Raw genomic sequence first — 117,610 nt, 5'->3', positions numbered from 1 at the left:
TTTGCAGTACACTTTTTATTTATACACTGCCATTTAAAAGCATCTAAATATTTGACATAGTCTTTTTTATAATATTTATGATTATTATATAGAATTAAATCTTTTTTTCTTTCACTAGAAACTATAGTAAAATTCATTGTAATTTATAATTAGTAAGTAATACTCTTTAATAAAATATAATAATACGAGTGTGCGACACTATACTAACGTGATGGAGCAATTTCGTTACTGATTAGTAAAATAGTAACTAGCAGAGAAGTAATACGGAAAGATTGTTAAGTCCACATTTTAACAATATAAAATATATAAATATAGATATTATAGATATTATAAGATATATCATATCTAAAGATAAGATTTCAGTCAGAATCGGTAATATATAGGTAATATACGATTTATAGCAATACGTACGGAATAAAATAAAATACCTATATTGACTCGTTTTATTTTTATTATTTTATATAAATTAGACTATACATTTTAGTTTTAATTAGTATACAATTATTATAATTTTATATATAATTGATATACTATAAAGTATATTATGTAGGACTGTAATTTTAAAAATACATTTACAAATTACAAGGGCGGGATAAACAGTAGCCTGCGGAATTAATAGCAGGCTGAATCGATACGTAAATATTTTAAACAGTAGCCGGCGGAATCGATGTGTAAATATTTTAAACAGTAGCCGGCGGAGTCAATAGCCGGCGAAATCGATATAAAATCGGCGGAATCGATATACGCCCCAATTTATCTACATAAATACTGAGTTTATAGTGTTATATCTATATATTTTCTCATCCCTCTCTTTACAAATCGGTCAAAGGACGTCCCTGCATTCAGTTATCCGTAATCCGCACAAGGCACTAACGAACAGATCAGAATTATCACGTGACGCGTGTTGTAATGCGAGAGTGTAAGACTCGTTGTGTCACATAAAATGCAAAGCAAACGGTTTGTACCACCAACACCGACATCATCTGGCGACTATTTAATAGACGCTGTTTTGGTGTATAAACGACAATACGATACGTTTATTCGGACGAATTTGCTTCAGATCAAGTTTATTTTCATGTTTGTATCGTTAATTTTTCTCTTTTCGTTCTATATTTTTTCTTTTTCAGCACATAAAATCTAAAGTAAAACAAATGAATGGTCGTATACAACGAGTTTAGAGTTATTTGTTTATTCTGGAATTTAAAATTTTAAAATGTACTTTTAAAGGAGATCTTAACAGGTATCATAATTACTGTTTGTCGTTTGTGTGCTTTTTCATTAATTCATCCATCTGTCCAGTGCAATATACAGTAGTGCATAATGTAAATATTCGTAATTTCCTTTTATATATGTTTCGCATTATTCTTATTGTGCCGATTGCGTACAGATTGTGTGTTATTAATAAAGAAAAAAAATATGTATCGCATGAAATGCGGTGTTTGTTTCTTATTATTCGGAGCCATAAAGACGTAGAAAGCCTTGTGATACATAGATACATATTGATACAAAGAGATTAATATCACAACTAAGGCAGCTTTTGAAATTAAAGGATATTTTCCTGCTCCTTTAACCAAAATTCTACGAGTTATTATACGTCCATAAAAACGGGTTTAAACAAAACATTTGATTTTAGTTTTCAATTAATTCTCTTGTACTCTAGAAATGTAATCATATTTTAAATAAGTATAAAATCACCATATTTTTCCAATTGCATTTTTATTTTATTTCGGAACATATTAACACAAACAATTATGAATCTCACATCTCACATATTATAATATTATTATGATGGATTACATGAATTACATGGCCATTTGTCACCAATTCGGCGGTATCCATGTAAGCGCTGTAACTCCTGCCATCTGTTTTTCACATCAATTTATAAAATATAATCTCTTTATCGTTACAATTCGCAATTTTTTAATACTATTTTATTGAAGTTGTAAATAATTTATATTTTATAAATATATAATCATTATAATACTTAACTATAATTTAGAATATTCTAAAATAGCACATACCCTTGTTCTCACTCGTCTCTGATCTCCTTATTAAATCTTAATGTGGTTTTCAAATTTAAAATTGTTGAAGGATAATTATTTTATTTTTTATTTCCATGATGCATACCCAAATTAATATAGACTAAACATTATATTATTATAAGAAGGGTTACAAAATTGAAAATATAATATTACAATCTGAAATTTGGACCTATTTATATGTATAGGGGGTTATCTGATTTTATTACTTCTTCTAATTAAAAGTTTAAGCTGTAATAATTTAATTAAATTAAGTTGTTTTATAGTTAATTAATTAGACTAAATTCATCCAGTATTTAAAACATTAAAATTTTGGTTACATAAACTAACGATTAAACTGACTATATTATTATAATGTCTCAATAAATACAACAAAGGTATGTATGTATGTATTATCATTCAAAATAAATTACCTACATCGATAACTATCATTATCTATGGTTACATGAAATATTTACCGAGATTTTTACTGATATAATATACGAGTAGTAATGCTTGTAAAATGAATCATTACTACGTTAGAATAACACATAATGTACGGAACACATATGTCAGTGCCACGCTTCAAAGCGCCAATCCCGTGTGCTGTTCAAACAAAAATATTATTTATCTATTATGTTTTATGTATGGGTACTATATTATTATTATTTTTTTCCTCCCGTAAAATTCAATCGACCGTTTTTCACTGGATCCGACGTTTCTACAACGTGTTTAGCGTACGTAGTCGAATAAGTCAATAGCGTGTTACGTTTAGCGTAACAAGCCAATATCGGTGAGCGGTGCTAAACTGTTTTACATAAAATATATTATAGAGAACAAAAAATAAACTAATAGAAATGTTCTAAAAGTTTACTTGGCGTAAATCAATACTTATATTATTTTTAGACTCCGTCACAGCTTCTAAACTTTTGGATGACCGCGCGTAGCAAAAACATTAAAACCCAGTGGTGTGGAAAACTATTTCGTTTTCACATAAGTATAAATACTTCATCTCATTAGAGGTTTCTGTAAACGACTTTTGTAAGTTGTATTTCGTGGTTCGACTGTGGTTGAGATTTGTTTTTCTGTTTTTTTTTTTTTTTTTTTTGTTCTATTTTTCATACTAAAAATACTGAATAAATATTTTATAATAATATCTTCTGTAAGAGCATAAAGTATAGGTTTAAAATATGGACCTTGTTATACTATAATTGGTTTGGTAAGTTATAATATAAGTATAACTTTTTTTTAAATCTCAAGAATTAAATTTACCATTTACACTTTTTTTATTCATATTTTCATCAATTAAATCAGCTGAATCAGACATCTTTTGGAATAAAATGACAAGTGATTATTATGATGGGCTCTATTTGAAGCTTATACATGTCGATATGTGAGCTATTAAAAAAACTAATTTTATAAAATTGGATATCCTTTTTTTTTTTAATTTGAATAGGTATAAAATTTAGAAAATAAATTGTCTTTATCCGTTTAAATGTTTTATATTATGATAATATAAATTCTTACTGAGAAATTATTAATCAAAATCAATTCATTATGTCTTTTTTTTGTGATCTGTTTATTTCTACTTGGTAAACAAAATAACAAACCCAGACCCATTCGAGTAGAGTTTAAATAAATTGATGCAGCTTATCTATGCTTAAAACCAAACAACTACAACATAAGTTTCCTCAATCGAAAGATTTTGGGATAAGGTTAGTATTATTCAGTGTATTCACTACATATTTAAGATGAATCTTATAACTCTAGGAAAAAGAGCACAACCATAGAAATGTGGTTCGTGTGAAATTTTAATCTGCTTCATAAATAATATTCCTTGTAGTATCTCACTTAGTTCATGGCTCAAAAATTAGCAAAACTTATTTGTTAAAAAATCTATAACACTACCACAATTGTTTTTATTTAATTTAATAAGATACAAGTATGAAAATATCCTTTATTAATTATTTTATAATTTTCTAAGAGGGTGATCTTAATATTTGAAAATTATTTTTCATTAACCAAAAAGATTTATCTCTCCAATCTCTCTAAATAATCTCTCCGGAAATTATCTAACACAAAACTTTTAAGGAACAAAATTATGAATTTAATTTCTCATGCAGAAATTATTATGCTATGAACTTTTATTTGTGATCATTAAAGTGGAATTCTATCCCTTTTAGATCAACCTAATCTTCTTATTCTTGTTGATACACCTTATTAATTAGTTTCTGAAGCTAAACTTACATTTACTCCCAGATTAATAATGTTCAGTCTATTTTCCCTAAATGAAATAATAGATTAAAATATCCACAAACTTTTTATGCCAACAAACTACTCAAAATATAACTACGTTTTTGAAATAACGCGCATTGAGTGAATTTGAGTTGAAATAAAACATCACATCTTACATGAATAATATCCAATGACATTTAACCGTTACCTAAGGTTGTTTTGCAATTATATATAAAAAATATAATTAATATAATTGTATCCTAGCTGAAATAGATTTAAATAATATTACTATAACAAGTGGTTGTGTAATTACCAAGTTGTGTAAAGAACTAAAGAATTTGGTAATGCAACCACTAATCTGGATGTACCTGTATAATTATAACTTCTCTTTACCTGATATAGATGATCTTCAGACATTTAAATAATATTTGTTACACATTAAATACATAAGCTCTAAGCTAGATTTTTATTTCGGGTCCTAATAGTATTTCTGAAATTCTTTTCAAATCGTGTAAGTATACCATATCTCTTCCAGGGGTACATAATCAATTCCACTTAGTCACTGAAAAATGAAAATTCTCTGCCTTTTTAATTACTAAGTTTTGTAGTTCCAATCACCATATTTAGTCAAAATATTCTATATTCTACCCCTAAACATATAAATTCTATCAATACTTTTGAAGTTTGTTGATTAATGGAACTATATCCACATTTACCATTATCGTGGTCATAAATAATTTACAAATATTTAATCAATAAGGATTTAGTTCAAGTTGGTTTACAGGAATTAAAGTCTTATGTTGATTTATTAGACCCTATAGAATCTTGCCTACAAATTGATGTTTTACCTATTGATATCTGTATAGCATTCGTTTAAGTTGATCTCAATTGGGAACTTATAATCTCATTAACTAGTTCAGATAATGCATGACAAAACACTGTTTAAAAACAATACTAAATTGTCAATAAACTTATAAATTTCTGATAACTTCTGGTGTGCCTTTACATTCTAGCGATTTATAATATATCCCCTTGGTTGTTTCTAATATTTTAAATTATACAGTGTAATACTAGTACTTAAAGTACTAAATCTATGTAGAATTTAATTTTAATAGATCGGAAAATAATTAATCATTTTTCTCGAATTTGATAGCTGTGTATTTTGTATTAATGTAATTTCAATACACATTTAATAGAGTATATTTTTTTTTTAAATTAATATTTATCCTTTTTTTTTGCTAAAATTTGTTGAAAAAATAGGTACCTATATTTTCTATAGTTTATGGCATGTAATTGCATGTTTTAACTTTTTTAAATGCATATTTTAACAATGACATTTTGGTCGTTAAAATCCAAGGTCTAGAGATAACGATTTTCTTTGATAAAATGTACTGACTGAAATATATCTATTTTTAGACTGGGACTGTGAAGTTCATAGTTTTATTTGAGGGGTTGTAACCCCACCTAGAATTTTAATCCTAGTTGCGCCGCTGAATTCTCCAACAGCTCGAAGTGAATTACTGTTCCTATGTCCCAAGAAAACCTGAATAGATTGTAAATGTAGCGGCCAATGTACATGAAATGGCCTTAGTTCGTAGGGGTTATTTTTCTGTATTTGTTTGTAGGTTTTTAAGTGGGTAGGGTTGTAACACGTGTTTGTGTATGTGCTGCAAGGATATATTGTTAAAAATTCCGGGTGGTCACGGGTCACCCATCTGGGAGCTAGCAACTGCGGCCGGTACGTACGCTCAGTGCGTTTCTGCAGATTGAGCGTACGATCACGCCTCACCAAGCCACTATCCTAGTAATAAATTATTATTTACTATTTATTATGATACCATGTGTTACACTCCTCTTGTTATTTACTGTCTTAAATATTATCTCATATACTAAATACTAACCTATATATATATATATATATATGCTTGAGTCTATTTGTTGTTAATTCAAATAAATAAATATTTTTTTGATTATTTTATAAAAACGTAAAAAAAACTTATGAAATTGTTCTTATAAGTATCTATTCAGTACAAGTTTAAACATTGCAATTATTTTGTTAATTAAAATATTCTTCTTCACCAATTCATATTTATTCATGTCATATAATATTTTATAATTTAATTTTCAAACCTCGTGACATGCTCTTTCATTCGTGTTAAATGTGTGATCGTTGTAAATATAACTGGAGTTTTACTTCTGTGTTTTATACAACTTTACGTTATTTGAAGATAAGCAAACGTATATTAATTTGTATAATAATAATACAGTGAAACCTCCCTTAACGGACATCTTTAAATAGCGGACGTTTTTGTAGGGACGCAGACATTTTTACTACTTTCATATAGGAGAACCCCTAAATAACGGACACTTTTATGGCAATTTAATTTTAATTTTGACAATTATTATCGTAAATATATAGAATAATCGTGTGAAAAATAAATATTTCAAAGGCTGAACACACGACAAAGCACGGCGGGCAGCTCGCCGGACGTAAGATAGGCCGGTGATCGCCGATTATCCTCGTTAATGATGTAGATACCGTGGGTGTGTCGCGAAAAATGCAGTTATAGTTTATCTTATCCGTTTATTAACGCGTCGATGAAAACATTTTCTAGTTTATGTTCTGTGAAGTTATTCTACTCTTATTTAGTTGTGTATTTAGTTATTTTTATTTTAAAATTATTTTTTTTTTTTACATATTTTTTACTAATTTTTACATACGTAATATCCTAGTTTTATATCATAATTTTAATAATACAAAAATACAAAATATCATTATTATAAATTTTAGTATTGTATAAATAATAAATGTTGTACATAAAATGAAATTATTAATTTCTCTGAGTTATTTTCAAAAATTTACCCCCCATTCCACCACTCGGAATAGCGGACACCTCTAAATAACGGACAAAATTACGGCGACCAAGAGTATCCGGTATTTAGAGGTTTCACTGTATTATGCATAATTCAATTTTTAATTTTTACTAAAGCGTTAATAACTTCACCGAATTTTTTTTCAAAGTAGTAATGTATAACACATATGGATAAAATAAAGGCATAATTTATTTTTTTTTCAAAAAACAGTCTGATTTTTTTATTTAAAAGTTATTAAATTTATATTATATACATAGTAGCCAAAGTGTTTTTATGTTATACGTGTTTCTAAATTTCTAATATCTGTTAATTTTATTAGAACAAGATTGTTAGACTGTGAGGTTGTTTATTAACTGAATTATAATTTACCATGAACTACTTATATACACCTAAAGAGTAATAATAATTAATAAGCTTACATAATAATTTATAATATGATTCTTACGTTGAGTATATCGGTAATATAAATATGATTACACGGCGTTATGGATAGGCATTTTAGCTACACAACTGTGGTCCATGTTCCTGGTATTTTATTTTATTATTATTCTGTCATAAACATAAATATAATAATACTTCTTTATTAAAATATATCAAATTGTATTTTAATAAAGTTATGAAATATTTAGTTTTAAAATATCTAGAATATCTCACCAATTAATTTTTGAGTTAATATTGATAACATTTTTTAATTTTCAAATGTTTATAAAAAACTTTTTAATATCATCATATGATAAAATATTTTATCAAGTATTTTTTAACATCCATATTTTTTATTTAGATTAATATAATTAAAATAGTTTATATAGATAATAACAGTGGCATAGTTGAGATTTGGTTCTGGAGTAGAATATCAGATTTTATAATTGTTATAGATTGTGTATGTCTCATTACAATACTCTTGTTCCCATTCTCATTCCCATTATATTAATCTGTTAATATAGATTAAACGATGCCAATAGCTTAAATTAAAAATTATAAAGTTAATCTTTCTCTTATTTTTATAACAATATTTGTCTGATATTTCGATACACTGATTTGTTTTCCGGATCTAGACAAGTGAAGCTCGTTTTATAACATATAAATTTCATGTATTTATCAGGAAAAGAAATTTAAATTTGTATTTAGTTGCATTCCTTGACACAAATTACAATTTTTTAAAGGTTTAAAATCCAAAATTTAAATTTAAGATTTTATTTTAAGATTTTGAAATGGATTTTTGGTATAAATTTAACAAACTATAAATATGTAGATACGGATAGGATAAATAAAATTATAATCTAAACCTATATATATATAAAAAAAATGATTAGAACGTATAAAATAATTGTTTTTTTGAATCAAAAAAAATCCAAAAGAAAAGTTCTGTCTGTAAATATTTTCACAGATTATAGCTAGATTTTAACTATTATCATTTAGGTATATCCAATTTATATTATATTTTATTGGAAATAATTGCATTATGTAGAATTTTTAAGGAATAGTTTAAAGGAATAATTTTAATTATTGTTCAGAATTTCAAGCAACATTTTTCTGAGATGATGAGATAAATATTTTATGGACCTCTAGTCATTTATTTCAGTTTTCCCACAGTGTTGATAATTTTGAATTTCTCGTTAAAATCCTAAAAGGCTACATTTTAAATTTTTAATGCGAATATACCTTCTATATTATACCCGTGAAACATATGATACGTTCGACGATTATTACAGTGGGTGTACGTGTAAAGGTATATAGAAACGGTACTCAACCGTACCTTTATATTATATACATTGTGTGGGTGTAAGTTACCGTGTTATATTGATGGCACAAAGTAAACTGTTTATGAAGGTCGAGAATATGCCAAAACGGTTTAAAACCGTTTTACCCGATATGAGGAAAAGCACAGCTGTAAACATAAATCAATATAATATTATTGTTTTTGGAGATCTAGAGCGTATTATGTATGATAATATGGTGTGTTTTTATTATTGAATCATGTAGGTACTTGTCACCGTATCAATAAAACTTCTATGGACAGTTGGGTGGAGTAAACTAAAAAAAAAATTAAATCACTTGTGGATTGAATGTCCCTCAAGACTTCCAATGGATAATTGTGGTCATCCTATTGCAGGCCTTATGATATTCCTAGAAAATCAAATTACCTATTTCGTGTCAAGCATACACATAGTTTGGTATTATGACATGTTTATTTATTTAAGTTGTTGGGTTCACAAAGCTGGATTTTTTGGTCAGCTGTTTGTTATCATTTATCATCTAATGTTTTATTTCAGTACCTAACCAACAAAACTGGTGGGGGGGTATATTATTATGTCTGTTTCAGAATAGGGTGTGAGTTTTCAGGTCAAGCCACAGTTCGTAATTGGCTGCGTGCGGTACCTATCTTATTTGTAAACGCGTTTTTGTACTGTAAACAAAACGTAGAGCTGTCCCTTTTAATTTGTTTTTTTTTCAAAAATCTCATAATTGTTTAATAAAATATCGATACCCGTGTGGGTTACATGAAACGGATAATCCAGTAGATTTTGTGATGGTAAAATGAAAATTGTTTCCATGATTACAAACAATATAGAAAGCTATGTGCATCATTATCTATATATAGTTTAAGCTTGTTAAGTTAAAAGATAAAAACATAAATAAACCATAACAATATATTAAGTGCACAATGAATATTAAACAGTGAAATTTGTTATAACAGACACCTTAGTCGTCCTAGATGTGACTGTTCTTTATATTCTACTAGTATACACCTACAAGTTTCAATAAATACATCATGACCTTTAATATTAACACTGAGCAATAAATTGTGTGTGTGCTTGTCAAAACATTTTTTCCTCAATAACTGCCCCATGGTTTTAGATTCGGAACGAAGTGATGAATGTATTGATTTTACAATGATGTGTTTTTTTTTTTGTGTCTGTGTACAGCGTAACTAGTCGAAATAATGCTTCGATTTCAAACTTTGGGGGTGGTTTCCGATGTAAAATTGAAGATCCTTAGTGCATTATACAGGTCAAAAGTAAGCATTTTCCAACAGTTTAAAAAAAAATCGAGAAAAACAAAAAAAAAAATGACAGAAAAACGAGAATTTTTATGCAAAACCAGTTTTCGACCAAATCGATTTTGTTATATGATTGTAATTCAAAAACTAATCACTGTAAATACTTGAAATTTTCACCAAATGTTTATGGTAGTGTTATCTATATACAGTTTAACTTAAAATTTTTTTTGACTTTTTTGAGTTATTTATAGACCACTGAAATTTTCGATTTTTATAAGAATTTGTTTTTGAAGTGTCGGTAAAAAATTTTGGATGACCAAAAAAACTTGAAAATTTAATACACGGTTCCTTGTGAGTTGTTCTTATTGTAGCTAAAAAAAATTAAAAATCGTAAGTCACAATTTTTTTTAATAAGCGTTTACAGTTCAAAATTTTACGAAATCAGTCGAAAACGCGAAAATTTGCAAGTCATTTTGAAGTTGAAAAATCATAAAACTTTTTGAGTTTATAACTAAGGATTAAAAATAAAACACTAAGTTTTCCTACAAGTAGCTATAGAGAAAACTTGAAGCATCATTATGGGAAAAATTTTAAGTGCGTTTGAATTTTAAATTTTTACGAAATAGCGTAACGATAACGATTTATCCTGAAACGATTTTAAATATTTGTTATTATTCAAAAAGTATAAGTCGTAGATACTTGAAAATTTTATCAGTTATTTAGATTGGCATTTTCTTAACATGATTTAATTTTCAAAATATTTTTACTTTTTTTGAGATATTTATAGACGACTGAAATTTTCAATTTGTCTGAAAATTTTTTTTTGAAGTGTCGATAAACATTTTTTGGCCCCATAAAAATACTTGAAAATTTAATACAAAGTTCCCCATAAGTTATTCTTATAGTGATAAAAAAATTATAAAAATTCAAGGGCACGATTTTTTTTTATTAGCATTTGAAGTTCAAATATTGACTTAATACGTTAAAATTACGGCAATTTTCAAATTATCTTAGATCGAAATTCATAAAAGTTTTTCTTTTTAAACCTATGATTTGAAAATTTAATACAAGGCTCCTATCATATTTTCACAATAGCAGTTGAAAAATAAAATAAATGTATAACCACAATTTTTTTTTTACATGTATTCAAATTTTAATTTTGACAACATACGTAAAAATCACAAAAATTCCGTAAAATATTTTATCCTAGAAATTCATAAAAACTTTTCCTTTTATACCTAAGATTTGAAAATTTAATACAAGGCTCATAATATAGTTTTGCAATAGCAGTTGAAAAATAAAAGAAATATATAGCCACATTTTTTTTTACATGCATTCAAATTTTAATTTTGACAACATACGTAAAAATCACGAAAATTCGCAAATTATTATAAGCTAGAAATTCATAAATATTTTTCTTTTTAAATCTAAGATTTGAAAATTTAATACAAGATTCCTTACAATTTTGTCAATCTTTATCACAAAAAAAATGTCCACCGGAAATTCAAATTAAATTTTTATTAGCATTTGAATTTCAAACATTGACAAAAATTCGTCAAAACCATGAATATTTGCAAATTATTTTGTAGTTCAAAATTCATAATATTGTTTGTTTTTATATCTAAGGTTATAAAATTTAACACCAAGTTTTCCATAAGTTTTGCTTCAAATAGCTATAGAGAAAATTTGAAGCGTCATTATAGGAAAAATGTTTTGAGCGTTTGAGTTTTAAAATTTTATACCAGGTATTATGAATGATAACTACACGATAACTACACTAATTGATTAACTATGTCTTATGCAAAATGCGTCTTAATTGAAAAATAAAATATTTGTTTCAAAATAGAATACATGACAATATTTAAATATTTAATATATTCTAGACTGACAAATCATCTCCGTTCAGAATCGTTTTTCGTATACAATGATACCTATCATTGCATTCAAATTTAATCCCATCCATTACAGTAACCTACTGTACAGCATAGCGACATCCACGACTTATCCGCTTTTTTGTATTTATTCTACAAGAGTAATGTTCTACTTTAATATTTTTTATATGCAATCTTTTTATTTTTATTAAGTGAAGTTTTACTGACGTAAGTCATCTTAACTTATTTTTGATTAAATTAGACATTTGACATTTGGACAAAAGATAACAATTAGAATAATATTAGAAATAAGATAATATAGGCTAAATTTTAGTATTTAGAACACGGAGACAAATAAAAAAAAAAATATATATATATATATAAAGTAAATTAATAAATAATTATTATAAAATAAGGTCGTATGGGCGTCCACGCTTGAGTCGGTGTACAGAAGGTAGATTTAATGTTAGTTTTTTGTCCAAAATTACACCAAGGTATTTGATATTATAGGTGCCCAAGGAATAATATTACCGTACAGTTTTAATTTACCAGGGGTTTTGGGGCGACAGTTAGTGAAGAGTACCGCTGTACTTTTTTGAGGGTTTAATATTATTTTCCAATTTTCTCCCTATTTTTGAATTTCGTTCAGGTGAGCTTGAATGTTATTGTTTTGGGTTATTGTTTCAGCATCTTTAGAGTTCGAATACATAGCACTGTCATCAGCGTAAAGTGCTACCTCAACATGCAATTGAAATAATATGTTATTTAACCAATTTTCACTCATCAGGTACGATATTATATAATTGTAAAATTTAACAATATATTGGATTGTTTCCCGTTTGGTATAGTACTACTTATGCGTGTTGAACAAGAGGCATCAACTATAAAATATTAAGCCATTCATATTGGTATAGATGTATAGTGTTATGTTTATTTCAAAAATAAATATGCATTATAGGATATACTTATTGCAGTTATTATGAAAAAAAAGTTACAAAATACTGTTTTATATTGTTATTGGGTTGAGAGGTGTATCCAAACACAAGTTACTTTAATTCTATTTCTTATTATGTAGTGTAATATGGAATAAATAAGGTATATACAAATAAATGGTATAAAATAAAATAATTATAAAATATTGAAAACTTTATTATCTCGTCCGTTAGACCTTTAAATAAAGAGACAATTTTATTTTATAAACATAACATTATACGATGATGTATATCAGTTCTATAAGTTATTGATTTAAATATAATGTAAATATCAAATATTTATATAATTTATGAATATTAAAAACAAATATTATTTTTGCCGAATTTGGTACATGGTTGATATTTTTATAACTATTTAATTCACTTTTATTAAGAATTGATATCATTAGTAGACAAATGATAATAATGAATATGTTTTAAAACATTTAAATAAACTGTACTAGGTATTTATGTAGGTAGTTTAAGTATCCGCATTCGACCACAGCTGTTGTGAAGTGTAAACAATGCGAGTTTATACTTAATATCCATGTGACTTTCTTTGCAGGAATGAATTGTGTTTGGATATAAGCGGCATAAATTGGGTCAGCTACCGAGCTTATGTTTTGCAAGCTCGTAATTATGGTTTTAGGAGCGTAGGTAGAAAAAAATAATTGTTTAATTTTACCCGATTTGATAGCTATTATACCTCGACTATACATGTAGGGTAGGTAATTTAAGTACCTATGTAGTTTGTGATTATCGCTATAATTCCGTCGTTTTGGGTCAACAAAACTCTTATCAAATAATGATAATGATCATCAAACATTTTACTGTCAAATAAATTCATCTACTCATGATGATTTTGGCATCGTTTGCTTAGCATTCTGCCTGATTTCAAAGTCAGTATTACATAATTTTAAGTCATAACTTTCTGGTACGCGAAGTCAGTTTAAATAGAATGATATGATTAATTATTTACATATATATTATATATGACTATATAGGCGTATTGATTAGGTCCATCCAAGCTCTAAATTTGTTTTGCTCGGTGCAGAGTATTGCAGGTATAATACCATTCTACTTTTGAAAACAATTATGATCCACTGCTTATAATCGGTGATTCTAAGCAAAACTTGCTCTAGGTTTTAAGATTCAATGTTGTTGGAGTTCATACTTAACGAATCAAAATGTTTTACCATGAATGAAATATGAGTTATTTTGTGTTGAGACGTTTCAAGTCTTTGAGTATATCATTACATTAACTTTTGAAAAATTAGAATAAAGCAGCTATATTAAACAGATAACATCGTCGTAATTATATTTTGTAATATATATTTCAACGATATTTTAATAATAAAAAAAAAATTTTGATTAATGATTTTATTTGAATCTTATAAAAACATATTAAACAGTCAACTTTAAGTGATATATTTAATCATGTTTCAATCAGAATAATTGAACAGCGTTGCACTTCCCTAAGAAATTGGCGCATGATCGGTGGTACTGAATGATCAGTGAACAAGTTTGAGCCAATCTTAGGATTAATTTGGACCTCTTTACTCTTTTCTCACGTGCATGGACCACGTAAATATGGAAGGAACTTATTTCAAACATCGAAAAACGTCGTTTTCGGTTACTGTGTATCACAGAAGCACGATTTCCAATCTTTTTTGCTTCCGTGAAAACGTTATTACGCGCGTAACCGACTAGAAAAAAAAAATCCGTTATCGTCGTAAACAGCAATACATTCCGACCAGACCCACGAACATCTATAAAACATGACATGACGGATTTAAAACGTCTTTCTAACCTACCCCTTCCACTAAAATAAAATACGTGATATGTTTAAACGTCATAATATAGTCATGGTTATGTGAAACAGCATTTTATAATACCTTACATATTATATTATACACTCACCACTCACTCGCTGGTGTTACCGTAACTCGTTAGTGATGGTATTTTAGGCAATGATAACAATGACTAAAAATATTTATTGATTATTACTATCACTATTATGATTTATTATTTATTGTTATTATTGATGATCGGTAGGCAAAGAATGCGGGACATAATAAGTACTAATATATACAATCAGCTTACTGCAAGCTTAGTACAATATGACTTAAAGAATTTATAAGGTTCAATCAAAAATTGAAATTGTTTAAATAGTAATTACAATAACTATTTATATTGATATAAGACTATTAAGGAAAAAATGACGTTTTCAATGTGGAGTTAATCTTTTGTATGAGTTTTATCGGCGGAACATCAATAAATGAATTTGGTTTAGCAATTTGGGATACACCATACTACTTTACCGTTTAGTGATATGTAGAGAAATAAAACATTATTATAATCACGATTAGATGATAACGGCGTAAGATCACATTTTTTTCCAAATACAGAATTTGGTTGACCAACCATGTGTAGTTTGAAGGCAATAGAAAGTAGACATCGTGCAAATTACTATCGACAATTTTAATTAATATTAAAAAAAATTAAGTTTATTCACATCGTACTATCGTAGCATGTTTATAACCACATTTTTTTATTTTTTTATTTGATTAATTATAGTTATTTAAAAAAAATTATAAATACGTATAAAGGCAATAAAGCACATATATCAGAGACCAACAGATTAACTTTAAAATAATATTTTGTTATCAATTAACTTTGGAAATTTGTACAATAGTTTTTTTTTTTTTTAAATTCAATGACAATGTTACTGTTGAATGGAATAGATTAGTAAAGTAATCAAGACAAGTTTTAAGTTAAATTAATAAACAGAATTTAATACAGTGATTAATAATAATAATAGTAATATAATATAACAGACTCATAAACGTATATCGACAATGGGTCGCATATCTTAACTATCGTCATCATACTATATTCCTAATATTTCTAACTGAAACACACGCGCGTGTGCACACACACACAGGTATACGTATATACGTATATAATAACCTTTCAATATTTCAGAGTCATCGATTGTAATAACACAAAGTTTTCATATTTTCAAGCATGTATAGTTTTTATATTTGTGGTTAATAAAGTAAATTATATAAAATAGCTCTAAATACTGAAGAACATAATTTTAAATATAAATACTGTAAGACTCGTAGTAATGGTCACCATCATCTATATTAATAACTCGGTTCAGGCAAAACAGTAAAAATATTAAATAATAAAAAGTATATTATAATATTTCTATATTGGTAGGTATGTATTTATTTTTGAAATAATCTTGCAGTTGGACCAAATTACTAAAACATGATTTGTTGTTGTTATTTAGTTAACTTTACAGAGTGAAACCTTCAAACAGTTCAAACCATATCTATTTGTTTTCCCTTGATTTGTAATTATGATTTAAACTAACTAAGTATAGTAGAATATTCCAATTATTTGACAAATACCTCTGTTTTCAACGTGAATCACTGTTCAGTTGTACGCATGTAATTACTGTGTGATATAGTTACTTCGTACATATAATTTCATAATATTCCGATTAAACTCGATCGTTGTTATTATTGTCTAGAATAATATTATGTTAAAGACAACAACCAATTTTCATGGGTGGTAACATAATATTTGTGTATACAGGATTATGATTTACCAAGCATGCACAATGTATTTATAACAATTCTAATAATTAAAATTGTCGAGAATATTGAGTACCATAATTTCAAAAACTTGCTTAGATTATTTATACCGTTCATGGAGTATCTCGTGGCAACACAAACTAATTTTTCCACAGTAAAAATAGAAACCTATAATTTTATTCTATTGTAAATTGATAAGTGCGTAATTTTTCAAAAATCTTGATGTATATTGTATATAAATTCAAATTTAAAAGAGTTTTTTCAGAATTATTTTAATGATGTAGATGATAAAGATCATTATTCTTGACAACGGATTTACATAAACATAAAATATTATGTGAAATATGTATCTATTCAGCTAAATACTTATTATAGGTACTCTAATTTTGCAAACTATAAAATTCTAATTTATTGATATTTAATTAATTACTATTATTTTAAAATAATCATAGCCTCCATATTTTTAATCCAATTATCAAGGACCATAATTTTAGGTAATAAATGTTTAAAACTCGGGAAAATATAGTAAACACTCGTTTCAATTGCCAGTTACGTAGATGTGTCAAAATGTTAAAAAAAAAAAATAATAATAAATCCTCATTTGATTAAAAATCGAAGTATTTTGAACAATCGGTTTATAATTATACTCGACAATTAAAAAAAATCATAAATTCAATAAAACGAGTATCGAAGAAACAGCGTGTCTGCAGAGCATGCTCGGTGGATTACGCTCAGGATATTATTGTAAGTCACGCATCGTTATCGAGCCAAACCAGGTTTAAGAGATGACGATGATGGTGACGACGACGACGACGACGACTCGTAATTTTTTCTCTCTAGTAGTCTAGTTCTCTTCCGGTATCACGGGTAAGTTACGTTAAAAATTGGGACGCGATACGAACGAACAAATGACACTTGAAACCGCCGCGTTGCGCCACCAGCCGCCGCCACGGCGCGTGCAGGGCGTTTACGCAGGTGCGGCGGCCAGACGTGTTTTTTGGACGCACCAACACGGTACGCGAGTTATATGGTTTTTCAGTGGTAAAACGCGCGCTTCGCCGACCGCAACCGACTACACCAGATACACGACAGCAGTGGACTCGCGCCAATAATCACGCAACCGTCACGGCTTTTTATCGGCGAGAAAATAATTTATTTTTTTTAATTAAGTTTTTCTTACGGAATTTCCCGTATTTTCTTGACCTTCAGATCCGTTTCTTTTGCCCCCCTCCCCTCAGACACGACATACAGACATTTACTCCGGCCAGGACACTGTCCTTCTGCATCCAGTGAAGTGGTCGCGTTAACAACAACAACAACAACAACAACAACAACAACAATCTCAGTCGTATTTTTATTACACAGTTTGACACTCTTTTCCTACGCTAATATCATAATCCATCGTCATGTGCGCTAAAAATATATTACACGCCATACAACCAAAACGCGCCATGGTTCTTCGAGTCTGATGTTAGTCATCGCAGTTGAGGTTCACGAATGGTGCACGTGGACAACCTGTAAGTGGCTTTAGATTTTAAATATATTAGTATAGGTTTGTAAATATATGTATGTATATTGTATACGAGTTTTATTAAATCATTTAATGAAATATTTTATTGGATTTGAATTACGCATAAAAAATATATATGTAGGTTTAAATAGCATACTTAAAAAAAAGATTTTTTATTTAAAAAGTATCGACAGTAAAGTTAAATGACCAGTGCGTGATTAAAATACGTGCGTTTTCACAATATATCTTTTACAGTCTTACATGTAGATTAATCGAGGGGTGAGTTTATAATACTTATATATTTTTATAAATAGGTAATCGGCTTACTTACATTAAACGAAGATAATAAATTGTTTATGAATATTTTCAAAGATATTTAAATTGTATTAAAAGTATATTTTAACAATAATTCTTGAATATCGACATATTTTAATGACGAGTCATAATGTATGTATATATGTATGAAAAAACATTAATTATAATTGAATAAGATTATAACTAAATAAACCGAAAAAATCTCCGTCAAATATTATTATAGTTCTTGGTATCTTAGTTATAATTAGCACATTTTTTAAATTTTTTTACAGATTTTTTATTTTACAAAAATGATTGGTATTTGTTTAACTTTATTCAGTTATTGAATGTCTCAAAAAAAAAAAAAAAACTGTCTTCTTAATATATTAGCCTGTATAAGTTTATTTTATATTTATACGTTTATAATGCTTTAAATTAAAAATATATTCTAAAAGGGTCACTTCTGCGAGTTTGACGATCTCATTATCTTGACCTTACTCACGAATAAATGTCATACTTTTAAGTTGTTACCCCTATTTGATGTTTAATTTTTAAAGTATATGAACATTTTAAATGAATAGATTAATAAATGCTGTTTAGGAGGCATTAAAAACATATATATATTTTTTTTTTTTGCTTATATTTATAATGTACAAATAGATTTTATTCTTTGCAAATGGTTTTTACTTATACGTTTTGTCTATTGATGATTTTAAATGGTTCTATTTTTTGGAATATGTCATAATATGTAATTTAAATAGTATTGAATATGAGATATTATTACATTAAAATTTACTATACGTATTAAATATCTGATAAAAAAAATTATACAATATATTGTATTGTTTGTATATAATATCATATTACCTAACCACCTGTGTATTTAATATTTTCACTAGCTATTTTATGATAAACTTGAATCTTGAGTAAATTTAATTAAGTGCCAAATATACGTTGAAAATATAAAGTTAAATAAATCTGGCTTATTAGATTATGTAATTAGAAAAAATAAATTAGTGTTACAATGTAGACTATATTTAAATAATTAAGTGTATCGAAATACGGTTAAAACACATAGCTACTACCTATACTTATACTTTAAAAACATGACAATTGAAGGCTTCAAAATTTTTAATAAATTATTATTTAGACAAAAAGTTTATCAAAGAAATACTAATGTATAAACATTATATTTAAATTATATCAAAAACTAGTTTAATAATAAAGTAAAATCTCAATGTTTATTAAAAAAAGATTTCTCATTGAACGACTATAGTCAGTAATATCTTTGAAAATGTATTCAAGTATACTATATTAAAAAATTAATCTATCTGTCCATGTTATATGTTGACACAATCAACATTAAGTCAATTACGTTTACCTAAGTACCTATTTTAAGGTTTAGTCTCAAATATATGAATTGAATTTGTTAACCATATCAAAATATGTCCTTAAGCAAGTAATAGATATGCATTCAACTAAAAATACGTTAAACAGTTTTTAATTTTCATTAAATGTATGGTATTTATTTCAAAATTAATTTTATCTTGAATTCTAAGTTAAACATATTTTAAATATGTAATAAAAATTCCAAAAAAGCCACTTAAAAAAAAATCCTATTTGTATATTGTAGATCATTGTTAATATCTAGTATAGTTATAATTTACTTTTTAACCAATTTTAATTCAATCATTAATTATACCGACCAAAATATATTGGAGCTATATATTACATATTGTATTATTGTTTTATTGTAAATGTTTAAAAAAAATATTTATCTACTGTAAGTTCCAACTATTTTAATACATATCGTTATTCATAGATTCATATATGATATTATTTAAATGCAATCTTTTGCTTGAAAAATCCCGAAAAATTAGGTTAAGCCATATTAAAAACAATAATAATACTCAAACGATAACTGCTTGTTATGTATCTAATAATAAAAATATATTAACATGTAAATTATTTGTAAAACAAAATGTATACTTAGTAACAGTGTTAGTGTGATATAGGCAAGATATATGCTATGAACTCAACACTGAATTGATACAATTTTCTAATTTGATATTTAATGAAAATAAATATAATGAATGAGAACTATTCAAGCCAATACTCACGAGTAAACAATAGTAGAGTTGTTTTATTTTAGGAGAAAAATATTTGTATGAAAATTTATTTCTATAGCTTTTAGTTGAAAATAGATAGATTATAGGGGAATGTCAACTATTATACAGCGGAAGTGTCAAATAACGGAATGTCATTTTGGTTGGGATGTTAATGGGAAAGAGGGTGTAAATCTTTTGTTTTGTTATAGCGAACATATCGTTTTGCAGCTAGTTTTTGTAAAAGCGCTCAGAATTCCATTTCACAATATTGTATGTATTTAGAATGCATATTATAATAATATTAGAATTCATGTAATCTGGAAAATAAAAATGTATTTATTTTTACCAAAATGTGTACTTTTCTAAGTTACTCAATCGATATGGGCAATGTTAATTTGTATATTATAGAGCCTATGTATATTATCTTTAAATTGATGAAATGATGAGGTGGTATAGAAATGTATGTAAAAATATTCTAATGGAAATAAATATTGAATTCAAAATTAAGTACTCTTATTATTTAAAAATGAAAAATAACATGAAACGTAAAATTTAATTAAAATTAAAAAAAAAAAATGTTGTTTTGGTCTGATTACAAATGCACTTAACATAACAGATAAATAAGAATATCTAAGACTTTATTTCAATAGTTTCAAGTTTGGAATTGTGCATCAGCGTATATTTTAAACTTAATCAAGGTAATCATATACATATGAGTATAAGTCGATTCTTTTAACAGCAAATAGTAAATACTTACTATTTAGAAACTATAATTAATACTAAATAGGTAGTATTTTAGTTTAAGGTAACTATAACTGATTGTTAATATTTGATTGTAGTTTCTAAACGGTTCGATGAATTTATTGATCTTACAATGACGTGTGTGTGTTTTTTTTTTGTGTCTGTGTACACGATAAGTTGTCGAAATAATGCTTCGATTTTCAACTTCGGTAGTTTTTCTGGTTGGAATGTGAATCTAGTTGGTGCATTGGAGAGATCAAATTCTGAGATTCCCATTAGTTTTCAAAAGCACCAGTAAAAACCAAAAAAAAAAATTAAAGAAAAACGGGAATTTTCACATAAAATCAATTTTCGAGGAAACAAGTTTTAGATATTGGTGTAACTCTAAAACTGTAGACACATGCAATTTTCACTGAATGTTTATATACTATCGTTTTATGTACTCGAAAAAATATTTCAAATGTTTTTAAGTTATCCAAGGTTTGAAAATTCAATTCAAGGTTCTCCATAAGTTTGTATAATTTTATCAAATAAAAAATATCTACAAGAAACTCAAATTAAATTTTCATGAGAATTTTAATTACAACATTGGATATTCACTCAATTTTTCTTGTAGGTACCGTTATTCTTATTATGCTGTTATTTAAAAACGAATAATAACTGTGGAAAATTGAGATATACACCATGTGTTTATTTTATCAATTCCTATACTTGAGAAAATTTTCAAGAATTTTCAAAAAATTTTAAGTTGTTTATAGAAATTTGAAATTTTCTGTTTTTTAGTTTTTTATTCTATAAATGTCAATAAAATTGTATTATTTGTGTCAATAAAAAATTGAATATTTTTTATTCAAGGTTCCCCAGTTGATATAATAGCAGTTGGAAAATATTAAAAATACATAAGCACATTTTTTGTTTTATAACCATTTTAATGTTTAATTTTGACAAAATGTATTTAAGTGAAAATTTACTAATTATTTAGTTGTTAAAAATTAAAAAAAAGTTTGAATTTTAAAGCTAAGGATTGAAATATTTTTATTGAAATATTTGATATTTTAATTTCAAATTTGGATGAAATTACATTATATTAAACAATCAAGAGTAAACATTTTAGTCATATTATTGTAATTTAAAAATATTATTCGTGAGTATTAGAAATTTCTAGTGTATACTTTATATTCTAATTTTAATTATTAATGACTTATATTAATATTTTATAGTAAATTGCATGTACTATGAATGACTGAGTAAGTCGGGTACATGATAATTAATCTGATTTGATTAATTTGAAATTCATTTCATAGTTACCAAATTTTTTTTTTTTAGAATTATTACAATAAAATTAATACGGTATAAAATATCCTAGACTGACTAGCCGTCTACGCTTAGAATCGTTTTTCGTATGCAATGATAATATAGCACTTATTAATTCAAATGTAATACCATCAATAATTACAGTAACCTACTTGCTACTTATTGTACAGCAGAGCAATATCCACTTACCCGCTTATTATTAAGTGATATAGCTGAAAAAAAATTTCGAAATAAAAAATATATATTGTCACTCAATAATTAAAACCTTAAAAAATTATTACGATAAAAATAATTTTGAATTATTTTTTTCAAAAATGTCCTGTTTGATAATAATTACTATATAATTTGTTTCAATAAAATATAACATGCCACAAGCACTTTTTTGAATAAGATTAAAAAACTGAATTTACTTGAGTGTTATTACAATATATATATATATATATATATATTTTATTATTTATTTAAGCCTCAACAACTAAGGATATTGGCTAACATTAACATTAATAAAGATACATTGATACATTATATAAGGTTGTAAAGTTTAGTTCTTTGTAGAAATGTTATAATGTTGCTGTAGTTTTCAAGACTGGGCCCAAGTGCTTCATATAGTTGCAATATATTATGTATGTATAAAATGCAATAACTAATAGAGTATAAACTATAATGAACGTAGATATTATAATATATGCATATAGTTCAAGATGTCCATGTTTAATATTTAATACTTATTTAAATTCTTTAGCCTCTTTTCAATGATTTCACAATCTTGGGGTACCTAACGGAGTCACTCCATCTTTCAAAAGTAATTCTCATAATGTAATTTAGCATATCACCTACTAAATTTAGTTTAAATTAAATAATTGCAGCGATAGGTATTACATTCCGTCATCATTTGAGCTGTTTTTCAGTTGTTTTCTTTCCCACAAGATAAAATGAGGGTACATTATAATAATACAATCGTTATATTTCATTAAAATATTGATTATATTCTTTGAATTATATATATTATTGTTTCTTAGAGTTTTCAAATATTAGGTTTTATTTATTTACATTGACTAATACTTTTTATTATGTTTTTAACACTAATATAAAATTCCGAACAGTTTTTATCTATGAGAAATAAAATTTCGCGTATTGAATATTATGCTGTCGTGGACTTGAACATAGATTCAAAGCATTTTGATTCTATCATTGTTTTACAATTGACGATCTTCCACATGGAATTGTTTATTATTTTAGATTTTTGTGTGCTCGTCTGAAATGCCAATTTTTTCAGTAATTTTAAAAATAATAAATAAACAATTGTCAAAAGTGTCACGAAATTAGGTATTTGTTATTCTTTTAAATACGTTTTTATCACTTAATAGAAAATAAATTATCCGTGTTAAGTCAGTCAATAGATTCATTGTATATACAATTTTGAGTATAAATTATAGTTTAGTTATAGTATTGTAGATTGTGTGTATGTTAGTTGTATGGTAATTTTTGGTGAATTGTGAAAAATGAGTACAGTAAACGGGACCCAGATTAAAAGAAATATTGATTTTTAAGTTATAATTTGCATTTGTTTAATTTAAAAATTAAATTATTATGAGCCACTTTTTCCATACTATATATTAAGTGTTATGAGACATTGTGGTTTTAGTTTTTTTATGTATAAAATAATTATTATTGTAATGAAACAAAATTGCAGTTATTAGTACATAATTTTAAACTCAAATTAACGTATTCATAAAAATAAATCGATAGCTAGTCAATTGATTATAAGTATATAATATTATTATTTTAAACGTGTTATGATTATGTAATTAACCTGCAGTTCCGATAAGAACATATTATTTGATAGCGATAATAATCATTATTTTCTTTTTCTTTTTAAATTAAAAAAGTTATTTTTACTTTAAAAACTTAAATATTTTAATTAAATAGTACTACGTATTAAATGTATTAATAGGATTATTAGTGTGCAATTTTCACTTGAAATATCATAAAATATATTTTTTAAATTTCATGTTTTTTAGTTTATTTCATAAAATCATCACTACCTAGTGATCATCTAATCAGACTGATTTATGATTATCAATATTTAATTACCAATTACTATGTAGAGAAGATATATATATATTATATATATATGATAAATAATGTATATATCGTAAGATGTAAGCAACACTTCTATAACATTTTTCCTCTGAACATCTTATTAAGTTTAGGTGATTACTATACTTCCCCACAGTTTTCAATTAAAATTTTATTTTTGCTTTTCATCAAAATGAAACATTTCAAACAAATTAATTTCATGACATCTTAGGACCCTATATAATATTTTACCTACTTAATAATTAATCGTTATTGTTTATTTAATTTTTTTCCTTGTGTAACCAGTGTTCTAAAAAATGTAATTGTTTTGTTTTAAAATGTATGGTTATAAATTTAACAAACAAATTAATAAGATATATTTTAGTTAATTACCTCATGCATATTGAAACCCATATATGGAATTGGAGGGATAAAAAAATTTTCAATTATGTCATGTTTATATATTTTTTTTTACTTAAATCAATTATATAATACATTTTCACAATTTGATAAGCAGTGTTACACTTTTTATCAAATAGATAACGGAAATAATCGAAATCCATCAATTTATTTCACCGACAGACAGTAAATATGTGTGTGAATACAGAATATATATATGTATATTTAAGTATTAAGTGATCTGCGTTTGCTTTGTAAATGTTGAACATGATACCAAAACTACTTTACCTGTCGTAGGATCTACAGATGAAAAAGTGGAACCAAGTATGAAAAAGCATATGTCACCCAATTTATATGATAAGCACGTCAGTTAGTAATCAAAATGAAAACTACTATTATACAAGCGCAAATCAAATTGACAGAATAAAAGATGATAGCAACGTTAAAAAGATTTTCTAGATAACATGTCAATACAAGGGCCAAAAGTAGTTGACAAAGAAAAATATTGTATATGAGAATACTATGATGCTTAACCAAGAATGCAGGCTAGTACATGGGAGGATGCAAGAAAATAATAAATCAAAATAATCTGCCGGTTTAGACGGTTTAATGTTTTCACACTTTTTCACAATTCCTGTGAACTATTTGGCAAACAATAACTAAAAAAAATAGTCTATATAAGTCAACTGTAGAGAAAAAAAAAATGTTACATAATTTAACGGCTTTCACGATTGGCACGTAGTCGTGTAACGATATTAACGTGTCTCATGCTTACTTTTAAGACGATGGATTTAGCAAGAAGTTAAACATATAATATGCGAAGAACTCCGTTTTTATTTGCTTATAAATATTTAAAATATTCAAGTATTAGTTTCACCACAATACCTTTTAAAACTGATTTAAATAAGGTAAAAATATATTAACTATGATTTTTTATTTACATGTTTAAAATGGTTAGATTTTTTTCATAAATGTTTGAGATATGTTTAAGAGTGGTTGAAATTAAAAGCTATCTTCATTTTCCATAACTATGTGATTTAAAAACATATTGATTCAAATCCTATTTCTTTAAGTTTTAAATTTAGTTCAAAACAACAATAATATAAACAATAAGAAAGGTAACTTATTGTAATTGGAGGTTAAAATGTGTTTTTAAAGTTTGTTTCTAATAATTATATATTTTTTTTTTTATTTATTTAATTTGCAAACTAGGACGTATTTGTTGTGTTTTATAAAACTTGTAAACTATTTTTGTATAGTATACTAATATTTGAAATGAGAAATTAGAACACTTTTTTAAGGTATTAATTAATATAAGTTATTACAATTAATAATATCATATTATGTATTTTGGTATATAGGTACTTGATATTTAATATATATTATATATTATATATATATTTAATATTAAGGGTCTACTTAACTATCTGAAAATATTTTTAAATATTAATTTTTTTTCAATCGATTATTTGACTATTTAAATTTAACTTTTAAACACTGATGAAAATTTCTGGAAGTATGTAATGCTATAAATGATAAATGGAATTATATTTTTTTAATAGAGTGACAATTTTATCGACAGGATTATCAGAAGAAATTTAGGTAATAGAGATCACATAATATTGAAATAATTAATCCGAGAGACGAATCTGCAACTTTCAATATCAGCGTTAGGTATAATAACCATGCTCAAAATAATCAATTTAGATGGACATAAATTAATAACACTGAGTGGTTAATACAGATTAACTAGAATACACAAGACAATTTTCAATGCATTGTTAATAACCAACTTACTACTTATAGTAATTATGACAACACAAATCTAATCAAAAATATATTAATAAACTAGATATAATTAAAATGAATAAATTTATTAAATGTCAAGTTAATTCTACTAAATTAAAACTTTTACAACGGTTAAACGTTGACAATTGATTTATCTTACACAAGATCTAATAGTACCTATATAAAATATAAAGAACATATTTGAAATGTGCTGTACCCGATTAAACACACTTATGTGGTTATTGGACCAAAAGAAATCAAGTTAAAAATTGACAAGATTCAACCAAAACCAAAAACAATATTACTATTTTTTTTACCTATAATACTTAAAACCACCATAAAACCATGCACTTGAAACGTTCGTTTTTGAAAATTTTAAATTTAAGCTAGCTACATAATATGTAGATACTACATTTTCTTCATCAAATAATTACTTAAATTTTAGAAAACTAATATTGTTTTCATACAATTTGATTTTGATAGTTTTATTAAAAATAATAACTTTTCAAAACGATCCTATTTAACAAAAATAAACTTATTTATTTATTTGCTTCATTAAATAATATTACCTAGTTGTTGGACTTTTAATACCAAATAATTCCGTTTTAGATTAAACTAAGTAAAGACGGTTTTAGAACGAGGAAGTTGAATTATATTATTAGAATGTTGATATAATCTTATGAAACGAAAAAGCTCTTGGGAAATAATGTTTTACATAGTATATGTGTAACTTGGGATTTTTTTGTTAAACATAGTAAATATTAGCATAAAGCCAAATTTGTGAATTTCCAATCTGATCGAATGATGATTACCATTAAACCCCTAAGGGTAGATGATAGCCTGAAAGACGATGTAAAAAGTGTTAATATTATATTCTGTAATATTAAATTTAAGAAAATGTATTTCTTTTAAAAATGCGTTTGCATCAACCAAATATCTAATTGAGACAGACTAATATAGGTCTAATGATTAACTGATGCAATCTTAATTAATTATTAATTTATTGTAATTATTTCACTCTGTTATTATTTGTATGCGCACAAGCAAACAATAATTCAAATTTTCAATAAAAAGATTATAATCTACACTAATAACACTTAACATTAATTTAAAAGGAAATCATTTATTCAAAATATTAAAATGATATGTTCCGGTGTCTAGAAATGTTAAAAACCTTTACAATTTTTTTCAAAAATATTAGTATAGGTATAAATAATTTTCTTATTTTCCAAACACTTTTTCTTTCTGAATACATATTATTTGTAAAACACAACCATTAAATAAACAAAACGCTAATTGATGTGTGTACAATGTAAAAGCTCTCGAAATGCATCCTCTGACACAGGGATTTAAAACGATTTTAAATGGAATAAACATCCACAACAATTGCCTCAATAAATACTGATATTTATTTTTTATTTTTGAGTAAATCGTAGTAACAAAAAAAAAAAATTACCATTGTATAGTCGTGGTTGATAATTTTCTATTTGTTTGTAATAATATTTCTTCAATCAACATGTCAATCTGGAAATTAAATTTTAAGTTTACCTATTCAATCATAATAAATACTATGGATACATAACAATCTGTACTGTATGTGGCTAGATTTGGCTAGATGTGGGATATTTGTTTTAAACATAGATACAAAATTTAACCACGCAACCTGTTATCTCTTTGACAAAAGAAATACAAGAATTTTATTTATGAAAACAGAGAAATTGCAAAAAAAATAATAAGTGATCGTTTAGGATTTTGATAAACAATCAAAAACTAAAGTTTTAGCAAACAAGTATTTTTTGAAAATATGCGAATAATACAATCAGATAATATTTTATATACAATATACATATTATACATTTATTGAAAATGATCAAAGAACATATTTTTTAAATACTTACATTCATCTTTTTGAGTTTTGACATTATACATAATAATAATAATAATAATAATAATAATAATTTGTTTCTATATTTTCAATTTCAAATCATTTTTATTGATTTTATTTTCTTTTAACCACAAGTAGCGTGTATAAATAACATTTTTGTTAATTTTTTATGTTTATCGTAATTTTCTGCAAGTAATTTTATAGAGTTTTTATTAAATATTTATACATTTAAAAACAAAAAACAAAAAATATTCTGATAAATCTTAGTTTACTTACATTTTTGTATAGTTTTAAAAGAGATAGAGAAACTATTCATAAGAACTAATGATAGGCTTAACGATTGATATGTCTAACAAGATAATATTATTTCTTCAAAAATTTTCATAATATACAATATTGTATGATTATGCGGGTAGAAATCACTAATCAGAAATTATAAACAATTGTTTTATTTTTATTTTTTTAAAGATCTGTTTATCTATGATATTTTTTTTGTGTATATAACAATATACAGGGGTTTCAGGTTAATTCATAAAAATTTTAAGATAATATCATACCACTGATTAGAATTGAAAATAAATCTTGAGAGTGTGAATACTAGATTTTCAAGGGTACTTACAAACCTATTCATCAGCTGCATTATCCTCGAATTTTAAACTTATTGCTATAATAAATACAACATGGGAATTTTTATCCCAAAAATAAGGGTTTTGTGGGACGAAAATTACCTGTGCTTTCTTATGATAACCTAAAGGGTTATATATTTTGTATACCCTGAAAAAGTCATTGTATATTAGCAATAAGTTTGAATTCTACGAAATCGGAAATGGTCGCAATTGGTAAAAGTAGTATTGGTGGGACTTATTACAGGATTGTGGGAACACTATCCCCTCCCCCCATGGGTATTTACCATAGAGATAACTTATCTATTCTATATTTTCTCTGGTAAGTAATTTTAAAAACCCTAGATTCACAAAATGAAATCTTCACTCATTGGCACTAGGTTATTATAAATATACCATACCGATAACATAATGTACAAATAATGAAATTCTTTAATAGTTATAAACGATGTTTTTTAGATATCGAAATAAAACATATTGTACTATTATTATATTAGGATCTGTAATTTAGATTTAAAATTTAGGATTGGCTGAATTTTAAATAGCTATTGAATTGAGATATCTAATATAAAGTTTTTTCAATAGACAATTTATTTTTCTTGGGTAGTAAGAAAGCTTTACCAACAGTATTATGTAGTGCAATTGTAGATGACATTCTATTTTGAAGAAGTCATTTTAAATTTTATGTAATTTTTAAAAGTATTCAAGTATATAATTACTAAGCACAGACTAGAATTTCGTAGAATGTTAGTATAGGTATCTAAGTGTATTTTTAACAGAACAAATATTGAATCGTTTTTATTTTTAGTTTGACTCTTTTGTATGCATTTATTACCTAATAACATATTTACTCAATTTCAAAAATTAGACTGATTTTCTACATTTAATTATAGTAAATAATATTTACAATATTAAATATTACTTTATAAATATTATTTAAACTATTCATAGAAAATTAGTTATTTTTTAAATTTTCTTCATTATAATTTGATGATTGAAGACATATTATTAATTTATTTTAATATTTATAAAACATCTTACCTTGTGTGCAGTTATGTAGGTATCCTATAGGTATTTGGAAGTCGGTACCCATTTCCATTCATTAATGTTTATTGTAAAAACAAATTTATTATTCTCATTTGTCAGGAAAACATTTTTTCTTTTAATTATACACTGTATTTTTTATAATAGAACAATAATATGAGTGAAGATCGTTACTCTTGTTTTAAATTAAAAACTTGAAAATTAAATAATATTGAATTTAATAAGTTACTGATTATTGATGGTATTTTGAATGGTTTTAAGTTAAAAGATTTCTTTCATTCATATTTTCAATTTTAATATTAACTAGACTTGCAAAGGATATTATATGAAATAAAACTCTTCTATGAATAGTTTTTAAATATTATTTAAAATTTGTATTTTAATCAGAGTAATGGTGACTTGTTTTTCCAGTTAACCTATATCATGACAATTAAAAACATTACATTACATACGAAAAATAATCATACAATATTCATATTATTAAAAGCATGTACGGTATAATATAGGTATATTTTCTATTTGTGGTTATGTTTGCACAAGTGTTTAATCCATTTTTCCCGATACAACACAGTTTTGTAATATATTACCAATTTCAGTGATTGCATGTGGTTCCTTCTATACGCTCCGTTGAACAACTTTTAATTTATTAATTAGTAGATATTATAGATTATATTAATGACTCAATGACTAGCAGTCGAGAAGGGAACGAATCGGAGTTATAGTAATTTATCTGGAAAATTAGGTTTTGAAAGAAAACGTGAGAGAAAAAAAAATGTAGGTGACGCTATTGTATTCGTGCAGTACGTACGCTATTTTAAGATTTAAAAATAAATTATATTGTTTCATGTATAATATGAACAACACTTGGTACCATAATGGTATGAAAATATGTTATTATGACACTTACAAAAGGGGCTAACTTAAATATAGACATACATGATTGCCTACCATTATTAATCAGTAGGTATCTACTTACCTAGTTAAGTGGTGAAATTTGAATATGGATAAAAAGTAATAGCTAATGGTAAAATTTACTTACATTTAATAAAATACATTTTTTAATATTCTACTGTTTGTTCGTATAATAATTAAACTAAAACCTAATACAATAATTACAATATTAATCATTATTTAAAAGCAAATTGAAACCCGAGAATATCAATTAGAATGATTCAAAATTATATGGCACTTATTATTAGCACTAAATTTTGGTGAAAAATAATGTTTTTTTTTTTTTTAAATTTGTTTTTTAATGGCCATCATAATACAATTTTGTTTTCATAATTTAGATGGAATAGGTTTCATTCATAATATTTTAAATAGTTTATCATAAAAATTAATCGAATTGGTAGAAATAATTTTATTGACGTAGGTACGAATATACTAATATTAATTAATAATTATACATTTTGATTCTTACTAAAATTTTTTTAGTTAAGTAATATAATAATGATAATGACTTAGTATTTCTAGACTCATGCATACTTATAAATTAATAATTAGTGTGTAATACAAGATTTCTTGTTTCTCAGAGTTAACACTATTATGTTATTAATAAAACGAACTTTTTAGTTAATTATTCTGCAAATAATGGATTACAATAATTTATCATTATTTTTATTTGTTAATGTTTAAATTGTAATATTTCTATACACGATGTTTTAAAGTATAAATTAATTATCGTACATTTTGTACACACTGAACAGTAAGTACCTATATCAAAAGTTGAATGGCTTACCTTACTATTTTTCGTATTTTATATACTATATATTATATTAGGCATATAAGTGTGATCACGATTCAAGGTAACACTAAATATGCCAGGTGGATGACCTTGTATTGAAATTGGGTTTTCGGGAGGTGATAGGGAGTACTTAAATACATATTTTCAGATAAATTAAAAATTTTTAACACTATTGGTATGCACATGCGCAAAATCATCACATATTCGAGATACTCATTGTAGTGATCAACAATATTAATGAATTATTATTTGTAAACAGATAAAGTAAATTAAACATTTATTTGGCACTTACATTATTATTTCCAGTGGTTATAAATGAAAATTGCACTAAACACATATTATGCATAAATCCAAATTTTGACTTACTCTAACTTGGTCAGTTTTGTAAATAGAAAAAAAAACTTTTGATACAAAAAATGTTTAAAAAAAATATTTTATCTGAATGTGTAGAAAAAAAATAGTGTTTCCATTTAAAAAAAGTTGCATTGCGCATGTGCACACCAATAGTGTTACATTTTTTTAATTTATCTGAAAATATGTATTTAAGTACTCCCTATCACCTCCCGAAATCCCAATTCCGATACAAGGTCACCTGACACATTTAGTGTTACTTTAAATCATGATCACACTGTATATATAAAATATATACATATAGGCATGATATTAGTTAAGTTAATGATGAAATTAATTAGAATAAAAAGTAACTGTTTACATTTAATTATACATGTTAGTTAATTGTCATCTAATTTTAGATCAATTATATTATATGATATATTACTCTATGGTAATGATATGAAAATAATTAATTAAGTACTCTAAAGGTAGTGATTTTAACAAAACAAAAAGTATGTAATTTTGGATATATTTCAGTAACTATATTTTTCATGTGTTGTAATTTGTACTAAAATATTGCAAATGCTTAAGTAAAATGTCATCAACGCACCTACGCTTCATAAGTTATAATCATTACATTTTTGTTGTTCATTGTGCATAATTTTTCCTCTATTATATTATAAACTACCATATGTGTTACAAAACTCGCTCAAAACTACGATACATCCATACAAACATAAGTTGTGGGTCTGTTTTTGTATTTTGTCGTTAGAAAACATCATAAAAAAAAAAATTAAAAATTCACTTTTCTATGTCTCATGATTTTTTTTGCACTCAACTCTATTTTAAATGTAAATTCTATTCAATTAATTTGTGCTGATATTATGTTCACGTTTTTTTCTTATTGTATTATTGTCAAATGCATTTTCAAAAGTACCTAGAATATATATGTTATAAATTTGTAACTAAATGATATAAATATAAATTCATTCGTATGATATGTTATACAAACATAAATGTTATTTTTCATGTTAGTATGTATATGTCAATGTATAGTAAAAAAAAACTCATATACATCTATTTTATAGTTTTAATGGATAATTGAAGTTATTAGTTAATCATTTATCATGCTATGTTTGCTGAAACTTATGTTTAGAAAATATGGAGGTTTTTTATTACAAGAATTTTCGGTTTTAATCAAAGTTCCATATCATTATAATAATAAAATTCGTGTAGATTATACTCGTAAAAATTATGAGTATAACTGGGAAATATTAGCTGTCAATGGCTTATTATTTTTACTTTGCAGGATGGTGATAAATATATTTTTTGAATTAATAAAATATTTAAATAAAAATAAGCTTTGAAAAAAATTAATAGTTTTTTTTTTTCTAATACTATAAATCATGAATTGTAGATATATGAATACATAACTCACTATGATACACTGAATGGTTTAGTTGATAAGCAGATTTTATCAAGATAATATTATATTTACATCCCTAGAGAAAGATTCTGGTAAATCATTCTTCATTATAATACTGAAATAATAGATTTTCCCCCAAAAATTTGACGTTTATTATTTTAAAAATAAATTTAAACTTGGTAGAATTATTTATATATGATTAAAATTATAAATTGGTTTCAAAAATGTGCTATATAATGTAATCATTAAAATACTATTAAAAAGATTTATTTACAAAAATGCTGGAAGCAATAAAATTGTTTCATCAATCATTTAGGTGATAAAAAATATATTAAATTAAATTAAATCAAACACTGATTTACGCCTATATACTTTCATATTAATATATTATTCAAAGTTTCTTATGCATAATTATTATTATAAATATATAGGATTTTTAATTTATGTTACCTAAATTGAAAATAAAAAAATTAAAATATTTGTTTTTGTATTGTTTAAAGATTTTGTTAGATGCAATAATAAAAAAAGCGAGTAAGTCGTGGATGTCACTCTACTGTACAGTAGGTTAAAAGTAGGTTTCCGTAATGGATGGAATTAAATTTGAATTAAATGATATTATATTATTGTATACAAAAAACGATTCTGAGCGGAGACGGTTTATCTGTCTAGGATAAATTATAAATCATTAAAAATTTTCAAATCTTAAGTTTAAAAAGAACAATTTTTATGAATTGGTACTCCCTATGTATTTATAATATTTTTCAACTGCTATTGTAACAATGTGTTAGGTGTCTTGAATTAAATTTTCAAGCTTTTCTACCCAACAAATACATTTTTATTGATATTTATAGAGAACAAAAAACTAAAATAGTTGAAAAATTAAAATGTCAGTAAACAGCTCAAAACAAATAAAAATATTTTGAAAATTTTATCAAATATAAAAAATTTTTACATAAACATTCAGTGAAGATTTCAAATATCTGCGGTCATTTGTTTTAGAGTTACCTACACCAAACTATGAAAATCGCTAAATGAGATATCTAGTGAAAATCCAATGTTGTAAAAATTTAAATTTCAAACACTCATAAAAATTTAATTTGAATTTCTGGTGGATATTTATTTTATGATAAAGGTTGTCAAACTTGAAAGAAATCTGGTATTAAATGTTTGCTTAAAATAATGTGTGAATTTTGTGATTTTTTACGTATTTTGTCAAAATTCAAACTTTGAATGCTCATAAAAAAAAATTGTGACAATGAATTTCTTTTATTTTTCAACTGCTATTGTAACAATATGTTAAGAGCCTTGTATTCAATTTTCAAGCTTTTCTACCCAACAAATACATTTTTATTGAAATTAATTTAAAAAAAACTAATAATGATCGAAAATTGCATATGCCTATAAAATAGTTCAAATTAAGTCAAAATTTTTTGAAAATTGCATGGTAGATATAAATGTTTGGCAAAAATTTCATGTATCTATGGTAACATCAAAAACCAAAATCGATTTTGTTGAAAACTGATTGTGCGTAACATTTCCCTTAATTTTTGTTTGTTTATCCCGATTATTTAGAAAAATATTGATAATTTTTAATTTTTTACCTTCAAAAGTATACCAACTAGATTCACTTTCTGATCGAATAAGGTACTGAAGTCAAAAATCGAAGCACTTTTACTGTCCCAACATATTGTGATGAAAGACACAAAAAAAAACCACATCATGGTAAACTTAATACATTCCTCGCTCTACTCAAAATCTAAAATTAATTTTTAGAAATTTAATTATGATGTATTTTAATTTAGTTGTATTAAGTACATGATGGGTTATTAGTTTATTATAAATAAAGAAAAATAATTACAATTCTTTTTTAAGAATATAATATACACTACAATTAGGCTCACATTTTATTTTTGTACAAATTGTAAATATAATAAATTATGACATGGTATGTAAAAATGAAAATGTATGTGTTTTCGTATAAATTATTTATCATAATAATTCTATCATAAAAGTATGTATTTGAGTTTATTTGAATAACTTATAAAACATTATTCCTATTGCGGTTAATCTAAAATTAAGATTTTTTCAAAATTTGCTGCCTGTTTATTATACTTATATATTATGTGTTAATATATCACATGCAGTGAGACACGTTACTATTGTTTTGAGATTTGAACACTCCTCATGTTAAGAAAATCTTCAATAATAATCTCCTAAGTGTCAGAGTTCACAGGTACATTTATCATTCCAACAATTCACACCACATGTGGTCATTTACACACGATGGGCAGAGGTAGAGTGTAGGTATCTAGAAATGCTAGATAACAAATATCATAAGTTTTTCCTATGATTCACTTTTCTTATATTATCTTATTACTCCACCCGTGTGTATATTTTCATGTGCCTAACTATAATAGTCAATACAGTTAAATTAACATTCTTTATAGAGTTTATCATTCAGTTAATAATCAAAATGTATTAAATTCACATTTGTAAATTTTTAATATAGATTATTTTTAAATTTATATATTATTTATAAATACTCCCACAAAATACTTTGAAAACATATTTTCCAATTATTTCTATCAAATTTCAATATAGTTATAAAATAAATGTTACGAATTTTCATCTACACCAATTTTAACAGCTGTTTATTTTGTAATAATTTAAAATATTATAAAAAACAATGTAGTCAACATTTCATTATTTAAAAAAAGCTATTGATTAGTCTTCACTTTATATACGTCATACGCTTTTCATAAACAATAATTTTTACCCTTGTAGTTATATTAAATTGTTAACACTAAATACAACATGACTGAACATGAAAAAACCATTAGTCTAAAGTTACCTATGATTTTTTGTTCTATAGACGAGGAAAATATATTTTAATTCTATTAAAACTGATTGTGATTAATCTTCAATTACATTTTATTTGATAAATTGAGCTTTTCCAATTCATATAATTCAATCATTCTCTTTAACATCGGAGTTTTGTATATTTATTACAATTATTATAGCTTGTTGCTATTAAAATATGGTCACTGTCAATCAGTGTGGCACGTGTGACCGATGACAATAATATTATTTCCACTCATGGGACTGTCATCAGGACCGGCCGTCTCGTCTGGTGGATTATGGCATCTAAAGGGCTCTATAATAGTATAATCCATCGGCTGAATATGTAATTCCCCACGTGTTGCAAATGTTTGTTTGGGAACACCGAAGAGCGTAGAGAATACAACTTTGTGACGAGAGAATTAATAGGATATTACCTTTGTGTGAATCTTCTAATATACATATATACAGTACAAGTATACTCTTTATATAATATATTTACAGGTATAATATATACTGTGTACACATACTATTATTATTAGTATCTATCTACCGCTGCAGGTGTAACTTGACCATAGATTTTAGTGGTCACAATGATTGATACCATACGTTTAATCGCATTACAACGGGTCGAGGATATAGGGTACAATTTATGGATGGTTGAATTTTGCATTAGGTTAATACAGTACAAACAAATATTTGTGTTTTTTTAGAATTTTAAGTAATTTATCAAGAAAGGATGTGATTATTCGCTATGAGATAATTTGGGTTATTTATACTTAATCCAACGAGTAGGATTGCTAGGAAAGTGATGGAAGTGAGTTAGGATTATAAAAATAATTGTGTTATTAAGAAATTTTTTGTAATAATACGAAGCTAGCTCACGAATATTTTACATTTTAAGATCTATACCTATGTCAAGTAAAATTGTTTCCTTACCTAGGATAATTGGATAATTAGTGATAAGACGTATTTTATTGGGAGGATAATTTACTATTTATCTTCATCCCATAAAGAATAGGTACCATAAATTATAATTATATTAATCAATTATTGTATCATCATAAAAGGATTATGATACTATGTATTATTGTAAGTATAATCGAGTTGAGTATGTGTCAAGTTTGTGATAAATTGTTTGTTAGCATTGAAATTTTTCATGTAACTATCTTGTCAAGGTATTCGTTGGGCGACTGACATGAGCATCCATGCAGAGCACCGAGAACTTGGAATGAAAGGGAATCGGGTTATCACGATTAGGAAACGTCCGGTCTCGGGTGATATTTATAAAGGTAGAATTGGAATTTGAGTCTTGAGCATCGTGGCCGAAGCTGTCAGCCGTGGTGCTTAAAAATTGATTATTTTCTAGTGGAAATTACTTCAGTAATCTTTTATTAGAGAATTATTTTATTAATAAATATAATTCTATGTCTGGTTCCGTGACATAGGGTAACATGACATAATATAAAGGCTTGAATTATGTTTGATATTCCAATGACTGAACCAGTTTTTTAGAATTTTTAGTAGAGTTAAAACTGAATCAGAAATTTTAATAGTTAAATAGCATAAATGTAGAATCTGTGTTTAATTATTGAGTTTCGTAGTATAGAATTGAATTTTGAAACACGTTCTGTAGTTCAGTTGTCGGGCACTAAACAGATAAACATGCCAATAATAAGAGGAAAACATCAAATAAAATATTGTTTTTTAGCTCGAGTCACGTGCGTTGAACAGAAGAAAATGTAATGGGCAGTGGTCACGATGACGGAGCTGGCAAGGTGTGGTTGGCGCAGGTCATCTGCCGACTGGTGTATTCTGTGTTCCAGGACAACGGAAATTACTACAACAACGGTTCGGCGTCGACGGCGGCCACAACCGCCGCCGCCATAGCGGTGGCCGGCACCGAGATGGTGATGACTGCGACGACGAACGGGAACAAATTGCTGGTGACCGAGGCCCGGGTCGATAGTTTGGATTGTGGTGGTACTTGGACGCTGGACTGCCGGCGGGCGGCGGGGGCACTCGCGTGCACCGACTCGCTGTCCAGAGCCACCGATACCGATGTCCGGCTATACCTGCCCGCCAGGCTGTCGGCTCACTTTGACGGACAGCCGGCCGTGTCTGTGGGCCTGCCCGAGATGGTTCGTGGCAACGCCGTCATCGTTGTCCGTTGTGACGGTGACGGCGGTGGTGGCCTCGAACACGATGACGTAAACCAGGTTACGTGTTCAATACACGGCCAACAGTGGCCGTCTTCCACAGTCACCGCTAAAGAAGAGGATGTCAACCAACGTTCATATAACTGGAAGTATCTGTTTGTCGTGGTATTCATCGCTTCCGGTGGCGTGGGCAACATACTCGTCTGCCTGGCCATATGTCTGGACAGGCAGTTACAGAACGTCACTAACTATTTTCTGCTGTCCCTGGCCATAGCTGACCTACTGGTGTGCCTGTTCGTTATGCCACTAGGCGCCATACCAGGATTTTATGGTAAGTATCAACAACTATAAGAATGATTAACGCTCGTTACAAAGTCACAATAGTAGAGCTATAATAATACGTTCAACGTACAATAAGACCTAAAAAAAAAAAAAAAAAACGCCATTCAATTCTATAATAATATAGTTCAGAATATAATAAAAAAGGGGCAAAAATACCTTAGTTTTAAATTTAAAAATGTTCCTACACAATTCAAATATTTTGCAAAGGATGTTTTTGTTTTAAATCAGCTGAAAAATGTATTTTGCTACATAGGTATTCACTGTTGCTGTCCTCATCGTCTGTATTCGGAACGTTCACTGAAACCATGGTAGCGGTCCAATATCTAACAAAAAAAAAAAAAAAATCAATCAAAAAAAGTATTTTATGAATAATAGGAAATTAAAACAAAAATCATGTGACTATAAAATGGCTGGTTGCTTTTGTCATTTTATACCATGAATTAAAAAATGTACGGTAAAAATATTTTGATTTATTAAGAACAGCATGGTTATACCCTAAACACGGAAATATTAATTATTCATAATCAGTTGTTAAGCAGTTCTTCTAATATTTTATATTTTATCACCTCTTTTAATTAATCTTTAATTGATTGCTTTATATTTGGTTATGTAAATAAAAAAATAAAATAATATATCTGGGAAATATATGAATAATTTCAATTCAAGTTTGATTCTTGTTGGTCACGGTATAGTGTACCGTTTTTTTGAATATTGGTTTTTATCCATAAATCATATACGTATTTGTATATAGATACAACAAAATAGGTAAAATATTCTAATGAAAACATTGTTATTATTATTAATAAAACTATACAAAATTTATATCTTAAAAATATGTTTGAAATAAGTACAAAATTAAACACCCTTATAATGCTCATAAAATTTCACTTGAGTTCACATTTTGTTTCATTCATATGAGTGGTATTTACGTTTCGTTTATCGATAATCAATATATATTTGTATAAATAAAATATTAACTCCAGTATCTGGTACAAACTGTAAATAATCAAAAAATTATCTTGGTTCAGTAAAAAAATTCCAATGCATTGTTTGTGATCATGCTATATATATATATATATATATATATATATATATAAGCTCTATCGTTCCTTATCTGATTAATGTATTTTTTCTATATTACAAGCTCGCTACAAGCTCCTATCTAAACAATGTCCTTGTAAGAAGATTTTCCATACCATAAGTATTCCTTTGCGTCAAATCCTGTATGTTTTTAGCACTTCATCCATAAAAAAACGTTGGCAGTTTTACTTCTATTTCTCCTATTATAGTTTTGATGGATTTTCTAGGTCTAATCCTTCTAGATACTGCTGATTTTTTCTTTAAATATTATTCTTCTATTTGTCCCTCATCCATCAGTCTCCAACCATAATTATTTTTAAATCACTGTATCCCTAGTATTCTATTCTAAATCAAATTTATTTTTAAGCTAACAGCTTATAATATATTGATGTATTGATTACTAAGAACCTGATTAAATTATTTTTATTAAAAAAATATATATGTATATATTATGTTTGAAATATTGGAAATAGTTTGAAGCTAATATTCTATAACAGCGTTGGGACTTTTATGAAACGTTATTTTAACCAAAAAGTATATGAATCTAAGTGATATACATATTCATATGAAATAAAGTTTTCATTTTGACATGCTATTAATTGGCGTTAATCGATTCGTCGCACTGTATAATACCTACTTTATAATATAGGGTAACACAATGATGGCATTATTGAATATTTCTTCTATATTATGTACAATATTTAAGTGCGAAATATTATTCGTTTTTATTTTATTCAAGAAAAGTAGAGTTAGAGGAACAATATAATAAAAACTATTTTTATATAATATTTTATATTTATATAACAAAAAAATTAACATTTACAAGTTAACACCAAACTTATTATTTAAAAATCCTTAATTAAACTTATATACATTCTGCAAATTTGGGAAAGGAGATGAATATAAATAAACTACTAACTTTTCAAAATATAGCTTCACGTAAATTACTTAATACCTTTCCTTATGTCTGTTATCATACTATACACTGATATATAAAAATGCTTTATATCTCTAATACTATACTACTATAGTATATGATGAAGCTTAATTTGTTGAAAACATATTATCCACCTTTGTTTACTAAATCATCTCAATCAGTTTGCTAAAAATTTTGTTACTCTAACGATTAATCCTGATAACATCGCAAGGAGGTTAAGTGTTGCGTTTTTTTGAAATTTAAGGAAAAGAAATGTGTGTTGAAGTGTCGCTAATGGGTACCTGTTTTCCACAAAATAATCATGTTTTACAGTCGAATAAATGTAAAATATTTATTCCTCTGATTGAATAATTTTACGACCTTGTATGTATACATTTTTATATTACATTGTGCTGCTAGATACAGATTGTATACCTACTTCATTTGAAAATAACGAAAAAAAAAGCACTATAGATATCAACCCAGAAAATTACGGTTTACCAAGAGCAATCAGTCTAATAATGTATCAACTTTGTAAATATCTGAGCTCAATTATTAGTATGTGAAAAGTTAATTTTATACGCAATTATTAGACTCCTGTAGCGGTCGTATCTTACTAATCACCCCTCTATGTGCTGGTCCTTGGTTTATTATCTCTAATGTTTACACTGACATTCAATGTCCCAAAGGTGCTTTTCTATCTCCTCTCTTGTATTCTTTCTCTTATTACTTTCAAAATACTCACTTTACTCGGGCCCCTGTTTCATTCCATATTACTATATTGCTCCTAAAATCTATCTTGAAAATTCTCCTAGTATCAAGATTATGTTCACTGCAAATCATGACTCCACTTATTTCTTTTAATCATTAGATACATCTGTTACTCTGTATTATGCTGTAATTTTGTTAACCTGTATATTATTATTTCTGAATTATTAAGATATTTTTATATTATTCCACTGTATACGTCTCGAATCATCACTTCTATAGTTCTACAGTCGTAATACATTGAAGCGTGGAACTGTATTGCTTATATTATATGAACAAAAACATTTCTGGATTATCAACGGATAATTGTAAAATTTGTTTTAATTCGGTTTTTAAAAATCTACTTACGTAAATCTTCTTAAACATCCCACAAAGAGCGGAACAAAAAATAAATAAAACTAGTAAAGTTCAACTATTAGATTATTTTATATACAAATATCGATGGTAAATAATATTATAAAAAAAAAATCATGAGTTAACTGCCAACAGCGCCTGTAGTTCTGTAAACAAATATATAATAGCACTAGGATCTTAACAAAAGTTTAACATGTGAGATGAAAATCTTTGTTTTTTTTTTTTTTTTTGTATACCTGGATGCCAATTATTGCCCCAGATTTCTTATGCATTAGTGAATCATGACTGTAGTAAACACAATAGTAAGTATAGTCAAGCTATGTATAAATTATACATATAGTATAATCACACAATCGCACGCCATTGAGAGAACCTATATAAATACGGATAGAGCACTTAACGTTTTCGGAGAGATGGTTACATCAGTGGAAGTCCTGTGAGCTTACGGCTGTGCGCCTAGTTATTTTAATTTTATAAATACTTGTAGTAACAAATTTTTTATTGTATTCAACTTAATAAGTCAAAGTGTTTATTTTTTTATTTATTACCTATATCTTCTCAACAATATCTCAAGATTGGAACGAACGTGCTACGTTGTTGAATTATTATTGTGGTACCAATCGTTAGATCATTACATGACTGTTAAAGTGCATTTCCCGAGATATCGCTGGATTACAAAAAATAGCTTTGTGTATAGGTATCTACTACCTATTGGTACAATTTAAATCGTATCCATACTTAATTTCATAGAAATTATTTCTACACTATTGTGAACATGCTCAAATTAAGTAATTGAGAAAAACTGACAAAATTAAACAACAATTTAACGAATCAAACTAATACTTATGAGAAATTTTCGGTATTAGCAGATAATATAATTATAGTTATTATAGTTGAAGTCATATATATACGTATAGTAGGCAAGCCAGGACAATTTATTGATAATTATTCATTAAGTTAAATTAAATTGATAGAAAACATTTTGAAAAGTTTAAAGTTAATAACTACTATCCTAATTTCTTTTTTAAATCAGTTAAGTTAAAAGTTATATTTAACTTATTGGCTTAAATTAAATTATGATTATATATATTTTTTTTTATGTAGAATAAGTCAGAAATATGGTTTAAAATAATAAAAGGTAAATGCTTATGCAATATACATCATCAGAATTAAATGTATTATATTTATTATTTAATTAATAATTATAAATGAACCTAAATTGGATTTGATTAAATATAACTCGTTAGTTGATAAATTTATAATTTAGAAAAGAAAAACGTGAAGTTAAAAGCTAAAGTTAACTCAACTTTACCTTTGAATTCGTCTATGGCCATTTTTGGTTTAAGGTATACGTGTAAAAATAATCAACCATTTATTTAACTCCATAAATTAATATCAACCAAAAAATGTATAAAATAACTACATACTACACAGTTATATTTACTTTAATTAATTTACATTTTTAAAAGAAATGAACATAGATATTTTATATCTTTAACATGATACATATATTATAAAATTCCTACAAATGTTTTCTAACCATTTAATTACTTATTTAATTATAATAAACAATATTTATTTTTAAATTTACTTTTTACTTAAGGTCATAAATTAATATCTCCGCAGGCTTGATTTTTTGTTTTTTATTTTTGGATTCGGCACGGCCGAAACGGCACGAGACATATCGACGACACTGACCATTTTGGCGCGAGGAAATTTCAGCGCTTTTTTTCATATACAATTATAAAAAATAACCGTAATAAAATCGTCAATAATACAATCCAGTGATCTAATAATAATTATTAGGTGATACAACGAGAAATAATGAAGAAAACAATATTATGTGCCTGAGCTTGAGTATAGAACTTGAATAGGCCAAACATTGCAACAAAAATATTCTTAAAACTTGATAATAAAAACAATTTTGAGTAGGCACCTATTTAATATGGACTATACATATACAGTTAAGAAAAATAAATTATAATAATTTTTTTGATTTTGTATGTTTAAAATCGTATAAATTTATTATTATTATATCCGCGGTGCCAAGATATCCAGGCACCGAAATGCCCAACGCCGATAGGTCTTCGCGCCTAAGCAGCTGTGCCAAATCAGCCGTGCCGAAATGTCCGATTCCCCATAATTTAACATTAGACAATTAGACATACTTTTATTTTAATAAATTAAGATATTTATTGTAATTGTATACGCGTATTTTTTTTTTTTTTAGAAATATTTAATATGTATTCATTAGTGATACTAATGCCATATTCTATGTACAAAATACATAAATTAATGAATCTATCTTGATAGACAATGTTTTATACGTCAAATAGTGAAAAAGGATATCTCACAGGTCGTTATATTTACTAGAAGAGTAATAGCTTTTTGGAGCATATTGCAAAAATTAGGAAATACTTTACTAGCATATAATGTCAAATTACTTTTCATTTTCTCTAAACTCGAGTTTCGTTTGAATATATTATATTATTATTCGTTGAGAGTGCTTATGATCTGGGAAGGGGCATTTTTACACTTCCAAATTCACCAAATCTATTTTCACCGATGAGGTCAACAACGTTGAGTTCAAAGCTAAATTTATTTTAAAAAAAGTTTGAAATTCTTATTTAATTTATACGTAATACAAAATGGTATTGATTTGATAACAAAATGGAAATTCTTTAACATAAGTAGGTAATTAATTTATGTGTAATAAATAATTATAAAAAATTTCAATAGTTCTATTAATTAGATTACCTTAATACAATTAAATATACAAGTGTACTGTTTAATAATTAATTTTTTTATGCTGATAACAAAAATTGTATTATGTCAGCAAGGCTTGAAAATCCTAAGTAAAAAGGTGGCACTTAGGAGTTTCTAAAAGTTATTTTTTTTCCTCACTAATTTAATGTGAACAACGAATTAATATTCTTAATTACCTATATAAATGTGATTTGAAATATAAAATTATACAGTTGAATAATCTTTACTGTCTAAAAATCAAATAGGAGGATTCTATTATTTGTAAACGTATTCATAACCATAATCTAATAATTTAAATTCTATAAACATAAAAATATATTATTATTATTATTATTATCATCAAAAATATTTGAAATTAAAGTAAAGAAACACCAGATATCCTGCCTAAACTATTCGCCGATTATTCTATATAAAAACTAAATAGATTACACTTGTCATCAGCAACAGCACGTTGTCAATATTAATTTCATGAAAAAAAACAAACATTTTCACATGTACATAGTGATTGATCATCTTAAATAAATGCAAGTCACAAAATTCGATTGTTGTGTCTACTGACAGATTAAAAGTCGATGTTTTAAATTAAATGTATACATAACTTTTTACGCTTAATGCACAGTCCGCTCTGGTTATAAACTTTATGTCTATAATTTATTTTACAATTGGCCTTTTTTATTTAATACCATTAGTGAAATATATGATAACATAATAATAATTTACATCGACAGACTACGAATTGGCCGCACATTATACACTCATGTGCATTTAATGAACAAAAAGGAACAACGGATATGCACCTCATGTAACACCGTGATCACAGTAAAACATCATTTAACTGAATGCCTCCTCACAAAAGACGCCAGACACAAATTGATGCTCCCAAACAATCTGTGTGAAATACTTGCACCAAACGAAGATAGAACATCATCACTTCTAGAATTTCTCTAAGAGACCAACCATCTGCATAAAATATAATAGCATTAGCAAAATTTAGAATATCATACAAAATGTAAATATATATTTCTCTTAAAACTTTTTGTATCGATTTTTCACCTATTTACAATTTATTATTTTGTAAAAATTAAGTATACTATAATATGTATTTTGAAACGCCAATAACCCCGGTTGTTGAGGCGTATTTGTTAAAAAAATAAATAATAATAATAATAATTTGGTTAGTTTTTTCAATTTCAACATGAAAGATTAACTGAAAATGTATCCTTACAATTTGGCAATTATATTACAATCTTATCCCTCTATGTATAGAGAGAAGATTCTTAGTACTTATAAATTAGATTATTATTTATTACGTTCGTGTGCTTCACTGATTTAGACATTCATTACTAAAAACTCCTTATATAATGGGTTTTAAACTTAAGAATATAAATATGTTCTAGAATTGGTTTTATGAATAATTGTATAATATTATATTATACTATATTAGGCTTGTATTAAATATTATTGAGAAGTGCCAATCCCTTCACAATTATTAAAAATGGAAAAATATTTTATAACTATGATAATTCTTCGTATGTAGCTTTCTGGTATTGTATTTATATTTGATGTAACAATCCCCATTTTGTCTTTTAAATTCATTTTGTGTTAATAAATGAATAATTTATTAGAGTATTACTTAAACCCAAAACCCAAAATTATATTTATCCTAAAATTAGGAATAATTACACATTATATTGAAATATTTTAATAAGAACTATTGTCTACATAATCAAATGAAAAATATAGTAAAAAATGTTCAATTCAACAAGACGAATAATTTATTGTTATGAGTGTCAAATATGAACGTGTCTATCCTACTCTGTTATAAATTATGACAAATAGGGTAAAATATTCGCCAATGAATAATATTAATTGAAATTATTTGTTTAACGTTGATCTCTTGGGTAAACTTATACTGTTTTCACTTGGTTAAGCGTGAATGTTATATTATTGAATGTTATTAAATGATATAATTACAGGTTTTATTTAAAATTAAAATTCTTATATAATATTTTTTAAATACGAATTAATGTCAAACTTTCTCTAAAATCTATATTATTTTATTAAAAATAAGTGGATGTTAAAAATAATTTTTATTTGTAAAAAAAATAGTGTATTTGCATAAAATATAGTTTTTTCATTTATTTTATCTTTGACTTAGCATTTATTTTAAGTTAATTAATACTATAAAATGCTTATTTATTTATATATTTTTAGAAAAAAGGGATTAAGCATTAATTCAACCAATTTAAAATATACAAAATATTATACACCTACCTAGTATACTAAGTATCTATATACTATAAATTATCTATTATTTCATGTTATATACTATTATTTATACGTATATACTACCTATAACATTAAATTATTATCACTATTATTATGTATTATTATGAGTTTAGTATTCATCGAAGTATATTAGATAACAATACAATAATACTAAATATTTAGAGAATATTTAAAGTTGAATAATATATATATATATATATATTTGATTCGATCATATCAACTGAAATTAAATATACCTTTCCAGTGACCCAACAAAACTATCAGTTACACACACTATCCAAGAGGGGTCAGTCACGTTTTATAAGCCTTGACAACTTCAGTTTCCTGTCATGTGCATTCTAAAACCCTTTTTAACCCAAAATATTACAGGAAAAAATACAAATAAAGGATACAAGACGAAGGATTATTTTTAATCATCAAATTAAATTCACATCGTTTATTAAGTGTAAAACTAATCAAATATAGTATTATTATATATGTATATCACTATAAGTACCTATTTCAATAGAATTAATTTTATCATGACATCTATTGACTTAGTATTGTCATTGTGTAAACGTGAAAAATTTGTAAAATGTCCTTGACAAATAACATACATAATATTATTATAACGTGCTCATTGAGAAATAAAAGGGTTAATATATGATTTATACTTAAGCCCATAAAGATTAAACACACATTTACCGTTTATCAGTAAAAGTGCGCTGTGACAGTAAAGTTCAGCACGACGATGTAATAATGTAATTATATCATAGTGAAATCCTGCTTTATAATAATATTATTGTTTATACAATTACACCTATACAACACAAAAATTGTACATGAATAATGAACGTAATAATAATCATAATAACGATGAAACAGCGATGTCGGCGATGATAATGATGATGATGACGATGATAATAATAATAACAATAATATTCTTGAAGATTGAGTCATAAACAGGGGACAGAGCCTCTTGGGACCAAATGTATAATAGCGTACCATAAAGACCACTGTTAAAGCTGCAAAGTCACGGCACGAGTTGGCAAGTAGTCAGCAAAAACTGCCCTTCATTCTGGCTTGATTAATCTGTAACGTCATTTGGGAACATTTTACCTATCCTAGTAAAAGAACGTAAGGTATATCCTATCCCTATGCACCTATACCTATGTGTTCGCAGTCGCAAAGGGACGATGTGTGGTTAGAAATACTCCCTGCTCCGGTAGCCGTGTTCTATACGTTACGAAAAAGGATAAGGAAAATATTTTATACTATGTTCTTGTTTTAATCTTTACATTCTTCCAACAAGCAACAAATTTAATACACGTAGCTAGTACTTAAACTTTACAGGTATGGGCACTGATCCGAAAAATTGTATGGATAAAAGAGAAAAGGAAACAAATATTACGTAAATCGTGGTTTCGTATCATTATTATTATTATTATTAATATTATTATTATCATTATATTATTTGAAGATTTTTTAGCCAGTGAGTAAAATGTTCGTACACTAAAGAGAGATTGAAACGTAATTTATTCTTCTTTGCTTTAGCAACCCCCTTTTGTCCCGTCTTTGGTTTGAATTTTTAAAATAAATACATTTCATTATACTCTATCCCTTAAAATTATTATTACAGTAATGTAATAATGATTCTCTTACATTTTACGTCTCGTTATTTTAACACGACGTGTGTTCTATTATGTAAACTATTGTACCTAATGTACCTATATAATTAAATATCTCTCGAAAATCATTTAATATTTATTGTATTCGATGAGGAAAGTACATCTAAAAAAGGCGTTCTGCTTCGATGCTTTTTTCTAAAAACCAGTGAAACATATAACACTTTAAATATATTCATGGTTTGTTCTTTTCAGTTTTGGTGGTATAAACTTGAGATTTTCAGTCAACGGTTTTATGTGTATAGTAAGTAGCTACTAAATGTGATTTATTTCTTACTTTGCATTATCCATGAAACTTCTATAATTTTAGATTTTTAGATTTAAAAAACCGTATTCAGCAAGGATTACCAACGTTTTTGAATTTTATAAATAAAACCCAAAAAAATAAATAATAATAATAATAATAATAATAACCTTAGAAAACTTCATAAAATATATATATATATCCGTTTAGGTTAATTTTTAGTAAAGATGTAATAAATTAAAGCTATTTACTTAATTTAATAATACAAATATAAACCTCACGTCGTCATTGTATTATGTTTTACTATCAAAACGGTGTAAATTAAATTTTTTTTGTTCGTATTAATATTATTTAGTTCTTTGTTAAAGTTAAAGCATTGAAAGTATCATAATTATTTTTATCGATATATTCTAATTCTAATAACATTTTAACATTTATTTTTTATGACATGCATAATTTTTATTTTGACGTGTTGTTTTATAAGAGAAGTCATTTATTAAAAACACTTTCATTCAGGAGAAATGATTCAAATAACTTGGTTATAATATTTTAAATGGATTAGGGTTGTTGCAACAAATACAAGTAAAACTGTTAATACATATAGACTATGTCAACATCATAAATCCTATGATACTGAATTGGTGGTAGGTAATGTACAATTTTTAATTTAACACATATCATTTTTTCCACAACTAATAAGTATGAGTGTATATTTTTTAGTTTCAAACAGTTTTCATTTGAATTAATATTTGAAATTTTAAATCATTTAATGGTTCTTTATACATCATTTATACATAGTAAAAAATACAGCGAAAAAACCTCTCCTATGCCTTTACGGATAGTCTATTGGAACCTTCAATTGGTAAACGATTTTTTGGGAACAAGCTACAAATTTTCTACTGATCCCTATAAATACTTCACATCTCTGAATAGATTTCTATCATCATATTATGGTAATTATATTTAGTAATTATTAGTATATATTTAAATAATATGTAATGTTTTTAGATTTTGTTATTGTGATAATTACACGAAGACAGAGTTGTATATCAATTAAATTTAAGTTTTGTGTTTAATAATTAGAAAAGTTTTTACCAAAATGGTAATATATTTAGATGAATATCTAAATTAATAAACAGGGTGTCCCAAAGAGATCTGACATTCTGAAAAATTAAATAACTTTTGTTCTAATCAATATTTTTTAAAAATTTCTTTTAAATATAATTCATAGACACTTGCGCTACATTTTTAGAATACATTTTTATTTTTTAATACTGAAAATAAAAAACTTAAAAATTGATAAATTTTTTTTCGAAATATACAATATAACTAATTTGTAAGTTTGATTTTCAGAAAAATTTATATGGTAAAAATACTTATTTAAGTCAAAAGGCTGATTTTTTACAATTTTTTTAAATATAAATATTTTCGTTAAGTAAATTATAGTAAGTAATTTTAGTTTATACATCACATATTATTAAAATAAATACAATAAAAAAAATAATTAGATTTTAACATGCACTAATTTAAAAATGTTCTTATAAAATATTTTTAAAAAACTTTATTATTATTTGAAATTATAAAGTTTCTAACATAAACTAGATCGTAATTTACTTAACGAAAATATTGATATTTAAGAAAATTGTAAAAAATCAGCCATTTGACTTAAATAAGTGTTTTTACCATATACATTTTTCTAAAAATCAGATTTACAAATTGGCTACTTTGAATATTTCGAAAAAAATTTTTATTAATTTATAAGTTTTTTATTTTCAGTATTAAAAAATAAAAAATGTATTCTAAAAATGTAGCACAAGTGTCTATGAATTAAAATAAATTTTTAATAAATATTGATTAGAATAAAAGTTATTTCATTTGTCAGAATGTCAGATCTCTGTGGGACACCCTGTATAATTTAAGAGAAACTAGTTTATATGAGTGCAATTAAAATTATATTCTCGAAGTACTATATAATATGTGTATTTATGTAGGATCACCTAATTGAGGTAAATGTTACAAAATATTTTAAAGGGATTTCATATGTAATGATTCTAATATTATGCAAACATAAGACATGCGGATGATATGTGTTTTCGCTTAATAATACTACCTACCTAAGCGTCAGTGACCTTAAATAGCTTTAATCCCAAAACATGTTTTTTTCGATTTCACGATTAAAATGTTTATTACGATTATCATGCAATACCTATAGAATAACTATTTTTGAATAGGCATCATATTTAGTATTATGAACAAATTTTTTAACAAAATGTTAATTTTTAATTAAAATGAATAGGGTGCCATAATTTGATTCTACATATTACATTTAGTTGTACCAAACTAGTAGCATAAAATACATATACAACTACTGATCACGTTACACGTACAACGGAATTGATATGTCAATGTCCTTATAACTATTGTTTTATACTTATGATTATTACCTTGTCTAACTATATTTAATAAATATTTTATAATATAATGGTGAACATTAGTTAAATCAGTTAATATTTTTGTTTCAGTTTTGAAAAAATACAAATGTATTCACAAACAATTTTCCCGTATATTTGTTCGATAATTACACTATAGGTTACAGAATTCTTGTAATACAGCTTAAACGTCAACAATTAGTAATTATTTTTGTTTACAATTTTGGCGAAATCTGATATATTACGTAGATTATTATTTGTTTTAATAAATTATATAATATGTAAATTTCATGACTTTTACTTCGAAATAAAAAATAAATAGGCCGCCGCCCCCCAACTGGGCATGGCAGAAACCTACGGGTGCCCATTCAAAATTCTGCTAAAATACCCACGTGTTTAAAACCTACAGTACCTTCCCCTACAGTTCCCCCAGGCTAATGACCTCAGTTGTCGAAGCCTTAACCCTAAAAAAAAAAAAAAAATAAATAAATATGGGAAAAATCAATATTATGTTATTGATACAATTATACCTTTTAATCATAATATTCAATTAATATTACAACTTGCAGTTATAAGTAAATATTTTCAAAACTAGTCGTATCTTATATATATTTCCATTTCAAAATTATTTCATTTTTATTTTTAAAAATAAAATCTTTTCTTTAAACTCGAATTCAGATCACAAACTATGCAAAAGCTAATAATGAAAAACAATTTTCTATTGTTGTGGATATAAATAAAACGAACAGATTTTAGCAACTATTTCGTGTTAAAGGAAATAATTATTAATTTGAAGTAATTACTAGCGCATTTCTAGTTCAGAATGGCGAATTTTATATTTATTTTTACGAGTGTTAGTAATGCTTTTTGTTCCGTTTACATTTTCGGTACAGCAATTAATTCGATTATCGGATATAAAAGTAAACCTTTAAAAAGTTATGGAAAAGTCATTGTCATTAACAAAAAGTTAGGTCTAGTAAAAGTTTAAGTTTATCGACCAATATCGGCGATTATTACAACTGTCACAAACTAGAATATTACATAGAGAAAACTTGGTAACCTTTAGAAAGTGACACCTCTAAAAATTTAATTTAGTATACTTAAAACAGTTAAAACATAAATAGGCATCACTCCTTTAATAGTTTTTATTTTTTTTTTGTTTGCTTAATTTTAGAAAATACAATAATTATAGTTATTATTTATATCAACTAATAACTACGCAACATAATATACCACTTAAATGCCTATCGTAGTTGTTAGTTATTCGTTGGTGTACACCAATGTAATAGTATTATTTATATTTTAGATTCTGAGCGGAGCGATGAATGTAATGATTTTACCATGATGTGTGTGTTTTTTTTTTGTGTCTGTCATCACGTTTTGGGGCAGTAAAAATGCTTCGATTTTTGACTCCAGTACCTCGTTCGATCAGAAACATGGAATTTTCACCGAATGTTTATATAAGTATATTCTATTCACCATGCAATTTTCAAAAATTTTCGACTTAAGTTGAACTATCCATAGGCATTTGAAATTTTCGATCATTATTAGTTTTTTTTAAATTAATATCGATAAAAATGTATTTGTTAGGCAGAAAAGCTTGAAAATTTAATACAAGGCTCTTAACATATTGTTACAATAGCAGTTGAAAAATAAAATAAATTCATAGTCAAAATTTTTTTTTATATGCACTCAAAGTTTGAATTTTGACAAATTTTTACTTTAAAAAAAAAAAAAAAATAAAGCTTCACTAAGAAAAACTCGTGTGGGGGCCGTTTGTAATTTGAAAGATTATTGTTAGGTTTAACACAGCATCAACAACAATATTGTTGTATGATAATAATAATTGATGTAGTTCTTAAATATCCAACATTTTAATTGTATCAGTAAATTATGAATTTTTTTGAGTGTCTGTAGGTACTCACATTTTTCCCGCGGTGACTGCTGAATGCTGATAGAGATTTAATTCTTTTAAACTAGAATATCGTGGATTTGGTTTTTTTTTTTGGTACGGATTTTAATAAAACAAAAAACAAGGAACTAATAAATGTAAAAAATAGTAGTAGTTTTAGAAATGTACCTGAACGAAAAATCGTAAATCGTACCCTTCATTGTAAAAAACTAATTGCTTCCTCACACTACTCATCAGTTTTATTCTACGGGGAAAAAATAATTATTACATATCATATACCTCCATAAAATAGTATATCTACACGGTAATTTTTTTAACAGCTAATAAACACACATTTTTTCTAAAAGTATGACATTTTTTTGAAATATTTTTATTTAGAAAATTCGATAAAGTCATTAAAAATATAATATTTTTTGTCATTATAATTTTTTTAATTTTATAATATTTCAAAGCAGAATATTTCTCTGAGAATTTCAATACATAAAAGTCGAATTGCAAACTAGTATCTAATTATAATCAATAAAAATATCAATAATTAATAAGTATTGCAACTGGAAGTATATAATATTAGCAAAGTAGAGTGGCTCAGCTGATCAGAGTTATTTCGTAAAATTCTGGCCCAGCATTCTGCTCATTAAAACTTTAAATAGTTACTTATATATCTATTACTATAGACTATAGTTATAGGCAATTAATTAGCTAATTAATTTAGAATTAATTAAAAATGTTATTATTGTGTTGACGATTTTATTGAATTTCTCAAAAAATATTATCCTTTTGAATATGAAATTATAATATATGTTGTTATTAATAAAGTGAGTAAAAAAGTAAAAAATAAAAAATAAATTTTCTAAAACAAAAAATAAGTTAGGTTAGTTGATGCAAAAAGCACTAAACTTGCGTGATGGAAACTTAGAAAGGCGTGTATTTTAAGTATGTTAATGGACTGGAGTATTTTTTTATTTACTTGGAATAATAATACAACATGACCTATAACATCACAGATAAAAATATAAATTGGTTGATTGAGAAATAGTGTATAATATATGATGTAATAATATTGTATTTATATCTGAGAATTATTTTATCGTTACGGTTGAGTGTACTTTAATTGAGGTCCAGAACGACATGTGCTGGACAGTTGTCGGGAATAAGACGTAACTGTGGCCGAAAACGCGTGAAATGGTGTATTCCCTTGTGATTATGTGGTTGGTTGAGGTGGTTGTGAGGGGATTTAGGGGTGTGGATAATGGAATATACGTGATTATCACTAAGGTGGTCTAGGTACGTTAAGTCAATTTGATTTGACTTCATGAAATATTCATTAAACAATATCATACGTACGGAAAAGTTTCGAAATATTGGCTTCCAGCATGAGCAGTAATGTTAATTTTTTATCCCTCATGCCCGATGTTTGAAAATAGCCCGAAAATAGGTAATCACACATTTTTTTGGAATCTCCAGAGACCAGTAGCCCGTTAAAAATTCTATCTCTTTTATGGTCCATAGTACATATTGTGTGTTAAATTCATTTCATGTGATGATGCTATTAGTATATTTTTATACATAATTATAGATAGTGGTTAAAATATATTATAATCTTACAACGATATTCAATTCCGTATAACATTATGTAATTTTCTTCGTTTTTTGAATATAATGTTGACAATTTAAATATTCAATTCAATGATAATTAGGCATAACACTTTCTAACTTACCATATCTTCTGCACATATGTCTAATAAAATTCTGTACCAAATTTTGTCGCAATCAGTCCAGCTGTTTAAGAATGTATATAGGATGACACTAACAGTTAAATATATATAACCATCACTAATAACACAGAACAATAATAACCGCTAATAATAACCGTCACTAAAGCAACCATTTATAAATAAACAAAAATGTCCATCCTAAAAATAAGTCCAGCTGCTCTCGAGAGCACTTGTTTCTTTAAATGGTTGCCTTTGACTTCCAAAACATATTAATATTATTTATTTTATTTTTTACTGAGCAGATGGCGCCACTTTAATTTCATCACACCCTCGTCATATTTCTCTAACCCGATAACTTTCTCAAATTGTTCATTCTTAAGAACCTTCTCCTGGCAATTGCGACCCAAACAAAAAAAGAGTGAGCGAAATCGGTTCAGCCGTTCTCAATTGATGAATTGTTATATATTTTTGTCTCTATTTTTATATATGTATATAGATTTAAAAAGGTGTTATAAGTCTATAAATCAACATTTTATACGCTGAAATATTAAACATAAATTAGAGTTAAAATTATAATCAAATTTTGTGACTCACATAGTACTTATCTACTTATTTTTAGCAATTTTAACTATGGAAACAAGAATTCTATATCGATTTTTGATTACTTAGCATTAAAATTAATAATGGGTTATAATATAGAGGTTATTTTCAATACTGTGTGAATTCCAAGGAATACAATATTGTCCACTATAATGTATTCATTTTGACTTTCACGCTTATAAGGTTTGTTATCTATCTGTGCAGTTTATTTATTTTTTTTATGGTAATCACTTAAAAATTCTCCGTCAAAAAGAGGAAATAATAAATATATATACTTTATACTTATTTCTTTTGGTCTACTGTTATACGTAAATTCGATAACAAGATCCGTAGGGGTAACTGGTGACAGATGTTAAGTAGCCTAACAGATATTATATTATAAATTATAATATTCAATACCACCATTTTTCCTTTATATAAGTCAGAAGGTACCACAGATTCTATGTACCTATACATACAGTTAACATAATGTAGGTATCCTGGGAAATCAATAATGGATTTACATGAATATAAATTACATTTTTCAAAATAATAATATTGATGTAAGACAATCGAAAATTCTTTTCTTTTAATTTTAAATAACATAAATGAATTTAAAATAAAATTATTGTAACCATTTAAAAAAAAAAGTATTTTTATTTTCATATTAATTTTTGTGAATTTTTAAATGGTACACATTTTATACCATATACTTACTCCGGTTACTTGTATGCCTAAAAATTAATTAATTGTATATATTTATTTTTTCTTGTATTTGAAAACAATATTCATTTTAATAAATGTGATCAACAAACTATTATTTATCAATTTATAAAAATATTAAAAACTATTAATATTATTCTATTTAGGACAATATAATATGTTAACTGATTAATATAATAGTATCATTTTAATTTTAGAAAATTAGAGAAATATGTAAAACAAGTTATGAAATTTATTTTCTAAATACTTAAAAAAAATAAATATTTTACTAAAATTTGTTTAATAAGAAATTAGGTATACTCTAAATTCAAAAGTCTAAACTATTAAAATTAAAATTCGAAAGTTTATTTAATTTTAATTGTCAAGTGAAATAACATTATATATTTTGGTAAGCATTTTAAATTGTATTAAGTACTGACCAACCAACCGAAAATATTTAAATAGCTATTTTCCATTTAGTAAATTCATTACATTTTTTAAAATAATACATTTAGACGTTTTATAATAACAAGATTCTAAATAATATTTTAAATTTGTATGCATTTTGTTATGTATAGTGTAGAAATTGTTTAGCTATATCTGTAGTACCTATTTACTTGAATATGTTTGCTGTTATAAATTGATAATAATTAAGTTTATATACTATTCACTATAAGATTATAGTTTATTTACCTAATAATAATTGAATAAAATATAATTTGGTATTTATTTATTTTTTTTTTTTTTTAAATTTATTAAGGCTTCAACAACACACGTTTTTAGCCTACTTTAGTTAAAATTTATACAAGAAAAAGAAAGGAAAATATATATATGTATACAAGTATTTATTTTATGTAGGTAATTTTAATTGTATATCATAACTATACATATAAACTGTTCCAATATATTAGGTAATAATGTGTTAAATAAAAGTAAAACCAGTAGTATAATAAATAATAATTATTGATACAATTATCCTGATTCTGAAATTAAATCATGCTATAAACTCGAAACATTAAAGTGATTTCTTCTTAAATTGAGGATTGTTATTAAATTACCCGGAGTTGTAACTTTAAATATAGACCTTTACCTATAGAGCCTATATTATACCCAGTTTTTGTGCTAATTCTAAAATAACAATACTCACACGTCGATTATTATAATTCTGTATTACCTATTTATTATTTAATTAAGCTAATTTTATTTTATGCGGTTATGTTATAAAGAAATTTTCTTTTTCTAGTTGATGAATGCATTCACAGTTAAAATTCGATAATTTCAGAACTACATAGATATACAGTTTTAATTATATTGATATCATAATATAATACTGTGAAAATTATAAAACAAACCGTGATTTAAAGCTAAAAAGAGGTGGAAAATAGAAATAAAATCTTATAGATACAAATATCAAAAATTATAATTTAATGATATGAGTTAGGCTTTCATAATAATTTACTCCTAGAAAATCTTAGCAAAAAATTTAAAATTAAATTGTGCCATTATAATTGTATTTGATTATTTGACATAATAAATATCAAACCAAGTATCGCAAATGCACGAATTATTAATAATTAATCATAGGTTAGGTAAGACGATGGATACTTATAGATGAATTTACCTCTATCTTAAAAATACTTCTATTGCATATAAATATAAAAACAAATAAGTCGTTTGTGTGTTTTTAAATCTTTTAATATTTGAAACGGATCCATACTACTATGATATATCAACAATCAACATCTAATATTTGGCTGCTAAAATAGTATTTGAAGAAATTAATAATTATAAGGTTCGATGTGATATCGTTAGTGGCATCAGTTTAGTGGTTTGTGCTAAACAACTTTGAGAAAAATTTGAAACATTTAACTTTACTCGGATGTGTGGTATTATAGAAATCACATACCATATCACTTTGACTCTACTAGTTAGTGTCTTCTTTGAACGTATTGATCATTGCAACGATTTTTACCACAATTTACACTACTATAATGTTGATACGTGACAGGACATCGCAGCGTGTGACCTTACCCTTGTCAATATTGTGAAACTGAGGAAAACTACAAATGATTTAAGTTTGTTTCTTTTGGTTTCGTTCAAAATGTACGTGTAGGATATTGATAATAATAATTTATATATATGCTGTATTTGAAGATATTAAATCGTCAGAAAAAGTCGAAACCATGATTTGGTTTTTTTTCTTAATTTTTTGTACCTAAGTTGATTTTGAGGACATCCGAATTGTCAGTGATGAAAAATTGTTAAGTACGAAAATCGCAACAGGTAAGTCTTAAAAACTATAAAAATAGTATTCAGTAATTTTGAAACGTCCACGAAAATGATTAAAAACGTCTCCGCCCAAATTGTTAAAAACAAAATTGCTAGTAAATTTAAATTCGGGTCTTGGTGAATTTTAAGAGTTTTACAAAAACCATGAAATGACATAAAAATTAAGTTTTCGTTTGTTTTGTGGAATATAGTTGACTGTAGAATTTGTTATTTCTCATTGAAATTTAAAAAAAAATCATTGAAGAAGGTCTATGTGTGACTTGGTTTATGCCATACTAAAGACTAAACAGAAATTATCACGATGAACAATATATTATAATTTATAATAATGATTGGGTACATAGTATAGTATATAATGGGTGGCAATAATTGTGACGAACAGCTTTTACCGATTTTATGTTTTCAACCAAAAAAAGACTGTTATTAAACAATTTATAAAATCTCTGTTTTTTTACTTAGATTAAGAGTCAACATCTTACTTATAAATGATATTTCTATAAAATACCTTAAAAAATCAAATTTTTGCACTCTGATATCTAACAAGTACCTAAGTGTGATACATTTTTCACTAAACAATTAAAAAATATTTTTCTAGAATATCAGACTAAATTACCTAGATGTAGGTACTGTTACATTACGATTTAAATAATTTGTATTATTTTTTTATTAAAATAAAATCTTATCACATTTCAAAATTAATAAACAATTCTGGGACTGTTATTATGGTAATATTTTGTATCGAGGTAGTCGACGTGTCTTGAGATTTTTCACTTAAATACTGGTAGGAGTTCAAATTTTGTTTAAACCTTATAGAGGATAATTTTAATTTCATCTCTTTTACTATTAATAAGTATTGATTGAACAAAATGTTAAGGTATTTCGATGCGCTCGTAAATGTATGTTTTCCAGTGTTACAGTGAAATTTACATAATATATATTTTCAGTAAAGCTTTTTGTATGTAGTTTCGTAGAACTTCAGTGTGGTTGTGCACACCTGCAATGTATATGAAAGACGAGTTGAGGTACCTACACGTATGTTGAATTGTTGCGTCCTCTCACATTGTTATTATAATTACCCTTTTTATGTTAGTAAATTTTAGAAATATTTTATAATACGTTTAAGTACTTTTCCATAAATCTCTGAAAAATAAACGCTGTCCTCTAATGGTGTTAATATTAATTAACTCCTTTAAATTATCAAAATCCTTGAAAAATATTTTTCATTCAGCAGTTATTTTTTGTAAACTAGTTATTATTATTATTCATTTAATAAAATAAAAATATAATATAATAGTTTAGTCGGGCTTGATTAATTTGAAGTTGAAGAGACTAGTCAGAAAGTTCAAGTTATCCAAAGATAATACAATAATAGGAGATTCTATGGGCGGGAGAAAAATTAGAGGAATTGAAGACTTCGAGGTAACCAAGTCAACTGTAGGTATATTCAACTATAATCGTCTGCTGACAATTTGTTAAACAATGGTAACAATTGTTCATAACATAATAATTGTATAATAATTGAATAGTTAAAATATCTGAGTTCTGTGTTATTTGATTTTGTTTTATACTAAGTTGTAAGTTCTACAATAAAAAAAAAATAATAGTCACTAAGAACAAAAGTTTTCATACCTTTCTTATATTATCAGATATAATGCAATAATTTAAATGTAAATAAGTTTTTATTGTTTTGAATTTCATCACACTTCTTGATTTTTAATTAATTTTATAGGTTTCTGTTTACTGCGATCCCGAGCCAGTAGTATACAAAGTATTAATAAGATATTGGACTGCATGTTGAATTAAATTAATTTATTATTATTATTATTATTTAGGTTAATAGTATTAAGTACCAGCTATTATATTTTTTAACAATTAAAGTATATTTTCAGTTATTAATTTCTGATAACATCATAATATGGAGATACATGAGCTTACAATATTAGGGGGTCTTAGATTTGTCTCTAAAAATGAATTAGTTTGAATTATATATATATATTTTTTATAATAGACAAGAAAAATATTTAATACTTCTTAAATAATAAGGGTATTTTCTCTGTTTAACTAAAAGAACTATTTATTATATAGTAATGTTCATTACCAATGATTAAATTAATTAAGATAATATAATACTTAAAATGTTTAAAATATAGCTGTAGTACCTAACTATTATTTTAAATCATTAATTTTCAATATTAAATGCATTTAAGTGTTTAGTTTGTATATATGTATTTTTGGTTTAAAACAAAACGAATTTTATAGTAACTATCTTTGATTTTTAAATTAAAAAGTTATTCAGTTCACTTAATAATAATTTTATTTAAGAATTGATATTTTTTTGGATAGAGTGATAATACTTTTAAAATACACATTTTGTAATAAATTATCATTTGAAGAGTATCCATCTGCATATTAACTCATCAATGTACTTTACTATTAACACATTATTTATTTTAATAACAAAATAGACCCGAGGGTCAAAATAAGGAAAAATATAATTTAAGTATTATTTAAATTGCATTTTTAAAAATAATATGAACGATTAACAAAACAATCTTTACTAATGTTTTTTTACCTAGAATTCGAAAATTATTTGGTTGCTATTATGAATGCAACAAAAAGCTCTAATCATGGATTAATTATAGTTAAACATTGAAAAAATAGACTATTATTTTTAATTACCTACGTTGGAAGATCGTGTACCTTCAGATTTTTTTTTTAATCAGATATTGAAAACAAATACTTATCAACTATCCTGCAGCTCAATACTCCGTCTGAAGTGTAGAGTATGAGATTTCCGAAAGAATTTAGAGTACAACTTTTGAACTCTGTCCAATTTTTTAATGAAAATATTATTAGAGCCATAAAATTTTATAATTTTAAATCGTTATGGTTTATGATAAATGTAATGTTTTTAGGTCGGAAATAAGTACAACATTTATAATCAGTAAATATTCAAAAAAAGAAACGTTCTATCAACCCGAAGAGTCCGAGGAGTAAATATGAGTAATGTTCAGATAATTATTCAGATAATTATTAGATTGAACAATATCTCATACATTTTTCCAAAATAATTTGTGGTTTATATCTAATTTTAATAATTTTAATTTTTGAAGATTCTTAAAAATTTTTTTTTTTTAGTCTAACCTTAGAAATATTATCGACGGTTCTTCAAATTGAATTGAAATTGTTTTTAATTTTTGAAATTAAAATAGTATAGGCTTTTGCTTAATTTTCAATTCAAATAATGCATGTTTGAGGATTAGATTGAAAGACGATATACGCAATTAAAACGTAAATAGAGTAGGTTCCTACATAACACTATCACATCTTAGAAACACGAATTATCATTTAGTTATGCATTAACAAATTAATTTCCTAGACTGAAAATGTATCTGTTCAGCAAGCGAAAATGATGCTAATGTGCTGTTTATGGATAATTTATTTTGAAATAAATAATACAGGCATATAAAAATTCTAAGGGATAAAATACTAAATTTTAAACATTATTTAGAACCTAGTTCATACTCAGATCATCTACTGCCAATTTTTTTCGATTAAATATAATATAAAGATTTAAAGATATTCTATTTGATTATACATTTAAAAAAATAAAATTATAAAATTTTACCCACCTATTCATAATAATATACCTATATTGGGAATACAATATTTATTTTTTTAAATGTTGATTTCTTTAGATTTTCAAAAAATGTTTTTAGTTTATGGCTACCTATTCAAATTAATATAAATTTATTTTGTTATTTGTTGTTGCATTATTGGTATATAACATAAATATAAATATCTATATTTATCTAATACAAACCACACAATATTATAGAAGTGATTTTCTGCACTTCATTATTTTTTTTTCTGTTCAAAAGTGACAAGTTTGATGTTGTAAACACTATCATAAGATATAATGTAAAAAACTGTTTTACGTAGTTTGAATATTTAAAATTGTTGTAAATAAATATATTAATCGTAAGAAATATCAATAAATTTCGACGATGTATGTTATAATTTTCTTTACACAATGAAATGTTCAAGATATTCAATTTAATTTTAAGTTATTAATTTACCATGGAATTATTTACACTATTTTATGATAGAAACATGGTATATTGATAGAATAATAACAGTTAATAGTAAATAAGTTTTTGTTTTAGTTTCTAAGTATCTCAAATTTTAGCATCTTCAATGCTCGTTCCTTACCTTATCTAATTCTCTACCACCTTTTTTTAAATTTGTCACTAATTATTTTAGATGTATCCAACGTTCACGTGGTCTTTCTATACCAAACGTTTATTTTACTTGGTTTAAGTACTCGTTTAATTCATTTTCCTCTCAATGCTCTTGGTCCCTACGCAGAACAGTTTTTCATATGATGTATGCAATGAATAATTTTTTATTGATTCAAAATATAACAAATTTAGTACAGTAATCAACTCTATTGTGAAGTATAAGGTATAACCGAAACTACAAAATAAATAACGATTGACTTACTTCCCGGATTTTATATTTTATGTGTTAAAGATCCGTTGAAATTCCGTATAAGTAAGTAGACAACGACAACATCATAGCATTTCATTGTTGTCAGGATTCGTACATACACTCTCGAATTTGCGTAAATTTTAAATCTTATTGAATGCGTTTAAAATACAAATTTGTTTATTTGTCTATTAATTTGGGATGTTTTTGATTCTATTTGATTTTTCATTTATATTATAATTCTTAAAGTTATTAATACATTTTCTTTATATAATATGATATGTATTTAATCAATAGTTGAATGCAGCTATTGGAATTGTGTTGCCTTTGTTTTCATTTTTAATGATAGTTTTATAATTATATAATCAGAATCTTAAAATGATTATACTAAAACATTTAATTACCAAACTTATAAGGTTATACACTTATTAAGTTTTTATAAGTTTGTCATAAAATATTGATTATATGTTTATTTTAGTTATTTAATTTCAAAACAAACATTTTAATTGTTTTTAGAACTTAAAAAAAATTGACAGTTTATATTTAATATTTATAGTTTTTATAGTTTATATTAAAGATGATTATATTATGCTTAAGCCATTTTTAAACATTTTTATGCCCACATATTAGTATGTTGTTATTTGTTTCTTTTCTGTCATTTGATAGTTGCTTATAATTTTATTTTTATTTTATTTTATTTAGTAAAGACATCTCAACTACCGGAATTATTGGCGTTTCAAAATACATATTAGAGTTTACTTAATTTTTACAAAATAATAAATTGTAAATAGGTGAAAAATTGATACAATAAGTTTTAAGAGAAATATGTTTACAATATGTATGTTATTCTAAGTTTTGCTAATGTTATTATATTTTATATGTAGAAGGTTGGTCTTTTTGAGGAATTCTCATAGTGATGATGTTCTCTCTTTGTTTGGTGCAAGTATTTCACACAGATTGTTGGGGAGCTGGGGAGCATCAGTTTGTGTTTGGCGTCTTTTGTGAGGAGGAATTCAGTTAAAAGATGTTTTGCTGTGATCGTGGTGTTACATGAGATGCAAATCCGTTGTTCTTTTTTGCTCATTAAATGCTCACGAGTAGTGATGGGAATTATTCGAATATTCGAATTCGAATAGGTCTATCGTAAATAATTCGAATATCAGTATTTGATAATACAATACGTAACGAAAATTTTTCGTTTAAGTTTTCGCGCAGCATAAAACGTTTAATAATAATATTGAAAAGGCCTCCGAGAAGTGGATTCGAAGTCAGTGATATTTACTATTTGACAGGGCAATTTATTAAAATACAAAAATAAAAATTTTGCAAAAACTGAAATATCATAATTAAATTATTATTAATAATAATGTATAAGTTACAAAAAAAAAAAAAAATAAATAAATAAATGGTAACTACGAACAGGCACCTGCAATGTAAGAACTATTTTCGTATTTAGGTCAATTAATCATTGGCATATATTATCTCTCTTTAGTTGTGTAGATATGAATTAGTTATTAATAATAAATAGTATAAAAAGCGTTCCATGGAAAAATGGATAAAACAAATTAGGTAGTATTGTAGCATCGAATACTGATATTCGAATTATTTACGATAGAACTATTCGAGTAATTCGATTATTCGAATATACATTACATTACTACTCATGAGTGTATAATGTGCGGCCAATTCTTAGTCTGTCGATGATGATTTATAATATGATATGATGTATAATATTATTGTTTTAAGATGAAAGAGATAATCATTTATAGTGTTGTAAATTTATCACAAATTGCGGTATTTTCCTAACTAGATTTAAGATGGTGTTTAACACTATAATATTACAACAATAATCAGCCAGAGTAGGAAGCCATATTATTTTAAATTAAAATTATATATTTGGTTTCCCAGCACTTATTATTAAAAACAGTTTTTTTCTTGGACATTTTTTTTGACACAAATTTTAAAATTGATATTATGTACTTCAGTATACCATCGTGTGAAAAAAAACGCGGAATTTGAAAATTATGATGCTAGAAGAATTACTTAAGCTACAATATTGTATATATATGATATAAACCTAACCTAACGAAAGCTATTTATAAATATTTTACTCGTTGGTAAAATCTACTAATTTTTATTACTTGCAATTTAAGAAAAGATTTTAGATTTTAATTACGAAAATATTGAACTAAAAAGTAACTATCATTTCCCAAGAAACTAAATTGTAATACAACATTTAATTTCATGTATGAATACCTTTTTACTAACCCGCAAACTATCTGGTGAATATAACAATTATAGTTTTTGGTTCTTGCTTTTTACGTTTACACTTGTTAAAAAATTATTTTTGATCTTGATTTGCATGTAGTATTACAAATATAGTTTGTGTGTTATTAAATCAATAACGAAACATACTTTTTGATTGCATAGCATGATAATTAAAGTACTATATTAATCACTAATTATCTGTTACCAATATTTGGTTTTCAAGCTTAGTTAGTATAGAAAAGCTTGCCAGCCTTTGACCATTTCAGATCACAGTACAAAGACAAATCTATTGGCAGGTACTAGTTGTTTTTATAATAAGAAGCATCTCAATAAAATCACTTAACAAAATAGACAGTTTTTATACATTTTTATTTCTGTATCTAGGCCAACATCGTCTTTATTTTCAATATTGTTGATTTATTGTATATTATTATAGTATTTTAAAAATAAGTGTTTACCTTGTTTCGGTGTTTTTAAATTTAAATTCTTGTAAGAAAGTATGAAAATTAAAAAAAAATTAACTTAAAACCAAAACTATATCATAATAATATTATGCTAAAATAGCATACTTAAAAAATAGTACATTAATACTCAATCAAAGAGATTAAGAAAAATATTTATTTACCACGCACGTTTAAATGATACTAACGACAGGCGTTAAAGATACAATCACTATAACCTGTAAAACGCTATGTTTCCTATACGATCAAATATTATATTAATAATAAATATTGATTGAATTTTATGAATAATGTAATTAATTCGTGAAGTTTCTGTCAATCTCCGTTAACCGGATGGAATAGACTCGTTCACAAGGGCGTTGAACAATTTTAAATCACATCATTTAAAACTTGTACATAATAAAATGCATTAATACTATCACTATTCGCGTATGCCATCATTATTATTATGTTTATAATCTAAGTTCAGTCTACGGTAAACAGTGACGATAACATTGCCATTGTATATTATTGACTATTTAATGTATAAGCTGGTACCATTTGGTAGTGATCACTAGATAATAATTGATTAAAATGTACGATTTTGAACTCGTCTGAGTGTATATAGGATTATAATTTTTGGAAAACTTTTAATTAGGAACATTTTATATAAACTGTCAATTGTTGCTATAAAATCATATTATATAGGAAAGCATAACAATCGGCTATCCGAATGGGGAACGTTAAGTTCCTACAAGAACTTAAAAGTAAAAAGAATATGCATGTTTCTACAGGAAGTATTAGAATTATTTACTTAGTTTATAAACAAATATAAAAATAGAATGTGTATTACCTAGGTAATACCATATACGTGAATATTACTCATGTATATATATATATGTATACCTAAAGGATATTTTTCTATAACTATAAATGGATATCACAAATTAAACAACAAAAATCATTATTTTTAAATGTCATATAGGCATGTGTAACATTAAAAAAAATATACAAATAAGAAAAAGTAAAATATATTACATTTTTATCATTTTTATTTATCAATAAAACAATAAAAATCAAGATTTAAATTAAATTGAATTGTATGTCAATTATTATTATTATTATTATTTCGTTTCAAAAGATTGTTATTTAAGTTTTTGAAATTTATGCACGCGTAACAATACCCTAATATCACATATTATGTCCACCTTCTTCCCTCCCAAAAAACCCATCACGCAGACTAAAGCGTAAATGGTGTAGAGATCTATTAAATTAGTAAAGGAGGTATTACAAATGGGTTTCTTCCTCAACACGTTCTTCATGCTATATTATTCTATGTAAATACATCAAATTTGCTTATTGTGTACACGTTGAAAATTGCCTTTCTTCATTTAAAAAAGATTATGAAGGTGTAATGTATTATTTTTATGTATATATGTACCTGTTTTAAAATAACTGATAAAATTTTTCAATTTTGATTTCTTTACCGTTAAAAAAATGAATCAGTTGGTTTAGTTACTTCTAGCAAAAAAATAAAAATGTATAGTACTTTTCAATTTAATTCGGGGGGTAAAAGAGATGGTTTAACAGCCTACAATATAACTGATTATAACTTATGTTGTTATTGTGATTAAATATTAAAATTTATACAAAATTCAACGGGATTGCAAGAATTTGTGGATTATTTATAGTTAAAAATTTAAAAACTGTTTGATCTTTATAGTTAAGGTTTGAACATTTAATACATGGTTCCTTGTAGCTAGTTAATATAGAAATTATATATTGTAAAAATAAAATAATCTGAACACAGATATGTTTAATAGTATTAAAAAAAAAGTATTATTATATTATTATTATTAATAGTATTAATAGTATTATTTTAATATTATTAGTTCAAACCTGGTCAAAATTAATTAATTAAACAAAGAATAACAATATTATATATTTTATAGTACCTATTCAAACATTTTTCTCATTTATCCTCAAACGATTTTAAATATTTGTAATTATTCCAAAAGTATAAGTCGTAGATACTTGAAAATTTCACAAGCTATTTAGATTGGCATTTTCTTTACATGATTTAATTTTCAAAATATTTTCACTTTTTTTGAGATATTTATAGACAACTGAAATTTTCAATTTTTTTTTGAAATGTCGATAAAATTTTTTTGGCCTATCAAAATACTTGAAAATTTAATAAAAAGTTTCTCATAAATTATTCTTATAGTAATTAAAAAATTATAAGAATACATAGGCACAATTTTTTTTTTTAGCATTTGAAGTTCAAATATTGACAAAATACGTAAAAATTACAGCAATTTCAAATTATCTTAGATAGAAATTCATAAAAGTTTTTCTTTTTAGATCTAAGATTTGAAAATTTAATACAAGGCTCATAATATATTTTTAGAATAGCAGTTAAAAAATTATAAGAATACATAGGCACAATTTTTTTTACATGCATTCAAATTTTAATTTTGACAACATACGTAAAAATCACGAAAATTCATAAATTATTTTATTCTAGAAATTCATAAAAAATTTTCCTTTTAAATCTAAGATATGAAAATTTAATACAAAGCTCCTAACATATTTTTACAATAGCAGTTGAAAAATAAAATAAATACATAGCCACATTTTTTTTTACAAGCATTTAAATTTAAATTTTGACAACATATGTAAAAATCTCGGAAATTCGCAAATTATTTTAAGCTAGAAATTCATAACAATTTTCTTTTTAAATCTAAGATTTGAAAATGTTTAATAATCTATAATATATCCTAAACAGATAAACTCTCTCCGTTCAGAATCGTTTTTCGTATACAATGATACCTATCATAGCATTCAAATTTAACCTACCTTAGTCAGAGGACCACCCCACCGCCAATGTGGAGAGCAGAGCGATACCCACTTACCCGCTTTTGTTTATTCATGACATTATGGTACAGCAAAAATATATATTTTTTTTTTTTTTTTTTTTTTTTTTTTATTAGCTATTAGTATACAACTAAAAAAATATATATTATATTAATAAACATTAAAATAAATGCAATAGTTTTGGCAAAAAAATAATTTAGTCTGACGTATTACTTATAACAAAATGAATTATTATAGAATTAGTATAAATTATAGCAGTATCATAAAATATAATTAAAAATATAGTCTGACTGAGTTATTTCTTCACTTATAATCGTGTTATGTATGCAATGATAATTTTTTCATTGAATTAATTTAAGTTTTAACATATATTTTACTGTGACCTACTCATGATGAAGTAAAATTGATAATAGCTATTGAAGAATAGGAATGATTATCCATATCCTCCCCTTTTTATACACTTAAAAATTTTATTTTTCCGTGTAGCTATTTTATATTTATTTTTTTTGTACTCAATATTACTATTTGTTGTTATTATTTTGATATTAGTATTTGTTTGAAAAAGTTTTTAAATTACTTAAGAGTTTAGTTTAAAAAAGCTTTTATTACATTTTTATTATAAAAACTAAAAATTTAACAATCATGTCATCACGAGTTACCGTACAATTATTTTACTGTCGATGTTTAATTCCAAGAGTGCATAGTAAACTTTTTCTTATTTTTGTTTTAACTTACACAGATTATTTTTCGAACGTTTATTATCTGCCTGAAACTGAATACATTTATTTATTACACAAAAATTTAAAACGATAACGTATCCATTGTATAGTAGTGAAACATAACCCCTATAGAATATCGAAAATGCGTATGTTAACAAATTAAACTTTTACAATAGAAAAAATATTTACAATGATGAAGCGTTATAATTGTACACGCGTGTAACACTTGTAACTCAATATTATTGACATATTGAATAACAATATAATATTATAAATTATTTAATAATTTATATAATATAATATGATGGTTCTCGTGTTTATCGTATAATATACAGCAGATTGATGGATTGACGCTGAACTATAATATGGGGTTTTTATTTGAAGACACAATAAAATATAATTTAAAAAATATATATTATGTATTTTATTATTTACTATCGTAATCATTAGTGTTTTACTTTTTTTAAGATGACACACATTTTTAATTTCATATTCAGAAGCAGAATATACTTCTAATTATTTACAAAATATTTCGTAGAAATTCGAAAACTGAGTATAGGTATCTAGTATTTCAATTTTTTAGAAGTATTTAAATTTTATATGAGTGTTTTAGTGTTACAAAATATGTTAATGTACTAAATTTCAAACAAATACTTTTGAATAGTTAACTTCAGGTACAAATTTCGATTTTTATACAATATCCAAAAAAAGTTATGCTGACATTCTGCAGGAAATATGATATTAAAAATGGGTAACGTGAGAGATGCTCTGCTGTACAGTAGATAACAGGTGGTTTACTGTAATGGATGGTGTTAAATTTGAATTCAATGATATAATATAATTGTTTAAGTAAATCAATTCTGTGTGGCCTAGAATATTTAATATTAACACTATATTGTCATTATTTCTTCTAAAGTAGAAGGTTGAATTAATATTATTTGCATATTATCATATTTGTATACAGCATTATACATAAAAGTTTCAAGTACCTACGAATTATATTTTTAATTTACAACAATGTAACTAAAGTCGTTATTCTTGGTTATTTAGCATGCTATTTTGCTAAAAATTTGATCTTAAAATAACTATAATATAGAAATCTGTGTTAATGATTTATTTAGATTTTTATCTTACAAAATAAACTTGAATTAAGAACTCGGAACATTGTATTAATTTTTCAAGATTTTAGGAACATATAATTAATATTTACAGAAAAAAAAAACTAAAATAATTTAAAACTTCAGTGAACTACTCAAAACAAGCCAAAAAATTTGAAAGTATAGGAAAAAATAAAACAAATATTTGGTGTATGTATCAAGTATCTATAGTTATTCGTTTTCGAATTTCAACAAAATAGGAATCATTTAAACATAAAATATTCATAATAATTTAATTTGAATTTTTAGTAGTTTTTTTTTTATAAAGATGACCTAACTCTTAAAAAATATCTTATTACATTAATTTAAAATCTTATATTTAAAATGATAATTTTTAATTTAAATTCTAATTGAAAATAATTTGCAAATTTTTATGGTTTGTACGTATTTTGACAATGTTCGAAATTCAGAAGCTAATAAAATATGAGATACATTTAAATAATTGTTTATCACAAAAAAAAAAAAAAAAAACATAATAATGTATACAAAATATTCGATATCAACACTTCCGAAACTACACATTCGTCACAGAATCCCATTTCTACGGAGGGATTTATTTAGATCAATGGCGTTCATCAAGTGTGAGGGTGTTATGGTGAAAGCTTCAGGTGCATTTAATATTATCATAATGGATGTCATTCTACCCCTTGAACCCTAACACCGTTGTACTTCACAAGCCCGGTAGTAATATAACATATGTCCGCATAAAATATTGTATAAACGCCATTGGCTTACAAATCATGTTTTTTTTTCCGATAAACACCAGATGACTGCAGTTTGTGTGCACTGCAGTGGACTGCTTTGGATAGACAAACATGACCAAACGACGACAGCGATAAAAATTTGATTTATGTGTGTTCTGTGTTTTCAGGTGAATGGCCTCTGGGTGTAGCTTGGTGCAACGTGTACGTCACGTGCGACGTGCTTGCGTGCAGTTCCAGCATTATGCACATGTGTTGCATATCACTGGGAAGATACCTGGGCATAAGACATCCACTTAGGACCAGACATCACTATTCCACCATGAAATTGGTGTGTTTTAAAATCGCAGTTGTCTGGTTTCTGTCATTTTTGGTATCATTTTCAGTCACACTTCTCGGTAAGTGCTTATAAACTTCCATTACATAATATCACTTTATAGTAAGTGTAATAATCAAATTAAATTCAAAATTATATTCAAATAGAGCATTATAAATTATTATTTTTTATCGTATGGTAATTATAATATTTATATACGTATACATGCATATTGTATATCAATTGTTAAGTCAGAGAAATATCATACGTATCGTCATGTACTCGGAAACATTATTACAAAACATTTTTTTATCGTGCCTTCATATTTTTAGTTTCCGATCCATTTATTTTCGTTAAATAATATAATTATGTCTTATACATACTTAATGCGAGTAAGATATTGTACTTATAAGTGTGTGTTTTTACTTAAGTTTATAAATGTTATGAATATAATATTGTAATACATTAATTCAACGTCGATTACTTATTAACATTACTTACACAATTAGTTCTTAAATTATTACTAAAATAGATACAATGATTTGTTTTTAGTAAATTAAATATTTAAATACACTTCTTGTACTATAACCACAAGTTAAAACGAATTCTACAAATTCTATTTTACAAATATCCACGTTTTGTAACTAAATTATTATATATTCATTTATATCATACACTCTCTTTAAATGAAATGTAAGAATTAAAGTAGATTATAAAAGGTTTTGTTCGATTATTTCTATATGTGAAATAACCATTTATACACGTTGATTTTGAAATTTAAAGTTGAAAATAACAAGATAATATTACAATACCGTATGTGAACCTTTTTACTGATTGGTTCACTATTTTTATTTAAAACAAACTTTACTAAGGTCTGCTAAATGAACATTTTTTTTTTGTGTTTTAGGCATTTTTTTCTTTTGAAAATAATTTTGTACCTAACCTATTCTATAAATGATAATTGATATGAACACTTTGTCTGATTTTTTAACATTTTGTTTTTGAAAAATTAATAAAGTGTTGCAATGTATATAGATATATAATAATCAGGGATAGGGTTTTATAAAATTTTATAGTTAGTATAGAATAAACATAAGAATAGCTCTATATCTAAAGTATACATTTTATTTATATTTTAAAGATTTCAAATACAATATTGTTTTCTATAATTTTAATGGTTTTAGGAAGTTTTTATTTTATGTTCCATTTTCAATTTTGTACTAATACGAATTCAATTTGGTGGGTTATGCGTTTTTTGTTTATCTCATACCTATTAATGATGAAAATATAAAAAACATGATTTATTTGAATAAATAAGAAAAGATACTCAAATTTCATTAAATTATAGTTGATTTTAGTTGATTTTAGTTGATTTTAATTTTTATTTGGTTATTAATTAGTATTTAATGTTGTAAATTAACATTTTTAATACAAATCAATTCAAATGTATTTTATAACCTGAAATATTAATAAAAAAATATATAATCACTAGTACACAAAAAAATTGAACTTGGAATTTTTTTTAATGTACTAAAAGGTACCTAATATGTGTTCTATGTATTCACTAAAAATAGTTAATACTAAATTTTTTGAACTTACTTAAAAACTTATTTTAACTGACTCTCGACTATCTAGAGTTTCTTTCAATTCTTTTTACACTAATAAATAATTCAGTTAATAGCCCTCTAAGTTTGATCTTATAACATATTATACACTCCAGTTATTTTCAGATGTCTTCTGTATATTTTATAATAAATACGTTTAAACAAATTATGCATAATAAAATACCATCTAGACTCTAGAGAATAAAATATTATTGTGTAATATTTTACGCACCTCTCTTAAATTTTATAAATATGTAAGTATACACCACGTATTCGACTAAATTATAATTTTAACAAATTATTTGGGTTTAACTATGAAAGCTTTAGGTACTGATTTTAGTTTAATTACCCTATAACCTGAGTAACATGAATAATTTATATTTTGAATCGAAGTATGCATATTTTTTTTAGAAAAGTTATATTTAACGCACTTTTAAATTAAATAAATTTCATGTTCAGCCGTAGTTTCCATACCATATACTTAAAATACGATGAATATTAAAACAATGTAATTTTGGAAATGGGGTATTTTGTTATTGTAATTTGTATTGTCCTTGGAAATTTTAATATAAAATTTAAAATATTTAAACGAAGTAATAATAGATTTTTACATACTATATATTATAATAACAAGTTGATTCATTACAAAAATGTTTATAAATTGACAATATATAAATACAGTTGAATATACGATGTTGGTTCCATCTAGTTTGGTCAAACATAATATCCTATTACAATTTGTTTCTAAATTATACCGTTTTAAATAATCGATATGTATATCAATTTTACTAAGTATCGAATAAACCGTTCATAATTCTTCAATAATACTATGCTAAATTAAGTAAAAAAAAAAATCAAAACAAATAATAATAGTAAAAATCTGATGGTAATAAAACAAAAGATATAATATATGGTCGTCAAACAGTTGGATGGACTATCATCGCGAGTAAAGAAATGACACTCTATGCACTATTATAGTACCTATAATATATATCAAAAGTTTTGAGTGTCGTGTGGATAATTAGACGATTCCTGTCGAGTGACATCGAAGCATCACGGAAATAAAAACAAATTTCGCTCGTCCCTGATAGATAAAGGTATGTCACCAGTTCTCAGCTCCTACCCGTGGATGCATTTGTCTTATCTTATATAAAAGTGTATACCTACAACCCTTTGAATTACTTCGAGGCTTGCGTATATACAATGACGAACGGTATGGTAAGTTTTTCCCCGTCCCTTCACGGCCATCGTAATAATATTTCCACGCCACGCACACTCATACACATAAATACAATACACATTCACGTAGTCTATTTTAGCTCTTTTCTCTGTGTCTCCCTCTCTCTATTTCTCTCCTCTCAACGTACATTATACTTATATTGTCTAGCAGTAGGTAGGTATATAATATAATATAACTACGCGTATACCGGGCGAGCTGGTTATAAAGACAACAAACGAGCACCTGTCTTTTTCTCACGGTCCGCCTTGAATAATAAATTATGAACGTGCGTCGACGGGCTTTGAGGGTAAAAGGTGAGGGATGGAAAGAGATGGGCACTACGATTTTAATAATATATAGGGGCGGACCAGTCAAAGGTGAAACGACGCGGTGGACTTGGTAGCTGCACGAAAAATCCTTCTTTTCTCATATACACACATACTGCGCAATAGTATTGATATTAGTTAGTAGGTATAACACGTCATGATATTATGATAACATAAAGAGGAAAACGATGTTTTCATTCGTTTGGCGTATAACATAATAATATTGTACCAGATCGTAGTTGAACTATACCATTTTGTGTCATTTTTGCTGTTTTATAATTTACATTATCCTTAAAACTTCGGATTAATTATTATGACTATATGACTATTATTATTACCTTATTATTACCTATAATGGCATTCTACAGGTGTTCTATCCCTTAATCAAGCGTTCAGCACTATCCTTGACACCCATCATCATTGCCACTAGTCGTTTATTGGATTTATATCATCATAGGTTATTTTGTTGGAGTGTGTGTGGCTGAAGTATGGCATTGCCTTGGTACTGGAAAGGGAAAGGAAAGGAAAATAAAAAAAAACAATCACATCTCATCGAATCTGTCTTGTGGACGTGCGTTTGTGTGAGACGTGAGTTAACAACAAGTTGTTGCATCGAAGCCTCGAGGGGTGTTCGACTTGATGTATTTTTTTTCCGGAAATAATGTGTGTCGGTGTGCGCCCGAGTGAGCGAGTGGGAACCCGTGACGAGCGTGGATCAAAGAATGAAAAGAAAATGGAACGGCTATCAATCGATCGGATACGAACAGAGGTTATTTATTTTATTGAGTGTGTCACAATTGGAAAATTTCAAACGATTTTTAAAGGAAAACGCAAGAACATGATGCTTTTTTGTGTATGCCATGAATCACTGGTACATCAATGAGTTCCATATTAAAAATATTTTTGAGCTATATAGTATAATATTGTGATGTTCGATATATAACCGTAAATTATCCCAATATGTAAAAAAAGTTTAATTTATTTAATTAATAATCAATGGGAAATTATTACTTATTAGATATCGTATGATAAATAACAATTAAAAATGTAATGAATGACAATATAATTCTATTAAATATTTTTATACTTAATATTCCTTATTTCCTTGATGTTATTGAATGTTGTTGTATGGTAATTTTTTTTGTCTATACCAACGTATAAAAAAGTTTGTATATTAAAATAACTCATAAAAATGCAAAAACAATTTATTTAAGGAAACTGTTAAAACAAAACGTTGATGTGATCCAAATTCTACCCTCTTTACCGTCCCTCGTATATACCCACCTTATTCGTAACGCAAATAACGTTGGATTTAAAACTATAAGCTTAAATCTTCCAACAAACATGACAAAAAAATATTTACTTATAACAATAATTTGCATACCAAACTATCATTTTAAATTTATATACTTATTTTTTTTTTAAATTTAAAATTATGTCTTATTTTTGAACTGTGACTATGGTGATAAGTATTTTATTTTGTATTACTATTAGGCTTATTTCAAACTTAAGTATTTTAATTATTTGTAGTCATACTTTATACACAGTAAATCTATTGTAATTTATTATTCCATCATTTACATTTAGCTGTTTTTAAAATCATTCTTACTTTTTGTAGAATTACCCTCCAATAGAAACTATAATATGATACACACTAATTTTATATGCATACAAAATATATTGGTTGATTCACTTGTTTGTATTAATTGTTTTTGTTTTCTATTATTGAGAGTTATTAACAAAGTACGTGCAGGCATTATTATTAATAATAACTTATTTGATAACGATTATGAAGGTTTAAATCAAAAAATAAATATTAATAAATATTTAAATCATTTTACTCAATGTACATTTAAGTTCTTCAAATACTTACCAATGATTTTCAAAGTATTAAAATCAATCAATAAACTCAAGGCTTAAATCTCACATGTGACTGTATACTGTTATTGCAAATTATATTTTGAAAATACTATTATTCATGTATTGAATACTGTGGTATAAATAGTTTACTTTTGTATTGAGTAGGTAACAGGAAAAAAGGATTGAAAGTCTTTAACATACATTGTGACTTGAATTTTGTATTTCATATTATCTTTTACAGGTTTATCTAATGCTAAGAACATTATGCCGGATCCAGGGGTTTGCGTAATCAACAATCGAGCTTTTTTCGTCTTTGGTTCACTGGTCGCGTTTTACATACCGATGATCATTATGGTGGTCACGTATGCCCTAACTGTACAGGTGAGTTTTGAATTATAAGTTGTAAGTTTTTTGATCGGGGATTTTCAGTCTGATATGATATAATATCATATTTTACACATATGTTTTTATTTATACATTTTGTATTGAAAACGACCGTTGTATGCACGAAAGTAGCGTGAACTTTTTGAATTACATGGTCAATACCGTAACAACAGAAACCATTTAGGTACTTTTTTTCTGTACGAAAATTGTTGGAAAAGCAAAATGATAAATTAATGCTTGAGAGAAGCCTTGAGAGTTTCACTTTAATATATTTCATTACGTATCCCAAATTGTCCGTGATGTTGCTGAATAAATGTTATATTTGTATAAACTTGTTTGTATATGTATATGAAATTAGAAAAGTTTGTATTCATTAGACTTTTGTTTAAAACAAAATAGTTTTTGGATTTGAAAGATTTATTGTATCAAAAAGTAAATACATCAATCGATCGGAAAAAAAAGTTTATGAGTGAATAATAAATGGTGATGGTCTGATTTTCAGATAACTTAGTCTAACTCTTTAATATACGTTTATATTATTATTTATAACAACTTAACGAAATCATAAAATATTAACTATTATCGTGCACAAGAAATAATTAAACGCACGAAATCTGACAATCTAATGTTACGCATTAAATACTTTAGCAGTAGATACCCCACAATTGAAGACCGTAGGTCCACATTGGTTTTAGAAGTGTTTTATGCATAAGAACTTTAACTTTTAGTTTAGAGGGTTTATTATTTGTAATCAAGGGACGTAGACTGTGGAATCGGGCATTTAAGGCTAGTCTTTTGATACGGATGTGTGCGTTCCAAGTAAGGCGTTTATCCAAATTGAGTCCTAGGTATTTGACTGTGTTAGACGTTGGAATAGGAACATTATTTAAAAAGACATTTGGACAGAAGGAGGAGTGACATAAAGTGAACGTTGTATGACCTGACTTATTTGAATTTGGTTTGATTCGTCATTTCATGTACCATTCTGACATTTAAATTCAGATGAATTTGAAGGTTTGAAGATGCAATTTGGGGATTTTTGTCAATTGAGATTATAGCTTTGTTATCCGCGTAACGGGCTACTATAGTATTTTGAGAGACAGGCTGGTCTGATGTATAAATATTGAATAAAAGGGGTGAGAGGATTCCATCCTGAGAGACACTAGTGAAAATTTTTTCAATTTCCAAGACAGAAGATCCAAACCAGATTTGGAAATGACGGTTTGTAAGATAAGACTTAAGCAGTAAGTATAAGGAGGGGGAAAGAATTTTTTCTGATTTGAAGAAAAGGCCTTCATACCAAACTCTATCAAACGCTTGGCTTATATTGAGAAATGCAGTAATATTTCTTTTCTAGGTAAAATGAGATTGTGTCAACTAACCTGTATACTTGATGTATTTATGCGCCGAGCGAAAGCCAAATTGAGAGTTTGGTTAGGATCTTATTCGTGACGATGTAGCGTAAAAGCCTTTTGAGTATTAGTCTTAATAATACTTTTGCTAGAAATGGCAATAGGCTTATTGGCCTGTATTATGAAGGAAAGTCCACTGGTTTGTCAGGTTTGGGAATTAAAATTATGTTGGACAATTTCTATAGGAAAGAAAAGTATGAAAGACGTAAGATTAAATAAAATAAATGGGTTAAAAATATAATAGCTTTTTTCGGTGGGAACCTAGCGACTTCAACGGTACTTAAGTCGAAGCCGGGTGATTTTTATGTAGTTTCTTAAATAATAAATCATTCAATAATAAAATCTTTTAAATAATTAAAATATGTATAAATATTTGTAACTGTTAAATTTCTACGTCACACATATTATATGCTTTAGTTGAAATCAAAATAAATTTCAATATAGGAAGGTACATTTACCTTCTTTTTTTCTAACAGGAATATAGACTATATTAAGAAATTACAAATATGTTTATATTACATTATTGTAATTTGTTCTCATACTCATTAAACGTATAATTTTGTAATACCTATTTTAGATTCTGAGCGGAGCGATGAATGTTCTGATTTTACAATAATGTGTTTTATTCGTCGAGTGAATGTATACGATAAGTATAATTGAGATATTGCAGCTAATTCGAAAAATATACATAATATATAGGTATTGCTATATCAAAATATTGCTTCAGTTTACTAATTGAACATTTTCAAAAGCATAAAGAAAAATGAGAATTTTTACACAAAATCAATCTTTAATAATATCAATTTTGGTGTTACTCAAAATCGAATAATCATAAATACTTGACATTTTAGATTCTGTGCGTAGCGATGAATGTACCTATTGATTTTACCATGATGTGTGTTTTTTTTTTTTTGTGTCTGTCATCACGTTTTGGGGCAGTAAAAATGCTTCGACTTTTGACTTCAGTACCTCGTTCGATCAGAAAGTGAATCTAATTGGTACTTTGGGGGGTCAAAAGTAAAAAATTCTTAATACTTTTCTAAATAATTGAGAAAAACAAACTAAAAATTAAGGGTAAAACGGGAAATTTTACGCACACTCATTTTTCGACAAAATCGATTTTGGTTTTTGATGTAACATTAAAACAAATGACCATAGATACATGAAATTTTCACCTAATGTTTATATAAGTATATTCTATCCACCATGCAATTTTCAAAAAAATTCGACTTAAGTTGAACTATTCATAGACATTTTAAATTTTCGATCATTATTAGTTTTTTTTAAATTAATATCGATAAAAATTTATTTGTTAGGCAGAAAAGCTTGAAAATTTAATACAAGGCTCTAAACATATTGTTACAATAGCAGTTGAAAAATAAAAGAAATTCATAGTCACAATTTTTTTTTATAAGCATTCAAAGTTTGAATTTTGACAAAATACGTAAAAATCACGAAAATTCACAAATTATTTTAAGGTAGAAATTCATAAAAAATTTTCTTTTTAAATCTAAGATTTAAAAATTTAATACAAGATTCCTTACAAGTTTTTCAATCTTTATCACAAATAAAAATTCCACCGGAAATTCAAATTAAATTTTTACGAGCATTTGAAATTTAAATTTTTACAACATTGGATTTTCACTTTTAGCGATTTCCTTATTTTGGTGTAACTCTAAAACAAATTACCGCAGATACTTGAAATTTTGACTGAATGTTTATGTAGGCGTTTTATATATTTGATAAAATCTTCAAAATATTTAGATTTGTTTTGAGCTGTTTACTGACATTTTAATTTTTCAACTTTTTTAGTTTTTTTTTCTATAAATATCGATAAAAATTTATTTGTTCGGTAGAAATGCTTGAAAATTTAATAGAAGGCTCCTAACATATTTTTACAATAGAAGTTGAAAAATAAAAGAAATACATAGTCACAATTTTTTTTTATAAGCATTCAAAGTTTGAGTTTTGACAACATATTATGTAAAAATCACGAAAATACAGAAATTATTTTAAGCTAGAAATTCATAAAAAATTTTCATTTTATATCTAAGATTTGAAAATTTAATACAAGGCTCATAATATATTTTTACAATAAAAATTGAAAAATAAAAGAAATGCGTAGTCACAATTTTTTTTTTACAAGCATTCAAAGTTTGAATTTTGACAACATATGTAAAAATCACGAAAATTTGCAAATTATTTCAAACTAGAAACTCATAAATATTTTTATTTTTAAATCTAAGATTTGAAAATTTTTAATAATCTATAATATATCCTAGACAGATAAACCGTCTTCGCTCAGAATTGTTTTTTGTATACAATGATATAATATCATTGGATTCAAATTTAATTCCATCCATTACAGTAACCCACTTGTAACCTAATGTACAGCAGAGCGACATACACGACTTACCCACTTTTTTAATTATTTGTTTGTTGTAATCATAATATAATAAAATATAATTATCAAAACTATTTATATTTTTTTAAATATTGAAAATAATATCTTGATTAAATCCGGGTATTTTTTTTTAAACTCAAATGGAATAGTATTTAAAAATATACGTATTCTAAAGTCTGCTTGGTAATTATTTACTCTACCTCTTTATTTGTTATCATTAAAAAAAAAAAAAATATTTTTTTTTGAATAATACAATATACTGCAACACAATAGTAAAATAAAAGTGCATTTATATCTAGTAGGTACCATAATAGAATTTGTTTTTTGTTATTTTAATTATGTATTTAAAACTGTCAACCCATGCAGTGTATTTCGTGATGACGGAGTGGATTAAATTTAAAACTATATGAAACTCAACCAAAAATTATTAAAAAATATTTAAAACATAATAATAGATATATAATAAACTATTATATACATTTTTACCCAATTTGGCTGTACTCCAACTTTTGGTCTATATATGCATTTTTAGTACCGTCTGTAAAATATATGATATACATTCTATTTACCGTGTTCTTAGCTCTGAACGACTAAACTATGGTTATTGTTACACTATTAGTTTATTTATTCTAAAACTTTGTTAAAATCACATAAATACAATATACTTGCATGTTATGACATATATAGGTTAGGTAACTAGCGTTATTAGGCGTGTGCTGCAGGTTAAGAATAATACAAAATACATAAAATAAGATGGAGTAGTTAAGCAGTTGAATTAAGAGCAGATGTATAAACAATAGATAGGAAATAAAATGTAGACTATGGGTATGTCATTTAAAATATTTGTTGTAAGATGTTAGTTTTAATAGTTTTCTTCTTATTTTTCAAACAATTATTGAACACTTATAATATTGTTAACTAAACAACGATAAACTTTAATACAAGCAATATAATCTGTAATAGTTGATAATTTAGATGATGTCAGAAAAAATATATTACTTTCCAGTTTTATAGGAAATAAACTATTTTATTATTGAGATATAAACTTTTACAAAATAATTTTAGAGTTGGGGTTTTTTATGGTATTTACGGAGTAAAATCATTGTAATTTATAAAGAAGCACAGTAAGATGAACGGTGAATTGTACGAGTTGTTTTAAACATTATCATTAGGACGTAATTATAAGCAAAAAATCATATTAAATATTATAATAATATCTACTCGATTAACGCCAAATATTTTTATTTATTTTTAATTATTTTTAAAAAAAGTGCATATATCAGTATACATAGCATTTGTGGCTTGGTATGGCTCATTGTCTACATCCAGTTGCGTACGCGCTCTGAGTGTATACACACCGGTCATCGTTATCGTTGCAACAAAATTCTTGCTAAACATACAATACGTGTTCCAAACCAACTTTCCACCCCTATAAACATCTAATGGCCATAATTATAGAGCCTAGGATGAATAAATAAATTTAATTTAAAAAATATTAATATTTGAGTATAATAGATATATTTAAAAACAAGATAATATTTTAATAATGTTTATTCACATTTTAATAATTTGCAATTTAAACGTAGATTGTAAGTCTTCAGAATCCAAAACAGTTTAAATTACAAGTGTATATTGATATTTAGGAAGCAATTATTTATGAGCCTCTCAAATTTTTAAACCATATAAATGCGAACGTTCTAATAATACATTAAAACATACAAAATGCTTTTATTTTTTTAAATGCATATACCTAATTTAAATAATTCATCGTAGTAATAACAAGTGTATTTACATAATATCACGGACGGTATTTTTTCTGAATAACTTCCGTTTCCACGTGATTATTGATCACTAGTAAACTAATCGACAGTCAGCACCGAGTTTATATAGATCATTACATAAGGTTTAATTACCCATATTGTATTTTAAATTACAATAATACTTCACCCTATTTATCACTGGTAGGTGTCTAATAATAATAATTACCAATACAGCCAGTCAGATACACATAAAAAAAGGCAAAAAGGTTGGAAATAAATTTATAAAAACTAATAATTTCTCTGTGAAAATTACCAACGTGTATGGTATATTTAGTATAACTTAAATTCGTTGAATATTTAACTAATGTATTTTTAGTGTTCTAGTATGATATTTTATTAGTAGGTATCCATATCGTTTTATATACCCATATCGATATCGATTTAGAGTTGGGAACTATTCAAATAATTATTCTTCATTGATTTATTTTTAATTTTATTATTGTCTTATTGATTTATATTTTTATTAATTTATATTTTAATTATTATTAATTATTCATTGTTGGGAGATATTTATTTACCATATTTAATTCATTATTTAGATATTGGTTATTCATTAATTCATTATTCCCTAAATTATATAAATATTAAATTTAAATCCTAAATAACGGTAATAATTTAAATCATATCGTTCTCGTACCTGTTCAACATTAATCACAAATACAACTATATTAACTGGGGGCTAAGGTCCTCTCCCACGTTTTACATAATTTAAGTACCGGTATTTTTAAATTCGTGAACATTTTTTACAAAAAAAATGTATTGTAAAAAAATTACAAATTATTTTTTTGTAGAAATGTACTAAAGTTTTATAATACATATTTTGACATTTAAAATTATTTTTATTGTTCCTGTGATTTAATTACACATTTGCTTTTAATAGTTATAATATTATATTATATAATAGTTTTCTGCTAGCAACCTATAATGTCTTGATAAGGCTCTACTCATTTCTACATGATTGCGATTAGTATAATACACGAGTTAAAAAAAATATTATATTATTTATGATTTTATCGAATACATTTATTCTGAATAATTGTTTTAATCACGAATAAAACTAATCAGAATAAGTTTATTCTTTATACAGTTTACTACAATTATCCTTTATTCATAAATAAATCAATTATGTACGCTTTTATTTTTCATTCATTATTTTGATTTGTTTTTTTCCAACTCAGTATCAATTTTGAATACCAACATACCGAAAATACATCCATCGTCAACTTTTTTACCATCATAACACAATTTTTTATATAAATTTATTATTTTATATTATACTTATTTATATCACAACAATAAATAATACCTAACACAAATATTATAAATGATATTGTGCTATTTAATTTACTTTACAATAAAGTGATGATATCTGATTAAATTATTTAATTTTTCTTTTATAAAATAATACATAGAAATTCATTTATGTTGATATTGATAGCGATGTACCTATTTAAACTGTACTGCATTTACACCAATATCGAAAATATTGTTCATCATCAATATTATTTTGAATTATTGTTTTTCTTATAAATAAAATGTTGTCGTAGTATAGTATATAAGGTTGAATATTATAGGTATTATTCTTTTTTTTATACTTTTTTTCTGGGTTAATGTATACATGAAAATATCCATTGCAATATCAAAGTATGACAATATCACTTTTTTGTGTTTATTTATTTAATGTTATTACCAAAATAATAAGTAATTTAATGTGTTTGTTAATCGTAACTGAGATTTAAAATGTACACAAAACGTGAGTCACATAATATGATCAATATAAACTCGTACTAAACCTATAGATGAGTTGTAAGAATTAAGTATGAATAAACAACGTATCTATAAACTTTCTAAGAGTTTTAAAAATCGGTAAATTATGTATCATCATTTAAAAATCAGTAAATTTATTGACTGTCGTCATCTTGATCTGGGACATTTCAATAATATTTTTGAAAATGCCTTACATAACTGCACGAATGATTCTTCGTTGTTCACAAAATAAACACAGAGCATATTTTTTGTAGTCATTAAATGTCAGTATGGATCTATAAACTTATTCACTGCTTGATAACAATCATGTTGTTGAGACGACATATATGTATAAATAAAATAAAATCTACATTCATTTCCACACGTTGATCATACTTAGTTATATAAAAATCGAATCGAATACTATACAAAAATTGTAAAATATATATTCAAAGTGTACAGTTTTACACGTTATGCATCATAAGCCTTGCACACAAAGAAAATATACACATTAAAAACATTTATGTATAATATTTAATATTTCATCTTTGCTTTTGTTTTATTTTTACTCAAATAGGTTTTTATTTTTTTCATGACATCAAATTTAAACTTTTTAACATATAAAATCTCCTTTATAACTGTCACTTGACATTTTTGTATTATTAATACATACATTTTCTTTCTGTGCTAATATTATCAAATTACAGAAATTTTAACACTGTATACAGTTATTACTTTGTTGGTAACTTATTCGATTTAGTATTTATTTTGAAGGAATAAAAGTTAAAAATTAACAGTAATTTTCATAATAGTTGAGAAAATCTAACGAAAAACAGAGACCTAAATTATATCATAACACCAATTTTTGACAAAATCAATTCTTTTGAAATTCATTTCGTTGTAAATTATTTATGAATACGACATACTTTGTAGGTACCTATACACATAATAGCCATCATTGGCGTCTAACATTTTTTCAGTGCTAATTTATCTTTGAGGTAGAAGATGATGAAATTAATCTTTATACTTCAATTTTATATCATCAATACTAACCTATCCGTTAAAGTACTTTTGTGTGTTCGTTTTTTATTCGTCAGGCGTAAGCTGATCAATAATTTCGCTTTGATTATAAATAGTACGTGATAATATTATGAAATATATGATTGCTTAATGACGTACCTATTTAATACTCTATTTTTCTATTAGTTTGTTACGTTATATCAGTCGTAAAAATAATTTTTCGTTGGTTTCTCTATTGACGTAACACAATTGATGAATATAAGATGAAAGTGACCTCTACTCTTATATAGATACGAGTATATACCTTGGTAGAAGGTATATGTTCAACAGACTTTAAAATGTATAATCTCTATCGACACTGAGGATATATGAGACTTGTATACGAAGTGTTTATGACATAATTTTTCGTTTTAATTGTTCATGTTCGCAGATGTTTTATTTTAAAGATTATCATGACATTGATAACGATAAAAAGATCCCTATCTACTGCAAACCTTATATATTTATCATACAATTTAACTTAAGACTATTCCAAACACCTGACTAACATTTTGACAATTCTTGTGATTGTTCAATTTAAAAAAATTAAAGTTTACTTTTTATTGGTTAAAAAATATTTTAAATAAATAATTTATCATAATTTATATAATATAAAAATTGATAATAATCTTCAAGTTTTATTCTTGACAAAAATCTGTTTAATATTAAAAAGGTGCTTGAAAGCTAAAATTAGACTTGTTCATAAATCCCAGCATATTTGTTTAGATACCTATAATTTATAATGGCGAACTACTGGTAAGAATTGTATGTTTGTCAGACATATAGAAAATTCGTGGCCATAAATTTGTTTCCAAGTATTTTGATCTGCTGTTGAAAATTACAAGTGCATGGGCGTGTGTAAATTCGTTTATGTATTTTATGAGTGTTTCACTTATCGTCAAGTGGTAATGATAGTACACATACTAATGATCTTTTAATACTCTTACAAAGACAAGTCAATTCTATTTATAGATACAACACCATTATAATAAAGCGTCTATCAAAAAAAAAAAAATCACCGAGATTTCTACATCGATTTGTTATAAGAATACAAACTGAACACTATTTGAAATCACATAGGTACATTGTAAAATTCATAAGACAAACTTACCTTTACAAACGATTACTTGGATTTACACCTATCGGATTCAAACTTTGGATTTATAAAAGCTCAATGTGAACAATTGATATTTATCCAGACCTCAAATTTTGAAAATATATAACTTTGTATTTTTAGATTTTTTTTTTTGTTTAAACTTTGTGATTTCAATTAGCTTCAAAAATTAGTTTTAAGTTTAAATCACATATTAATTTATAGTAAAAATCGGAATAAACTGAGCATAATCAGACAATCTCCATTTTTTTTTTTTTAAAACTTAATAATATGGACGAGCCTGAGACACCGATCTCCAAATAATCAAACTCAAAAAACACTTAAAAAATTGTCGACTTAATATTTTAAGAATTTATTTTGAACATCGCTTACAATTTGTTCTCGTTTCAATAAAATTATGACAAAAAAAAAGAAATTTGTCCATGTTGTTATGTAGGTATGTTAATTTGAAAAAAAATCAAGTTCACTCGTATTTTGCAATATGTGAGGGCTAATTGAATATTATTTAATCTATCTGTATTGAGAATTTTGCTTTTTATAAGATTCTAGAATCATTATAAGAAAGTGTGGTACGTGATTATTGTGTTTTTTGATTCCAGTTGTTGCGAAAAAAAGCCAGATTTCTGCTGGACGATAGTTTCGTGGATGGTCGGAGGAATGGGTCATCGGCAGAACCACATCTGTTCAGACGTTTGGGTGGTCGGTTTTCAGCCAACAAAAACCAGAACAATCTGACCGGGTAAGTGTGCACCGGATGGCATGCATTTTTAGCGTATAACACATAGTATAGCTTAGTGTAGCTCCACGCGATAATTATTATTGTTAATACCTGCAGATATTTAAAACAGACAACAAGCCAAACATGTTTTTGAATAATAGTTTTAGTTTGCAAGGATATTATTTGACCATGAAGTACTTTTCCGGTAAATATATCCTAATTTGATAAAAAAAAAATTGTTTCAATAATTCAAAATTATTACTGTAATTTGATGGGTTTAAAAATAATTTTATTTTTATTTTTATTTTAACATACTTTTAAATAAATGTTTTTTTTGCTACTGCACTACACTACACCCATAACAATTTTTATTTTTATTTTTAAAAACTCAGATTGTCTTAGAAAATTATTTTTCTGTGATAATAGTTTAACCAATTATTGATGGCATAATATAAAGTACTAGTTAGATAGCCGGTCATCTTTCCACGTTTCAGAATTCCACTTTATCTATAAGGCCCGACAGCAGTTGATTGGTGGCCAGCCATATTTCTCCTGTCTGAATATCACATCGGAGATTATGTTATAGAATAACACCGTTTTTTCAGAATATAAACTCACCGTTACTATGTTAAGCTGTTTTAATATTATTTTTGGGTTCCGTAGACTGTACTTAATTAAAAGAAATAACTCATCACATAACATTTTTAATTTTTAACGGGATCGTCGAGTGTTAGCTAGGTTGATAATATTTTTTAACACAAACTAAAGGCAGTGTATTGGTAGGTACCACCAATTAATATCATTAATAAAATCGATATTATAATTAAAATTATTGATTAAAACGAAATATGTTATAAACCTTGTCATTAAATAATTATTCAATTTGTATTACATTTTCAATATATGTGCAAATTATGCATAGCAGGTTAGCTTGCTACTTATATCCTTATTTCTTTAATTTTTGAGTTAATAATCATGAGTTTCGTTTAAAAACACCCAGTCGGATCTCACAAATACACTTTTAACCACCGTAATAGAGGTCAAATAGTGATGTTAGATTCTAAACGGATGGATGCATATAAGTATTATTAGTATATTATACAATTATTTGTGTTTAATTTGTATCTGTCATCACCTTTAGAGATAGTAAAAATGCTTTAAATCTCTATTTCAGTATATATTCTAGTTAAGAAAGTGAGTCATAATTGTTACATTAGAGGAGGAGGTCATAGTCCACAATCATTTTCTAAAGCGTCAATAATAATAAAAAAAAAGTAATTAAATTAACAAAACATTGAGATTTGTAGTGGTATAGATAAATCTAAACAAAACTACCGTAGATACATGCATTTTTCTGAATTTTTTAGGACTTGGTCGTTTTTCGTGGTCGGGATTTTTCCGGATAAAATATAAATACAATAATTATTAATATTCTAGGTTATTCATATTCATAGTTGAAATAATCAACCAGTTTAAATAGATAACACATAATATTATCTTCCATCATTGACCGTTCGATGAGGTACAGCCGACGAAAAACATAAACATGTTCTAACATAACAATTTAGTTACTACTGCCACAACATTAACTAAATCGGCTTAACTAAAACGAGTTACATGCAATTTACTATAAAACTGAATTCGAAGAAAAACTTTTTTGTATTTGAAAAACTTACTGATTGTTAGATTTCAGTACTAAATATATGAGTAGTAGCAATAAACACCGACGGGTTTTTTTTTTATAGCGTTTTCATCGAATTATCTTGACTAGAAAATCACATTTATACAATACGCAGTCGCTTTTAGTGTTAAATGCGTAAGATCTGTTTTTGTATAGATTATCATTATTATAAAAATAATATTACTACACTTAACTTTACTTATATGCATAAATAAATGAATATAAACTTATTTAATATAATATGTGTGAATATAATATATCCACAATCGTGAGGAAACATTTTCCAAACGATATTATTTTTGATTAATAAATGAAATATTAATCAAATTATGACATGCGTATATTGTATAATATAATGTGCTATTTTTTTCGCCACAATGTCTTAAAATTTATTGAGTTTCCTCATAGTTAAATCAAGTAGATAAATCACGTTTATGAAATATTATACAAAACTATATATTTTATCTTAAAACTTAGATTGAAATATTCAATTGACTTAAATAGTTTTGAAAATAATTATTGTTTGACAGACATGAAACTTATTCGTATTCGATCAAAACATTTAGCACAATTAAATACTAATTAGAGTATTAAGAGTACCTATTACATAAACATATACTAATCGATACTACTAAATTGTTAACCATATCGATTGGGAAGTATTTATTTGCATGAACTATAGACAACTATTTGACATAGTAATTTAAATTAATTTATATTGTATTTACTGATCCTATTCAATTACTTATAAGATGTTTAAGTCTAGATGAGCTAAGTGGAGTGTAATTAAGATATCCTTTGAAATGTAGGTTTACAGATTCACCCCTTTAAACTTTAAACAATTTATTCATGAATAATTGATTATAAAATTTGATTTTCGTGTATTGAAATTTGAAATGCTCAGAACAATATTCTGAGGAATATGATGTCAACAATTTCGTTCTGTGATAACTTAATATTATGTAAAAAAATATATTAAAAATATGAAAAATAGTGGTTATACAAAAAATCACCTTTTTGGTATATTAGAATAATGTTAAGAGAGAAGTTTCATACTAGCATAGTTATTATGTTTTTTAAATTTATTTATATCTAGTAATGTTACATAATAACATGTTTTATTTGAAAAAAAAATTTCAAAAATGTAAAAATATAAATATTTAAATTAATTTTATATTCATAATCAATGTATTATGTTACCTATATATTATGTATATTTAAAAATATTATTTTTTGTGACTCGGTTAAGATAAAAGCAAAAGTTGGTGCACATGGTTAAAAAAAAAAATAAAAAAAATAGCTATTAGTCAAAAATAATATGTTGTTCTGACACATCACCTATGGTTAAAATAAACTTTAACACCATTTACTGTTTCTATTGTTGCATTTAACTACTCTCAATTTTTTTTCTATAAATAATTACAACCGTTAGTTTGGCTTGATGAGAATAAGGGAATAAAACATGTTTTGACCACTTATACTAATTTAATTCATATTTATATTGTTTGTATTATTAAAATAATTTTATGAATTTGAATTAAATTTGAATCGTTTTCGGTAATACATATTTCAACTTCTATATGTATATTATAATCGTATTATATTAAAATTAACTTTATTTTTTAAATTAAATATACATAAAAAATATTTTTTAAATTGAAAAATTATACAGATATAAATTACACACGACATACGTAATAAAGATTTTTTTTAAATGAAAAATTACCCTCAATACCTTTTAAATTTACTTGAGTATAGTAACATGTTCATAGTTAAGAACCATTTCTTTTAATTTTCTGTCCATCTTCTCGTAAACTTTTTTTTTAACGGGTAGCTCACCAGATATGTATTTTTCAATGTTTGCTTCTTGAAGGTCTACATAACTGTAATATATTTGTAAGTTCTAATGGTGCCTAATTACGTGGCATAATATAAGAAAGGAAAAAGCAAAAGAAACAACAGGTACCGCCGCTTTTGAAGTATGCCCCCTCATATCTGACAGAGACTTGATAAACTCAACCAAATTCAAGTACCTACATGGATGAATGGCAAAAACCTCTGGGCTAAATGTGATAACCAGGGCTCAGAAGTTATAGCACTTATAAAGTAATTTTTTAGCGCTTTAATATGCACTTAAAAACACCACAACAAGCGCTATAAATAGCACTTAAAATTGGAAAATATGCAAATTAAAATTTCATTAACAAACATTTTTTATTTAAAATTTTTTTATAAACTAATTTTTAGACTTTTTTAAATTATACAAGTTTTATATAAAATATGATATAGGTAGTAAATATTTGAGAAGTAGGCACTTTTCCGGCTCTGGAACATTTTCTATCTAACCTTCGAACGAATTCGATAACTGCAGTACATTTAATAAAATTTTAAAAATAACTAAATTATTGGAAACGAATGGAATAACCTGTGCGATCGGCAATAGTAACTAAAATGTACCTAATGTTTGTTTTCGTTAGCATAGGTATTCATTATTCAATACAATTTATTTTATTTTCATTTTATATAAAATATGTTTGTAAATAGCACTTAAAACTCACAAATATCCAAAAATTAGCAAAATAAAATTTCGTATATGACATTAGATAAGTTTGAAATAATTTTGTATTTTACTCTGAATGTCTTAAGACCAACCAATAAAAATATGCATTTGCTAGAACTTCCGAGCCCTGGTGATAACAATGAACTAAGAAAAATAAAACATTCGATACTAATAGGCCACACGCACATGACTCACGGATATCTCATGGCCAAAGAAGACCCTACATCATTCCTGACGTGCGGAACAATCATTACAGTCAAGAATATACTGACAGAATTTCGTAAATTCAGTGAAAAGTGCATTGAACTAAAACTACCTGAGACACTATACGAGATGCTATCTCCCACACCCGAGACGACCAAAAAACTTCTCAATTTCGTCAACTTAACAGAACTGAGTCAATATTCTAACTTATATTAATATGTAAATCAGTAAATATAGGTAATAAGAAGAAATTAAGAAAGTATGTAAGAAATTAATGTAAATTAAATATGTAACGCCGGTTAATAACCAAGCAGCTGAAGCCTCGAAAATTAAAAAAAAATAAAAGAAAAAAATATATAAAGATAGTGAAAATGAGATAACTATAAATTACTATTATATTGAATTCTACATACATTTTGGCCGTCTCTGGTTAGTTAATCTAGGATGTTTTTAATTGGGATGTTTTTAACGAAGGATATTTTGAGGGGGAACCCTAAAATGATACAGTCCTATAGGTATTAAACTACATACACAATAATATATGATATGTATATATATGTATATTCAAAGTTATTACTATCCAAGTAGTTATCAATTTTTTTTTCATACGTAGTACGGGGTTACCCCGCAAAATGTTTGTCCACTACTCCGCTTGTCTAAACTTTAAATACATATAACTCACAAAATACTCGTCCTAAATTCGATTTTTATGAATCAAAATACTTAGAAAAATATTCTGCTTTGGAATATGAAATTAAAACTCTATGTTGTCATTCAAAAAAGTAAAAACTTAAAAAATGATAAGGATAAAAAATATTTAAAATTATAATTTTTTAATAAAAACGTTGGTTTTTTAACAACTTGAAACCATGTAAAAAAATATTTTGAAAAAAGTAAATACTTTTCGAGATAATTAGTGTACCCACTTAAAAGAATCACCCTGTATTTACATGGAAATTTACTATCATCAAATTGTAAAACTAGATTTTTTGTTTCCAAAATTATATGACTAGTAACATAATACAAATTAAGATATTTACAAAAGAACATTTTTAAAATAGCCTGGTTCTCTTGAAAGCTTTAGAATTTAAAATTTTAAACGAATAAAAAGCGTTTATTTATTAATTATTTGTTTATTGTTTGTGGTTAGTTTTGAAACTAAAGTATAACAAAAAATTAATACAAATTATGTATTTTGAATCTCTTAAATACCTATTCCAAGAAAAAACTTAAAACTTATTAAAAATGATGAATATATTTTATAATATTATTAAGTATGAACGACATGCATAATTTACATTCTTGAAATGTCAAAAAAAAATTATTAAAAGAATATTTTTTCATATAAATTAATAACGCTTTATTTACACAACTTAGTACTTACCTACCATCATTATATTTATGTTAAGTTTTTTATAAATAGTTTTTTCTTCCGTATTAATTTACTTTTTAAATTTGATTTTTCTAGTAATGTTAAGGATATTTTTAATGAACTCCTATAGTTTTTGAAGTTATTCTCGGGTATAATAATTAACTAGCGCCTATCAGTTTTAGTTAAAAAACTTTTATCTGCACAATGAAAATATATTAAAGATTGCGTTTGAGTGATAGACATCACAATATTATAATACAATAGGCTGTTGTACTTAATTTATTATATTCAGAAAACTATTAACTATTCATATTGTACAAAGTTATTTTATCATCTGAAAACCTAAAGTATCAGTAAATCCAAATACTTGAATGTATATAGACACCATGAACTATACTAGTAGTTTACCCAAGTTTGATATATATTAACCAGCCTATACAATTAATAAATTCATTATCCACCAATATAACTTGTTTTAAAGAGGAAACCAAAAAATTACATAAGAACTTTCAATATTAATAATATAATAAAACCTGATTTGCAAGGCTGGGCAAGTTAACTAATTATTTTAACTCGTTAAGTTAAGTTAATACAGAAAAATGTAAGTTAAGTTTAAAGTTAGTTTTCTTATTTATTTAACTCGTTAAAAGTTAAAAGTTAATTTGAAAAAAAAGTAACTTAACTTAGTTAAAAATAAGTTAATTTTCTTTTTTCATGTACAATAAATTATCATACATTTTTATCAAAGCTTAACAAATAAGACAATATAATGGAAGTCTAACTATTTTCAATAAACATATGTAATTGTATTAATTACAGTAGGTACTTAGTAAGTACTACTTACATACTTCAAACAATTATAAAATCTAACAAAACAAATAAATTATTTCAATGTATTTTTTTTACCTACACGTTTTCCAAAATGATGGCTTAACTTAAAAATTTTTTTTCTAGTTGATACCCATTAAATTTGTAAATTGTAATTATTAAATATGTTATTAGGATTTAATTAGATAAATTACACATATATAACATTTTTGTTTTATAATAATATATTATATATATATACATATTTTCTGCGAATAAGCAGAATAAAATAAAATATTATTATCATATACTATTATTATTACTCTTAAATCGTTTCCTAAATTTTATATAGGTAGATAGTTGTACTTATACACGTTATTCTAATATCTATTGAAATTTCAAATATAGAAATAATGCAAAACACTCACATTCATATCGTAAAGTATTTGGTTATTCCCACAATTATTATTTTTATATATATGATATAAATATATGTATATATAATATCAATAAGTTATAAAAATCAAAATATAATTTTAGATATATGAAATTTATATTAGGACAAATTAATAAATTAACTCGTTAAGTTAGAAGTTGTTTAAAAAAAAAAGAAACTTGTTAAGCTGGAAGTTACTTTTGAAAATCAAAGTAACTCGTTAAATAACTTAGTTAAAAGTAACTTAACTTTAACTTTTTAACTCGTTAATGCCCAGCCTTGCTGATTTGATAGTGTTAGATTTTGAATGGATCAATGATATTATATTATCGGTTATAAAACTATATATATTTTAGATTCTGAGTGAAGCGAGGAATGTATTTTATTTTTTTATTTGTTAAGCATCAATTGCACAGGTTATTAGCTTTTTACAAAAATTTTAAATTTTTTACAATTTACATTTTATTATACAAATCGATATTTTTAGATATAAGATTATATCATGGTAATTGGAAAATGGACCAATTGCTTCGTACAGGCATATCGAAGTGTTTCCTAGCTTCATTGAAGTTTGGGCAGTGGACGATGATATGTTTGATGGAGTAGTTTTCATTGCATGTTGGGCATAGGGGTGGATCTGTCTTTGCCAAGAGGTGTCCATGTGTAAATTTCGTGAGGCCAATTCTGAGTCTTTTAACAATTACCTCATTTTTTCTGTTTAGATCAGTGGTAAGTTGTACTTCAACCAGAGTTCAACAGAGTGCTTAATTTCTCTTAATTTATTTACCGTGTTTGTGTGCCATTTACTATTCCATACATCAATGCAATATCTGTTTATTTTTTTTATATCAACAAACAATGAGAAGGGAATTATTTCACTGTCGGGACTATTTTATGCATTTCATGCTACTTTATCTGCCTCCTCATTTTCTTTTATGCTGCAATAACCTGGGGTCCAAATGAATCTAATGTCTTTGTTTGATGAGGAAAGAAGGATACTAATTTTTAAAGCCAAAGGCTCAGGAGGAATGTATTTTTTTTTGTGTCTGTCATCACGTTTTGGGGCAGTAAAAGTGCTTCGATTTTAGACTTTAGTACCTCGTTTGATCAGAAAGTGAACCTAGTTGGTAAAACTTTTAGGTTAAAAATTCTTAATATTTTTCTAAATAATCGGGATAAACAAACTAAAAATTAAGGGAAATCGGGAAATTTTACGCACAATCAGTTTTCGACAAAATCGATTTTGGTTTTTGACGTAACATTCAAACAAATGACCATAGATACATGACATTTTCACCGAATGTTTATATAAGTATATTCTATCCACCATGCAATTTTCAAAAATTTCGACTTAAGTTAAACCATTTAAAGGCATATGCAATTTTCGAACATTATTAGTTTTTTTAAATTAATATCGATAAAAATTTATTTGTTGGATAGAAAAGCTTGAAAATTTAATCCAAGACACCTAACACATTGTTACAATAGCAGTTGAAAAAATTAAAAGTACATAGGCAAGATTTTTCGTTATAAGAATTTAAAGTTCAAATTTTGACTAAATACATAAAAATTACGACCATGTTCAAATTATCTTGGATAGAAATTCATAAAGGGTTTTCTTTTTAAATCTAAGATTTGAAAATTTAATACAAAGCTCCTAATATATTTTTACAATAGCAGTTGAAAAATTAAAAAATACAAAGTCACATTTTTTTTTTACAAACTTTCAAAGTTTGAATTTTGACAACATACGTAAAAATCATAATAATTCATACAAAATTGTCTTTTTAAATCTAAGATTTGAAAATCTTTAACAATCTATAATATATCCTAGATAGATGAACTGTCTCCGCTCAGAATCATTTTTCGTATACAATGATATAATATCATTGGATTCAAATTTAATTCCATCCATTACAGTAACTTGTAACCTACTGTACATCAGAGTGATAGAGTGATATCCACTTTCCTGCTTTTCTTTGTTGTTGGTTTTTTGTTACTTTTGGAGCAATAAATCCCTCAATCTCCAAATTTATAGTTGGTTTTTGGCGATTAATTGTAATTAGTTGTTAATTTTTTTTTTAGGTTTCAAAAAATAACGGTTTTAAATATTTGGTTATAACTCAAAAAATATTGATCGTAAAAAATGTAATATTTTTTTTACACGAATATCTAATTTCCATGCATGCATACCATAATTTTGAAAAAAATACAGAAATGTTGAGCTTTTTATATCATGATTATATTCTATACATATAACATTACCATCGATACATATTACATATATATACATATAATGTAAATATATGTATGTACTATATATACGCCAGAATTTCAAATGTCTCTATATCTAATAATCGTGTTTCACATGCAATGATTCATTATTGAATTCAAATTTTAAAACGTTCATTACAGTGAAAAAGTTTACACAAAATTTACCATTCAGCAGTGCAATTTATGAGTTCCTTGGTTTTTTTTCATATGGTTTACGATTAATTGTTGCTGTGTGCATAGATTAATGGCCAAATAGGAAATAACTTCACACACGAATACAACTAACGACAGTGTATGTATTTTCTTAATATCCGTTGTCAATCAATGTTTGAATGATTCACGTAATAATTCAGAAGTTAGAAGAGTATTAAGTTCGCTTGTTTAAGTGACTAATATGTTCTAGAGTGAAAACTAACTACCTACCATATTCATTAATATATAACCACAAATGCAGCTTGCAAGTGCCATATAATTTAACACGTATACTTGTAGACTTATTATTGTTTGTCATTATTTTTCTATTTATTGCATTAGTGTTGCCGTGTTGGTAAACGATATTTTTATTTTCATACTGAGAAGCCATACAAACAATGCTATAATTATTGTATTACATAAAAGTAATCTTCTTGGTTTAAACTTTCAATTAATTTGCATATTTATGTTAATAGAAAGCTATATGTTTTGTAAATTTTACTCTGTTGATAATTTTGGAATTATTCGTTAAAGTATATTTAAATTTGAACCAGTGTTGAATATGATTTATATTCCATCGTTAAAATATATTTTTTATAGGGTTGTATAGAAGGGTTAACCCTAAAAATGTATAATACGTATAAGTTTTACGATTATTCTTAACAATATTTGAAGGAAATTTCAATTTATTTCGGTAAATACGACACACTACCTTCACATAAAATTCGTCTTTAGATGAATTGTACACAGCATTATATATGTATAACTTCTTATTGAAATAGTACTATATTTCTAGTTCAAACTGAGTTAGATTCTATAGAAACAATGTTTTAACTCTGATTTGGTGTACTATATGTCCAGTTTTAAAATAAAAATGCCTAAAAATTTTTGCAAGAACAATGAAACGATAAGACGAAACTAAAATACAATAGACATACAAAAACAAGTTTTTGGATTGTATGACCCAAAAACTCACAAACACGTATGTAATTTAAAATGTACTGCAACTTTAGCTATTCTAGTGATAAATGGTAATGGCTTTTCCACATATAGTGATAATCTGTTATCCCAAGAACAAATTATTTTTAGTTATATTCATTGTATAATATATAAGTTTTTTTTTTAATTAAATAGTTTCGGGGAAAAAAAAACAAAATGGGGCATTTTAAATTTTCGTATAAGAAATACAATAAATTATATCACAAGCAACTTGTATGTAGTGAAGAAACCAAACGGTGTCCTCTATTGAAGAGCTTAATTTATATTATCTTTTATTTTTGTTACTTGACGTATTCACAAAATACCACAAGACCTCTTAAATGATAGAAAAATTGAAAACTTATTATCATTTATACGAATATAATGTTGGATATTATTGACTATTGTTTTGTTGACTATATAAGTTTTAATCCAAACATGTGAATAAAAACATAAATATACACCTAGTGAATATAATATACTTATTAAGTAGCCCCCTTTACTTAACAAAATCTTGAGATTTTTCAAGTCTTAACTAAAATCAAGTTGACTGTAATTTATCATGTATTAAAATGGTTCAATTTTTTTTGTTATCTTGTATATGCACAATATCCATTATTATAATATAATAAGACGTTCAACTTCTTAAAATTCAGCATTAATAAATTGAGTTCCATTTTATTTGTGTACACAATTTAAACGACTCTAATGGAGTAACATTTCTAGAGTATTAAGATATCAAAAAATATTTTCCAAAGTAACATTTTTGGTATAGATATTTCTATATTTTAATTGAATAAAAACCTTTATAAAGCTTTCAAATAACGTCTTTTTAAAGAAATTATCCTTAAAATATCCAGTAAGCTAAATATTTATATAAATACTTCGATCTACTCAGTATGTTATACTGTTAAATATATTAAAGCTGAGTAATGATAAAAAGATTATCTATAAAAAATTATAATTTTTAAAAACTATTGGTTAATACCATATAACATTATGTTTTCTTAACTATGAATAAATATGTAAATTATTTTTTTTTGTGTTTCAACTTTTAATATAATTTTGAAAATATTTTAAAAATATTTTAAAAATAGTTTATCTCTTTGTTTTTTTTAAATGTACATGATTCTTATTTTATTTTAACTGTCTTAAAAACATATATTATGACTATGGAGAAACTGCTCTTAAATTATAATAATATGGAATTCTAATTTTATACGCATACTAATTGTATAAACATAAATACAAAATATATTACTAAATTAAAAAAAAAAAAATGCGTCAGATTGAATTAAATCAGTATTATTAACTAACCAAGGTAGTTTATAAGATACAATATTCTATGCATAAATTGAAGTTTTCGAAAATATTGATTTTTGATAATAATCTCGTACAGGGCCGTATTTAGGAATTGGACACCAAGGGGCAACAAAAAAAATACGCCTCATTAATCATTATTCAAAATACAAATTTAAATTATAAAAAAATTAGCCGCCTTCTCCTACTCAGACGCCCGGGGCAACAGTACCCTGTAGCTCCCCCTAAATACGGCCCTGATCTCGCACACTTGTATACTATAGGTAGGTACTAAATAATTTTATCTGTATTTTAAAATTAAAAGTTTTCACATAAAATAAATAATATAATAGACTACATTCATCTATTAAATAGTATAATGATTGTATCTATATAATAATGTATATTAGTGGAGACTAATGTATAGGTAATAGTTTTTGATAATAATTATAAGTTTGAAATCTGGAAGTTCTTATATATGTGTTGTAATTTCGCCTTTCATTTTATAACGTCGGGTGTACTCAACTTATATATATATACGTACATTATGTATTATATATTGTTTGCTTTTTGTCTAGACACTGTTTTGAGGGTGATAAATGTTCTTTAATTCTTTCACGTAGCGAGTCCATTAATCGAAAATTAGATGTAGATTGTACTTCAAGTTTTTAAAAATGGCAAAACTCCCATTATTTTTCGAAACAACGGACAGTTTTATCGGTTGACGCTTCCGGTCCTCGCGGTACACCGAGTACGCGGTTTACTCAGAGGATCCATTCCCACACGTGCACGTACAAAACTTTCAACCATTATTGGCAACAAGTTAAATGTATTCGTAGCTCAAAATATAAATCGCTAAGCGGTTATGTGTAGCCATAATATTACATCTTTAGTAAAATGTAATATCAATGGAACGAAAAAAAGAGAGATTGAGAGAAAGAGAGGTTGGATGTTAAGCTTATCAGGTTTTTACGTTTTGCAATAATATAATAAACAGTAAAAAAAAAAAAATGTACAATCGCGGGACTTACATGTGACTGATATGAATGATAACGCAGTAACTCATAAATTACTACACACTCTTGAATTCGTTTACTTTAATGAATTTTTTATATATATGTATATATATATATATATATATATATATATATAACATAGTTGTAGGATTTTAATTTCAATCGTTCAACGATATGTATAGCATCTGAAAATTCAATTCTCACTTTGGTCGTTCCTCGGGGAGGAACTTGTATGTGTTAACGGTTAGATTCACCAAAACTTGTATGTGTCTTCTCATAAAATTCCATCCGTTAATCAAAAAGTTTCAATTCTTTTTCCTGTCTTGTTTGTTTTTAAAAACCCATAATTTCACAATCAATCAAATCGGAAAATATTCCCTAGATAATATATTTCAGAATAAAATTCAGCTCTTCACCGTTATAAAAACTATCTTTTAAACGCACCAGAATACAGTATTTTAATTCGAAATCCGTCAAAGGTGTTCAAATAAATTTTCATTTTCATTTTAACTTTTAAGTTGCCATGAAAACCTCAGTGAAAAAATAAAAATAACAACAGTTGGGTAAGTCCTACCTAATTTTCAATAAATATTTGAACTGAAGGTTGGAAAGTTTTCGATGTGATCGATTTGAAAATAACAATTCATCTTCCTTGTGGATATTATACCCACGCGCATATATTAATTATTGTATGTTAATTTTTGAACCAAAGGGACAGACAGCACACATAGGGCATAATATGTATTTCGTACGTACATTGTTATTCGCGTGTCTGAATATTGTTTTGACATAGTAAGGAGTTACGTTAAATTGAGATCTTAGCTAAAATATAATCTACAGACTATTATTATAAATTGTACGAACACTAATAATATCATAACTCATAAATTTATGATTATAATATGAAACCGGATTAATCACTTTGTCAGTGATATATATTATAGTATAATCAATGATATCAAGATTTTATATATTAATTATTAAAGTATTTTTTCAAATTATAATACAAATATTAATCATTGTTAATCTCCCTCGTGAAGATTGTTACTTGGCTGTGAAATATTTTGTATTAAAGTATGATATTAGCCATATTAGGTTTATTATTTGTATTTATGTATAAGAGAAAAATAATACAAGTTTAAGTACTGAATTCTGTACAAGTTATTTTTTTATTCAAATTTTTAATAGATATATAAAATATGTTGGTCGCTTGAATGTAGGAAATATGTAATTTAAAAATAATAAAGAAGAGTGACTCATATATCATGTGAAGATGCATACTTGTACATAACTAATGGGGGATGTAATGAATACATTCTGTTTTGATTCTTTAGAATCAATATAATAATAATTAGTGAACATTTACAATATATCCATTTTCAATAGGATGAGGTATTTATAAGTCAATTTTCATTTAATATCATACCAACCAGCTATATTTATTATGGAATAATATAAAATAAAAATAGCTTGATAAACCACATAGGTAGTATTTATTTTTTCAACTGAATAAAAAAGTATATAAATATTAAAATTTAACCATTGATTTATATATTTCTACGTAAAAATACTGGGAACCTTTAGATTGCGTCTTATAAAAACTTTTTTTAAGCAGAAATGTAAAAATTGAACTAAAAAATTGAAATAAAGATCATTTTAAAATAACTAATAAGTAATAATCAAAACTGTTTCATCTTCTTTCACAATATTTATACCTATTCAATTTATTTTGTTTGAACCATATTATGATGAAAATGTATTTCAGTATGCTTACTTATGAATAGTTTTTATCAAAATGTATTACATTTCTTACCTACTTTTAATCATTTACAAATTTATATATTTTAATTATGTAATTTTATTATTTACTTATTGTCATCTATATAATATATTGTAAGATTTTATGTTCCAAGTATAAAAAGAAAAATTAATTGCAAAATAAACATTAACATCATTATTTGTTTTCAAAAATCAATTGAACATTTGAAAAACTACAAAATACCTACAGAATAATAAAATAACAGCTTAGGTAAATAAAAATGACAATAGCATATTAAGAACCTAACCTACGTACAACATATTTTAAAAGAAATAATCTGAAATAATCTGAATAAATCTTATATCATAAATGTATGATTTTTTTTTCGTAATTCGAAAAAATCTCAGTATTTTTATTAATATAGTTTAATTGAAATGTTAAAGATAAAAATATAATTATCTATCAATGATCGTTTTAAATATTTGTGTAATTCATTATTTAAATATAAAACATAATACAAATCTATAATGGCATTAAATAACCTTATTTTTCTGGTATATAAATAATATTTCATTTTTCAAAGAACATATATTGAACAAACTTGCTTCCAGTACTAGCAAAAAAATTCATAAAGAGTTAACAACTATTTAAATTTGTTCAGTCAATAGTCACGCCTAAAATAAAATTCCTTATACAATATAACAGATCACTTAAAATCGTAGGAATAACATTGATTTTCACAATTATCTGAAGCCGTTTAAAATTTTTTATAATATGGGTATCTAGTTCTTTTAACTTTATAAATTATTAAAAAGTCAATTTGAAAAACTAAACATATTTTTCATTATTAACATACTCATCCCACCAATCATTAGTTATGATAAGCTTTTATATTTTTGTAACTGCAAAATTAAACGTCGAATTTAATGTGTCACAAGTTGTGACTCACAACACATTGGAATTAACACAGTGGATTCCACAAGGAAATACAGGAATCACTGAATCATTGTTCATGTACACAACATTATAATATTAAATATACGTTGCCCGTGGGTGTCACATTTAATGTATAGTTGATGACGAAGCATATTTCAAAAGTTTAAAGAGTTATAGTTTTGCATTAAATTACTATTGTATTGTCATTTTTATGCTTACATTACGATACCTGTAATCGCAAATCGCAAAAAAAAAACTAATTGACTATTTGAATATATTTAAATATTCCAAAAATCAGATATTGAATAACTTCATTATTGAAGAAAAAAGGGTTATAGCATGCTTGGTTATTTACCCTGGCCTAACCTCTGTTTTTTAAATTTTTTTTTATTAGTTTTTACTGTTTTTAGTATACAACTAAGATAGCTCAACAATTATAGAATTATTCATAATTCAATATTATTATATTTAGGGTTGAGCAAGATACTCAAAAAGAAGTATTGAAATACTAGACACAAGATACTTTGCTTTGGAGTATCGCGATACAAGATACTAGATACTTGGCTTTGGAGTATCGCGGTACTAGATACTCGATACTCGATATATTTTAATAAAATTAGTCACTGGATTTTTAAAAATTATGAGGATGAGCACTTTATCAAGTAATTATTAGAATAACAAATAAAATAATAAAAACTAACACTTATTCAGTAATAATAATACATTAGTAATAAAACAAAATAAAACAAACCAATCGTGTCACATATATATGTATATATAGTATACAATATACATCACACATATAACTATATTTTATGATTTATCGGTACTGGGTTGAAAAATTATTTCTAACAACTTACAACATTAAATAAAAATATTAATTTCTAAATCAATTATTATTATTATTATTATTATTTCTTATTAATTTGATAATAAAACCAGAATTGTATTGTATGTTGTATCGCATCATAAATTATTTTTTGAAATACTAGATACATTGACTAAAAATGTGTCGCGATACAAGATACTCGATACTTCATATAATTGTATCGAGAATCGAGATACATGATACAATTGTATCTAGGATACTGCCCAATCCTGATTATATTACATTTAAAAATTATATACCTAATAAAGGTCTTTCTGGTTAATTTTAGACATTAGTATTATATCAAAAGTATACTTTTAAAACATTTTATTATCTAATTATATTGAAGTAGAAGTTTTTAAAACTATAAATATAATAATCTACGTGGTGACGTATAGAATTAAGTATGAATGAGGTAGTTTAAAATGCCGTAAAACGTATTTTGCATGCATGGTTGACGGTCATGTACCTATAGTATAACCACACAGGCACACTGCACTTAGAATTTTGAGCATTTAAAATTTTGGGCAAGTAGTATCGATATAGATAAATATATTGTATATCGAACCGACAACGTCTTATTGTTTTAGGCGGTTACAGCCGGGAAATAACAACAAAAAACAGTGTGATCAACAAACGCAGATATCGGACGCGGTGTCAGCTGGCGCCAGTGACTCGAGGAATTTCCGGTTGAAGACGCTCAGACTTCAATTGAACATGAACCCGTCTACACTGAACTTGAGGTACATTCACGCATGGTTTATGTATATATACGGTCAAGTTTACATCACTGCAGACCGCTTGACTGTCCATATAACTGTTATAGGTTTGTGATTTATAAAAATGTACCGTCGTGGTGGTTACACATTTTTAACGTACGGCCAATAATGATCAATATTGTATTTAATACACCTATGCACTGCATTATATTGTACTCGTGTCGTGTGTAAGGAAAAAAAAAGTGATTGGAGTTTTTTCCTTGATATTTTCAATTTTATTTTTTCCGACCACCGGCGTTGCAGGCCACCTTATAAAGGTACCTTTTGTCAGAGGATAAATAAAATGTATAATAGGTATCCTGATCTAGGTGAAGGAAAAGCTCACGTCTCGTCTCCGTCGGTGGTCGGTTTATGGATTTTTGTGCACTTTTCACCCGGCGAACGGAGAAAACTGATTTCTACCCTATTGTGAACATCCCGTACACCGGATCAATCAACCCGAGGAAACAGCCGCCCCCTCCCCCGTTTCACCGCACGCAATGAATGGAAAACATTCCGACGTCAGACGAATGGAAGCCATTGAATATTGACGGACTGCATCAGGTTTTTACCCCATATACCTCTGTTGTTATAACATACGTTATACAATCTTAGACACACGGATTACGAGGTGCCTACCTTTACAGAACGCGCAGTAATAGCCACGGAAGAAAAAATATTACCCAAACGCTCAGGAAATACAAGCGAAATAAACGCGTTGGTGTAAAACTAAAGTACGCGATTGACGGATTTGATTGCGTTAAACAATACAGTTTAAAAAAAGGCCGCAGTTTGACGGACGGAGAAATGATTGCTGTGCGGGTTTTTTTAAATCATGACTTAATTTTAAATACGCATTAAATCCTTTTGGTTATGCCAGCCACTTCGGCTCCATAACCACCGTCGTGCGATGACCGTATTCGTTATTTTCATTTGTTCTCGAGAATTATATTAACGAACTTAAACTTAACTAATTGGTAAAACCACTCTAATTACTATTTCAACGGCGTTATAAGTTAGTCCGTAGCTTATTCAAAATACGTTTCTGAGCTCAAATTAAATATTACATTTCGAATACGTATTGTTTAACATATTATATTTTGTACAAACCAGTAAAATTAACATATTGTAATCATGCGATGAACAAAATACATATGAAAAATTATTAAATTACTATTTTAAACGGTTATATTTATTAATTGGTATTGAATAGCGAATACTATAAATATTATGAAAATAATTATTTTCCGTCGGCCTTATAAGTATAAACAATTCATCAGGATATAAGTTTTGAAGAAAGCTTTGCCTCATTATGCGTAGATTGAAGATTATAAAATAATTTCTTATCTCAAGAAAATGTCTGGTGCTATTAATACTACATGGAATTAAAATTAATTAAAAATTAAGCTATTTATGATGTGGATTTTGTTTATTTAACCTAGATGGTGCGATTTAATCATACTTTATTATAATAGTTTATTGTATTAATTATATTATGTATCTTATCGGTATGCCTTATATGCCAATATATTAATTAGGTTATATATCAATCTTATATATTTTTTATATAGTCAATTATGTAATTTTCAGTTTAAAATGAAGTAAATATTAAAAATACACCTAATAAAAGAGCTGAGAAAGCTACAGTTGTCTTGAAATTTTAACAACAATTTAATACTGAACATTTTCCAGTTTATAGAAATAATATAAGAATATTTTGGGAAAAAAAAACAAATCATTCAGCATTGTATGACCAAAAATATAGAACCATCTCTGAATATGAAAATTATTATTTATGAACCAATGAAAAATATATCAATCAGAATATTTCAGATCGAGATGAAATGGTATCTTCACATAAATATAATATATATGTATAATATATTTAAAAGTGTCTATTAGATTTGTATTCATAGAGATTTAAGTTTAAAATAGAGAGGTTTTAAACTTGACCTATTTTTGCTGTATAATAGTATGTCTTTCTTCTCTCTAAATTATGCGTTATATGTGACAAAGTTTTTGGGTTGTAAAAATTCTTTAAAAGTTTCACGGAACAAGTTCTTTAATTAAAAGAATCAATTTATCGAATGTTTTAGTTGTTTGGAAGTGTGAGTTTAATAATAAAAAATGAAACGCGTTTTTAAAGTATGAATGGACTTTATCCGAAACAATATATTATAATAAATTTTAATTTTAACTATACAAATTCACAATTTTAAGGGATTGATGCAGGCAATTATTAATAATTTTAAATACCAATTCAAGTAACTTACAAATATCCACATGCCAGTTTCACTGTTAATTTAATTGGCGTGTAATCATTATGAGAATATAATACAGAAAAACGGTTCGCGTGAAAATAACTACTTAAGGTGAATTAGAGGATGCCAGTGAACTATTAATTTTCTCTATCCAAGCCACACGTAGCATACCAAATTCGCGTTTAGCTAATCTAATTTAGCGTTGTTAGCTTTAATAATAAAGTGTGAATTTCCTACTATCAGAATTAATGATAACAATCAGTATTGATTAGCCCATGGACTTTTATTGATATTTTTAACTTTAAAGCTCATCAATGCATTTTAAAATCGTTATATGGTTTTCCTAACCAAAGCTATGAATGTCAGTGTGTCATACAATATTTATGTTGAGTAATAAGATAACAATGACGTTTCGAATAAAATAACGCGTCCTTGATCTTAGACTATAATGTACGACAAAAATAATATACAAGTAACCTATTCAAGTGTATAGCACTTAATTGTTGTTATTCTTATATATTTAATGTATCCTCCATTATTTGGATAATATCCAGCGACCATTTTATTATACGAAAGGCCATTTAATAACCTTAACCATATCCCTACATATTATAATATAATGAATACAGTATCATATCATAATTTAGCTTATTACTATATCTTCGATATTTTGTATTAGTGAGATATCAGAAAATAATATTATGTTACTTAAAAGTACTAGGTAGTGCCACTTTGGTATTTAATATTTTCTTAACATTGATTTCTGAATACACGCATGCATAGCCTTTAAAATCGGAGAATTAGTTTTAAATAATTTAATTTTAGTGTAATTAATAATCGTGTGTTGGTGTATACTAATAGTGACTACAAAATAATTTATTTTTATAATTCTATTAATATTGTATTGTAGTATATAGATACTTAAAATTAGCCAATCGCTTAAATAAAATAGTTTTAATCAATTTCTCATGGGTTTATGATATATAGATTGAAATATTATATGGTTATCGTTATTTATGAAGGATAATTATTATAAATATTTTTGATCAAATTAATTTGTCCATACTGAATAATGACTGAAAACTATTGTTTTGAGACATACATAGAATGTTCATATAGTAATTGAATAACAATGAAAATGTCGTTTATTTGGTTGTCAAGTATTCATAAATTATTAAATACTATATATATTCTATACCGTCTCAATCACTTCAATTTTCAACTATATCTAAGATGTAAAATGTGTTCAGTCAGAAGTAAAGTTTAAAAATTCAATAGACACAGCAATAAAATAAAATATTATGTTAGTTATCATGTGTATAGAAAATTAAATTTCATCATACACTACTAACAAGATACTTATTACTGAATATCATTTAACTTCTATAGTATAATAATATGTATGCATAATGCGTATACCTGAAATATAAAAATCCTATAAAATAAATTTCAATACAAAAAAATAAAATAAAAATAACGTCTTTTTAACACAAATAAAGACTATAAGATTTTTTGGAAATTTCTCGCCACAAAAAAAAAAACGATATGAATACATATAAAAACATATTATGGATAAATGCTCAGTTTTCATGTAATTATAGATTTTCCATAAATACGAACAATACTTCTCTAATCGAAATAATATGTGTGTCAAGATAATTAAAATGCATTATATTTTAAAACAGCTACTTCATCTTAATGCTCATTACTCTCAATTAAGCACTTATATGATCTTCTATTAATACACCTAGATAAATTAATTATTATTACTTGTATCATTATACCTATAGGTATTTATTTATCGATGTAAATTACTGAAATTCATTATAAATATTGTAATTAATTACGCTTACTAATTCTAAATGTTAAATATTCTATTGTGTTATCAATAAGTTTGACGACTTGTATGTCAGGAACATTTAATAATAATAATAAAAAAGATATAATATATGATCTTGAATTAAAAATATAGATTTATAAAAAAGGTATAAATGTAATTTTTCTAAAGACATTTTCAGATATCATATATATATTTGATGCACGCACATTCAAATAAAAAAGTAGGCAAGTGGGTACCGCTTTGATGTATAGTAAAGATGGAAAGTAGGTCACTTTAATGGATATGTTAGATTTGAATGCAATGACAGGTATCATTGTACACGAAAAACGATTCTGAACTAATTATTATTTTTTATTTATATTATTGTTCAATTAATGCATAGGAAACGATATTAGAATAAAAAATAAAATACACATTACAATGATATACGCGTTTACAGATTTCTTGCTAACAGACAGAAGCGCCAGAGCCTGGCAGCCGCCAACGCCGTCAGAACTGAACAAAAGGCCAGCAAAGTGTTGGGAGTCGTGTTTTTCACGTTTGTGTTATGCTGGTCACCATTCTTCTTGTTGAACATTGTATTCGCTGTCTGTCCAAAGGAAAACTGCCCGGTACCAGACCACGTGACCGAGGTTTGCCTCTGGTTGGGATACGTGTCTTCGACAATAAACCCGATTATCTATACGATATTCAACAAGACCTTTAGAGCCGCATTTATCAGGTGATTTTAAATTTAGCAAAAGGCTTGAAATTAATTACAGATACATGGGGTCAGTGTCGCAGTATCTAAAAACACTAATTATGTTGAGTAGGTATGAGTTGTTACGATATTAGGTATTCTATACAAGTAACAAGCTCAGTTTTGTTGAAAGATATGTGTAATATAATTTTTTCACTAATCTCATACCACGTTTTAATATACCTAGCGATAAAAACGTTATACTTTCATTGTTTTATCATATATTTTATAAGAAAAAAAGAAGGGTGAGATATGCCCCTCCCCCCTGAAAGCCTTCTAAATACAACACAATACTTTTTTTATATACTCACCGATGGTTCTCAGTGTTATAGTTTTGTTTAATAGTACAGACTTTCTAACGATACCAAAAGAAAAATACAAAAAACTCTGATGTTAAAATATTGCGGACAACATTATTGATTAAAACTGTAGTGGCTTGAGGTAGGTTTCATTCGGACGGATTATTGAAACGGGTTGGTCGAGAATATTGCGGAGCTGTAATTAAATTTACGATCAACGGAGTGTTCTTAGAACTTTCCAATTAAAAAAAAAACTAACGTAGGTAGGTAATATAAACAAAGTTAGTTTCCATTGTGTTTCAGTGTAATGTTTTTTTCAGATTTGTCCGACAAAAATGTAGTACCTACGATGACAAATTTTATTGCCTCTAAATATTATTGAATAAGATCGATCAGGGGTATATTTCGAAAAACTTCGAGTACATTGTTGTTAGAAAAACCTTAATATTTTTTCATTTTTTTTCCGTATAAAAAGTGATGTCCAAATCCAAATTACTGTGGTCTTACGTAAGGATGATTTGAAATACATTATCTCGTTATAGTGGTTGCAGCTGATAACTCGTGAATTATCGCATCGCCGCTCTACTCATCTTGACTCTTTTAATCCGCACGAATAGGAAAAATTAAAACTTTTCGTTTTTACGTAAGCCGCTACCGTTTACATGGCGATTAACCCAAAAATTAATATATTATTATGGCCTGTAAAATTCAAATCCAAATATACGTAATGGGTTATGAAAAGTATAAAACAACTAAAAAAAAAAAAAACACCAAAACAAAGTAAAATGTGCAGATGTATTTTTATATAATTACCGTAATAACAATAGTGGTATTATCATAAAAAGTAACGTTAAAATGATAATGACGAAACAAATTACGTTTGACGTAGTATAGTGGTGTTTTCTACCCTCACGCATTGTAGCTGTATCGGGTTGGGGAACATATTATAATATGTACAAGTAATTTAGTGAAAGTTTTTTATCACACAATGTTTCAAAATATTTACTTATTATATTTATCATAAGTTATTTTATGTTTTTACACTTAAGATTATATATTATTATTATATCCGTAGTTCAGGATTTAATATCAAAATTACACAGGCACATGTGGAAATTAACTAATCAAACTGTTAAATATAAGTCATAAAGTTGTAAATTTAAAAATATTAATATATTATTATAGTTATATTTTTTATAACTGAACTAGGTAGTTGAAGTATCAATTTCAAAAACATAGGTTTTCCAGTTAATTTGGTTAACTTAATATTACATAGAATATAAATATGTATAATGTATTTACCTACAAATTATTTAACTATTTTTCGATAAATAACGCCGTATACAACTATTTTAAATAATAAACTTATACTGTTAAATTCTTGGATTTAAAATGCATTTGACACTAGCGTGAAATTGCCTAAACAATAACAGTTTGTGTGCAATAACAGGAAATTGTAGAATACATTTTAACATAGATAGGTGTGTTTTTGAGCTGGGTACAACTTTTTTTTTAAACAGATTTCCTCAAATCCAATTTTCGTAACGTTGTGTTTATTTTCATATAAACGTAAGTAAAAAAAAAAATGTTATTAAATCCCTAGTAAAGTTGAAAACATAACAAGTAACGTGCTACTTAAAATTTAAAAAATAAATATTTACTAATCGTTTAAACATTTTAAAGTATCAATCAATTAAAAATAAATAAACATTTGAGTTAAATGTGTCAAGATAAATTGTCCATATTATAGTAGCTTCAAACATAACTCAACTAACTGAATTTAATCTTTTTTCATTATTAATTTGCCAATCGTTATACTATTATATTCATTATATGTACCCGTAGCATTGTATTGTATAGCCTTACGATTTGGATGAGTATTTGATCAATGGTGGGTCTGACCAATTTCCAGTATCTGTTTCACTTGATTCGGATCGATTTTTTTTTTATCATTATCCGTTTGTTTCAGGTTGCTCAAATGCCGATGTCACAAGACCAGACCTCACCGGTACAGATCGGTGACCGACAACCGACATTCTGCGCTGATAAGCACTCCGTCCGGTGCGGCTGCCGGAGCTGCCAATGTTCCGTTGTCCTTGTCGCTCCAGACCACGCCACTGATCACATCGCCGCCAGTAAATAATGCCAACACTACGACTTTCGCCGATACCGCCGTTGCCGCTATGGCTGCCGCCGCTGCGTCTAAGAAAACGACATCCACGCCCGAGTACCCAGACTCATTTCTCGTCCAAGAATGCACGAAGGACACGGCCAAATACTGAACCCGAGCGGGTTGTAGCAGTTCCCGCTCAGACGATTTTGTCTTGAAACTTGAAAATATACGAGTACCTATATGTTGTTATTATCATTATATTTATGTTGTCGTAATATAACGGTTATAGGTAACATTAGATCTCATAATTTATTGTCATGTCTGATGGAACCTAGTTGTTTCGTATATTAGACGTATTACCTAATATGTTAACTACAATACTACATATTATAAAGGGCGTGTTGTAGAAGGAAACCATTAGGTATTGTAATATTAACTTTGCTATAATATTATGTAAAAATTTTTGTTGCAATCAAAATTTCGATAATTATATTTATAATATTATACTAAAAAAAAAAAAATGTAATTCTCGTTATGGTGATTATAACAGATATTATTACATAGTTGGTTAATATTACATTTTCCAAATAATTCAACCCTCCAGATTTACGTGTGTGTACTGCAGAATGCTCCGGTTTCCCTACCGCCGATGTCTCCATCTGAAATCGTGGGAATATGTAAAACCAGAGTTATTATATATTATTATTATCATATTAATAGACATATCACAATAATATGTGTCCACTCTTTATTTTCTATTTTCCTCCTCCCCTCTTTCGCTCGCTCTCTGTCTACACTCTTGCCCTCCCGAAGGAATCTATACAAGCGCTAGTATTTATAAGTTTTCGGAGTAAATCATAAATTGGGGGTTCAGTGGCGTGCAGGAAATAAAAACATCCATTGACGATGGAGAGGGCCGATCAATCTTTATGAATAACCATCCTTATGAAAAACGCACACGCACAGGAGACTGGGAAGTAATATTATATAACTTATCACACCTCTCGGTAGATGAAAAAAATAATAATAAGGGTACACTACAGTTTTTGGCAGTTAAACTGATGAAAACCGGGCCTAAATACCCAAAAATAGGATATTGGTATAACGAGTTTCGTAGAATAAGTGAGAGAAATAAGAGCTTGACGAATTCTTTGCATAAATAACTATTATATTATTATTATTATTATGACTTACACGTCGAAAATATTATATCAGTGTTTTTTTCATTTTTAATTTCGTTATTATTTAAAATCTATAAAAAGTTTAAGTAGTAAATAATATTATAGGTTCGCGTTAAGAATATCAATGCACAATTTTTGAGTATAGGTACCAAAACATTAAGATGTTAATAATATTCTTGCTATCGTAGTATCGTATATTTTTAATAAACAAGTAGTAGTTAATTTATTGTTATAGTATCAACACCGATGTTTGACTAACTGATTTACTGATTTGTATAATTCATAATTATTTATAGATAGCTAACATTAGTTATACAATAAACAATATTATAAGCATAGTACTTTTAGAAGTAATTCATTATAGATTAGCTATAATTATTCATTTATAATAATAATAATATTTTTTTTATATATAAAAATGAAGAAGTGTGTTATTAATGTCTTATGTTACGTTCAAATTAATTTATACTTGTATTATATAAAATGTGCGTGGAAAATTAGTTACTTTAAATTTAAAAATATTTTAGTTAAATAGTACTTATATAAGATTGATTATCAAAACAAAAATAAATTTTAACGTTATTATTATTTAAGGATAATTCTGTTTTAAATTTAAAAATAATATATAAATTATATTATAACAAGTGTAAAAGTGTTCATTGGTATTTATTATAAAAGTTGAAGAATAAATAAAATTATAAAATTAAAATCGATGTGGCAATTGCTTATTTTAAATACACGACACTTACAAAATTTTATTATTATAGGTACTCTGTTATAGATATTTTAAACTAAGTCAATAATTAATATAATATTTATTGTTGGATTTACATGATATGTCTAATTTATGATTAAACCCACCTATGTTGGGACTTGGGCTTTCTATTATAGTCACAATTAGTTTAACTTTTTTTTTAAACCAGCAAAAACTAGGACGGGGTGGGAACTATTTATCTTACTACTACCACCAGGACCCATAACATTTATTCACTAACTTGAGAGCTACACACACGTGAGGTCTTTAAACACTCTGAAAGCTATACTTCGGCTCACAATAAATATAACTAAATTTGTGAATAATACATTTACATAATATATTACTGTACAGACTCTGTAAAACTCAATTTCTCCGAAAAATTTAAACCAATGATTTTAAATCACAATTGAAAAGATTACTATTTTTTTGTTATTTTATAAAATTTACATTATACAAATTTCGATGAATTGTTAAAATCATAGTTTGAATACGTCTTGTTTTCATAATTCGATGTTATATTTTGATTTAACAATGACACAATGTTATTTGAAGCTAATTAACTTAAACAGCAATGATTAGTTGTAGTTTTTATGCAACTCTAATATAGACAGCTCCATAGAAGTCCAGGAACGTAGACCCGGGCAATTATTTTTCAATTGCTTGTTACTAAACGCGACTATTATGCTTCAATTGTTTGGAAAAAATGTGTAAAGTATACATCGTTAACAAAATGTTGACGTTATTCTTTTGTCCACGTGATTCAATAAAATAATATATATTATTTTTAGTTTTATTGATTGCATACCTTTGAAAATTGGTTTGATGTTTACGCTGTATGATTTTTGTATCAAAACCACATAATTATATAATAATCATTAAATAAAATTATTATTATGAAAAGAAGTAGGTGTTATATTATAAACGCACAATATCGGTCAAAAATACTCATTAACGAAGCTTGATTATAAGGGTGGCTTTAATGACGCTGGATCACTTGTAACATAATGCTATGTGGTCGGTATTTGCTATTACGAGCAATACGTATACACACGGTTTTAACCAAACACCACGTACAAGTGGCATACTAGTATAAACACTTCATCGTGTATGGGTTGACAATATTGTATTTTTATAGATTTGATATAAAAAATACGCATATATTTGTACCATTGATTATACCACGAACGATTTTATCACATTTAACGAATTTCGTTGACAGATCACAGGTACAGGCTAGGTATGAGGACGTTTCAAAGTATACGCTGCATATTATTATGTGTTATTAATTTTTGAAATTAGTGCTCCAAAAACTCTAAAGTTATTCTCATTATTCCAGTCAACCGAGTTTACTAATTTTGCTTTAATTATTATTACTGTCATTAAAATAAATTCAATTTTTGATAATACTATATTTTTTTATGGCAAGTTCTGTTTTTAACATAAGAACTTATATATTTATAATTAATACATAATAAACACAATAATATTAATTATTACAGTATAATAGTACAATACAATTATAAGACAATGTTAATAATTTAAGGTTAAATGTTGATTTTAGTTTCATCTACCAAAGTTAGCTGATGTCTTGTTTTTATATTTATGTATATTTAGTTAAAAGTAAATTACACAAAAACTTCTAATTTTTTATGTTGTATATATATATATATATATAATATGTAATGTATAGTGAAATATCTATCATTCTTATGTCCAATAATAAAAACAGCTTTGGACAATTGATTGACTTATACCTTAACCAATATCCCTTCGCGCATATCTGTAATTTTACAGCTTGAAAGTTGTATTAAGGATTGTAATCAATCGGAAGTTTTCAAAGCACAATGTATAAAATTATGATACTATACATTTTTAATTTATATTAAATTATAATTTATAAGCCCTATACTTAGAATTGTTCTATTTCCTATTTTCCTAGAGGGAAATATTTCGAATGAAAAGAGTAGGTATTTATGATTTGGTGGTATATTCTCAAAGAGTCAAATTAGTGTAAAAAGTAATACTCCTAACTCTTATTATTAATATCAATTGATATTATATATTTAAACCTAACCTATGTAATCATTGTAGATACTAAATCATATTTAAACTAGTTATCAATGAATAAAATAAAATAATATATCATTATAATTGTTATTAGGTACAAAAAAGAACACATTTATAAATAATTCCGAACTTTAAAAGTCCTCTAATGTATCATAGAACTCTTATTTTTTTTTCTTCATCTTTTTCCTCCGTCGGCGCATGTACTTTGATTAACACAATGTGAAGATCTTTATCCTCCAGGGTTAATGTTCAGATTTTCGGGTTTACATCTTTGAACGCTTTAATCATATGTATAATCGAATCGTGTATAGCGAAACCAGTCCCTAGTTTGTGACCTCGTTCACTTCTCCCATTTATGATTGTTGTTTATTATATCTTTGTTGTACCCGCGTCCTCTAATCTCACCTCTTGCTGGCATTTCATTTTATATCTCTTTAACCCTCTTACTAAGTCCACAGTTGCTCCAGGTTTGTATAGTGTTCGTATATTCCAAGTACAACCTTTTAATTCCTTTTAAATTTCTTTAATTATAATTGTATTTAACTATTTTAATTTGAACTTAGCGATATATAAAACCATTAAATCTATTTATAATAAAATATAATATTATAATTTATAAAAAAAAAATGGTTTGTTCAAAACGATGCGCTGCACACCGACTTAAATTTACCAACAATTAAGAACTACATAAAGGATCTATCGGCAAGCTTCTTCTGTCATCTACGCAAAACAAGCGGTCCACAATATTTCGGGTTAAATGTCAGCTCTATCGATCGAAGAGTAAAACGAGGTCGTCCTCATGAAGTGCTAAATTAGATTATCTTCAATGAAAATTCTATTGTATATCCGATATCGTTCATTGCTTGTAACACTATCTTAAATCTATTAATGTACATCGCTAATTTGTTAACCTAGTTATTTACTACATATTATGTTAATATCGTTTTTATAAATTGCTAAAAAATGTATACATTATACCTAAGTTTAGATGATTTTGTCAGGAAAACTTTATAAATAATAAAAATGATGTTATTATTTTATCAATGTTATTGCATTTTTATAGCTGCAAAAAAGGGGTTATATGTAGGCAATATAATATACGGACACAAAAAATTGTTTCCTGCAAAGATCCATTTGTGTCTGGAGAGAGGCCTCCGCCCCCCCCCCCCCCCCCCCCGGGCATGGCAGAAACCTAAGGGTGCCCATTTGAAATTTTGCCAAAAAACATCTACGAGTACCTAACCTACAGCTCCCTCCCCCACAGTTCCATAGTCTAATGGCCCTTGTTATCGAAGCTTCAACCCCCCCTTTTTTATTTTATGCCGTACAATATTAGTCTGCAAGTGAAATAATATACTATAATGTACCACAATAATTCTAAACACATAACATTCTATTTCATTTTCAATCATATAAATATTATTTATTGTTAAATATTTTCAATAAAAAAGTTTTGGTGTTTGTATATTTTGGCTTATCTTACTCGATTAACCGGATGGTAAATTCCGGTTCCGGGGTGTTTGGTGTAGTTCCGGACCATAAACCAAAACTAACATTATTTTTAAAATTATTATAATTTCATATTACTATCAAACTCAACAATATTGAATAAAACAATAGTACCATACATTAATATTATATTTCTTTACATTTAAACCATGGATTAAAACCA

The 117,610-nt window shown here is 26.0% G+C and overlaps 1 protein-coding gene and 1 long non-coding RNA gene across 3 annotated transcripts; one reads left to right on the top strand and one right to left on the bottom strand.

Annotated features, from left to right (window-relative positions):
- The first annotated feature begins 17,589 nt into the window (after nt 1-17,589).
- On the top strand, nt 17,590-112,228 carry 5-HT2A (5-hydroxytryptamine receptor 2A). 2 transcript variants are annotated; one of them, XM_089219990.1, is made up of 8 exons: nt 17,592-18,092; nt 38,413-39,191; nt 71,730-71,957; nt 77,126-77,265; nt 87,423-87,562; nt 104,514-104,666; nt 109,222-109,503; nt 111,790-112,228. In XM_089219990.1, exons 2-8 carry the CDS (start codon nt 38,447-38,449, stop codon nt 112,100-112,102), a joined length of 2,001 nt encoding a protein of 666 aa, XP_089076116.1. In that variant the 5' UTR covers nt 17,592-18,092; nt 38,413-38,446; the 3' UTR covers nt 112,103-112,228. The 2 variants fall into 2 exon arrangements, with proteins under 2 accessions (XP_089076117.1, XP_089076116.1); XM_089219991.1 differs by lacking the exon at nt 104,514-104,666 and having other exon boundaries at nt 17,590-18,092.
- On the bottom strand, nt 39,027-39,507 carry LOC149058389 (uncharacterized). The gene is made up of 2 exons (XR_016190353.1): nt 39,359-39,507; nt 39,027-39,280 (listed from the first exon to the last, which is right to left on the bottom strand). It is a non-coding gene; the product is annotated as an uncharacterized LOC149058389 (long non-coding RNA).
- Nucleotides 112,229-117,610: the final 5,382 nt, after the last annotated feature.

Source organism: Diuraphis noxia, unplaced genomic scaffold, assembly GCF_037042655.1.
Source record: "Diuraphis noxia isolate RWA-SAM2 unplaced genomic scaffold, SU_Dnox_SAM2 contig0002, whole genome shotgun sequence".
Classification (NCBI taxonomy): Eukaryota; Metazoa; Arthropoda; class Insecta; order Hemiptera; family Aphididae; genus Diuraphis; species Diuraphis noxia.
This window is presented reverse-complemented; position numbering and strand designations above follow the sequence as displayed.

Coding starts and splice junctions, on each gene's coding strand:
- 5-HT2A (XM_089219990.1), top strand. CDS start 38,447: ATGGGCAGTGGTCACGATGACGGAGCTGGCAAGGTGTGGTTGGCGCAG. Junction 71,958..77,125: donor ATTTTCAGTCACACTTCTCG/GTAAGTGCTTAT, acceptor TATCTTTTACAG/GTTTATCTAATGCTAAGAAC. Junction 109,504..111,789: donor TTTAGAGCCGCATTTATCAG/GTGATTTTAAAT, acceptor CGTTTGTTTCAG/GTTGCTCAAATGCCGATGTC.